Source organism: Chenopodium album, chromosome 10 (genome assembly GCF_948465745.1).
Source record: "Chenopodium album chromosome 10, dcCheAlbu1.1, whole genome shotgun sequence".
NCBI classification, from domain to species: domain Eukaryota; kingdom Viridiplantae; phylum Streptophyta; class Magnoliopsida; order Caryophyllales; family Amaranthaceae; genus Chenopodium; species Chenopodium album.
Window position 1 is genome coordinate 6,731,834 of NC_137843.1, and position 130,080 is coordinate 6,861,913.

The following is a 130,080-nucleotide window of genomic DNA, read 5'->3' on the forward strand; positions in this document are numbered from 1 at the left end:
TAAAACATTGAAGATAACTCGTACCTTCAAGATCACAAAGTTGAAAGAACTGTCACCATTAAACCAACACAAGGCCAGTAGATTGAAAGAAGACAATAATTGTAAAACTGCAACAAACAATATTTTGACCTTCTAATATATACTTCATATATATGTTCCCGTAAATCGAATCGTATAGGTTACCCACTTTCCATAATACTAGAAAAGTGGGTAACAATATTATGGAAAGTGGTGACAAACAATATATGACCGTAAAAGAAAAGTGGAGCAAGTAATAAATTACTGCGAAATTAGAGAGGAAATAGACTAGCTTGTATTGTTTTATTATTATTCATCAATAGGTTGAGTGTTTATACAAAATCTAAGCTCATAAGATAGGAAACAATAAACCCTAAAGATATATTCTCAAAATAATAGTATAACATTAATATCTAAATATATTATTCTCTTAATGATATCTACAGAAAATATATCACACATATATTTTCTGATATCCCATATCTCTAACAATTACTGAGGAAGTACCTATTTTGCAAGGACCTTCTAAGAAAGACATCATGGGGAAGGTTATGCAAGGGGCCTAGGGATCTAGTCAAAGAAGCAGATGTGGTGACCAGACAAGCTATGTTTCATCTAACAAATTCCAGTTTAAATCTTTGGAACTTGCCATCTATTTTGGACACATGAGTAATTATTCTACCTGTTGTGTCGGGTTCTGAGCTCTGTAATAGGAGTAACTTTTCTTTTCGCAACAAACTTACTAACTCTACTAATAATTAACAATATAGGATGGGCGCTATGTCACAACTTTTGGAGCCATCTTAGATACGGTGGTTATCATGTATTTGGGCTACGGCTGTGTGACTATGTTGTTACTTTGTTAACTTTAATCTAATCTAGTTCCTAGTTCTACCAAAAAAGGAAAAAAAGAAAATTGACACAGTTTATGTTTAGGAAATACCAATATCTCGATAGAAAAGGCCAATACGCCAGGTCACAGAAATTTTTAAATGGAAGTGCCCGTCCTATCACATAGATTAAGTTTAGCTCATTTCAAAAAAAGACCAAGCATATATTCAGTGATTAAACTAGCTTGTTGTGCTCAAAGACGTCAACTTCAATCTCAATCATCATCCCAAGTTTCCAAAGTTCTATCTCAGGCAGTTCATTATTCCATTGTGCTATCGTTTTCGTTCTTGTGGTTAACTTTGATTTGTTTCCAAAAAAACTAAGCATGTTCGATATACGATCTCTCTTTCTTGTCTTCTCATGGCTTTGGTTGAGTTTTGCTATGATTACATTTGCCGCCACCCCTATTGCGAAATCCGGTTGCCCAACTAAATGCGGAAACTTAACATTCAATACCCATTTGGATTTGGGCTAGACGGAGCATGTTCCCTTAGTAGCATGTATATTATAAATTGTAGCACCTACTTTGACCCTCCGAAATCCTTCTTGGGTACGTCTAACGTCGAGGTCTTGGATTTTTTCGATAATGGGCAGATGCGAATTCGAAACTATATGTCAACTAGATGCTACAAAGGAGGGGAGATAGATAATTCCACCAGACCCTTGAGTTTAGCATACATAAATCTTGGCAATTTACCACTCGTGTTTTCTGACATAGCGAACAAGTTCATCGTGATAGGTTGCGATGACTACGTTTTGATTGAAGGCACCTTCACCTTGAGTCGTTCGTCGATCCCCTTTTCAACTGGGTGTATGGCTGTGTGTGCTAGGCCAGACCAAGTGATTAATGGATCGTGTACCGGGATTGGTTGCTGCCAAACATCCATTCCGAAGGGGTTGAATTTTTTTGAAACATCAGTAAGAAGCTTCGACAATCACACAAATGTGTCCTACTTCAATCCTTGTGGTCACGCTTTCCTGGCGGAGCAGGATAAGTTCACCTTTAATCTAGCAAATCTTTCCGATCCTATGTTCATAAGCAGGATGAAGGATGAAATCCTGGTCATGCTCGATTGGTTTGTTGGAGTTAATCAGACCTGTAGTCAAGCCAAGGGGGATCCGGCTACATATGCTTGCCAACAAAATAGCAATTGCACCGACACTGGTAACGAATTAGGATATCGTTGTAGCTGTCTTTCTGGTTATCAGGGTAATCCTTACCTTAGCCCTGGTTGTACAGGTCAGTCTTTTATGCAATAGCTGTACGCCCTTCGTGTTTTTTTTTTTTTTTTTTTTTTTTTTTAAGTACATCATTTTCTTTTGTGGCCCGTTTTTTTAGTGCCTCAATTGTTAGCATCTTTTATTATTTTATTTATTAGCGGAGTAAGAGAATATCAGAACAGTAATGGATGTATGATTGATTGTCCATTATGATTTTCGTCCTAAATTTATTTTAGCAGATATTGATGAGTGCACGGGCCCAACCAATCCTTGCTCTCAAATCTGCTCTAATACCCTTGGCGGTTACAAATGCTCTTGTCTGAAAGGACACAAGGGTAATGGTCTTAAGAATGACACTGGTTGTACACTCGATCATTCACAATTCGTTACAAAGTTCAGTTTAGGTAATTTTTAAAGTTATACTATTAGTGCTTCAGAGTATTAAGATAACTGCCTTAATTTTAGTCATAAATACTATTGTCATTTCTGCCTAGTTTAGTTAGATGTAAAAAGTTTTCATAGAAAATGAATTTTCCATTATTTTCCTCATGTTTTACAACGGTCATTTGAAATATAACTACCATATAATTTTAATAATAAATAATATGATCGGTTCATTTTTTATTTGCATTATAATATATATGGACACAATTAGTTTTCTAATATCTACAATGCAAATACTTCCTCCGTTTTTTTATTGCGTCATAAGGATTTTTACACTATTCACTTAATCTTCTTTGACCATCTTTTGTGATTTATCCATTAGGAAAAACATAGTCATGTATGATCTAGTTAGATTCGTCTCGAAATTTACTTTTTAAATATCAATTTTTTTTTATAATTTTTACAAAAGTATAATTAAAGATATTAATAGCCAAAGTAATGGATTGGCAAGCGTAAAACCCCTTATGGTGCAATAAAAAAAGAACGGAGGAAGTATAATTTTTTAAAATTTTAATCCAACATAGAATAAATATTTTTCGAGAAATTATAAATAAAAATTTCATAAATGAAATTAATTTGATATAAAAAAAAGGAATTGTTGATAGCACTATTTTATATAACAAATAAAGTAATATAATTTATTATTTTGAGAAAAATATGTCTATTATGAACTTCATAATCATTTAAATATTATGGTAGTCTTATTTCAAACGACTAATATAAAATTTTCATTTCCCTCATTTTCCTTTGTTTGGTTTATGAAAGTGTGGAAAATAGGAAAGGCATGTAAAACTATAAATTTAGGAGAGAAACTTGGTTAATTGAATTATACATAGACAACTTATGCATTGAAGTCAAGACTAAAATTAAAAATTATTAATAACAGATGACATCACATAATTGGAGGGAAGATTTTTTATGTGAGATTGACACGTAGGATAGCTTTGAGGGTTGATGATGTCAGCAATGTTTTGTTTTAGTATTAGTAAATAGATTAGGAATTTAACAAAAGTTTTGTTGAAATTGCTTTGGCAGGTATGAGCTTTGGAGTCATACTCTTTCTAATATTAGTGGGTTGGATCTATTTTAGCACCAGAAGAAAGAAGCTTATTGTAGACACCCATTTGTGTCTCCCCAAAACCAAACCCAGTGATGAATACCTTTTGCGTCGAATGATAATCGTATAAAGTGAAAGTGTGAAAGGTCAGGTGTTGCGGTTAGTTTTTATTAAAAATTCTTTCTTTCTGTTTTCAAAAAACAACTCTATTTTATGAAAATAGCCAATCCAGTTTAGTTTGGTCCACGACAAGGGTCCAATAATAGTGTAGTTGGATGGGGCTTGCAAAAAGCTTTCCAACGATATATTATAAGTCCAATTCCGATGAATAATGAGGAAGTTATGGCCAAAATACTAAACTGGGCCCGGTTGATCTTTACATGCGGCCAAATGATCTAGGGGAGGGCCCAATGTTAATTATTATTCCTAAAGTATTAAAATTAATTATAGTCTTCTAGAATTCTCTAGAAGGTTCTCTTAAGTCCTAATAGAATTAGAATTAACAATTATATTTTGATAAGTTTTACTTGGAATAAAATATTATTTTATGAAAAATACGATTTCAGTTTTCATACGGACTTTACAAGTCAATTTTGATTGATAAGTGGACTCCATGTTTGAAAGCGCGTAGGAATCTAGGCTGTCGCCAAACGACATGCCTGTCGTTACGCGACAAGCCTTGTCGCCACGAGACAGAGCTTGTCGCCAAGCGACAAGTTGGTTTTGCGGCGACAGCGTTAAGTTTTATTCCTTATCAAATTCTACCTATTTCCGGACTGTTTTCTTATAAATAGGGTCCTGAACCTCCGTTTTTATGGAATCTACAATCTACGATCTACAATCAACAATCAATCTATTCTCTAAATTCTCTCTAAGCTCTCATCTCTCTAGCTTTTCACAAACACAATTCCGCATACACAAGATCTAGAAACACCTAACCAAGTTCGAAGTTGCCTTCGCCCTAGACGTGAAAGGTTTATACTTTTCTGAGGGTTTGGTCCCAAATCCAGTCTAAACTTTTTAATCTTTATTTAATTTAATTCTTTGATTTTATACTTTTCCTTGAAGTTTACTAACGGGTGTATGATAACTTGTTATTTGGTACGATTTTAGGGTACTTTTGAACCTTGTTTTCGTGATTATTCGACATCAAAGTTCATTATTTATCCTATTTTTATACAAATTTTGTACCATCCATGCTTCATGGGTTGTTTGTGTTTTTGATGTAATGTAGCTATTTTTAGCACCATATATGGATGTGATCAATCATGAGTGAACAAGGAGAAGGGCAAGCTTGGTTGATAGAGCAATGGAGGAAGAAGGATGAGTGCCTTAAAGAGAAATGGAAAGCTTTGAAGGATTGTTTGCACAAGGGTCAACTTCAACTGACTCTAACTTTTGTTCTACTTAACATTTTGAAGTGATTCAAATTGGAGAATAAAGTTCATCTCGAGAGCTTTCCAACGACTGGTCACATGCCTTATTCCGATGAGTAACGAAGAAGTTATGACCTTCCGAAAATAAGCTGTTTCGCCAGAAAAGGGCTGCACGTCCGTGCCAATAAGTGGCACGTCCGTGCAGGTCCCTGCACGTCCGTGCCAAATGAAGCACGTCCGTGCAAGGTCAGGCAGTAGCTACTGCTCGTATTTTAACAGGTCTGCACGTCCGTGCAACCTTTGGCACGTCCGTGCCGACCTGTAGACGGGTCGTTTTTCTCGTTTTCTCCGTCCTTTCTATTTGGGGTAATATAAATACCTTCTTAGCTCCGATTGTAAAAGGGGGAGCTTCTTAGTGTAATTTTAGCTTAGGTTAGGGTTTTTAGAGAGAGAAACTCTCATTTTCTAGAGAGAGAAAGTGGGAAAAACTTGTTGAAAGCTTGGAATATGAAGAATTGAAGGAAGGAGACTTGAAGATTTGATTATTTCTTGCAATATCAATGAGAATTTCTTACTCTCTCTCTTATTTTATTGCTTTAATTACTTATTTTTGCATATTTTCTAGTTTAATTACTTGTTTATGTTAATTTAGTGTTTGATTTCATGCTCTTAGTTGTTAATTCCTTAGCTTTTGCAATTTATAATGTTTTGTGAGTAGTTTATTTACTTGGGATGGTTGAAACCATTGATGAATTCACAAATACTTGTATGCATGTGTTGATTTAGCTAATGAGGGATGTTAATTAGTTGAGCTTAAGTGGTTTCATTGTTAGTTCTTGTAAGTGGCCATTGCTAGAACTATTTATCTAAGCTTTCTCAACGAAGGATCGAGAGATGAACTTGAGTTAGCTCCATTATGCTTAATTAACTTGAAATGCCATGAGAATAGGAATTTCCAGTCAAGGGAATGTTTATGTCATCGTGATTATGCTTTAACACTTGCTTTATGCTTTGTAACCACGAGAGTAGGTTGTATTCATGATTCAAGTAATCCCTCTAGCTTGAGAGAGTAGTTGGGTGCCTTAGATGACTTCCCCTAATTTATTCCCAATTGCTATGTTTTGTATGTTAAATTGTAGTTTGTGAATGACTTAATTGGTGGATACCTTCCCAAGATCCTTTTTATATTATTGTTTGTAGTTTTTTTCTTTATAACTCAAAACCCAAAAAGACTTGTCTTAGCTTATCACAAATCAATATTTGTTAGTGCTCCCCTTAGTCCTTGTGGGATCGACCCTTACTTGCCCTTTCTACCCATTAGAGAGACCAAGTTAGGTTTTTATCTTTGGTAGGCTCGACGACGGCCTATCAAAATTTTGGCGCCGTTGCCGGGGACTTCGGTTGACATTGGTTAAATATTGATTAGATGAGTCTAGGTCTTTGTACATATTTTTTTTTTCTTTATTTCTTCTGTTTTTATTATTTTTTTTTAATTTTATTTTGGGGTTTCTTCCATTGAAATAAATGGCAATTTTTTCCCTTCCCCAATATGATAATGAAACATTTTGGAGATATTTCCATAGGGTTAATGATTATATTGGTTATAACTATGGTCATAGACTTTTAAAGGTGGATATTTGTGAAGTAATTTTTGAAGGTTTAAATGATGAAATGCGAGTTGTTGTTGAATCCATGTCCGAAGGTCAATATATGTCTAATACCATTAATGAGAATTGGAGTATGTTTGTGTGGCTAGCTAAAGATACATATGATTGGGAGATGGCTAATTACGAGACATACGATAATTTTAATGATGCAATTTCATTTGAAGAATGTGGTGATAATGTTTTGGATTCTAATGTTTCGAGTTTTGGTGATGCAAATTGTCAAAATTCTCCAAATTTTTTCTTGGATTCCAATTTTATGTCATATACTCCTTATGATGTGGCTAATGTGCATAATGTTGACACCTCTTCCCAATGTGATTTTCGAAATTTCTCCCATCCTCAAGAACCCAAGTCTTCTTTAGAGCTTGCTCTAGAACGTTTTGTGGAGGGTTGTGAAGAGTATAGGAAAAAAATGGACATAAACAACACTTGTACATCCATGAATCATCATAGTGAAACTTCTAGGGTTCAAATGAATGAAAATGAAAATTTTGAGAAGCCTCTTCTTGAAAAACCATTGCTTGATGACCCTATTTTTCCAAATATCATTAATTTGCATAATGAGCTTAATGTACCATTAATTATGAATGATGACAAAGTTGATGATTGTTTGTTGAATTCCACTAATGATATAGGCCTACTAAAGTCCCAATGTAATGTTGATGGTATTCTTCAATTTGATTATATTGATGAATTTTCAAGAGTTGTTGAGGATAACTATCAATTTGGAAAGAGTAGCCTAGATATTCATGATGAATTTTGGGAAAGTAAGCATAAAAGGAATGAATTTGAGGAAAATCCCTCTTTTCAGGACCATAGAGTTGAGAGTGAGGTAATTGTTGAGTCTTTACCAATTGAACATTCTTTTTTTGAGCCTCATGTCCCTTTCTCAAAAACTCTTGATATTATTGTCTCATTTCCAAACCTTTGCCCCCCTTCTCTTCCCAAGTTCACTTCACATGAGCCTCTTTGTACTTCATTCTATGATTTGCATGACCATTTTCCAACCAATGATACTCAATTTGGTGAATTTGATGTAAATATAGTTTTTGATTTACCAAATGAATCTCCAATGTGTTTTGTTGATAGTTATACTTTTATTTTTCCTTCTTTTCAATCTAGGACCTTTTTTAGATCTTTTCATTTTTATTTTAGGAAGCTTTGTAAATTAATGTATATTCTTTTCTTCTTCTTATTAAATTTTCTTCTTATTTTTATGGTTTTAATTTATGAAATGTGCTCAAGTGCATATGATAAGCTCCTTAGGAGTTTGTCAAATTACTTACTAGCTAAGGTCTAGCCAAAGACCGAAAAGAAAGGCAAATTTTCTTCCCTTTTTTTTTATTTGTTTATTTTTGAATAATGATGTGCATGAATTTTAATTGTATGATGATTTGAACTAACGAGCTTTATGAAACGATTCTCAATTAGGTACTCTCTATGATCTCTCCACTCCAAATTACATCTTATAATCTCAAATTCACAAGAATTTTGGAGTTTTAATTTTGCTACATTGGAAGACACATCTTACTCTACCAAATTTTGAAGATTTTATGAAGAATTTTGCGTCAAATTGAGTAATATCTCTTCCTCTATTCATCTCTTCTCAAGCTATTGATTTTATAATTATTTTTGCCATTCATTGGTTGCTTGTTTAAGAGTTTGGCTTGGGGCTAGATTTTATTGTATGTTGTGGTTTTTCGTTGTAGTTATGGATGTTGGACTAGATGTACTTGTTGAGATTGATTGTGTTCCTTCCCTCCCTCTCTCTTGATTATCTCTTCTAAGCATTGGGGACAACGCTTCGTCTAAGCTTGGGGGGGTACCTTCACGCTTTCATGAAGGGGGGTTGATTGTTAGTTTGATGCTTGAATTTGTTCATAGTTGTACATTTGGATATTCATGCTTTTTCTTCTTTTCTTTATCATAACTTCAAAAAACAAAAAAAAACACAAAAAAAAAAAAGCCCAAGGATGAGACTCAAATGATGATGCTTATATGTTTTGCTTGCTCGACTCTTGAGTGATGAGTACTAGTTCTTTAGATGGGTGTATGCTAGAGTTGGGGTCATTTAGAAGCTTATTAATCTTGATTGCATTAGTGTATATGGAATGAAAGCCAAAGAATGCTCAATTGCACGTCTAGCATAGGATATTGTCAAATTTGCCCAAAGTAGGATATGTTTGAATCGAATTGCGGTCCCTTGTGCCCTTGATGTGCCTCCTCTCCTCCCCAAAATGAAACTCTATTAGGGAATTGGTTCTACTTGTATCATGTGTAATAAGTGGCATAATAAGCCACATGTTTTGAATAAAGAAAGAGCCGCTCACAGTTAAAAGAGGCGAGGGCAATGAATGTTGAAAAAAAAGAACAAAAAAAAAAAAGAGAAACCAAAAGAAAAATTATATAGAAAAAGAAAGGGAGATAAAAAAAAACTCCTCCAAAATTCTCAAAATTTTCACTTTTTCTATTCTAGAGGTCAACTTGTGGATGCCTCCCACACATTATCTATTTTGATGTTTATTGTGTAATTCCCGAGTTAGAGTGTAGTTAAAGGGGCTTGGGTGTGCATTTTGGGAGGGGGACTTGCATTTTGAGATTTTATAACCGAAAGAGGGCTTGTTGCAACTTTGGAATATCTAGATGTGCTCTAATGAACTAGTAAAAGGTATAAAGAAGTATCCTAGTGCAACCTTGCTTAGTTTTCCTCTTTACCCCCAACTCATGTGTACATTTGTATGATTGGTAATTCTTGAGAGTTGCTCACTTGTCTTGCTTGTGTCTCATATCCCGATGAGTTGACTTGGGTGAAAAAAAAAAAAAAAAAAAATTGAAATTGTATGCATGATTTTTGATGATGTGTTGTAGTTTGTGTGAGTTGTGGGTTAAGCTCAATGGAAACCCTCACGAGATAAAAACTCGTCCTCTTAGGCGACTTAGGGGTTTAAATTGCTTTTCACTTGTGCTAAAAGTGTTTGTGGTTGTTACCATGCGGATTTGTGTTTTTGTGTTTCCTCTTTATTACCTCTCCTTGGTTTGATCATTAGCAAGTTATCTTCCTTCTTGATTTGACATGTTTGTTTTGCTCGAGGACTAGCAAAAGCTTAGCTTGGGGGGATTTGATAACTTGTTATTTGGTACGATTTTAGGGTACTTTTGAACCTTGTTTTCGTGATTATTCGACATCAAAGTTCATTATTTATCCTATTTTTATACAAATTTTGTACCATCCATGCTTCATGGGTTGTTTGTGTTTTTGATGTAATGTAGCTATTTTTAGCACCATATATGGATGTGATCAATCATGAGTGAACAAGGAGAAGGGCAAGCTTGGTTGATAGAGCAATGGAGGAAGAAGGATGAGTGCCTTAAAGAGAAATGGAAAGCTTTGAAGGATTGTTTGCACAAGGGTCAACTTCAACTGACTCTAACTTTTGTTCTACTTAACATTTTGAAGTGATTCAAATTGGAGAATAAAGTTCATCTCGAGAGCTTTCCAACGACTGGTCACATGCCTTATTCCGATGAGTAACGAAGAAGTTATGACCTTCCGAAAATAAGCTGTTTCGCCAGAAAAGGGCTGCACGTCCGTGCCAATAAGTGGCACGTCCGTGCAGGTCCCTGCACGTCCGTGCCAAATGAAGCACGTCCGTGCAAGGTCAGGCAGTAGCTACTGCTCGTATTTTAACAGGTCTGCACGTCCGTGCAACCTTTGGCACGTCCGTGCCGACCTGTAGACGGGTCGTTTTTCTCGTTTTCTCCGTCCTTTCTATTTGGGGTAATATAAATACCTTCTTAGCTCCGATTGTAAAAGGGGGAGCTTCTTAGTGTAATTTTAGCTTAGGTTAGGGTTTTTAGAGAGAGAAACTCTCATTTTCTAGAGAGAGAAAGTGGGAAAAACTTGTTGAAAGCTTGGAATATGAAGAATTGAAGGAAGGAGACTTGAAGATTTGATTATTTCTTGCAATATCAATGAGAATTTCTTACTCTCTCTCTTATTTTATTGCTTTAATTACTTATTTTTGCATATTTTCTAGTTTAATTACTTGTTTATGTTAATTTAGTGTTTGATTTCATGCTCTTAGTTGTTAATTCCTTAGCTTTTGCAATTTATAATGTTTTGTGAGTAGTTTATTTACTTGGGATGGTTGAAACCATTGATGAATTCACAAATACTTGTATGCATGTGTTGATTTAGCTAATGAGGGATGTTAATTAGTTGAGCTTAAGTGGTTTCATTGTTAGTTCTTGTAAGTGGCCATTGCTAGAACTATTTATCTAAGCTTTCTCAACGAAGGATCGAGAGATGAACTTGAGTTAGCTCCATTATGCTTAATTAACTTGAAATGCCATGAGAATAGGAATTTCCAGTCAAGGGAATGTTTATGTCATCGTGATTATGCTTTAACACTTGCTTTATGCTTTGTAACCACGAGAGTAGGTTGTATTCATGATTCAAGTAATCCCTCTAGCTTGAGAGAGTAGTTGGGTGCCTTAGATGACTTCCCCTAATTTATTCCCAATTGCTATGTTTTGTATGTTAAATTGTAGTTTGTGAATGACTTAATTGGTGGATACCTTCCCAAGATCCTTTTTATATTATTGTTTGTAGTTTTTTTCTTTATAACTCAAAACCCAAAAAGACTTGTCTTAGCTTATCACAAATCAATATTTGTTAGTGCTCCCCTTAGTCCTTGTGGGATCGACCCTTACTTGCCCTTTCTACCCATTAGAGAGACCAAGTTAGGTTTTTATCTTTGGTAGGCTCGACGACGGCCTATCAGTGTATTTTGTTATTAGAAAGAGGTACGAGGCATCAAAGTATGTAATCTTATTGCTCTATTCTTGTAGAAAGCATGTTTAAATTTGTTTAATTCCTAGTATCATGTTAGGATGTTTCTATTGCTTTCTAGTATCATGATTAGGGTTCCTCTTACTCTTTTCTAATATCATGTTAGGGCCAAATCTTTGATCTTTAATGCTTAGTGACATGCTAGGATTTGTTATTAATCTTATTAGTATCATGCGTAGGATCTTGCTATTATATTTAAGCTTTATTATTAACATGATTATAACTGTTATGATTATTATGATAATTATTATGTTGCTTGATGTTATATATTATTTTTATTGCTTGATCACGCCTTTTATGCATGTTTAAAGGGAATTTGTATTTAAAGTCACGCTTAATAAGATAATTAATAATCTTGTTTAGGGTTAATATGATTTTAATTCAAGTGATCGCCAATAATAGATTTGCTTGTGCATTAAATTCAACCAACATAGATAAACAGGTTTAGGGTTAACCTAATGATTGCATGTTAGTCAGAAAGCGCACATGAATACGAGTAGAATAAAGTAGAGGCCTATTTTATAGGGCGAGTTCTTTTTTTTGTAGATTGGATTCGTACCCTCATCCCTGAACCCTATTTGGTTCAAGACCTTTTGGAGTTGACGATCTCATGGATCGTTAAGGGGTGTAACCTTGACCCTGTGAACGGTTTACAAGTTCCTAAAACTTGTTGGCGACTCTTTTGCTCTAGCTTCCTTCCCTTTGGATGCCACCATGAGTGTATGATCACAGTGGGGCTCAAGTGTAAGATGTTTGAAATATTCCCTACAGTTTTTGGCGACTCCACTGGGGAGGATTTCTATTTGAATTCCTAAAATTTATTTTGGCAATGATTTAGAATGAGCGGATGAGACTCGAAAAGTTCTAAGTATTTCATGTGTGTAATTTTGATTAGCATTATTGTCATATGCATAAAAAAGGTCCTCATTGGATAGACCATCCGAAATGAGTCAAAAACATAGGATTTTTACACGTAGGAAACTTGAGAAATATCTTTCACAACTAGAATTGAAATAATACTGCGAAATCTGGAAAATTCTAAGAACGTAGATACCTGCTGAAGCATGTAGGAACTAGCGTCTAGAAAACAGGGCTTGTCGCCTGTAAAGTGCTTCTGTCGCCTGGCGACTGTTCTGTCGCTTGGCGACAGAGGTACTTTTGCGGTGACAGTCCCTGTAGTCTGGCGCCAAGTTCTTCCAATATCGAGCCAGAACTCTGCCTTCTTGTTTTGACCATTTCTAGCACTGTTGGCTCGATTCTACTTCCTGATTGAGTTTTTCTCTCTTTTCTGAAACCCATATGTGTTCTACATATGGACATAACCCTCTAGGGGTTCACGCTCCATCTACCCAAACGAACGCTCCTGGCAACGACGGGTACATCCGAGTTTGTGAATCCACCAAACCATGGAAGCAAGTTTTTAACTTGCGGGGTCCCATCCATACGCGCCAACCTTTCCAAAGTTAAGCTTCCACGCGGTGCATCCGGACTCATAACCATGGACCCTCTTTGACTAACCCATATCCTTGAACTTTAGAGAACTAGAGCCATGGTTAGGTTGCAAACTCATTGCATCATATTGTGACTATTTGAACTATTTGTGCATTCTTTGCTTGTGCATACCCTATATGTGCTAACCGTTTGTTTGACTTGTGTTTAAGTCTAAATAAACTAATTAATGACTAAAAAGGACTTTGTCTAACTAATTAATTAATTAATTTGACTAATTAAATACTAACAAAGTAATCAATGTGACTTAGTACGACTGTAGGCATGTCCCCTTAGAGTAAACTTACTGGAAACAATCCCAGATTAATGTTCCAGCAATGGCGCAGAAGTTTGGGCTGTGGCGCCGCAGTTTACTGTTTGTCGCCTGGCGACAAATTTGTCGTTTGGCGACAAGCTTCAAACTGTGGCGACAGTTCTGTTGTTCCGGCGACAGTCTAGATTCTTACTCGAGTCATCACGACGAATTAAACAGTCTGCTACTCAGTTTGACCAATTTGTTAATGGCTTTAGCCATATTTAAGTCCTTAATTGAGTCTAGGCACTTAGTCCCATGGTCATACACAAGGGTCAAAGCATGTCACTTGCACTCACTTATAAAGCACACACTTAACATGTATGTCACACCTTGACCATGTCTAGAGAATCTTGAATGCGTGTTTTCCGTCATTTTTTTAGGGGGGTAAGTCTGATATTAATCCTCCAATTAAACCACTTGTTTGAACCCATTCCCAAAAATATGCACCCTATTTTTGCTTTTTTGCTTTTAAACCATAAAATCAAAGTCAACTTGAGTCAAGTCATTAAAACAAATATGGTTTAATCTACAGCGCGTGGTCAAGAAAGAAAGGGCGTTTAATCAAGGACAACACTTTCGTTCAAGTCTCACTTTTTGATAAGCCAATCGGTCGAAAAAGGAAAGCTAAGAGGATAATGGCAAGTCAGGAAGAAGTCAACGAACTCAAGGGACAAGTGGCTAACATGGCTGAAATGTTGAAGAATCTGACTCTTCAAATCAATGACCCTGTGAGACAACAGCAAATGGAGCTCATCTAGGAAAGTTTGAGCAGATTATCCAATGACTATAGATTCCAGGGCATTAGCTCACAAGGGGTCTTGGTGGACAAGGATCTTCTTCCGCATAAGTTCAATGCCAACGACATCCCAAAATTCAAGGCAATGGATAACCCTTATTTTCATTTAAGAGCCTTTGAAACTGTAATGAATATTAAGGGAATAGATAACAAAGCTTTTCATTCTGTGTTTTCTCTATCTTTAGAAACTGTTTGTCAGCAATGGTACTTTTCTCTTGATAAAGAGAAAACCTCTACTTGGGATGCTATTGTAAACGCTTTCATTGATAGATATAAATGTAATATTCAAGTCGAAACCGATTATAGACAACTTGAGATGCTAAGACAAAAAGAGAATGAAGGCTTTACTTCTTTCTTTAATAAGTTTAGGGAAACTTCCGCTAAGATGATTGAGGTGCCCTCCGAAAAAGAATCTGTGAGGATGTTTATCAAGAACCTCCAAGAGAAGTATTCAAAACATTTAAAGTATCAACATAATTTGAATACTTTCAAGGCCGTCTATGATATCGGTATTGAAATCGAAGATGACCTCGCAAAGCAAAAAGCTACTAACAATAGTAACCACAGTGGCTGGAAAGGAAAGAAGAACGACAATCCTTCTTCTGGAAACGCCCACTCTAGTAACAATGTTAGCACCTTTGACAATAACGGTGTCTTAGCTATGGATACACTACACCAAAAACTAGATTAGAGATCGCAAAATATAGAACGGTTAACTTAGATATGCGATCTCTAGAATTATATAGAACGCCTATCTTAATTAACCGTTCTATTTGATTTATTTTATTTATTTTATTAAATTGTGATTTTATTACATAGAACGCATTTCTTACTTAACCGTTCTATTTGATATTTCCAAATTTTACACTTACAACATAGATCGCTCCTCTTAGTTAACCGTTCTATATGTTCAACATTATTTTTTAAAAAATAAAAATAACAATAAAAATCTAACATACTAAGAGGCCCAAAATTCTAAGTTTCTAACCCTAACTCCTCTTTCCTCTTAAGAATTAAGATAGCCGTCATTCTCAACTAGTCAAATAACTTCCCCTCTTCATTTCCTCATCCTCTCACGCATTTCTTCCCTCCTTTGAAACCCTTAGTCCTTTCTCTTCTACCATCATCCCTCAAAGTCCGATGCTAAAAATTCCGGCTGACGCCCGATTAACCCCTTCTCCGTTGTCTTCTTCCTATATTTACAACTATCCTATTCGTCACATCACTTTGTTTTCCAACCCCAACTCCGATGCAATACGGTGCACGAAAGCTCGAACCATTAAAATCTTGGTTTTTCTCTGTTTATGGTCGCAAGTTGTTGCGGGTTGATTGGGGTTTTGCGTTATCAAGGTAGGTGGTGGCTGATATTGAATTGATTGGTGGGTCGGGTAAGGTGGTGGCTGACATTAAATTGGTAGGTGGGTCGTGTAAGGTTTTACATTATCAAGTGCATTTTAGTTCTTAATTATTGATTTTAGATCTATAACTTTTATCAATTGATTTTTATGTTGTGATTTGGATTATAATTTCTGATTTTTCATCTTTGATTTGTGGGTGTTTGGTGCGGCTAGTTCAGATTTGTGGGTGTTTGGTGCGGCTAGTTCAGGACGTTGCGGTGGTCGACTTTGGTGGAGACGCTGCAATGGTCGAGGCGCTGCTAGTTCAGGTTGTTGAAGCTCCGCTGCGGTTGAATTGTATTATTAAGGTGGAGGTGGTTCGAATTTCATGGGCAATTCAAGTTGCATTTGTGAAGTTGTTAGCAGTGTAGCACATTGATAATTATTAAGTTAGGGTATAGAATTGTATCAAATGTACTTGAGATGTAATTATTTGAATATAAAAAATACTCCGTAATAAAGGTTCTTTTTAATTTGAAATTTGACTTTTTACAATTTCAATTCTATTTGATTTGATTTATTAATTGATGGTGTTGATTAGGATATATGCAACCTCTGTGATGCAAAATAAATATATTTTTTTTGAAAAAAAAAGACAAAGAGAACGGTTATCTTAGCTAATCGTTCTCTTTTATTCATTTTATATAAACATATAAAATAGGAAAGAGAACGGTTATCTTTTGGATGTAGAACGCCTCTTGTACCCGTTCTCTTTTCCCTTGCATATAGAACGCCTCTTGCACCCGTTCTGTAAACTTTACACATCGCTTAGCAGAAGAACGCCTCTGAGGCGTTCTATAAGGCCTATTATAACAGTTCTCTAAGGCCTTTTTTGTAGTAGTGATAATCAAGGATATAAAAAGAAACCCAGGAGTGAGTTCACACCCATTGGAATGACCTACTATGATGCTTTCGATCGTCTCTACGATCGAGGAGTAATCAAACCCATTGGCCCTACCGAGGATCCAACGCCAGAAAAGCGATCTTCAAGATAGGATCCCAATTCCTATTGCAAGTACCATTAAGGAAATGATCATACCACCGATGAATGCTACAGGTTTCAAAATCTCATTCAAGATCTCATAGAAGCAAACAAGATCCCATTGCCTCTAGCTAGCGAGAAGATTGGGTGATGTTGAAACAAACGACAAAAGACAAAAGGCCAATGTCAACGACAAGATTTCATGACCTCTTTTTCTATTTCTTTTTCATTTTTTCCTTTCCCCAATAAGTCTAGCATAGGCACCTTTCTTAGATTTATTTTGTAGGTTTTTTTTCTTTTTCCCTATAATAAAATAAGCATTTATTTTCTTGCATATGATCATTTCATTACATCGCATTTAAAAAATAAAAAAAATAAAAAAAAAATAAAAAAAAATCCATGTCAAACTAAGCACAAGATATACCAATGATTTGAGACACCCCTTGTAGCCACATCATATCACCTTTCACCCTTCAAATATGCAATCCTTTTTTGATAAACCACTTTGAGCCTCGTCTAACGATAGACCTTTTATTTTTCAACCCATATCTACCTAACCTTGGGATGGGATGGTGTACAACTTATGAAATTTTCAATTTCATAAAAAGCTTGAGTGACTTCAAAAGATTAAAATAGCAAAATAGAAAAAATAAAAGTGTACAAAAGGGCAAGTGTTCCAATGTCTTTGACATGAACATGTCTTTGATATGAACACGTCTCAGATTGTGTTTTTTATCGAGTGCTCGGTACCGTGCCTGAGAAACATGAATGTCAAGTGAGTGATAGACCGCATGATCGGGATTGCCCACACTTATAAAAATAAAAAAAATGCAAAAGCAAAAAAAAAAGAGAAAAAAGAGTTAAAACACTCAAGCATAAAAAAAACAAAGATTCAAAAGCAAGGTTGCACACCTTGGGGGCTTACCTAGGGTCTTGAGCCTTTATCCCTTTCTTCTTTAACCTTTAGCCTAACCACGTTACAACCCTCAAAAGACCTCTTTGAGGAATACACATACTTGTGCGAGATTCGGCTAGAGCTAAGTTTGGCCTGATTCCTAACGGATACGTAGGCAGCCTCACATTGGGGTGCGGCCGTATTAAAAATGCATTCACATTTACGTTCATAATTGATTATATCTAGGAATTTCCAATGCTCATCCTTTTCCACTTAGAGCTGGACTTGGGGGCTTGATCCCTACATTATTAGCCTACCCAGCCTAAGAGTCACCATCATTTGACTCTTTTCAATATATTTTTCTACACACTTAGCCCTTGCGGCCTAACTTTAGTGTCACTTTCACACACTACACAGATACATGACCAAATAGTCTTTCCCCTAGGAATCATTTGTCATGAAATCTTAATATAACGTTGGAGCATACTTTGTCATAACAAAATCACTCATCACTCATCATTGCATCACAAAGTATGAAGTATTTAGCCTCCGCGCCTAAGTTACCTAAATACTTTCATTATCGAGTCAACCAGGATAGTCTAAGATGTTACAATCCTTGTATTGTGAGAGACAACGTTAACGGAATAAGCTCATTCAACATGCACCTTTAAAAACTTCCTTCTTTCTTTTTTCGCGTCTTTCTTTTTCGGGAGAAAGTCGGTACCCTCCACAAAAATGACGGAAATTTTTGTTTTTTTTTGCATTTTCGAGTCGCACGATCACATTACAATGCACACACGGTCATGTACACATTGAGTCATGTCGTGTTATATCATCGAGTTAAGTCTACGCACACGAGTCGATTTGAGTACATCAAGTTACACGTCGAGTCAAGCAACACTAAGTCTTAAGTCAACCCTAATTACATGAGCAAAGTCCTATAGTCAAAAATATAAATGCAGGTACATTTCAATGAGCAAGAACATTCTCGGATTTTTTCGAAAAACCGCGAATGAAAACCTGACTCCAGCGTCAGACGACAAAGCTGTCGCCTGGCGACAGAAGAAAAGCGTGGCGCCAGAGTCTTCCAGCAGGCGCCAGTGCGGCGACGCAATGCATGACCCCATATTGGATTACGCGGACCTCATACAGCAATTTCGGGTTCCTTGGTACGCCAGTTAGCCCATATAAGCAAATTGACATGATTAGTAGTCAGCTCGATTACAATCGCAGTAAGTGATTGACTTGACGACGATCGTCTCACTTAGCTTAAGCGCCTAAGCATTGGCTCATTATAAGCACCAAGGCATCGGTTCAAAAGCAAGCACTTAAACGACAATTTTTCCAAGATTGGATTGTCATCCCCAATTGACAATATTTCCAAAAGTGGATTGTCGCACATTCTTCTTAAACGACAATTTTTCCAAGATTGGATTGTCATCTCTGGCAAGTTTTCCGAGATTGGATTGTCATACACATAGTTCCCTATGGCAAAATTTCCCAAAGGATTGTCGTAGGTCTCTATTCATCGTAAATTTCGACAAAGGTTCCTTAACGTGGATTGTCATTCATTTCAGTAAGTGGCAAATTTTCCCGAAGTGGATTGTCGGTCGACTCTTTTTCGCAAATGTTCTAAGATGCGGATTGTCAATTGTGGCAATATTTTCCCAAAAGGATTGTCGCATAATATTGGCAAATTTCCAAGGTGGATTTCTTTCAAGAGTTATACTCCAAGACGTGGATTGTCGATTGTAGCAAGGTTCTTATGACAGATTGTTACGAGGCATTGGCAACTTTTCCCAAAATTGGATTTTGGAAAATTTTCCGAGATACGGATTGTCGCTTCATCGTAGCAACATTTCCAAGGATGGATTGTTACGTGGCATTAACAACTTTCTCTAAATCGGATTGTCATACATCATACAAGAGTCGTGTTGACAACAGTTCTTGAAGAAAAGAGGATTGTCATCACCCAAAGCATCAACATCAAAATTCAAGCAGCATTAAGGATCGACAGGCGTTGATCTTCGATAATTTTCTTCGGAGTATTGTCACGACAACTGAAGGTGATTTCAAGCGGAGTTATCTTCGATCGTGTTCCCTAAGATGTGGAAAATGGTCACAAAGCGGAAGAGGATCGTTTTCAAGCGAAGCAATCTTCGATAGTGTTCCCTAGCTTGCGGAAGATTATCACGGCGGAAATTGGAGGCATTTACAAGCGTAGCAGTCTTCATGCGGGATGGCGTTCTCTAGCTTGTGGAAGGTCGTAAAAAAAAATGCAACAAACCAGTTACCTTCAAAGACGTGTGCTCGATGGTGCAAGATACGCGTTTCTTAACTCTTTTATCTGTTTTAACTAACGCTAGTTTGCAGGTATCGGCGTTACAAGAATGATTTAGGATCGCAGAATGTTCTGAATCTTCTCCGTCCCTATCGCTACTTTGACTTTCATTTTCAAAACTTGAGTTTCTCCAAACTCAGTCAAAGTGGGGGCTTCTGTAGACACCCAAATGTATCTCCCCAAAACCAAACCCAGTGATTATTACCTTTCATGTCGAATGATAATCGAATAAGGTGAAAGTGTGAAAGGTCAGGTGTTGCGGTTAGTTTTAAAAATTCTTTCTTTCTGTTTTCGAAAACTCTATTTTATGAAAACAGCCAATCCAGTTTAGTTTGGTCCACGACAAGGGTCCAGTAATAGTGTAGTTGGATGGGGTTTGGAAAGATCTTTCTAACGATATATTATAAGCCCAATTCCGATGAATAATGAGGAAGTTATGGCCAAAATACTAAACTGGGCCCGGTTTGATCTTTACATGCGGCCCAATGATTTAGGGGAGGGCCCAATGTTAATTATTATTCCTAAGGTTATTAGAATTAATGATAGTCTTCTAGAATTCTCTAGGAGGTTCTTTTAAGTCATAATAGAATTAGAATTAATAATTATATTTTGATAAGTTTTACTTGGAATAAAATATTATTTTATGAAAAATACGATTTCAGTTCTCATACGGACTTTACGAGACAATTTTAATTGATAAGTGGACTCCGTGTTTGAAAGCGCGTAGGAATCCAGGCTGTCGCCACGCGACAAGCCTTGTCGCTACGCGACAGAGCTTGTCGCCAAGCGACAAGGTCGATTTTGCGGCGACAGCGTGGAGTTTTATTCCTTATCAAATTCTACCTATTTTCGGACTATTTTCTTATAAATAGGGTCCTGAACCTCCGTGTTTAATCATCAACATTCATCAATTCTCATCATCAATCATTAATCATCTACAATCATCAATTCCTTCTCTCTTTCTCTAGCTTTTCACAAACACAATTCCGCACACACGAGATCTAGAAACACCTAGCCAAGTTCGAAGTTGCCTTCGTCCTAGACATGAAAGGTTATAATTTCTGAGGGTTTGGTCCCAAATCTCTCTTTCAATTATTTAATTTAATTGTTTGTTTTATACTTTTCCTTGAAGTTACTAACGTGTGTATTTTGTTATTAGAAAGAGATATGAGGCATCAAAGTATGTAGTCTTATTGCTCTATTCTTGTAGAAAGCATGTTTGTTATTTATTAATTCCTAGCATCATGTTAAGATTGTTATTATTGCTTTCTAGTATCATGTTAGGATGCTTTCCTTAGTATGATATTTAGGGTGATTTGCTTATATCAATTATGATTTCTAGGATGCTTCCTATTATCTTTCCTAATATCATGTTAGGGCTAAAGCTTTGATCTTTAATGCTTAGTGACATGCTAGGGTTTGTTATTAATCTTGTTAGTATCATGCCTAGGATCTTGCTATTAATATTATGCTTTAACATGATTATTATTGTTATAATTATTGTCTTTATAATTATGATGATTGTTATTATGTTGCTTGATGCTTATTTATTGTTATTGCTTGATCACGCCTTTTATGCATGTTTAAAGGGAATTGGTACTTGTAATCACGCTTAATAAGATAATTAATAATCTTGTTTAGGGTTAATATGATTATAATTCAAGTGATCGCCAATAATAGTTTTGCTTGTGCATTAAATTCAACCAACACAGATAAACAGGTTTAGGGTTAACCTAATGATTGCATGTTAGTCAGAAAGCGCACATGAATACGAGTAGAATAAAGTAGAGGCCTATTTTATAGGGCGAGTTCTTTCTTTTGTAGATTGGATTCGTACCCTCATCCCCGAACCCTATTTGGTTCAAGACCTTTTGGAGTTGACGATCTCATGGATCGTTAAGGGGTGTAACCTTGACCCTGTGAACGGTTTATAAGTTCCTAAAACTTGTTGGCGACTCTTTTTCTCTAGCTTCCTTCCCTTTGGATGCCACCATGCTTAAGTGTATGATCACAGTGGGGCTCAAGTGTAAGATGCTTGAAATATTCCCTAAAAATACCCTCTTACTTTAAATGGACAGTTCATAAGAGAGGGAGAAGATTATCCATGTTACGAATTTCCAGAACCCTTTGTTGTAAACGGCATAAGACAACCTGGGTTCGAAATATTTCTGGATTGTTGCTTTCTAGATGAGATCCCAACTCCTATCCATAAAGAAAAAGCACCCTCATGCTTTGACTTTAATGTCATGGGACTTCTCTTTGGGCGAGAAAAGAATGAGCCAAGATATATAGAGGATAACTCCTCACTCATTCAAATAGTCCTACAAAACGAGAACTTTGATCCTTCCAAGCTCATCACTCCAGCAGAGGATTTATTGCGAGGATGGCGCAAGACAGTGAAGGTGACTACTGCAAGCGGAGAGAAGATCTTAATAACTACAGGACAAGGGCCAATGTTCGAAGAATCGTCTGAGTCAGAGTCTTCCCCTATCGAGTCCTCTAAGTCTCTAGTTGTAGAACCTCCCTCTAGTTCTTCTATTTCAGCATCTACTCCTAGGATAGTTAGCAATCAAGTCCCAACGGACATTTCTTTATTTGATGTAATGATTTCTGAGTTTAATAATATGTCTTCTTCCCCTTATTCCTCGTGTTTTTCTTTAACTCAAGATGACGAGTATTTCTTAACTAACGATGAAAATGACAAAGAAATTATTAAAGCAATAGAAACACTTGAAAATAAGACACCAATAATTGAAGACACTGAAACGGTTGATATCTCAAAAGATCCAACCATTAAAAGAGAAGTTAAAATCGGACTCACGCTAAACAAAGATGAAAGAACCAATTTAATTAATCTACTTAAAGAATTCATCGATGTATTCGCCTGGTCATATGAAGATATGCCAGGCATTAATAGAGAAATAGCTCAGCACACTATACCACTAATCCCAGGAATGAAACCTGTAAAACAAAAGTTGCGTCGAATGAAACCCGACGTAGCTCTTAAATAAAAGAAGAAGTAAAAAAACAAATAATTGCAGGTTTTATCAGGGTATCCAAATACCCCGAATGGGTTGCAAATGTAGTCCCGGTTCCAAAAAAGGATGGTAGGGTTCGAATGTGTGTCGACTATCGAGATCTAAATAAGGAAAGTCCAAAGGACGACTTCCCTTTACCACACATCGATATTTTGGTAGATAATACAGCAAATCACACACTTCTCTCATTTATGGATGGATACGCAAGGTACAACCAGATTCTCATGGCCGAAGAAGACATGGAGAAAACAACATTCATAACACCTTGGGGTACTTACTGTTACACGGTAATGCCATTCGGGTTGAAAAACGCGGGTGCCACTTACCAACGAGCAGCAACTGCCCTACTCCATGACATGATGCACAAAGAAGTCAAAGTATATGTAGACAACATGATTGTGAAATCTAAAGACCGTCTAGGACATCAAGTGGCCTTAAGAAAATTCTTCGAGAGGCTAAGAAAATACAACATGAGGTTGAATCCATTTAAGTGTGCTTTTGGAGTAACCTCAGGCAAACTCTTGGGATATGTCATAAGCTCTAGAGGAATAGAGATAGACCCAACCAAGATCAAAGCAATCATGTCAATGCCACCGCCCAAAACCGAGAAGCAAATTCGAGGATTTATTGGCCGGTTGCAATATATAAGTAGGTTCATATCTAAGCTAACAACAATATGTAAACCGATATTCAAGAAGCTTAAGAAAAACGTGCCAATAATATGGGACGACGAGTGTCAAAAAGCCTTTGAGAAGATCAAAGCCTATCTTGCCAATCCTCCCGTATTAGCCCCAGCGCTTCCAGGAATCCCTCTAAGGTTGTACTTAACAGTCACCAAAGAAACAATGGGAGCTATGCTCGCACAAGAGGTAGAAGGAAAAGAAAACGCCATCTACGACCTGAACAAAAAGATGCTCGAATATGAAGCACGCTATACACCGCTTGAGAAATTGTGCCTCACATTGGTGTGGGCCACAACCAAGTTAAGACACTACATGCTTGTTCACACAGTCTTTGTAGTGTCACGAATGGATCCTCTCAAGTACTTATTCAAGAAATCCACGCTTAACAGACGCATCTCAAGGTGGATAGTCAACCTAGCCCAGTTTGATGTAAGATTCATGCCTCAAAAGGCTATTAAAGGATCTGTAGTCTCGGACTTCTTAGCGGACTTTCCAATAGAAGAATCGACACCAATACACGACAATGAATTTCCAGATGAAGACTTGATGGTCACGGAAGATGATACTTGGACTTTATACTTTGATGGAGCCTCGAACCAAAAGGGATGTGGCGTAGGAGTCCTATTAGTATCACCTAAAGAGGAGCATGTTCCAATTTCAATAAAGTTAGATTTCAATGTTACCAACAACGCTGCAGAATATGAAGCATGCGTGGTAGGCCTCGAAACAGCTTTAGTATTGGGTGTAAAGAAACTTCGAATATTCGGAGATTCTTCCTTGATCATCAACCAAATCTCCAAAAGATGGAAAGTAAGAAGCGAAAGCTTAGCCCCTTGCCAAACCTATCTAGAAACTCTCACCGATCAACTAGAAAAGGTAAAATACACATATCTACCTAGAGAAGAAAACCAATTTGCCGATGCCTTGGCAAGACTAGCCTCAATGGTTAGGATTCCTAAGGAAATTGAGCAAATGCCTCTAACTATAGAGAAAATACACAAACCAGCATACATTCAAGCTATAGAGGATGATGAAACAATCTAAGAAGAAGAAGAAGAAGAAGAAGAAGAAGAAGAAGAAGAAGAAGAAGAAGAAGAAGAACCATGGTATACTGATATACTCAATTATGTCACCAAAGGAGAATACCCTCCTCATGCTGACAAAAGAGCAAAACGAGCTTTCAGACTTTTGGCTTCCGAATACGTACTCATAAATGATGAGTTACACAAAAGGGTACCTAAAGGTCGAGCCCTATTATGTGTAGGCAAGAAGGACGCTCAAAGAACTATGAGAATAGTCCACGAAGGAGTATGTGGAACGCATGTTAATGGCAAAATGCTACTCCAAAAGATAATGCGAGAAGGATATTATCGGACTACCATGAATAGGGATTGTCATCAATATGTAAAAAGATGCCCTAAGTGCCAAATTTATGCAAATTTGCAACATATTCCTCCATCTCTTCTCTACACCTACACCTCACCATAGCCATTCTCAACATGGGGAATCGATATAATCGGAAAAATCACACCTCCTAGAACAGGAGGTCACAAGTACATCTTGGTAGCAATCGATTACTTCACAAAGTGGGTTGAAGCACAATCATATGCTAAACTCACTGCAAAACATGTAGCACTCTTTATCAAAAGGAACATAATTTGTCGATACGGAGTCCCACATGAGATGATAAGTGACAATGGAACTCACTTTTAAGCCGAATGTGAAGAATTGTTACAAAAGTATGGTATTCAACATCACCATTCTTCCCCTTATAGACTTGAAGCAAATGGAGCAGTTGAGGCAGCTAATAAAAATTTAAAGACTATCATCGAGAAAACGACATAAAATTACAAGGATTGGCCTGACAAACTCCATTTTGCACTTTGGGGTCATCGCACGTCAATTCGAACGTCAACAAGAAACACGCCATTCGCCCTAGTCTATGGAATGGATGTCGTACACCCTGTAGAACTATAAAAACCTTCTCTACGCATTGCGTTAGAAAGTAAACTCGATAAAGTTGAATGGACTAGAGCACGGTATGAAGAGTTAATTCTACTTGACGAAAAACGACTAGAAGCTCTACATCATACCCAATGCTACCAAACTCGTATGGCTAGACACTTTAATAAGAAGGTCAAGACAAGAAACATCAAGGTTGGAGACTTGGTACTAAAAGCACTGAGGAAAAATGTTTTGGTTCCAAGAGGCAAATTCAGGTCCAATTGGTCCGGACCATACATTGTCAAAACAATCTTGTTATGAGGTGCAGCTCAATTAATTGACATGGACGGCAATGAATTCTCAAACATGACCAATCTTGACCAACCTAAAAAGTACTACCCATAATTACTTGAGTAGGACACTCAAGAGAGCTACGTTTGGCCTGATTCCTTAAGAAAGGATACGTAGGCAACCCTTTAAAGGGTGCGGCCACTTTAATTATTAAGAATTTCGCGTCCCAGCATCGAAAAAAGCATAAACTTAAAAAAAAAAAAGTAAATCTGTCGCAAAAAAAAAAGAGACCTTGTCGCCAAACGACAAGTGTGTCGCCAGGCGACAAGTGGAAAAGTCTGGCGACAGACTCGTGAGCAGCGCCAATAATCTGCGGACATCTGGACAACTTTGGTGCATTATGGAAATTTTTTCGACTTCCGTACTTGAAGAAATTTTTTCGAAAAAAAATATTTTAAGTTGTTTTCATTTCTTTAAATAATCAAATGTAAAGTTAATTTAATTAAAAAGCTCAAATTGCATTAATAAATAAAGAATTACATTATTGATGGAATTTAAATAAAGCTTAAAAAATTAAAATTAACTTAAACAAAAAAAACTTAAATTGTCTAATAAATTGAAGGAAAAGCAATGCTCTAATCTTTCTTTTCTTTCTTAATCCTTTTCCAATTCTTGTCAGAATCTTCCTCTTCATCCATCACTTTTGCTAAGAGACATCCATTTGAGGATCTACATTCGATTTTAGTATGGATAGTCTCTCCCTCAGCTAAAACTCCGTGCTTTTTCTCTACCCAAACCTTCTTTTCTGTAGAGTTCACCTTTCTTTTCCCTTTGTCTTTATTAGTACTCTTCTTCTTAGGCATCACAAGAGTCTTAAACTCAACTCTTTCACCTAGGCGTTCCCTAGCAGGAATTTTCTTGTCACCAAGGCGAGTCTTCACGTTGGTCTTCTCTACTTTGGTTTGGTCCTTTTGAGATCTACCAATCAACCATTGCTTCACATCATTAGACAAAGAACGTGGAACCTTTCGAGTAATCACTTCCCATAAAGGCCTAGCACACCAATACTTGTCAAATCTTTCAACTTCTTGTGAAACGGGGAATTCATAAGGGCGACGAAGATCTCCCGTAGGAATGGTTTGCGCAATCCCATATTGCCTCTTTACTCTACAAGGATAATAAAAAGTCAATTTTGACAAACTAGGAAGACGGCAAAAGGGTTGGGTATTACAACCAATCATCTTTTCAAGCTTCCACCAGGGAACGACCCATTTAATGGGGAAGTCACAACAGGCAAAAACTTTGCCCCACTCACGGTGACCCATCTTCACGGAGAAACGTTTCTTTCGCCGAACAAAGCAATTGGGGGTATATTTGTCAATATTATCAGGAGGACTAATTAATTCTAGTTTCTCCATGAGCCACATCTGTAACTATCAATGCACATAATTAGTATTTCTATACAAAAATATGTTTTTAATTTCTGTAATTAAGAATATTATTTTTCTACCTGTAATAAAATTGGAGAGCCTCGAAGAGGTGCTTCTGGATTCTTTTTCAATTCATCAAGACTAAGCATAGTCTCTCCATCGATTAATGGCATTGGATTTCTCCCAGATTCAATTTGTTCTAGCACAGATATTATAATTGCTTGACAATCATTATTTTTACCCCTAGTAAGAAGATATTGGCTAAGCATGCAAAAGAGGAAAGCTCTTCTCCTATAAACATGAAAAGACTCAGAGCATGGTCTATCAAAATAAAAACGTGCAAATTCTTTTAAATCAACATTATAACCATGCACTATGTTTTTTAGATCTTTACCCCTAAGGTCAAGGAAACGCTCATAATCTTTGTAATAATACTCACTCACCCTAAGCATTACGGCAAGATTTAATGAAGGAAAGCCTAGAATGGCACCAAACTCTTCCGGTAAAGGGCAAATTTCATCATAGCCTAATCTAAAGCAATGAGTATTAGGATCCCAATATTCTAAGGCGGTATGAATAAAGTCTATATCAAGATCTACCCCCTTTATGCCATAAATACCCCCCATATGGAAAAAGTCAAGTTCTTTTCTCTCCTTAGCAGTTAAAGAACGACACCACTCACGAGTGAAATCACAAAAGCTCTTCTTAATTAAAGCCATGATTAATTTTTTGAATCCAATTAATTGTTAATCTGTTCGAATTATACAGAAATCGTCATATTTGGGGGCTATTTATAAACAATTTTTTGGCAGATTTCGAATTCTGAAAGGATTTTGAAAAAATAAGTCTGTCGCCAAACGACAAGTTTGTCGCGTGGCGAAAACGTCTGTTGCGTGGCGACAAAGGAAACGCGTGGCAACAAGGCGTCTAAGCCAGCGACAATTACGCGTTATTCAAACCGCGTTTTTCTGACTTCGATTCGACTTTGATTTTGCACATTACACCCCGTTATTCAATACCCCTATATACAAATCCAATCCATATTTCTTTTTTCTTTTGATTAAATTGAGCTTAGGCTTATTTTTAGTCGAAATCATTTTATTTTTCATTTTTTTTCTTTTGGGGGAGAAAGTCGGATACCCTCCAATGATAATAAAAATGACGGAAATTTTTGCGCAAAAATTAAGTCACAATTTTTTTTTCTTTTTGCACACTCACATGCACAAAAATGAAAAATAAAATGCAAAGATAAAACAGGCTTAATATAAAAAGTTTGTATATACAATATGTCTAATATGTGAGTCATATCATACAACGGACAAAGTCCTATGAAGTCAAATAAATAAATAAGCACGGGTACAAACTATGGTGCCGGAGGCCGTAGATGATGAGGTACGCCCATCATATCAAAGAACGCTGTAGTCCGGGGTGTATGCCCCTCACCATCTCCTAACCCGCCAGTCGGCGGAAACCTCAGCTCAGGGCCAGTCCACCCAGGCTCACCCCGATAATCAATCGACAACGGCTGAGGCTGCAAGGGCTGCTGCGACGACGAGCCAACCTCGTACATCCCACCACCTATCGAAGGAGCCGATGTCACGCCTCCTTGGCCCATCGGCCCAGCACAGACATCCTTAGGCGAAGAAACTGAGTCCTCGGTTGGAGCAGCCTCAGACCGTCCACCTCGGCCGCCAGCAGAAGTGCGGCGACGCCTTGAGCCAGATCTAGCCGGCTCTCTCCTAGCCTCGGGTCTCGACCGAGTGCGGGGTGAAGGAATAGGCTGTCCCTGCAAAGGTAAATCAAGTCAGATACCAAGTAAAGAATATAATAAAAGGTGACACAAAAGAAAGACAAGAGAGATACCTCCTCAACGTCGTTCCCCCGACAGGTAGCTCGGTTCCGTAACGTCACGAGCTGGCTGCGAAAAGCGTCTATACACCTCACCATAGCTGTCACCACCTCGCGAGAAAACTGTCAAAGGAATAAAGTCAGTAATAATACAGAACAAATACAAAAGCAAGAAAATAGATAAGCTCACCCGAGTCTGATGACGAGGAATGGAGCGCTCCACAAAACGTTGATCCTCGGGGGCTGGAGGAATCATCTCCTCAATCGGTCCGAACATACCCTGGTAACGGATAGACATCCTCGGAGGGACGAACTCCCTAGGCCTAGCCTGATAAAATAAAATTCAAATGATTAGAATTCACTTGGGGGGCTACCTAATGAAAAATAAAAAGTAAAGCATATCGCTGCCTCCTCAGACAAAACAGGGGCCGGCGCTAGCAAAGGCAGCAAGTCATCCTCGTAACTCTGCCCCAAATGGACATGAGACCGCAAGGGAGTGCCAGAAGATGACCGACTCGCGGAGTCATGCATCAACGCCTCATGAAACATATGTCGAGGCAGGCGAGTGGGGACGACGAAAACATCCGAGGAGTGCTGAATAGCTACTCTCTGAAAATAACATACTGTAGCGTCATACGTCCGCTGAAAATAACGACGCTCGGTAGTATACCGCGCGGCCGGCGTAGGTATAGCCAAATCAGCCCATGGTCGGTATACCACGCCAGACTCCTACAAAACAGCTATGTAAGATAAATGCCTTCAAAAGAGTAATATCAAAAAAACAGGTGTTCACGAGAATCTACCGAAAGGATCAGATCTCGAATACGTGCAGTCTCGACCTGGCCGGTGCGACCTCCCCAACTGGTGCCAACGGGGAGCTCGCGAGGTGAAGGTCTCACCAGCGCAAGCAAGGGGAAGTACTCGTAGAACCAAATCTACATAGATAAGAGAAAGTCAGCAAATGCTTGCACAAGTCTAGGGCTAATTTCAAAAGGATATAAATATACTTCTACGACCCTCCAGAAACTGGAAAGTGCGATCTCTCTAGACAAGGCCCTGTGACGGCAGGAACGTCGCAGGCCCAGAAGAAAGTCAGCATAAGCCAAGCTGGCCCAGTCATACGTCCCGACCAGGTGAAGGTCGCGAACAGCTCTCAGGTAGTAGAGGAGCACTCGACTGCCCTTGTTAGGAGAAAAGGTCCGTGACAGCAAAATAATAACAAAGATGCGCACCCGCTGCTCGTGAGTGGTCGCATCATCCTCAAAAGCCGCTACTAAGGTGGAACGGCGGATGCACCGGGAACTAAGCTGTCCCGGCTGAGCCTCATCACGGGCCCGAATAGCAATCGGACCCAATAACTCCAAAACCATCGGTGAGTAGACAGTAATATCATCGTCAAATGGTAGTGGAGAAGAACGAAACTCCAAACCCGTGTTGAGACTGAAGTCGGCAGGAGTGACCGTCATCTCACCCTAGGGAAAGTGAAAGGTGTTGGTGGTGTCCCAAAAGAACTCCACCAAAGCTCGAACGACGAGGTTACCCCCATCATAGGAGTACATGGCCTGAGTAGCCCGGAAGAGGGGAGTCAACCCACAAGATTCCCAGAGCTGTTGCAGCGCCTCGTCTCTGCTGAAGTACGCGTTGTATAGCATACCGATGACGTTGTTGCCAGAACCATGACTGCGAGTCCTCTCGCTAATGAGCCCGCGTCACATCCACTCAGAAATATGGTGCTCAGGAAAAAAGAAAAGAGTGTGCTCATCCCACTCTGGGAGAGGTCCAAGTCTAGTAGAGGGGTCCTCACCCTCGCCGATAGACTCATCCTCCAGGCGTGTGTCCCTCGACTGAGAACCAGAGCCGCGTTGCCTAACCATGCTATATTAAGCAAATAATAAATATTAAGGTTCTATAGTATCTAAGGTTCGCCTAGCCGCATGATACTATGTTCGCAAAAAATATAGAGTACGTAGTACTAAAATAGAGCACAAATTCAATTTAAGCATAATTAGCATTTTCAAGCAACCAAACAATTTCTTGCAATACTATGACAAATATTGTGACAAATTGTACAAGAAGAACTAGTAAAAACACAAAGAACGGATCACATTGTTCTTCACGACCTCAAGAGGTCCAACAATGGTGAATCGCTCATTTCTTCACCAAATTGAGTAAAAAAAGTCTCAAAACACTCCCAAGGCAATGTATAAGAATAATCAAGCAAGTTCAAGGCATAAAATTCAACAAACGAAGCAAACTAAGCAAGAACATGTTCAAATTTTCGGAAAAGTCGCGAACAAAGAATGCATAATTCAGCAAAAATTGAGTTGAGTTTGAGTAAAACTTACATAGATCGGGAAAATAGATGAAATAAGCTTTGGTTTGCAACAAGTTTGAGCGTATTCGGTTGAGAATTGAGCGAGAACGAGAAGGTTGAAGTTTCGAGTAAATGTGAAAAAAACAGAACAACAGCAGCGGAAAATGAAGAAGAAAGGGAGGGTATTTAAAAAAACCCGACCCTGTCGCCAAACGACAAGCAGAAATAGCGGCGACAAGCTGTTCCGGCTAGCGCCGGAGCGGCGATAGAGCACAAGGCTCCATAATATGGTTATGTGAACCTCGTGCAACGGTTTGGGTTCCTTGGTACGCCAGTGAGCCCCTCTAAGCAACTTGACATAATTTAATGATCGGCTCGATTACGATTAAATCAAGTGATCGACCTGGTAAAAAGATCGTCTCACTTCGCTTATAGCGCCTGAACATTGGCTTATTACAAAGGCACCGACGTAATGGTTCATAAACAGCAAAAGCACCGACGTAATGGTTCACAAGCAGAAAAAGCGCCGACGTACTGGCATAGCAGAAGCAAGTTCAAGCGAACTTTAAAAGATCGACAAGCGTTGGTCTTCGATAATTTTCTTCGGAATATTATCACGACAACTGAAGGTGATTTCAAGCGGAAATATCTTCGATTGTGTTCCCTAAGATGTGGAAGATGGTCACAAAGCGGAAGAGGATCGTTTCAAGCGAAGCAATCTTCGATAGTATTCCCTGGCTTGTGGAAGATTATCACAACGGAAATTGGAGGCAGTTACAAGCGTAGCAGTCTTCAGGCGGGATGGCGTTCTCTAGCTTGTGGAAGGTCGTCAAAAAAAATGCAACAAATCGGTTACCTTCAGAGACGTGTGCTCGACGATGCAAGATACGCGTTTCTTAACTCTTTTATCTGTTTTAACTAACGCTAGTTTGCAGGTATCGGCGTTACAAGAATGATTTGGGATCGCAGAACGTTCCGAATCATTCTCCGTCCCTATCGATACTTTGACTTGTGTTTTCAGTCCTAATAGAATTAGAATTAATAATTATATTTTGACAAGTTTTACTTGGAATAAAATATTATTTTATGAAAAATACGATTTCAGTTTTCATACGGACTTTACAAGTCAATTTTGATTGATAAGTGGACTCCGTGTTTGAAAGCGTGAAGGAATCTAGGCTATCGCCAAACGACAGGCCTGTCGCTACGCGACAAGCCTTATCGCCACGCGACAGAGCTTGTCGCCAAGCGACAAGTTGGTTTTGCGGCGACAGTGTGAAGTTTTATTCCTTATCAAATTCTACCTATTTCCGGACTGTTTTCTTATAAATAGGGTCCTGAACCTCCGTTTTTATGAATCTACAATCTACGATCTACAATCAACAATCAATCTATTCTCTAAATTATCTCTAAGCTCTCATCACTCTAGCTTTTCACAAACACAATTCCGCATACACAAGATCTAGAAACACCTAACCAAGTTCGAAGTTGCCTTCGCCCTAGACGTGAAAGGTTTATACTTTTCTGAGGGTTTGGTCCCAAATCCAGTCTAAAATTATTAATCTTTATTTAATTTAATTCTTTGATTTTATACTTTTCCTTGAAGTTTACTAACGCGTGTATTTTGTTATTAGAAAGAGGTACGAGGCATCAAAGTATGTAATCTTATTGCTCTATTCTTGTAGAAAGCATGTTTAAATTTGTTTAATTCCTAGTATCATGTTAGGATGTTTCTGTTGCTTTCTAGTATCATGATTAGGGTGCCTTTTACTCTTTTCTAATATCATGTTAGTATCATGTTAGAGCCAAAGCTTTGATCTTTAATGCTTAGTGACATGCTAGGATTTGTTATTAATCTTGTTAGTATCATGCCTAGGATCTTGCTATTATATTTAAGCTTTATTATTAACATGATTATAATTGTTATGATTATTATGATAATTATTATGTTGCTTGATGTTATATATTATTGTTATTGCTTGATCACGCCTTTTATGCATGTTTAAAGGGAATTTGTACTTGAAGTCACGCTTAACAAGATAATTAATAATCTTGTTTAGGGTTAATATGATTTTTAATTCAAGTGATCGTCAATAATAGATTTGCTTGTGCATTAAATTCAACCAACATAGATAAACAAGTTTAGGGTTAATCTATTGATTGCATGTTAGTCAGAAAGCGCACATGAATACGAGTAGAATAAAGTAGAGGCCTATTTTATAGGGCGAGTTCTTTCTTTTGTAGATTGGCTTCGTACCCTCATCCCCGAACTCTATTTGGTTCAAGACCTTTTGGAGTTGACGATCTCATGGATCGTTAAGGGGTGTAACCTTCACCCTGTGAACGGTTTACAAGTTCCTAAAAGTTGTTGGCGACTCTTTTGCTATCTTTTCTTTCCCTTTGGACGCCACCATACTTAAGTGTATGATCACAGTGGGGTTCAAGCTTGGGGTTAATGCTTGATATATTCCCTACACTTATGCAATTGAGAGAGAATTTCTTTGAGCAAAATGGAGGACTATTAATGAAACAACTACTTTCTCAAAATGGAGGAACTATGGAGTCGTCCAAAATATTTTCTGTAGACGAATTAGAAGTTGTAACAAATAATTATAGTGAAGATCGTATTTTAGGTAAAGGTGGTTATGATACAGTATATAAGGGAATTTTAAGGGATGGATGTGAAATTGCAATTAAAAAATCTAAAGTTGCAGATGAGTCCCAAGTTGAGTTGTTTATCAATGAAGTAGTCATCCTTACATAAATCAACCATCGAAATGTGGTGAAACTCTTAGGATGTTGTCTTGAGACTGAGGTACCTTTGCTCGTGTATGAATTCATCTCGAATGGTACTCTCTTTGAACATATCCATAAGAGTAAGGGTATCACATCTTGGCTTACTTGGGCAAATTGTATTAGACTTGCTGCAGAGGCTGCTGATGCGCTTGCATATCTTCATTCAGCGGCTTCAATACCAATATTTCATAGAGATGTTAAATCCACCAACATACTAGTAGACGAAAGTTATACGGCAAAAATAGCTGATTTTGGTGCCTCAAGGTTAATACCAATTGATTAAAGTCAGGTGACAACATTAGTTCAAGGGACACTGGGATATCTGGATCCAGAGTACTTCCATACAAGTCAATTAACAGAGAAAAGTGATATTTATAGCTTCGGTGTTGTTCTTGCCGAGCTCTTGACCAAAGAGAAACCTCTTTCCTTCGAAAGGAAACAAGAAGAAAGAAATTTGGCTACATACTTTTTCCTATCATTAAAGGAAGATCGTTTAATGGAAATCCTTGATCCTCAGTTGGTGAGGGAAGCTAGTGAAGTGCAGCTAGTTACATTGGCAAAATTTGTTAAGAAATGCCTAAATATACAGAGTGAAGATAGACCTACCATGAAAGAAGTGGCTCTTGAACTAGAGGGATTAAAAAAGCAGAACAGGCATCCTTGGGCCGAGCAAAACTACGAGGAGACAACCGGCTTAACTGGCCAACATGATCTTTACCCTGAGCCTTCAAATGGTTATAGTGGTAATCTAAGTATTTGAAGGTTTTCTGGACAGCATTCAATGGATACTAATATGATTACTGATTTGAACCACCCTCGTTAATGGTTAAATCATGCAGAAATTCTCCTTCGATCTTGAAGAAAAAAGTTTGAATTTGTAGACTGTTAAGTTATTCCATGTAAACCATAGAAATATTTAATCTTTGAAATGTTCTTTGCTATGTGACCATTCCATGTGTGGATCAAGTCATTTAGTCCCTCATGTATCCGAATTTTAAACAAATCTGGTTCCGATCTGTTAAGATATATATGTATATATTGATATAGTCAAAGTATATAATTAGTATCCATGTTTATAGCCTAGAATAGGGGATTTGATATCTCTTGTAATTTGTATATAATGCTATTGAATCAATGAGAATAGCTACGGAAAATATTTCCTTCATGGTATCAGTTAGCCTAGGGTTTTCTTCCGCTGTACCCTAGTATTCCGCCCGCACTCTTCTTCTTCTTCCTTCTCTTCTTCCCTTCCCTTTCTTCTCTCTGTGTTGAACAATAATGTCGGACTCCAAGTTGCATCTGGCAATGACTGTTTCGAACATCAAGAGTAGTATTCCCATGACTCTTGAGATGGAAAATGCTCAATACTCCACGTAGGCGGAGCTATTCAAGGTTCATGCTCATTCTCATAAGGTCCTTAAACATATTATCCCCCCCAAGAAGAAGGTCGCCGCACCATCTACCGACGAGGAGAAGGAGCTCTGGTTGACGTTAGATGCGGTTGTCCTAGGGTGGATTTATTCCACCATCTCTCATGACCTTTTGAACACTATAATTAAACCTAACTCAATGGAAATGGAGGCTTAGAATAGGTTACGCGACATATTCCAGGACAATCAAAATTCCTGTGCCGTTTCGCTTGAACATGAGTTCTCAAACACAAAAATGGAGGACTTTCCCAATGCCTCGGCTTATTGTCAGCGGCTCAAAAGCCTCTCCGATTAGCTGAAAATTGTGGGGGCACCAGTAGATAATAACCGTCTTGTCCTTCAATTAGGGGCCGGTCTTACACAAGCCTACAATGGTGTTGCGACTTTAATCCGGCAGAGCACACCTTTACCTCAATTTTACCAAGCCCAATCAATGCTTACATTGGAGGAGGCGGGTTTGGCAAAGAAGGCAGCCACAACATCTGCTATGGTGGCCAGTACGCGAGTATCGGATGGTGGGTATGATAATTCCGGAGTTCGTGGCAAATCCAAAAATCAGAACAAAAAGGGTGGCAAAAAGCAAGGTTCTGGCGGTGGTCAGGCAGGTCGCAGAGGTCAGACCTCTGGTGGTGGTCAACTAGGGCGTGGTGGTTCCGGTCAACAGCAGCCGCAACAGCAGGGCTGGCCTGCTTCTGCTCCATGGCAGCAGGGGTATCCCTCTCCTTGGGGTTGGTTTCCACAGTGGGTAGCCCCCCTTGTCCATACCCAACTCAAGGGTGAGCTCGTCCTCCCCAAGGCCCAAAACAGCAGCCCGAACTTCTTGGTCCGCGTCCACAGCACGCATATGCAGCTTCTCAATAGTCCTATGCTCCAACGGAAATTGAATCGGATATGCACACAATGTCTTTGCAACAACCTGATCCTTCGTGGTACTTGGACACCGGTGCTACTTCTCATATGACATCCTCCCAAGGTAATCTCTCGTTTTATTTTAATTTAAGCAATCATCATAATGGTATTGTTGTAGGAAATGGTCATACTATTCCAATTCTTGGTTATGGTGATACTACCTTACCTTCCCCTAACCCTCCTCTGTCCCTTTCTAGAGTCTTACATGCCTCAAAACTCATTAAGAACTTGATATCTGTTAGAAAGTTCACCACTGATAACTGTGTGTCTGTTGAGTTTGACCCTTATGGTTTTTCTGTGAAGGATTATCGGACGGGGATGCCAATAATGAGATGTGATAACCAAGGAGATCTTTACGTTACCCACTCACTACCACAATCTCACATTCTTCTCCATCAACCTTTACAGCTTTAGTATCGTCTTTTTGGCATGATCGATTGGGACATCCGGATTCTTTTATTTTAAAGACTCTTTGTAGTAATAAAAGCATTGAATGTAATCAAACTACTAGTTCTAGTATTTGTCATTCGTGTGTACTCGGAAAACACATTAAGTTGCCTTTTGTTTCATCTCTTTCTACTACTTCTATGTCATTTGATATTATTCATAGTGATCTATGGTCGTCTCCGGTTTTGAGTTCTTCGGGTCATAGTTATTATATGCTTGTGTTGGATTATTATTCTAAATTTTTGTGGACTTTTCCTTTGGCCAAAAAGTCGGATGTTTTTTATAAAATCTCAAATTTTCAAGCATTTATTCGTACCCAATTTGAACGACCTATAAAAAATATAATTTTCAATGTGATAATTAGGGATGGCAATCTGATCAGGTCGGGTCGGGTTCGTGTTCGGGTCAGCTGATTTCGGGTCAGCTACCCCCTGACCTGAACCTGATCCGTTTAACAATTCGGGTTGAAAACCTCAACCTGAACCTGAATATTTCAGGTTCGGGTCAACCTGAAAATGACCTTATTTGACCTGAATTTTTGTTTGGGTTTAAAGAAGGTTATTTCAACCTGAGATTAACCTGAAAATAACCTGAAACTGACCTGAAACTGACCTAAATAAATGAACATCCAAAAATTTCAAAGTTTCAAACCACCTAAAATTTTCAAACAAACAAGAGCAAAGGTTCAAACATCAAGTACTTCAAACCTAACAATAGTCCAAAATAAAACAACATAGTCCAAGTATGGTACCTAATTATCAATTACAAACCAAGAGTACTAACAAATTACAAAGTTACAAACGAAACAAGTTCAAATATTTAAGTTCTCAAATAACATTAGAGGAAGCAATAGGGCTGTCAAGTTTTTCAAAGTCGGGTGATGTATTTGGCATATCATTCTTGTTCACCTCGAGCTTCATAATTGATCCACAAAGCATTTCCAATTGAGGATCTATAGAGTCTACAAAACACACAAAAAAACACAAGTTACCATTAATAATACATAACATAATACATAAAATCAGATTAAATTATATACAACATCATTTACTACCTTCCCCAAAGACCCAATCCCTCAAGCAAATGATAGCCTCCACTGTTTCTGGCTTCAATGAACTTCTATAACAATCAAGTACCCGACTTCCGGTACTAAAAGCTGATTCGGAAGCCGCAGTTGATACGGGGACAACAAGAACATCCTTAGCCATTTGAGCTAAAACAGGGTAACGAACCGAACAAGTTCTCCAACAGGCCAAAATATCAATGTTGCTAGATCGAGGTATAAGTGGCTCCTCATAATACATATCCATCTCTAATTTCATAGCCACACTTGATTGCTCAACAGAAAAATCATCAAAATCCTATAAAAAAAATCAGATTACAAACATCAGATTATAAAAATCTAATTATAATCTGATTTATATGAATCAGATTATAATCAGATTATATAAATCAGATTACAATCAGATTATATAAATCAGATTATAATCAGATTATACTTATCAGATTATATAAATCAGATTATAATCAGATTATACTTATCAGATTATAATCAGATTATATAAATCAGATTATAATCAGATTATATAAATCAGATTATAATCAGATAATATAAATCACATTATAATCAGATTATATAAATCAGCCACACTATGAAAATCAAATTATATATGAAAATCAAATCATATATAAAAATCAGATTATAACTAAAAAAAACTCAGAATATTAATCACATAATACACAAGTCAGATTATAATAAAATCAGATTATAGATAATAATCTCAGGATATACAAATCAGATTATAAGAAATTCAGAATATATCATCTCAGATTTCATAATACACCAAAACAGATAATGGAACAAGTGTTTACCTTCATAAAATCATCACAAGGTTCCTTCACAACCTAAGAATCAGTAGGTTTGAGATTAGCATTGCTTGATGAAGAATGAGATGCAGCATAAAAATTGTACAATTCCCTTATAGAATCGCTAACTTTAGAGAACTCAAGCTCATATTCAACACCGTCCCCATAGATCATCTTGTAACCCCATTTGACACATTGAATCTTACATCGTGGATCCAACACCACATCAACAGCCATAAATGTACTGAAATCAGCCCAATACTTTCCAAATTTTTCAAGCATCTTGTTAGCCATTTTTTGCATAAAAAGATCTGAACTTCTCTTTTCATCTTTTAACAACAATCTAACCTTCAAGACATTAGAAAAGTAAAGATTGGAAGTAGGATATTTGGTTCCCAAAAAAGCTAATGTCACATCATAAAAAACTTTCAAAAACTTGCATATTTTCTCTACTCTACCCCATTCTTCTGTGGAAGGACAATGGACATAGTTGGCATCAACTTTTTGAAAGTGAATTAAGGCTTTTTTGAAATACAAAGCACTATCAAGCATCATGTAAGTGGAGTTCCATCTAGTGGGAACATCTTGTTGTAAAAATCGAGTTGATTGAAGTTCAACATGTGCTACACAACTTAAGAATCTTTGTTTTCTAGCTTGAGAACTCTTACAATATTTAACACTCTCTCTAATCTTACACACAGCCCCATCAATCTCTTTTAAACCATCTTGAACAACTAGATTAAGAATGTGAGCACAACACTTTACATGAAAAAATTCCCCACCACAAATCAAGTCAAGTCCCCCTTAACATTTGAAGAAGCATTATCTAATGTAATTGAAAAAATGTTTTTTTGAATACCCCATTCCTTTAACAACCCATACACATGATCACATAAATGAATACCGGTATGAGGAGGAGCAATGTAAGAGAAGTTCAGAATCTTTTTTTGCAAACACCAATACTTATCAACATAATGAGCTGTTAATGAAATGTATCCATCAGTGGTTAAGGAAGTCCAGCAATAGGAAGTCAATGCAATTCTACCAGAAGAAGAGGCCAACACATTTTTCAATTGTTCTTTTTCTTTTTTATGCATCTTAAGCACATCAGATTTAATGGTGTTTCTTGTGACAGCTTTGAAATCAGGATGAAGATAAGTAAATAATCTCCTAACACCCTTATACTCCACAAATTGAAATGGCAAATCATGCTCAACAATAGCAAGACACAATAGTTCAAGAAAATAATTAGCATCAAATTCAGGCATTCTATTTCCTAAACTAGAAGATGTTTTCTCTAAAATCATTTGACGAACATCCCTAAATGTCCTCTGTTTACAGTTTTTAAGATGACGATGAAGATTTACTGTTCCATTCTTACTATCACCATTAAAGCATACACCACACTTTTTACATTTGCAAATCAAATTACCATTTTCATCAGGCTCTTCCAAAAACTCAAAATGCACCCAAACATCAGAAGAAAGGCGACGTTGGCGTTTCTTACCTGTAAGAAGCACACGAGGTTTTTTAGGGGAAGCTTTGTGGCTTCTTCTCTTTCCCTTATCATCCATTGTTGAATCAATTTCTTCCTCCTCTCCGGAAGAAAGTTCTTGAATATTGTTGGACATAATTACTTCCTGCCAAATTACATAAACTAGAATTACTTCCTTTATCATACAAAAAATCGGATACTTGTAAATAAACAAAAAAATCAATTCGTATAATCCATAACAAAATCAATAAATCAATTCGTATAATTAGTATAATCCATAAATAAATTCGTATAATTACATAAAATCAATAACTAGCATGAAAATAACAAAATCAATTCGTATAATCCATAAATCAATTCGTATAATTACATAAACTAGCATAAATTCGCATAAATCAATTCGTATAATTACAAAAACTAGCATTAAATCACATAAATCCATAAATCACTTCGTATAATTACATAAACCAGCATAAATTTGCATAAATCACTTCGTATAATTACATAAACTAGCATAAATTCACATAAATCCATAAACCAATTCGTATAAATACATAAACCAGCATAAATTGGCATAAACCCATAAATCAATTCGTATATACTTGTACAATAACAAAATCAATTCGTATAAACTTATAAATTAAGAATAATAAGCTTGAAAAATACCGTATGAGAGTGAGAAGATAGCAAATGTAGTCGAATTCAACAATTGTGAAGACTTGAAGAACTCTGATTCAACAGTGGTGAAGTGATTTTAGGGTTTTTTAGGAGAGAGAAAATTAAAGAGAGAGAAGTGGGTAAAACGGCTGAAAGAAAATGAGGGTAGAAAAAGAGAATTTAGGGTTTTCATTTTATATATGGAAGCCTCTTAGGAATTTGGGCTGGGCTAATTTAGACTTTTATAGCTTTTTACAATTTTTTTTTTTTTTTACTTAAAATAGTTCGGGTTATCAGGTCGGGTTCGGGTTGACCCGACCTGATTTTGACCTGAAATTTATTTCGGGTTAAGTGGGTCGTTTTCGGGTTGAGATTTTCAACCTTAACATAACCCATTTAATTTCGGGTTCGGGTTCGTGTCAACCCATTTAAGTTTTCGGGTCAAAAATCCCAACCCTAACCCGCTTTTTTCGGGTCGGGTTCGGGTCGGGTTTTTGGGTCGAGTCGGTTTTTGCCAGCCCTAGTGATAATGGGAGAGAGTATGATAATGGACCATTTTGGGCGTTATATGAGTCTAATGGGATGTCCTTCTGTCTTTCGTGTCCACATACATCCTCATAAAATGGCAAGGCCGAGAGGAAAATTAGATCATTGAACAATATAATTCGCACTCTTCTTGCTCATGCATCTTTACCTCCCACTTTTTGGCATCATGCATTACAAATGGCCACTTATCTCCATAATATTCTTCCGAGTAAATTGCTTGAGTATAAGTCTCCTCTCCAAGTTCTTTACCAAAAGGAACCATCTTACTCTTACTTACGTGTCTTTGGTTGCTTATGTTACCCCTTAACCCCGTACACTACTATTAACAAGCTCCAACCTCGATCTACACCATGTGTATTTTTGGGTTTTCCGCCAAATCATAGGGGTTACAAGTGTTATGATTTATCCTCCAGTAAAATCATAATAAGTAGACATGTTATGTTTGATGAAAATGTTTTCCCTTTTGCCGAGTTACATACTCCCACTTCCCATTCTTATGACTTCTTGGATGAGGGTCTTAGTTCCTATGTCATTCACCATATGACTTCTTCTGGGCAGTCCAATTCGAACACACAGCTGGCCCAACAGCATGTTCAGCCCACTTCCCCTTCTTCCCCATACTGAACTGGGCCGCACTCCCTTTCTTCACCAGGCAGCCCAATTCCGCCACCTACATCTCCTTCTCCTACACAAACCCCAAGCCCCGACTCCTCTGGTGGGCTGAATAGGACTCAAATGGATCGTGGGCCTGTGCAACCAGCCACGGCCCATTCGGACCTACCCAACTAGAGGGCCCTAGTGCACCCTCTAACCCATCTATTCCTCCCCCAAAGCCTACTCCTTTGCCCACTATGTCACTCGTAGCAGACTTGGTATAGTGAAACCAAATCTGAAATATCAAACTTTCAGTGTCATGGCTCCTTCGGTTACGAAATCTCCTATCCCTCATAACCCCGTTTCTGCTCTTAGTGACCTGAATTGGAAAATGGCTACGGATGATGAATATAATGCTCTTATTAAAAATAAGACGTGGGAGTTGGTGCCCCGTCCGCCTGATGTTAATGTTATTCGTTCTATGTGGATTTTTACTCATAAGGTGAAATCTAACGGTGCTTTTGAGAGGCATAAAGCCCGTCTTGTAGGTGATGGAAAAACACAACAGGTTGGCATTGATTGTGAGGAGACTTTTAGTCCGGTGGTGAAGCTGGCTACTATTCGTACTGTTCTTAGCCTTGCTTTGTCCAAATCTTGGTCGATACATCAACTTGATGTTAAGAACGCTTTTCTACATGGTGAGCTTAAGGAGACTGTATATATGCATCAACCCCTTGGGTATCGTGATAAAACTCACCCTGATTATGTGTGTTTATTGCGGAAATCTTTATATGGTCTCAAACAAGCACCCCGAGCATGGTACAAGAGGTTTGCTGTTTATGTTTCTTCTATTGGTTTCACTAATAGCAAGAGTGACAACTCTCTACTTATTTATCGTGTGGGGTCAAATGTGGCTTATCTCTTTTTATATGTTGATGACATTATTCTTACTGCTTCTGCGGTGTTCTATTATGTCTCTTCTTGGCTCGGAATTTTCTATGAAGGACTTAGGTCCTCTTAATTATTTTCTTGGCATAGCTGTGACAAGGCATAAGGGTGGATTATTTTTGTCACAACGTAAGTATGCGGAGGAGATTATTGACAGGGCTAGGATGAGCTCGTGCAAGCCGTCAGCAACCCCAGTTGAGGCTGCACCAAAGGTTGGTTCTACGGGCTCCCCTTGTGCAGACCCGACTTTGTACCGTAGCCTTGCTGGCGCATTGCAATACCTCACTTTCACGAGGCTAGATATCTCATATGCGGTCCAACAGGTATGCTTACACATGCATGATCCGAAAGACATTCATATGGCTGCACTTAAGCGTGTAATTCGGTATGTTCAGGGCACTCTTGAGCATGGGTTGCACCTTTATCCTTCATCTATTTCTTTACTCATCTCATACACAGATACTGATGAATCAAATATAGTCATAGCAAATTCATCATTATACACAGTATTGATATAGTCAAAGTATATAATTAGTTTCCATGTTTATAGCCTAGAATAGGGGATTTGATATCTCTTATAATTTGTATATAATGCTATTGAATCAATGAGAATAGCTACGGAAAATATTTCCTTCACTATCAGATTTACGTCAAACATTATACTTATTACTTTGAAAAGAGCTTTGTTCTTCAAAGCACAACGAGTCAACGATTATCATGTCACAAGTCACATGATGCGGATAGAATTTGTGCTACTAGTAATGGGATAGCATGTTGTTTGGCCTAGACGGAGCACATACTCCGTATACATATGTTCCCTGTCAGTCCAACGACATGATGAATTGCAACACTTCTTCTAAATTCCCATAAGCGTTCATAAACAACCATCTATGAGGGGAGGACATACCTTATTCGTAGCATAGAAACTCTATGTACCGCATGAAAACTGAAAAGTCGAATTGGACAAAAAGAAATGGAGTTGAATAAGTTTTAAAACCCACGTTGAAGATTGTGGAAAGTCGAATAGGGCAAAAAATAGGAGTAGAGAGAGTAACAAGCATCAGGCACATGTGTCACATTGTACTGTCCGATGGAAAAACTTATTCATAAATTATATTATGTTTTATTTACCCCCTTCATTTCACTAAAATTGTCTCATATATACCAATATGATAAATATCCTATCAAGTTTGCCCCGATAAATGATATATTATCCCCCTTAATAGCTCACGTACAGCCATAAAAACAATAATTTTTTTTTTAAAAAAAATGACTTACATATATACATTAATTTCTAATAAAAATACTTGCAAAAACAAATTTAATGGATACGGAGCAATCTTATGGGTAGGACCAAAAAAATGATGTATACGAATGGAGTATTTGTTTTCTTCTGAACAAAATAAGATAACTCATACATCAAAAGGCAAGGAAAAGGTAGTAATTGCAATACAAAAAACGAAGGTCAATGTTTGTTGTGTTGGAAGTTAGAATGAGCCAAAGTCAACAGTTGCAGGGACATCACATTCTCTTCCAAAACAAAAGTGGAAAACGTCGCCCCCAAATTCCCTTCAAAACACACACAAACATCATAAATTATTTCCTCAATAGGTACTAATTTAATGGGTAAACAGCTGATGATCACGTCAAATACAGAAAAAACAGCAAGTTGCTTGATAATGAGTGGACAAAACGAATGTTGGACTATTGTGCAACCAAGTCCGGCCTTAATGTCAAGCTTAATTAGGCCACTTATATACTTCATCTACTAGTTGATTCAATAATCTCCATTATCCCAACTTGCTTCCCGTTGAAAAATCATTAGGTGATTATTATTAATAAGTACTTATAGGGTCCATAACTTTTGGTTGAATTTCGCCAAAGTCTTAGATAGCTAAAGCTAAAAATGATGGAAGGTGTCCGACCTTTATTTCCCTTCTCTTTCTTCATAAGGCTATGGTATACATTTTTTGCCATGCTTTTTGTCACTAGCTTTGCCAGCATTCCCATTGCCAAACCCGGGTGCCCAACTAGGTGCGGAAAGGTAACTATTCCGTACCCATTTGGCATCGACTCAGAGAAAGGATGTTCCCTTAGTACGCCCTACAACGTATTTTGCAACACTTCCTCTGACCCCCCAAAACCATTCTTGTTTAGCAATGATAGTAGTCCGAATTACATTGAGATCATTGACATATCCCATTCGGGCCAGATGCGAATTAGGAATATGTTGACCACGAAATGCTACCAACAAGGGCAGGAAGTAGGATCCACAATGCCAAAACTAGAACCGGAAGTAATATATCTCAACACTTTACCACTTGTGTTGTCGGATACTGCAAACAAGTTTATTGCAATTGGTTGTAATGATGATATGGCAATGATGATGTCAGGTAGTACACTAATTGACCCGGCCGTTATTGGCTGTGTAGCTACGTGTACTACCACGGAGGCTGATATGCTTAAGCAGAATGATACGTTGTGTTTGGGGATAGGTTGCTGCCAAACTGCGATCCCAACAAACAAAGGATTGAAATACATGGCGATGATGATAGGGCCTGATTTCACTGGATACACAGACAATAATAATATGTCCTATTGTAGCGCTGCGTTCTTGGCGGAAGTAAACAAATTCACCTTCAATGTGGCTGACCTTTTTGGTAACAACGCAGAGTTCATTAAAGGAATAACTGACAATGTTCCGGTGGTGCTGGATTGGTATGTTGGTGTTAATGAGACGTGCCAACAAGCTCAGCGGAATACGTCCGGCTATGCTTGCAAGGAGAATACCAAGTGCATCGACGTTGGTGGCGGCGCTGAAACCGGGTACCGTTGCAACTGTCAGCCTGGTTACGAGGGTAACCCTTATCTCAGTCCTGGATGCACTTTAGGTCAGTCTTCCCACATATATTTTTTTATTACTAAACTGCTAAAGGTCTAAATTAAACAATCAAATCGAAATCGCTCAGTTTAATTTTCAATGATAGTAATCATCAATATTTCTCCAAGTTAAGGATTTGTTTACTCCGTCTTTCTTAGCTCTCTTATTGTTTATTAACTTAGCATCTATAATATTTAACGAATTTGTTTCGAATTATATCATATGATTTGCCAAAAATTATCAGCAAAACTTATTGTATTTAATTTAATAAAAACAATTTTGTTGAAATATTATTGTGTACGAAATTGTAAGAAGAAATAAAAATACAATATAATTAAGTCGAAATAACAGAGTTTTTCTTCATGTGAAATTTATATATGTGTAACAAGATTTTACAAATATATAGTTAAAGAAATGAACATACATTTGGGGCCATCAGGCATTGACAATATAATTTCTTTTATTACTTTGGGATCCAAAATGAATATACAATTAAAAATTGTGAACCTTATAGATAGATATATGTTCACAATTTGTATACTACGTTTCATTTAAAACAAAATTGTGATCTTGGGTGCAAAGACATAACAAATACTTCGTATATGTTCATAATACTAACTTTGTTTACCAAAATACCCTTTAAATCCTCACTGACTATTATAAGAAGATCATCTCTCATATTACTGACTTTTAGTTATTTATTTCCTTCTGGCAGACATTAATGAGTGTGAGGGTCCAAGCAAACCTTGTACTCATTTTTGTGAGAACACCATTGGCAACTACAGATGCTCTTGTCCTAAAGGATACAGTGGAAATGGGCGGAAGGATGGTGGCACCCCTTGTTTTAAGACTAAATCAAAATTTTCGAAGCTCGGTTTAGGTAATTCCTTTATTACGGATCGGAGTATATAAGAACTCTCTAGTGCACGCATCCTGGTGCACAGATCGTGCATTACTCTTATTATTTCTAAGTTTATGATGCAATTCACGTGTTACGAGTTAAAACCCAACAATTTGAAGCTCAGCTTGAGAGCTCATGAAAGACACAAGTAGGCTCATAATTAGTTTTGTTACTTTTTATTTTAAATATTATAACATCTAGGTTACACGTGTAAATTAAGAGAAAATTAAGTATTTAAGAGCATATTTGAGAAGCTAGCTACCAATTGGTTGTTGGTGTAGTGGTGATTGGGATTACACTTGGTAGGGAGGACCGTGTTCGATCCCCACAATAACAATTGAGAGGGGAATGAAACCTAATCACTCAGAACTGATCCTCAAATCCGGATTAGCTCAAAGGGTGAATCGAGTGAAGCAATAAAAATTAAAAAAATAAATAAATAAATAAAAAATTTGAGAAGCTAACTTTATATAAAAAAAAAAACAGGTTAAAAACAGTTTGCTGTTGCATAGACTTAGTTTTAATTTTAAAATCAAAATAAGTTTTTGGTAGTTTAAATTTGATATTTTGACTTCAAAATTCTCGTGACTCGGCTTGAGTTTGGAAGAAGCTACAAAAGTATAGCATATAGATTATTATATCCTTATTCATCGATTGAACAATATATATTTTAGTTTATGATCGATGATAGCTAACAAGATTATACCAAAAATTGCTTGTGCAGGAATAGGCCTTGGACTCGGGTCGTTATTGGTTTTAACGTTTTGTTTCATAAATTTAATTGCCAAAAAAAGAAAACTCATGAAAAAAAGGGAGAAATTCTTTGAGCAGAATGGAGGAGTATTGTTGAGCCAACAACTTCGTCCAAATGGAGGAACTATGGATTCATCGAAAATATTTTCTATTGAAGAACTACAACAAGCAACGAATAATTATCATGAAGACCGTATTTTAGGTAAAGGTGGTTATGGTACAGTCTACAAGGGAATCCTTAAGGACGGTCGTGAAGTTGCAATAAAGAAATCTCGAGTGACTGATCGAACACAAGTTGAGCAATTCATAAACGAAGTTGTTATTCTAACTCAAATCAACCATCGAAATGTGGTTAAACTCTTAGGATGTTGTCTTGAAACCGAGGTTCCATTGCTCGTGTATGAATTTATCTCGAATGGTACTCTCTTTGAACATATCCATAGAAATGAGGGTGTCACGTCTTGGCTTACTTGGGCTAATTGCATTAAGCTTGCTGCGGAGGCTGCTGATGCACTTGCATATCTTCATTCAGCGGCTTCAATACCAATCATTCATCGAGATGTTAAATCCAGCAATATCTTATTGGACGAAAGTTACAATGCTAAGATATCTGATTTTGGGGCTTCAAGGTTGGTTCCAATAGATCAAACTCAGGTGACAACATTAGTTCAAGGGACGTTAGGGTATTTAGATCCGGAGTACTTCCAAACAAGTCAACTGACCGAGAAAAGTGATGTTTATAGTTTCGGAGTTCTACTTGCTGAACTCTTAACAAGAGAAAAGCCTCTTTCCATAGAAAGAAAAATGGAAGAGAGAAACTTGGCTATATATTTTATCTTGTCAGTTAAAGAAGGTCGATTGATGGAAATCCTTGATCCTCAGTTGATTAGGGAAGCTAACAAACAGCAACTAGTTACAATGGCGAATCTAGCTATGAAATGTCTTTACGTCGTAGGGGAAGATAGGCCAACTATGAAGGAAGTGGCCCTTGAGCTCGAAGGGTTAAGGAGTCAAAATAGGCATCCTTGGGCCAATCAGAACCATCAGGATGAGACAAGCAATTTAACAAACCAAAATGATCTTTATCCGATGCCCTCGAATGCTAATTATAATGGTAATCCAAGCACTGGAGAACTCACGACTGGACAGTACACAATGCAAATCGATATGATTAACGAAATGAACCACCCTCGCTAAGGCTTGAGTCATGCATGATTAAGGAATATACGAAGAAAAGCCATCATAATCCGGATATATATAGTTAGATGTTTTGGGTTGCTTTATGTTGTTTCCTTTAAATTGTTAAGTCTTTTGATTTGTTCCTTCTGCTAAGTAAAAATTTGATTGCTCCAAATACATTATACAACCTCATGAACTGTACAAAGACAAGTGCTCAAACTTTACATGATTGTTAGTCCATTATTTTGAACACTAATACACATAATTATTATACATTAATAAAAATATCATCGATATATGTTAAACTATAAAAGCTCATTTTACTTATTTTCTCTAAATAAACCCCTTTGTATATTTTAGGATTGCTATATATGTACAATTTTTTATTTTTGAGATACCTTTTAAAAATTAAGAAACTAGTTTAAGACACCCATACCATGCACGGTAAGTCTAAAAACAATAGCTAGCTTATTAATTTTACATATATATAACAAACAAAATTTGATAAATGTACATATCAAAAATAAAATATAAAATATAAATTTGAGAGATAATCTAATTTAAGAAATAACACAACATTTAATACACAATATTCATTAGAGAATAGATTAAAATATAAATAAAAACAACTTTTTTTTGAAGAAAAAATGGTAACTAGAAGAGGTTTTTTCATAATTACATTTTTTTACAGAGTATCTACATATTATTAAAAAAAAGTTCTATATTTAAAAAGACTTGAAAAATAGTTTTACTTGAATATTTATCTCACAAATTGGTGTACAAAATCAGTCATGTACTTCATTCATCAGCTTTTGTTTTTTTTTTTTTTAATTGAGGTTTCTCTCTATTACTCATTTTCAAAATAAAAAGTACATTATCCATTGTCAAGAAGATGAGTAATGGCTTAGCTTTCATTGATTCTACATTCCAATATTCGTAATACAAGACCTAGGAAGATCAATAGGTCACCAGCTAGGCAACTACCAAAAATAAATAACCATAAGGAAAAATTGTCCGGAATAATCCCACCTTTGAGCCGTCCGCTAAAAATAATCCCACCTTAGCGTTATTTTTAAATAATCCTACCTTTAACCCCTGATCGTTTTTAATGGTGGATTATTTGAAGAAAACTAGCATAAAAGGTGGGATTATTCAAAAGGAAATTTTGACGATTACCACCTACTATTCTTTCCATTTTAGCAATTATCACCTGCTATTATTTTATTTGAAAATTATCACCTACTCTTTTATAAAACATTAAAAATTCCTACCTAATTGCCTCCCAACTACCTTATAATGTCATGTGGGCCCCACTTTTTACCTTCCCACTTCTTTTCCCTCCCTTTTCTCATTTCTCACTCGATTTTCATCTCCTTTGACTCATTTTTTCGCTCAATTTATTTTTTCGCTCAAAAACCTAACCACCTAGTTGGGCCCCAATTTATTTTTTTGCTCAAAAAATGAGTCAGGGGAGATGAAAATTGAGTGAGAAATGAGAAAAAGGGAGGGAAAAGAAGAGGGAAGGTAAAAAATGGGGCCCACATGACGTCATAAAGTAGTTGGGAGGCAACTAGGTGGGAATTTTTGATGTTTTATGAAAGAGTAGGTGATAAATTTCAAAAAAAAAATAATAGCAGGTGGTAATTGCTAAAATGGAAAGAATAGTAGGTGGTAATTGTCAAAATTTCCTATTTAAAAATAACTCAAAGGTGGGATTATTTTTCGCGGACGACCCAAAAGTCGGATTATTCCCGGCAATTTTTCCTAACCATAATTGATACAAGATAATATTTCCTATAATTATATATCCTAGATATATCTCATTATCCATGATTAAATTGGTAATAACATACTTCATTTTTAATTTCCACACGGTAGACAGGGGCAAAGGCAAATATGGGAACGAACTGAGTAGGTCGAGACTTGACTTATTTATATATCACAAAGTATTAGATGCGGCTTGCCGTACCCAATGTTTGCCACACCCAATGTTTCGTCAGTCGAGACTCAAGAAGGTATCAGATCATCGACATCTTCTTGTGATGAAAAACAAGTTTCATTCCACCCGATGACAAGTTGTTGGTGGTTACGGCGAAGGAGAGGAGCGAGGTCATCTATGACAAAAGAGAAAGAAAGTTTAACTGTTTGAGATTCTCGAATTTTTCGAAAAATGCCTAAAAAATCGAATTGGGGTATTGTTATGTGATGTATAATTGTTGAAATTGATTGTGTCATATGATTATACATTTAATTGTGAGAATTTTGATAACATATGCTGTATTTTGGTTGAGAAATGAGCAAGTTATGTTATACCATCCAGCCATTGTTATACATATTATACATGACCTTTAGTACGTACGAGCACTTCAATGGAGGTTCCACCATTGTTATACATATTATCAAACAAGTTATACATATCCTCTTTTAGCTAGATGATATCCTCTATTGGCTATATGACATCCTTTATTGGCTATATGATATCCTCTATTGGCTATATCATCCAACCATGATATCATAAAGCTAATAGAGGATATCATCCAGCTAGTAGAAATATGATCTAGCCAATAAAGGATATTATCCAGCCAATAGAGGATATCATCCAGCCAGTAGATAGAAATATAATCCAGCCAATAAAGAATATCATCTAGTCAATAAAGGATATTATCCAGTCAATAGAGGATATCATCTATCTAGTAGAAATATCATCCAGCCAATAAAAGATATCATCCAGTTAGTAGAGGATATCATCCCGCCAATAGAGGATATCATCCCGCCAATTGAGGATATCAAAAATCCGCAGTCCGTACTGACACAATATCTTCTCTATATATATTTAGGTGGGAAAACTAATTCCATTTAACTTTTGTAAAGCTAACGTCATATATCTCTTAGAAACTTCAACAATAAATACTATTCTAGCTATTAGATTTAAATTGAATAAAAGAAAAGTAATAAAAAAATATCTCAAAGAAACTTCAACAATAAATACTATTCTGTAATAAGTTGAATAAAAGAAAAGTAGTTAAAAAAAAAAAAGTGATGCAAGGTAAGAAAGCAAAAATAAAATAAATGCATATGCAAGAGATTAGAATCAAACCCATGACTAGTGTAAATAAGTAGTCAATTCACATCCATGTACTCTCTATTATTATATACTCGTAAGAAATAAAAACTAACATGTGATTTGTGCTTCTTATAAACAAATCAACAAATTGAATACAAAATAACCGGAGAAAATTCCTTCAAATTGGGATGTTCTATGGAATTCATTCTTAAAATGTATAATTCACTATATTTAATTTTCATTGGTTGATTTTTTTTTTAATTTTTTTTAGTTGGTTTAACTTACTATTAAAAATGATTTTATTAACTAAAATATATTTTTTTGGAAATTAATTATAAATTTTTATTTTTCGAAATTTCAAAAAATCAATATCTGAAAAATGAATTTTTTTTAAAAAAATAATTTTATTTTATTTTATTTTATTTTTATTTTTATTTTTATCTTTTTTTATCATATTCATATGTGGTTGGCCACACTGTGTGACCAGTGTTATTTGGTCATGGGTTAATCGGTCAAGAATTATTCGATCAGTTAGAGGTTACTCAGTTAATTAGAGGCTGCTCAGTCAGTTAGGAGTTACTTAGTTAGTCGAGGGTTACTCGCTCAAGGATTATCTGATTAATGTTTTGGGATATGTCGATGTGTTACACGGTGTAGAAAATTAAGTCAAGTAACAAAAAATTAAATCAATAATTGACCTATGAAATTATTTATATATTTTTTTTGAATAGCAAAAATATTTCATTAATTAAAAGTCATACGACATCTACAATAGAGATTCGACGTTAACAAATACATAAGATATTGAATCAAATAGAATTTTCCTTCATAAAAACTACGATCGTCGAGTAGATCTTGCACTGCGGAGCATCTCCCTCTTATATCGCTGAAAATTACAGCCTTGTTGGAGAGACAATCTAACGATCCTTTGTAGCCGTGAGGATGTTTTCCTTCTGATTCATCTGTCCGTATTCGAAAACTTGATAACTTTTTCACGAACGAAATAATTTCACGACAATCCATTAGATCTGCTACCATGGAACCAAACCTAAGAAATTTCTCCCTCGAAAAGAGGAGATAAACCTTGTCTTTCGAAGGAGGTCGAAAAACCCTTGTCTTTCGAAGGAGATCGGAAACCCTTTCTTTCGAGGGAGAAAAGTTCCTCCCAAAAGGAGGAAGCATTATTATAAACCTAAAAAAAAACAATAAAGAAACAAGGATATATTGGGGCTTTCCACCGATTAAAATCGATGAAAGCCCCTTCAAAATTCACTAATGGAGACTAGGGTTTTGGAGAGAGAAAGGAGGAGAGAGAGAGGAGAGAGTTATCAATTACCAAAATTATTATGAAATTATTTATATAGTGACTAGGTAGTCATTTTTAAGATGACTAGTGTAGAGTTTGCATTCATATGGTTATTAATCGTAGAAAATTAAACACGTACAAGACCTTCTTGTGTAGCATGCTCCAAAAACATGGTCCTCGTTGCTAGGTTTACTCGTCAATAATCTCAATTATTCCATCCTAGCTTGTCTGTACGTGCTTGGTCATTAGTTGCTTCCGTTGAAAAATCATTTAGTGATTATTAATAACTATTTATAGGGTCCATAAGATATCTAAAGCTAAGCTAACAATGATGGAAGTTGTCCGACCTTTATCTCCCTTCTTAAGGCTATGGTTTACTTTTTTTGCCATGCTTTTTGTCACTAGTTTTGCCACCACCATTCCCATAGCCAAACCCGCGTGCCCAACTAAGTGCGGAAAGGTAACTATTCCGTACCCATTTGGCATCGACCCAGAGAAAAATTGTTCCCTTAGTACGCCCTACAACGTACATTGTGACACCTCCACCGATCCCCCAAAACCGTACTTGCTTGACGGTAATAATACTCGCCTGGAGATCACAGACATATCCCAAACCGGGCAGATGCGAATCAGGAATAAATTGGCCAAACAATGCTACCAACCACAGCAGGTAATAGAAGAATCAGTAATGAATAACGGAGGACAATTTATAAATCTAACGAGCTTACCGCTAGTGGTATCGGATACTACAAACAGGTTCATCGGTGTTGGTTGTAAGTACTTGGTTATGATGATTGCAGGAACACAAACACAGGGCCTACTTAGTGGCTGTACAGCAATGTGTGATACTTCGGAGATTATGCTTAAGCAAAATGATACGGGGTGTTTGGGTAATAACGGCTGCTGCCAATCTGCTATGCCAAACAAAGGGTTGAAACAACTTTTGATAATAGGTGTTGGAAACACCACCAATTATAATGATTCTTATTGTGGCGCTGCTTTCATAGCAGAGGTAAACAAATACACCTTTAACTTGGCTGACCTTTTTGGTAGTAACGCAGCGTTTAGAAATAGAATAATGGAGAATGTTCCGATGGTGCTGGATTGGTATGTTGGTGTTAATGAAACGTGCCAACAAGCTCAGCAGAATACATCCAGGTCCGGTTATACTTGCAAGGAGAAGACCTACTGCACCGATGTTGATGGTGGCGATGAATCCGGGTACATTTGCAGCTGTCTGCCTGGTTACCACGGTAACCCCTATCTCAGTCCTGGATGCACAGGTCAGTCTTCCTACATATATTCTTCATTACTAAAATGCTAAAGTTGTAAATTAAACAATCAAATCCAAATCGCTCAGTTTAACTAGTTTAATTTTCAATGATTGTAATCATCAATTTTTCTCCAAGTCAAAGAATTGATTACTCCGTCTTTCCTATGTCCTCTTATTATTGTTTTTGAACTTAGCCTCTATTATATTTAATGAATTTGTTTTGCCTTAATATTAATTATATGACTTGTAAAAACACTTATTCAGGGTTACTCGGTCGGTGATGTTTATTCTCGACAGAAAACTTACTTTCACATAGAAAACACACTAACCAATTGACTAACCCCTAAACAAATAAAGAACCCCTGAATAAGTAACCCCGGCCACACGGTGTGGCTAACCACACAGAAAAAACACCTTTAACTCTGCGCCTTTTTGGTGTGGCCAGCCACACTGTGCAGCAAGTTGACACACACCAAAACACCGATTGGATAGCCCCTGACCAACCGAGTAATCTCGACCATACACAATCCCTGACCAATCGGAAAAGTCCTGACCGGGTAACCCCGACTTGCCAACCACACCGTGTAGCCAGCCACATATGAAAATTTGTGTTATATATAGTTAAGGAAAAGAACTTACAATTTGGGGTCATCAGGGATTAACTACATAATTTCTTTTATTACTTTGGGGTCCAAATTAAAATGAATATACAATTCAAAATCACGAACATAATAGCTATATGTTCATAATTTGTACACTATGTATATTTGTTCATTTAAAACAACATTATATTGTGATCTTGGGTGCAAGACATGCATAAGTATGTAGTACATAACAGATATATGTTCATAATACTACTTAGTTTGTTTTAGCAAAATATATACCCTTTTATTTCTCAAACTATTGTTAGATCATTGTATTACTGACTTTATTAGTCATTTTTTCCCTCTGACAGATATTAATGAGTGTGAGGGTCCAAGCAAACCTTGTACTCATTTTTGTGAGAACACCATTGGCAATTACACATGCTCTTGTCCTAAAGGATACAGTGGAAATGGGCGGAAGGATGGTGGCACCACTTGTTTTAAGAGTACATCAAATATTACATCAAAGCTCGGTTTAGGTAATTCCTTTATTATATTTGTTTTTTGAAACATATTTATTATATAAAAACTCTCTTATTATTCTAAGTCTTTGAAGCAATTCACGTGTGACGAGTTAAAACCCAACAATTTAAAGCTCAGCTTGAGAAAATCATGAAAGACATGAATAGGCTCATAATTAGTTTTGTAACCTTTTTATTCTATATATTTTAACATCTAGCTTACGTAAATAAAGAGCAAATTATTCAACATTAGTGAGAAGGTACTATTTTTTTTTTTTTTTTGGACATTTTGTGAAAAACTAGCTTATACAAGTCAATTTTTGTAAAAAACTATCTTATAAAAAAAATTTGTAAGAAACTACCTTCTAAACAATAAATGTTGTAAACACTATCTTATAAAACAATTAATTTTGTAAAAAGCTACCTTTTGCCGAATTATTGCATTGAGTAAGAGACGTATAATGACCCATTTTCAATGTTTTTTTCTCCTTTTTTCCACCTGATTTCTCCATAACCCCCTCATAACCCCTAATTTCCTTTCTCTTTCATTGTTAAATTAAGCACATGGTAGCAAATTACAATATTTAGTTTTTATAAGGTAGTTTCTTACAACAACTTTTTTGTAAGGTAGTTTTTCACAAAATTTGATGTATATAAGGTAGTTTTTCACAAAAAGTCCTTTTTCTAAAAAAAATAAAAAAGTAAAAAGAAGAGTTGGGCTCGGGTCATGGTCACCCATCTTGTTGGACTGTACGCACACTCTACTCCACATTAGTATGATACTAGACTAGTGCCCGTGCGATGCACGGTAATAATAATTTTTTTCATATAATTAATTTGTGATATAATATAAAAATGAGACAACCCATGTGAAATAAACAAATGCAATGCATATAAGAAAGATGAAATAATAAGGCAAAAATTATTAAAACTACAATAGAAAAAAAAATCATTATTGATTATTTGTGTTGAAAATATTTTTAAATTGTATACATTATATTACCTCTGATTTTTTTAGTTGCAACTTTGGGATATTGTTTGAGAGATATAAAATATTTCAAAGTTACAACTAAAAAAATCGGAGGTATATAATGGTAATTTAAGTGTTAATATTGTATTTTTGACTTCGTTATTGTATACTCTCCACCATATTTCAACCTTCAAAATTATAGCTTATTCTCCATTAATTAAAAGGTCTCAAAATCTTGTGTAACTATTTTAAGTAATTAGATCACGAAATAAAAAGGAATATAATTATTATAAAGATAATATATAAAATTAGTAATAATTATAAAATACAAATATTCCAAAAATAAAAGATTTTTGCTAAAAAGGGGAGGGGGAGTTTTGGAGGAAAAAAACAGCACCAGGAAGTGACACGTGTCATTCCTGGTGTCTGTTTTAGTGTTATGTTATTGATTGTCCGCTTTGGTACTAAACCTGCACGAATTTGTTTTTACGCTCTTTCCAAAAAAAATCCTCATACTTTATGAAGTGTGCACTCACTTATAAGGAGCTTTTCACCTTTTTACTTCTTCTATGAGTGAAATAAGTATAGTGTGCAATGGTGCACCCGGAAAGAACATTAGGCATATTTAAAAGAACATGGGCGAAAAAAAGAACATGCTAGTGTTTGAAAAAGAACATATCTATATTTGACAAAAGAACATGTTTGTATTTGACAAAAAATATGGCATTACAAAGAATATAAAGTCTTTATAAAAAGAACATGATAATACATTTAAGAACATGTTATTTTCATAGTTACTCACGTGGTTGAATGTGTTTGAAAAAGAACCCTATGTATGACAAGAGAATATGTTTGGGTTTGACAAATATAGAGGTTATCATTGGGTGGGTCAAGCCAGGATTGGGCTGGGCCAGGCCAAACCGGGCCAAGTTTCGGGGTGGAATTTTTGTGCCTAAACCTGCCCAAAATGGTTAGGCCTTGCTGGCTTTTTGGGCCGGGTAAAAAAAAAACAATTAAAAATGCATTCCCAAAAAAAAAAAAAATCGAATTTCGAGGCGAAAAATTCTGCCCAAAATCGGGCCACATCAGGCCAGGCTAACTTTGATCATCTCTACACAAAGAACATAAAGTCTTTATAAAAAGAATATGATAATACATTAAAGAGCATGTTCTTTTTCATAATTACTTAGGTAGTTAGGTGGTTGAATTTAACATTTTTATTTATTTACATACATTAAAGAACTTATTGTATAATGTAAAGAACATAATAATTCAAATTCAAAGAACATAATAATCAAACTCAAAGAACGTATTATGCTCATGTTCTTTATAAATGTTTATAATGTTCTTTTTTCACCCATGTTCTTTAAAATATTCCTTATATTCTTTTCGGGTATACCATGTGCATGGTGCACGCGGGTGCACCATGCGCACAGTAGTGGGACTTGGATGAACAACCCCAACAAACAGTTTTCTGCTACATAGAATAAGTTCTAATTTCATAATCAAAATTAGTTTTATAATAGTTTAAATTGATATTTTGACTTCAAGTTTATATTCTTATATCCTTATTAATTGATTGAAAAATATACTTAGTATATTTTACTCTATGATCGATGATTGATAGCTAACAAGATTATTATACCAAAAATTGTTTGTGCAGGACTAGGCCTTGGACTCGGGCCGTTGTTGGTTTTATTGTTTTGTTTCATAAATTTAATCGCCAAAAAAAGAAAACTCATGAAAAAAAGGGAGAAATTCTTTGAACAGAATGGAGGAGTATTGTTGAGCCAACAACTTCGTCCAAATGGAGGAACTATGGATTCATCGAAAATATTTTCTATTGAAGAACTACAACAAGCAACGAATAATTATCACGAAGATCGTATTTTAGGTAAAGGTGGTTATGGTACAGTATACAAAGGAATTCTTAAGGACGGTCGTGAAGTTGCAATAAAGAAATCTCGAGTGACTGATCGAACGCAAGTTGAGCAATTCATAAACGAAGTTGTTATTCTAACTCAAATCAACCATCGAAATGTGGTTAAACTCTTAGGATGTTGTCTTGAAACCGAGGTTCCTTTGCTCGTGTATGAATATGTCTCGAATGGTACTCTCTTTGAACATATCCATAGAAATAAGGGTCTCACGTCTTGGCTAACTTGGGCTAATTGCGTTAAGCTTGCTGCGGAGGCTGCTGATGCACTTTCATATCTTCATTCAGCGGCTTCAATACCAATTATTCACCGAGATGTTAAATCCAGCAACATTTTATTAGACGAAAGTTACACTGCTAAGATATCTGATTTTGGTGCTTCAAGGTTGATTCCAATTGATCAAACTCAGGTGACAACATTAGTTCAAGGGACGTTAGGATATTTGGATCCGGAGTACTTTCAAACAAGTCAACTGACCGAGAAAAGTGATGTTTATAGTTTCGGAGTTCTACTTGTTGAACTCCTAACAAGAGAAAAGCCTCTTTCCTTAAAAAGGAAAATGGAAGACAGAAACTTGGCTATATATTTTATCTTGTCATTTAAAGAAGGTCGGTTGATGGAAATCCTTGATCCTCAGTTGGTTAGGGAAGCTAACGAAGAGCAACTAGTTGCAATGGCGAATCTTGCTATGCAATGTCTTTACGTTGTAGGTGACGATAGGCCAACCATGAAGGAAGTGGCCCTTGAGCTTCAGGGCATGAGGAATCAAAATAGGCATCCTTGGGCCGATCAGAGCCATCAAGATGAAACAAGCAATTTAACAAACCAAAATGATCTTTACCCGATGCCCTCAAATGCTAATTATAATGGCAATCCAAGCACTGGAGAATTCATGTCTGGACAATACACAATGCAAATCGATTTGATTAACGAAATGAACCACCCTCGCTAATGCCTGAGTCATGCATGATTAATGAATTTAGAAGGCAAAAGCCATCATAATCCGGATATATATGTATAGATGTTTTGGTTGTTGTATGTTGTTTCCTATAAATTGTTCATCTTTAGATTTGTAATTTTTTTCTTATGGTAAGTAAAAATTTATATTACTCCAAATACATTATACAACCTCATGAAGTGTACAAAGACAAGACCTCAATTTTACGCGATTGCTAATCCATTAATTTAACCACTTCAACGCAAGATTTTACATTTGTAAAAATATCAATACATGTTAATACTATAAAATTATATATTTTTTAGACACCTTTTAAAAAAGAAATGCTTATGGAGATAGGTGCTCATAAGGAAAGCAACTCTTCCTTATTCTTTTCATTTGTGATTTAGGCTGAGATCCTAACATCATGCTCTATTAGCTCAACCCACCTTGAGCCAATTTCTTAATAGGCTATTGTATGTAAGGCTATCAATTCAACTTATTTCGTATGTAAGGCTATCAATTCAACTTATTTCGTTGTATCTTAGACATTAAATGAAAGCCAACGAGCACATTTCATTAATGAAGTGGTTATCATGTCTCAAATAATTCATAGGAATATAGTCAGGTTACTAGGATGTTGTTTGAAATTAGAAGTCCCATTACTGGTTTATGAGTTTGTCCAAAATAAAACACTTTTCAATCATCTACATCATCTAAATGAAGAGTTTCCAATCACATGGAGAATGCGCCTGCAAATTGCTGCTGATTTAGCTGGAGCACTTGCTTATCTACATTCCTTTTCTTATGTTCCTATACTACATAGGGATATCAAATCTTCCAACATTCTCTTGGATGATAAGTAGGGCAAAGCTATCGGATTTTGGGTTATCAAAAAGTGTGGCTAACGATCAAACCCATGTAACAACTCGTGTTATGGGGATCCTGAATATTTCCAAACTAACCACTATACTGACAAGATAGAGTGACGTTTATAGTTTTGGTGTGGTCCTTGTTGAACTTTTAACCGGACAAAAGGCAATACGTGCTATATGTGAACAAGATAGAAGTTTGGTGTCATGGTTTCTTTCTAGTATGGAAAACTCTCAATTCCTTGACATTGTGGACCCTCAATTTTTAAAGGAGAGTTCAAAGGAAGAGATTTACACTAATGATGATCTTACAACACTATGCTTGAATCCGAAAGGTACAAGAAGACCCACTATGAAAATAGCTCAACTAGTACTAGAGACAAAAGAGTCGCCCCAAACCGATGAAGTAGAAACCAGCTCACAATTCGAGCAATAAGTGTTAGCTGCTGGAACAACTAACAGTTCATACCATGAAAATTTTGCAACTTCCTCCACATCTAGTATGGATACACGTTGTTGTTGTCAATCAGCTGAACTGTCTTTATTATTTAATCCGAGATGATGTAGATATCTTCAGTAGTTTGGTTAGTACATAAAGTTGGGGTATATGTCTCCTATAATTACCAATTTGCCATTACTAGTGTTGAATTCTAACCCATTAGATCTTGCTCCTTTAATGACCCAGATTTGTTCTTACATATAAAATGTTCTCACATAAGGGATGTGATCTCATATGATCCCATTTCTATAATACTCCGTACTTGAGTTAAGTCCAACCAAGCAATGATTTGGACTGTTTATAATTATTTGGTATACATACTACAACTTCATACATCGGCCTCTTTGTGTATATTTCACAACTCACAATAAACCCAAAGGTCTTGCCTGGGTTGGGTGGAATAAGGTGGAAAGATTACTGATTTAGATGCCAGGATTGGCCTGGGGTATATATTTTTTCTTTTGTTAAGTAAAATTTTGTATTACTCCAAATACATTATACAACCTCAAGAAGTGTAAAAATTAAAGACAAGTCCTCAAATTTTACACAATTGCTAATCCAACAATAATTTGACCGCAAATGCGCATAATTATACATTTTTAAATAAATTAATACATGATTTACTGTAAATGTTCACATTACGTATTTTCTCTAAATAAGTCCTCAATTTTGTCCACTTTGGGTTTAACCTAGCTACGTACATGCACACTTTATTATTTATTTATTTATTTATTATTTTTTGAGACATACACTGATGCACCTTTTAAAAATAAATGCTAATGGAGATAGGTGGTTGCTTATAAGAAATGCAAATTTTCCTTATTCTTTTCACGTATGACTTAGACTGAGACCCTAACATAATACTCCATTAGCTCATCAATCCACCTTGAGCTGCAATTTCCTAACATGCTATGAGGCTGTTGTAAAGTTATATTCTGTTTAACTTATTCAAGTTGATATCTACTTATTATTTTATAAATAATTAGATTAGATCAGATATTGTCTTTTTTGTTTAATTTGTATTTATGGTAATAATCAGAGCAATCCAAATTTTGAATAGTGCATACTATGAATGGATTAAGGAGGTGTGATTTTATTAAAGTGCTATATATGAATCTAAAGATATCTTATTGATAAATCTTTTTTTTTTTTTTTTTTAAACAGATTATTGTACAAAATAAAATCATGTACTTCATCCATCAGCCTTTTTATTTTTTATTTATTTTTTAATTTTATTATTGAGCGGTTCATTTGATGTTTCTCTCTTTCACATTACCCATGGTAACAACAGGAGAAGTATTTTATATCACACGGTAGACAATTCACATGCATGTACTCTCTATTAAAGTAAGTAACAAAAAAAAAAAAAAAAGCAACGTGTGGTTTGTGCTCCTTATGAACAAATCAACGAAGTACAAGATGAAGCGGGGAAGATTCCTTCAAATTGTTATAATTCGTAGAAAATCAAACACAAGGCCATCGTCTCGTGTAGAATGCTCCAAAGACCATGTCCAAGTCGTTGCTTGGTTGACTCAAGTCAAGTCTCTATTATTGCATTTCGGCTTCTTTATCTTTTGTCATTAGTTGCTTGGTTTACAAATATAACTAGAACTTCATACATTATCATACCTCTTTGTGTATGTTTCACAACTCACATTTCTCATCATAAACCATAAATCAATACCCTAAAGATAAAAATGTTTGAGTTTAGAACCTTATTATGTTTCCTCTTCTCACTGCTTTGGTTGAGTTTTACTCTTTTTACTTCCACCGCCTTTTCCACCACCCCCATTGGCAAACCCGGTTGCGAAACTAGCTGCGGGAATCTAACGGTTCATTACCCGTTTGGCATCGGCCTAGATGGGGCATGTTCCCTTAGTGCATTTTACGCCATAAATTGCCATCGTACTTCCTATGACCCTCCAAAGGCCTTCTTGAGCAGCGGTAACCTTGAGGTCGTGGACATATCCATTACCGGCCAAATACGTGTTAAGAGCGATGTGGCACGTATCAAGATGGAAAAGTAGTAGAATCAAAATCTGTGTATACATCACAGACAAACCTCTACAAATTTCCACTTGTGTTTAACGACACGGAAAACAAAGTCGTCGTTATTGGTTGTGATGATTATGGTTTGATTAACGGCACCCTGGGACGTAACTTCTCAAGTGGGTGCATTGTGGGGTGTTCCAAGCCAGTAGATGTGATAAATGGGTCGTGTTCAGGAATAGGTTGCTGCCAAACATCCATCCCAAAGGGGTTGAAAGGTTTAAGCCTAGAACTATATAGTTTAAAGAATCGTGAACGTGTGTCCCACTTTAATCCATATGGATTTGCTTTTTTAGGGAATCCAAAGAATTTTAGCTTCAGTGTGTCCGACCTTAATGACCCTAACTTCGTGAACAGAACACGAGACATTGTTCCGGTCGTACTTGATTGGTTTATTGGGGTAAATCAGACCTGTGAGGTAGCTAAGAAAAACTCGTCCGCCTTTGCTTGCCAGAAGAATAGCAAATGCACCAACTTTGACGGTGACGAAGGAGGATACAGATGCAATTGTCTTCCTGGTTATGAGGGTATCCTTACCTTAGCCCCGGGTGTACAGGTTAGTCACTACTTACTTTTTCTTTTTTTTGAAAGAAGGTTAGTTATTACTTACTAAAATCAATACAATAACTTTTGGAACGGCCAACAAAGGAAAATGGGGGGTAATCTTTAAGGTTAATGGAGTATCTTTCAATTGTTTTGCTAGTTAAATTTATGGTAATGCCATGTGTAGTACTCCGTATATCAATGATTGAGATATCATATTATCATGCAGGCTAAATCATATCAACCATTCACTTTTATCCATTCATTTATTTGATTCTTAAAAAACATGGAAAAAAAAAAAAAAAAAAAAAAAAACTTCATATAAATCATTAGAAAAATTTATCAGAAACAACCTTTTAAAGTGTCTTTTTTATTTAAAACAACCTTTTAAAATATTTTTTGCAACTTCAGACCACATTAAAAAAAAATTTTACAAAAGACAACCCAATGTAAGTTTCCAGCGTTGACTAAATCTTTTCCGATGTTGACTACGCATGTGCAAGACACGTGCCTCATATATTACTTCATACACCCAATTTTCCTCCAATTAACTCCAATAAAAACCCCTGCTTCTCTCTCCTTCAATTTTGGAGACAAAACATCACTAATACTCTCTGCAATTCTTCTCAACTTCCATTAATTAAGAGGTTCCAAGTAGAGTAAGCATTCATTTTTTGTTTAAAGTTTTAAACTTTCTCAATTATCGCTTATCCTCTTTTTTTTTTTTTTATTGCCATTTGCTGCCATGGTCAGATATAAAGGGAAGAAGAAAGCTCTGTCATCTTCTAGCAAATTGAGGGTCAATTATCAAGTTATGTAAAATCCCAGGTAACTTGCTTTACACCCAATTATCTTGCTTGAGGGGGACCAATTTTCAATTTGTAGGGTTTAGTTCGATTATTTAATCAAGCTTTGACATTTAAAAATTAGGATAAATTCATGTTGATTATTTAAATAAATGTACCCAATAATGCTTAATTGTGCCTTGAAGTATGGTTTTGGTGATTGTTTACTGTAATCGAACAAAATGTGAATGTCAGTTCAATTTTTTTTCATTTTTTTTTATTTTGCGATTTTTTGGGGAATGCTGAACCTTAATTTATTTTGTTGCATGCATGTGTTGTTTGTATCAGGTTTAATGGTAGAATAAGCATATTTTATCCTTAGTATAAACTTATGGAACCCATCAATATAAGGTTGTATTATGGTGGTCACTTTGAGACAAACCCCAAAAAGAGAGAAACTACTTATGAGAAAGGGGACAATAATTACTATGGGGTGGCATTACATCCTAATGTTGAAGAGGTTTGCTATTTTGAATTTGTTGATTGGATTAAAAGGGAATTGGGATATAGTGAGGTGGGTTAAATTTGGTTTAGGAAAGAAGGATGCTCTTTGTTCACTGGTAGGAAAGAGATAAAGAGTGATGTTGAGATACCTGAGTTTTTGGAAGCACCTGAGAGGGATGGTTGGTACAAATTGTATGTAGTACATGAGGAGAGTGAGAGTCAAAGGGAGAGTGAGAGTCAAAAAGGAAGGAGTGACATGTCTTCATGTGGGGTTGGTGAGTCATTTATTAAATTGGGGGGTCCACTTTCCAACCCTAGATCTAAAACCTTATCTCTTTGTCATTGCAACCAGATTCAAATCTCACAGTAGCTCCCAAAAAAAACATCCTTCCCACACCCTTTAGGCATAAATTGCCTATAATCTCATCAAGTAAGAAAACATGTGTAACTGTGTCAGAAAATTCATTATTTAGAGAGGGTCTGGAAAATAGAGAGGGTTTGGAAGATACACATGAAGGTGATGATTTCAATGAGGGTGATGATCAGAATGTTGATTTGAGTGAGGCTGATTTGAGTGATGCTGATTTTGATGATAGGGGTGATGATGATCTGTTCCAAGAGTATGTTGATGGAGATATAAATGAGAGGGTAACTAGAAGTTTGGGAGGGATTCATAACAACTCACAGTTGGTGCATGATGAAGAGGATGAACAAGAAGATGAGCAGGAAGATGAACAAGAAGAAGAGCTTGACTATACTATACCTGATGATGTGGTCTTGAATGACAGTGATGATGATATTGATAGTGGCATAGGGTCAGATGATGAGGGGCTCGAATATCCTGTTTTTAATCCAGAAGTAGACTTCAAAGGTAAGGTCATCTTGAGTAAAGGTTTGAAATTCCCTTCTAACACTATATTCAGGAAGGCACTCAGATACCATGCAATAGAAAATGGCTACAATTATTACTATTTGCATAATAACAACACTAGGGTGACTGTCTATTGTGCTAAGAGGTGTGGTTGTCCCTGGAAAAAAGCTAGGATTTTGGAGTGTAAATGCAATCAAAAGAAAAAGTGTAGGTTTAAGGTGTATTGTAGAAAGCTGAAGCAGGAAAGTACTTGGCAAATTAAAAGGTTCAGACCAGGCCATTGCATATTTGTGGTCATCAACATGTGAATAACAAGGTTAATTCTCAATACCTAGCTGAGAGATACTTAGAAGATTGGAGGGATGATCCTACAATGAAATTGAGTGCATTTATAAAGAGAGCAAGAAGAGAAGTGAAAGTTGAAATTGGATACCATAAAGCATGGCATGCAAAATCTAAGGCTTTGAAAATGATTTTTGGTGATGCTAGCCTAGAGTACAAAAGGGTTTGGGATCATGCAGCAGCTATTAGGCAGTTTATACCTGGTAGTACAGCCGTGGTGAAAGTTGAAGGCATACAGAAACCTCCTCCTCTATTTCAGAGGATGTACATTTGCTTACAACCATGCAAACAAGGGTTCTTAGCAGGGTGTAGGCCTATTATAGGGGTGGACGGGGCTCATTTGAGAGGTGCATACCCTGGTATTCTGTTAACTGCTGTGGGAAAGGATGGGAACCAGAACATCTTCCCCGTGGCTTGGGCAGTAGTTGAAACATAAAACACTGAAACTTGGACATGGTTCCTAGAGTTGTTAAGAAATGATATTGCTTCCGTGGCGGAGTCTGTCACTTGGGTTCATGAGAAGGAAGATCTGACTTACATGTCAGATAGACAAAAGGTAGCCTATGTTGTGAATCTAATTTTTTTTTTTTTTTTTGTGTGTGTAAAAATGGTACAAGCCTAACTTAATGGTTTCTACAGGGATTGTTGGAGGCCTTTGCTGTTGTAATGCCCCAAGCAGAGACTAGATACTGTTGCAGACATATATGGACAAATTTTAAGAACAAATTTCCTGGTGTGGTGTACAAGCAACACTTTTGGAGGGCTGCAAGATCTTCAACCCTGGTATAATATGCTTTTAATATCATTTCCCTAATTTGTACAGTTAATTGATGTGCACTTAGGCTTTGTTCTGTATTGCAGCATCATTTTAAAGTTGAAATGGAGGAAATCAAGAAATTAAATGAAGATGCCTATCATTACTTACAAAGCATTCCACCTTGTCATTGGTCCCGACATGCTTTTAGCTCAAGCTCAAAATCTGGTATGCTTCTCAATAATTGTTATGAGAGTTTCAATAATGTACTTAGAGAAGCTAGGACTAAACCTATCCTCCAGTTAATGGAGTGGATAAGGAGATATGTCATGCAAAGGTCTTGTGCAAAGAGGGAAGGGTTAAAAAATTTTGAGGGTGTAATAATGCCATCTGTAATCAAAATGATCCATAGAGGTTTTGAGGAAACTAGTAGCATGAGAATAACACAAGCTGACTTACACGAATTTGAGGTTGACCGTGAAGGAGATACTTTTGTAGTTAACTTAGAAACAAGAGTATGTGGTTGTTACAGATGGAGTTTAATGGGCATACCTTGTTGGCATGCTCTGACATGCATACAGTTAAGGAGATTGAACTATGAAGATTTTATTCACACTGCATATCATGTTGAAACTTATGCAAAAGCTTATGCACTTGCATTTAAAGCAATGCTGGGGCAAAATCAGTGGCCTGTGACAACATACCCACACCCCTTGCCTCCACCTCATAGAATCCTCCCAGGTAGACCCAGCAAAAAGAAAAGAAAAAAGGAGGTTGGTGAGGATAATGAGAAAAAGAATGTAGAGAGAGCAAAGAAGCAAAATAAATGTAGTAGGTGTGGTGGACTAGGTCATTACAAAACAAAATGTTCCAGACCCTTTCAAATTATTCCTGAGAAATCAAAAGGGGGAAGGCCTAGGTCTGATGGATCAATGGGTGTTGCCCATGTTGAGTCAAATGCTAATGCTGCTGGTGGATCATATCCTTCTCGTTCTGGTGGTGCTACAACAACAAGTGCTGGAGCAAGTGGATCAGTGAATAAGAAGAAAGGGGTGGCAACAAAAAAAAGGGAAATCCAAAGCCACTTCAGTTACTACTACAGTTAATGGGGGTGCAGCTGCTGCTACAACAAATGATGCTGGTGGTAGTGGATCAGGCAAGAATAAGAATAGGGTGGCTACTACACAAGGAAAATCCAAGACCACCTCTGCTAAGAAGGGGGGTGTGCAGTTGTCCCAACATGTCCAAGCATCACAATTTTCTACATCAACTTCTGCCCCACAACCTCAATCTCAGCCTGAACATGCTGATTGATGGTGTTTTTCAGTATTTTGTATCTCTTTCTTTTGTTAAAACTATGGATCAATATCATCATTGATTGGTTGTAATGTGATATTAAAACTTGTTATGTGTTAGTTAATACTTTGTCAAAACTTTATGTTTGTGGTTTTAATGATCAATGCTCCTTTGTTTGATATGATCAAAACTTGTTATTATGCCGAGATTGGTAGCAATAATGCCGGAAATACAGCTCATTGTATGATCAAAATGGTAGCAATGCCGATAAAACATGGTAAAACATCCATTAATTAGTGCAACTGGTTCATATTACAAACTGGTAACAGCAAACATAGTACACTACCATTCTTTCCAGCCATACCTACATACACACTAATCTAACCACAGAGTTTCACTACAAGGAAACTACAGCAACACACACAACAACACAAATAAAAAGTAATTTGTCACTTTGAATTCCAACATTAGTTTGTTCTAGATTTTCATTTTTCTTCAGCATTTTCTTCTTTACTTTGTCCAATTCTTCATACAACCTTAGCTTCTCATGCTCTGTTAGTGATAAGTTTGGCCTTCAAAATGCTTAAATCAGTGGCTAACTTGCTCCTTTCTGCAATCAAGACATTAGTGACATCCCTTTGCTAGTCAAGAATGTCTTCATCAACCCACTCAAACGTGTTGCATCCCCTTTGACCGGTTTACAAGTGTAGAATTTCCGTCCTGGGTTTGGGGAAAAAACCCTAATTTTTCGCAACACCAATTTACAGAAAAAAAAGTAAAATAAAAAACAAAAACCACGATACCTGGTTTGAAATTGACGAAATGCTTGGTTGACACCTTGAAATCCCATATTCAAACAGCTTTAGAGGAATTTGTTCTGCAATTTTTTTTCCAATTGAACAACAAAGAGGAAGGAGAGAGAAGCAGGGGTTTTTATTATAGTTAATTGGAGGAAAATTGGGTGTATTAAGTAATATATGAGGCACATGCCTTGCACATGCGTAGTCAACATCGGAAAAGATTTAGTCAACGCCGGAAACTTGCATTGGGTTGTCTTTTGTAAAAAAAAAATTTAATGTGGTCTGAAGTTGCAAAAAATATTTTAAAAGGTTGTTTTAAATAAAGTAGACATTTTAAAAGGTTGTTTCTGACAAAATTTCCAAATCATTATGTTACATATGAAGTGTAAAGTAATAAAACAGTAAAATACTAAAACGTAAATTCTTATTGTTTCCTTATTCTCAAGATCATAACTTATGCCTTCAATGGAAAATCAACGAAAACTTGCTAAACATTTAATTCTTATAGGTAGTTCTTGATTTATTTAAATTTTATCAGTTTTTCTAACGTGTGTCCATGGTCCTAATTTACCTACAAAATATTAAGCGTGTAAATTATGTTTTTATATATTAACTACATACATTTTATGATTTTAATCAATACATAAGGTGTTATGCTGGCAAACGTGTCCAGCCACTCTATGTCATGTGTCGGATCGGCTTCAACAATAATACCCACACGTTTAAAAAAAAAAAAAATGTAAGAAACTCTCACTTGTAACTAGAGGTGATCATGGGATAGACCGGGACGAAGGTCAAAAAACAGTCGGGCCAGGTTTAGCCAAAAATGCTTGTCCAAACCCATTAATTTTAAGTAAGCCTAACGAGCTTTTCAGACTGGGTTAAAAAAACAATTAAAATCGTAATTAAAAAAAAAATGCTTGTACATGGACAGTCCAAAAAAATTCGGTCCCATCCAACTTCAAGCCGAATTTTAATGTCCAAGCCTGCCCAAAATAATCCCATGGGTTGGGCAGGGCCCATCTTGTTAACCTTTTCTTGTAACTTAAAGGATTGATCACAACCACATTACAATATAATCCATTAGTCCCTCCTTTGTGTAAATTTGTCCTTTTGATTAATTTGTATAACACTGGTTCTTTACACCTATAAAAGTAAAATTCTTGGCGTAAATTCCTCTATTCCGCTACTGCAGATATTGATGAGTGTGTAGGTCCAAAGAACCTTTGCTCTCATTTATGTACAAACACTGCGGGCAGCTACATATGCTCTTGTCCTAAAGGATACCATGGAAAAACCGTGAAGAAAGAAAACGATCATTGTATTAAAGATTCTTCACTAAATGTAGCTGTAGTTCTGATTGCAACCATGGGTTCGATACTTTTGCCTCTGATTGGATGGTGGTTATATGTGGTGATCATAAAAAGAAAGGCTATCAAGCAAAAAGCTAAAAATTTTCAGAAAAATGGTGGGTTGTTGCTGCAACATCGTATGTCGAATGATTAACATATTGTAGAGAGAATAAAGATCTTCACCATTGACGAGTTGGAGAAAGCTACGGACCACTTTAATGAGAGCAGAATAATCGGACAAGGAGGCCAAGGTACGGTTTATAAAGGTATGCTAGGTGAAGGGAGACTTGTTGCCGTAAAAAAATCTACGACAATAAGTGAAAGCCAACTAGGAGATTTCATCAACGAAGTGGTTGTCATGTCTCAAATAATTCATAGGAGTATAGTCAAGTTATTAGGATGTTGTTTGGAATCGGAAGTCCCATTACTAGTATATGAGTTCATCCCAAACGGAACTCTTTTTAATCATCTTCATCATCTAAATGAAGAGTTTCCAATCACATGGAGAATGCGCCTACGCATTGCTTCTGATTCTGCTGGAGCACTTGTTTATTTGCATACATCTTCTTCTATTCCTATCTTTCATAGGGACGTCAAATCTTCCAACATTCTTTTGGACGATAAGTATAGGGCAAAGTTATCAGATTTTGGGACATCAAGACATGTGGCTCCAGATCAAACTCATGTAACCACTCGTGTTATGGGAACATTTGGCTACTTGGATCCTGAATATCTTCAATCTAACCACTATACTGAGAAGAGTGATGTTTACAGTTTTGGTGTAGTCCTTGTTGAACTTTTAACGGGGCAAAAGGCAATACGTGCTATATGTGAGCAGGATAGAAGCTTGGTGTCGTGGTTTCTTTCTCATATGGAAAACTCTCATTTCCTTGACATTGTTGACCCTCAAGTCCTAAATGAGGGTTCAAAGGAAGAGGTTATAACTATAGCCGATCTTGCAAAGCGGTGCCTGAATTTGGATAGCAAGAGAAGACCGGCTATGAAAGAAGTTCTACTAGTACTAGAGACGATAGAGTCGAGTCATGTCAAATTGCCCCAAACCGATGAAGTACAAACCACCCAAAGTTTTAAGCAAGTGTTGGATGCTGGAGTAACCAACAGTTTCTATTATGACAACGCTGCAACTTCTACAACATTTGATACGGAAACTAGTTATCCTCGCTCAGCTGAAGTATCTCTACTATTCAACCCCAGATGATTCAAATATTTTCAGAAGTTTGGTGACTTTGGTCATACAACCATGACCATAGCTGATCAAGATCGGCTCTATCTAATTTAATATTTCCGTACCTTTTTACTGAGATAAACTTTGTTGAGTTGTTATGTTCAAGCCTTCAAGGCATGTTTCTGCAATGCAACTAGTTAATTAGTACAAGACTTTATGTTTAGCTCATCAGTTCAGGTATCTCTATAATATGGGGCGGGCCTAAAAATACAAATACAAATAACTATATCATTGACATGATTCATATGAACTTGTGCAATATTTTAAAATTGGCCCCTTAATTTATTGTTTAAAAGATAACATGCTTGATTATATTAATAACAAACTTTACTAAATCCATTGAAAATTACATTACATAACCCAACGATTTATTTAACAATTAATCATTTCAGGAGCCATGTGCGGTCAATTGCCTTTATCACGAGTAAAAAGTAGGCAACGTTAACGCCAAATTAAATATTAAAAAAGATGTGACCAATACAATATTCACATTGTAGTGAATTAGTGATGAACTATGCGTTGGATAAATAAGATATAAAATTGAAAAGTGAAAGATTCATCCATATGGACACTATCTCCTCTGCAAATTGTTCACATTATCGCTCCATTGACTCAAGTCAATTGCTTATTAACATATCATAAACCACAAATTAAAACCCAAAAGATAAAATTATAACAATGTTTGAGGTACGAGGCTTGTGTCTCCTCTTATCACTGGTATGGTTGAGTTTAGCTAGTGTTACTAACACCACTTTCGCCACCAAAATCGCCAAGCCCGGTTGCCAACCTAGCTGTGGCAACGTAACGATTTACTATCCGTTTGGTATCGGCCGTCCATGTTCTCTTAGGGAGTCTTTCATGATCGATTGCAATAGTAGTTTCAGCAATAATGAACCTCCAAAACCCTTCTTGGCTGGCAGTAAAATAGAGGTCCTGAACATTAGCATTACCGGCCAAATGCTTGTTAAGAGCTTTGTGACAAGTACAACATACCGAGATGGAGTTGCGGTAAAATCAACTCCTGTGTATGTAGAGGAGAGAGATCTCACCATGTATCCACTTGTATATTCCGACACCGAAAACAAGCTTATCATCATTAGTTGTGATGATTTTGGTTTTCTTGTTACAGATAGTCCCTACAGAGGGGCGTCTACTCTAGGAACGGGGTGCAGTGTAGGGTGTAGCAATTTATCAGAAGTGAAAAACGGGTCGTGTTCAGGGATTGGTTGCTGCGAAATGTTGATCCCAAAGAGGTTGTATAACTTCACCTTACATTTACAGAGTTCAGACAATCACAGTGATGTGTCTCACATAAATCCATATGGTTATGCTTTCATAGGAAACCCGAGTAAATTCAAGTTTAGTGTCGCAGACCTTGGTGACCCTAACTTCGTCAATAGAATAAGAGACAGTGTTCCGGTCGTGCTTGAATGGTTTGTTTGGGATTATAATGATTATTCTCATGACATTAGTTGTGAGATAGCTCAGAGAAACTTGACCGTCTATGCTTGCCACCATCAAAGCCGCTGCTACGACGTTGATAGTGGCTCCGGGGGGTACAGATGCAGTTGTCTACCAGGTTACAAGGGTAATGCTTATCTTAGCCCCGGATGTATAGGTCAGTTACTACTTACTACTTCCTCTGTCTTTTTTTTTCCTAAATTGTTTCTTAATGATTTTGGGCACTAATCATATCATTTTTTTAACTACTTGTACTGTATTTGGATTTAATTTGCACATTTGTCGAGGCACAATTTTAACCATCAATATCTTTAATTAGAAATTAGTGAACTAAAATTAAATGGAAAAAAAATTATAAAAGTAAATATTTTGATGAATCCAACAACATATTATTTTATCATATTTATATATCATATATTAATTAAAAATTAAATAACATATAAATAGTGAAAAATTTCAAGTGTAACATTTAATAATAAATAATAATAAATTAATTAATTAAAAAAAAAAAACCCCTGAGGGAGTACACTATATAACATAGCCAATGGAACAGGTTATATTCATTTAATTACAAAGTATATGTTGAATCATGTGCAATTTTTCCATTTTTTTTTTCTTTTTTGTTTTTTTGGTAGTCCACGCGGTTCACCCTTTGGGCTTATTCGAATTTGGGAATCAGTTTCTGAAGTGATTAGGTTTCAATCCCCTCCCAATTGTTATTGCGGGGAATCGAACACGGGTTCTCCGTACCAAGTGTAGTCCTAATCACCATTACAATAACAGCCAATTGGTTGCAATTTTTCCATTAAATAAGGCAATATTGTCAATAAGTGCGTGCCACCATCTCGCAACTTGCATCTCATCTTTTTTTACTTTATTATCTTCTTTACTATCATCGTCTTATTATATTATTTATCCTATAATTAATGGAAAGGTTTAATTTCAATTTTTAACCAATAATAATTGACTGCAAAAGTAAAATGAATGGATTCTCAACTATATATGAGTATAATTAATTTCTACGCTCTTCTATGTTTTAATAAAATGAAGAGGATATCATTTTACTTGGACACTTTTTTTTTTATACTGTAATTAATAAGAAGAGTATTCTAATATGTAATTGAACTTTATCTTTTCTTAAATCTGCAACTTTATAATATAGTCAAGTCTAGATTTCTAGAAGAAAATACATGAACATCTGTACTGTACACATTATTATTTCTTGTTTTGTTAGTAAAATTCACAAAGTATGCAGTTTCCTAAAAGTAATTCTCTTTTTCCATCTTAGCTAATTGTATAAATATCTAAAAAGAGTATATGCACATTATTAAAATAAAATTGATATGAGTATTATGAAAACTTTATAGTATTACCTACTGTATTTAACAATGTCAACATTTTAACGATAATATTTATTTTTATATATATGCTACTGTAGTAAGAAAAAAAGTGGAAATATGTCAATAATTATAGAACGAAGGGAGAATTAAAGGTATTTGTACAAATCCATCTATGCAGATATTAATGAGTGTGCAAAATTTTCAAGCTCCCCTTGCTCTGATATTTGTATAAACACTCCGGGTAGCTACTATTGTACTTGTCCTAAAGGATATCATGGAAATGGTCGGAAGAACGGAACCGGTTGTGTCAGAAATTCAAATTCTAAAAAGAATATAGTTATAGGTCTTGCTACTACTTTGGGATCTCTACTATTGCCTCCTGTTGGATGGTGGTTATACATAGTGATTAAAAAAAATGAGGCTATAAAGCAAAAGGCTAGAAACTTTAAGAAAAATGGAGGTTTGTTGTTGCAAAATCGTATGTCATCTGATGAACGCATTGTAGAGAGAACATATTTCTTCACCATTGATGAGTTAGAGAAAGCCACAGACTACTTTAATGAGAGCAGGATACTTGGACGAGGAGGCCAAGGTACTGTTTATAAGGGAATGCTTGGTGAAGGGAGACTTGTTGCCGTAAAAAGATCTAATAAGACATTGAATGAAAGCCAACGAGCACATTTCATTAATGAAGTGGTTATAATTCATAGGAATATTGTCAGGTTACTAGGATGTTGTTTGGAATCAGAAGTCCCATTACTGGTTCATGAGTTTGTCCCAAATGGAACACTTTTCAATCATCTACATCATCTCAATGAAGAGTTTCCAATTACATGGAGAATGCGCTTGCAAATTGCTTCCGATTTAGCAGGAGCACTTGCTTATCTGCATTCTTTTTCTTATGTTCCTATATTGCATAGGGACATCAAATCTTCCAACATTCTATTGGATGATAAGTATAGGGCAAAGCTATCGGATTTTGGGTTATCAAAAAGTGTGGCTTCCGATCAAACCCATGTAACAACTCGTGTTATGGGAACATTTGGTTATTTGGATCCAGAATATTCCCATACTTGCCAATATACCATGAAGAGTGATGTTTACAGTTTTGGTGTGGTCCTTGTTGAACTTATAACTGGACAAAAGGCAATACGTGCTATATGTGATCAAGATAGAAGTTTGGTGTCATGGTTTCTTTCTCATATGGAAAACTCTCAATTCCTTGACATTGTGGACCCTCAATTGGTAAAGGAGAGTTCAAAGGAAGAGATTTACACTATTGCTGATCTTGCAACACGATGCTTGAATTCGAAAGGTAATAGAAGACCCACTATGAAAGAAGTTCTACTAGTACTAGAGACAGAAGAGTCACCCCAAACCAATGAATTAGAAACCAGCTCACCATTGGAGCAAGTGTTAGATGCTGGAACAACTAACAGCTCATACCATGAAAATGTTGCAACTTCCTCCACATCTAGTATGGACACACGTTATTATCAATCATCTGAATTGTCTTTATTATTCAATCCTAGATGATGTAGATATCTTCAGTAATTTGGTTATATGCCCTTGCTATTAGTTGATCAAGGATTGACTTTACATAACTTTATGTATCAAGTATGGTACCTTTTTTTTTTCACATATCAAATACTTTGAGATTTTATGCTCAGGTCTTGTACTTTTTTTCTTAAGAAAGATTAGTGCTATGTTAATTTAAAGTTACAAAGTATCTAAGAGTACATAAGGGAAAATCTCACACGAAACGTGATTCACCCAAACTTGCTCTACACTAAAAGGCACTACTGTAGCTAAGTGATGGGCTACAAAATTCCCTTCTCTTCTAACATGAGACCAGCAAGAGATAAACTCAAAGTGAGAAATTGATGCTAAAATGTTATCTAGGTCCGTTAAAAACGTTGATGCTTTGTCAAGACGGTCGATCACCACTTTGGAGTCCGATTCAATCACCACCTCCTTGAGCCCAAATCGTTTCCCAAGCTTAATCCCAAACTGAATAGCCATGCATTCAGCAGTTGCAGGTGTCAATATGTTAAGAACTAATTTTGAATGCTGCTAATCATGTTAAGAACTGAAAATAGGATAGTACACATGTAACTTGATTGAATGACTACCTTCTTTTCTCTTAATATCTTTACACTTTTTTTCAATTTTTCCTACACATGTAACTTGACTGAATGACTGTCAATATGTTTGATGGTGTATGATTTAAAATAACGAAACATTGATGCGATGAAAATGCACATCTTGATAAATCTAAAAGGAACGCACATAATAAAGTTTAGATATATGATATCAACACATGTATCTCTAACATACTCTCTTTAATTTGAACGTATCCATAGAAATAATATGTCGAACTCAAGTTGAAGTCCATTGCAATACGGAGTGTTGGAGTCAATAGCAAAGTTTAGTCGAGTGTATGAGAGTTTGAATCAAGGGGGAATGTTGGATTGATTCAAAGTAGTTGCCATAATTTTGGATAGGAACATGTTTTGTTAGTTGTTAAGTAGTTTGCTGAATATATGGAGTTAAGTGGAGTTAGTGGGTTAATTAGCTGTGATTTATTAAAGTTAGACGTGGTAATATGGGTCATACTATTCCTTAATTTGTTATGCCTATATAAGGGCTTTTTATTGTACTTAGTTTTAATTGAATTGTTGAATACAAGTTAGTTTTGTAGTTCTTTCCCTTCTCCCTTTATAGTTTCTACAGTTCCCTATCATTTGGAGAATGCGCATGCAAATTGCTTCTGACGTAGCTGGAGCACTTGTTTATTTGCATTCCTTTTCTAATGTTCCAATCCTTCATAGGGACATCAAATCTTCAAACATTCTTTTGGATGATAAGTACAGGGCAAAGTTATCGGATTTTGGGCTATCAAAAAATGTAGCTCCCGATCAAACCCATGTAACCACTCATGTTATGGGAACATTTGGTTATTTGGATCCTGAATATTCCCATACTTGCCAATATACCGTGAAGAGTGATGTTTACAGTTTTGGTGTGGTCCTTGTTGAACTTTTAACAGGACAAAAAGCAATACGTGCTGTTTATGAACAAGATAGAAGTTTGGTGTCGTGGTTTCTTTCTCATGTAAAAAACTCTCAAGTCCTTGACATTATGGATCCTCAAGTGCTTAAAGAGGGTTTGGAGGAAGAACTTTGCGCTATCGCTAATCTTGCAACACAATGCCTGGATCCAAAAGGTAACAGAAGACCCACTATGAAAGAAGTTCTTATAGTACTAGAGACAGAAGAGTCGCATCATATACAATTGCCCCAAACGGAAGAAGCACAAATGAGCCCAAAATTTGAGCAAGTAGTGTTGGCTGCTGAATCAGCAAACATTTCATTCCATGACAATATTGCAACTTCCTCCGCATCTAGCATGTAAACCCGTTAATCTCGTTCAGCTGATTTGTGTTTGTAATATCTTTAGTGGTTGGTCATATACCGACCTTTATTTGCATAGATCGACTATTTAACTCTATGTGTAGTTTTTTTTAAAATGATTTTATCAAGTAGATCACATCAGTTAGTGTTTGGTATTTCTTTCTACTTTGAAGAAGAGCCTAGTTTATTTAGAAGGCTATGTTCAATCTAGTTGTTTGTTCCATGGTGCAGTGGGTTTAAATCTTGCTTTTATAATTAATATTATTAAAGCTTAGGCGGTCTCTAAACATGTTGTTAGTAAGATTCATTCAAATATAATGTTAATAATTTTTACTTATCATATAACTAAAGGAAAGCTTTTGTATAATTTCCTCTATGCAGATATTGATGACTTATGAGTAGAGGTGTCAAATCGGGTATTCAAGTCGGGTTCAGGTCGGGTCATGTCAGGTTTCAGGTCAAGTTCAAGTCGGATCACGTTGGTTTTTTCTGACTTACAAGTCGGGTTTGGATCGGGTTGGGTCAAGTTCAGTTCGAGTTATAACAGGCTTTATATCTTTTCAGTTACAGTTCGGGTTCGATTCGAGTCAATTTTGGGTCGGGTAATGTGTTGGGTTCGATTAGTGTCAAGTCGGGTTACTAACAAGTTTGAAGCAGGTTAATGGTCGGATGAACTTCAGGTCGGGTCATTCTTGGACTTGGGTCAAACTTTATTCATGTTGGGTGAAGTCCAGTTTTGATAAATTAAATCACAAACAAGTCAGGTCATTCTTAGGCTCGGCTTATAAAGGTGAGGTCAAATCAGGTCGGGTCGGGTTAGGCCGGGTCTAATTTCAAACTTGAGTCATGTAAAATTGTTAGGTCCAAACGAGTCAAAATCTGAAAATGATAGTTTTCGGGTAGGTTTCAGATCGAGTTGGTCGGGTTTGGTTTTAATACCTCTAGGTTCGTGTCAAATATGAGTCAGATTAAGTCGAAGTTTGGTTGGGTGGAACACATTAACAAAATGAGAACACCTTGAGCTGGATTGGGTCAAATCGAATTTTGATAGACTAAATCACAAATATGTTACTTTTGGATAGACTAAACCACAATTATGTCTTACTAAGTTATTCTTTTCCAATTTAGGATGAAAATGATTTCGAAACGATTAAGTTTGAATCGAATCATATTATAATTCAATTGATTTAATGTTCGATTCAAACAATTCTTATTATGAGAAAACAACATATTGTAATGTTTGCTATTCATTTTAATTTTAAGTACAAAATTTATATGTAAATTGACTATTTCATGTTAATTTATTACATCATTTTGACTAAACATTGTATTTGTATACAATTTAGCAAATGCAATAATGTCTTCAATTTAGTATTTGTATAAGTCATAAAATATTGATGTTTGATATTATGAAAATATACATTGTAACTAATTCAATAACATAATGCATGACAAAATTTGGTTGTTACTTACTCCCTCCGTGTTTTCTTAAGTGACACACTTTCCATTTTCGGCCGTATTTTTTAAGTGACACACTTTTTTTATTTAGAAATTCCTTACATTTTAATAATATATCACCCCATTATCTCTTACCTTATCATTTCTCACTCCTTTCATGGTCATCACTTCCTCTCACATTCATTTACTTTATCATTTCTCATTCCTCTAACCTACCCCACTAACATCTTATTTTATTAAAGTCAATAAAATCTCCTAAAATTCTATGTTGGTCAAACTGTGTCACGTAAAAAAACACGAAGGGAGTAATATAAGTCAAAGTCTATTGTTAATATATGTCAAAAATTGTAACTAATTTTCTCTTTAAAAAAATTGAAAATGTATGTTTTACATTTATAATTACATATTTTTATGTGTAATAATATTTAAGCTTTATAAAGAGAGAATAGTGTAATAAATTAAGCATCAAATAATTTAGTCTAGCCCTTAATTATTTGGTGAGACTTGAGGAAAATGGGCTTGGCGCTAGGATTACTCCTAAAACACTAAAAGCACCGCCAAAAAGTAATTCTCCAATTCTCAAGTAAAACCTAAAACTTCTCTTCTAAAAAAAAGTAAAACCTAAAACTAATTTCTCAATTTTCCTTAAATTACGCCCCTTATCTCCATTATCCAGCAGCTCCAAGCCTCCAACTCGTGGTTCCTCCGACTTTTGGTAAGGGTTTCATTGTTTCTTCTCTAAATTCTATACTGGTACTTGTTTTTTATAAAAAAAAATTCTCAAATGTGAATTTGGGTTTGTATTTTGATGAATTGTCACTTTAATTCATTAGTATTTCCCTTATTCCTATAAACATGTCATAAATCCAATTGTCCATATGAATTTTGCATTCATCAGATTTGGGTGTATTGAATCATCAGCTTAGGTATTTATTTTTATTTACTTATATTTTGAAATCTAATTTTATTTCCCCTTCCCATTCATTTCTCAATTTAATTATCTGATTTTTCCTTAAACATGCATATAAAAGTGGACAATTATCTATAATCTCTGTAATTTGTGTTCATTTATATTCGTGGAATCATGATATTCATGAATTGCCAAAGAATATCTTATACTTGTATGTAGATCAACTTGGGTAATATCTTATTCATGAGCAGCGTCACTCTAGTGAGTCTAGTGACTCTAGTCTAAAAATCATAGCCTAGAATAATATGATTGGTAGTCTTTGTGATGATGCAATTAATTATGCAAAGCATTTTGTCTCTTTTGCTTATTACAAAGTATCTTCATGAAAGATATAGACTAAAATGATTTTGGCTCTAAGCAACAGTACTATCACATGTGGGTAACCTTACTGGAGCTTGGAGGATGATAATACATTATACATCTAATATTTGATCTTAGTGAAACTACATTAGGCTCACTATTTTTTGGTATGCAATGTGGGAAATCGTCTAATAGTTAGTATTCTAATATTGTTTGCAGGTTGGACTTTCTTTTATTTCTTTCTAATTTTTTTTTTACTATAATGGACTATGAAGAGCACATTTTGGATAATGCATATGACAGAGGTAATGAAATGGTGATTAATTGTATTTCAAATCATATAGTAACTATTTTGTTTCTTATTAATGTGAATATATGTTTTTGCAGCCCTTGATGATGAAGATGAAACATCTCATATTAATAATCATGTAGAAGATTCCCAACCTTCTCTGAAAAGAAAGAAAGCAACCTCGAATAAAGAGGGCAAACGTACTTCACCAGTTTGGAATCATTACGACTTCATTGACACGTCTCAAGGTTTGTTCGTTCAATGTAAGTATTGCAAAATACAAAAATATAAGTATGTCAGTCGTGCGGGTACCTCTAATGCTAAAAGGCACTACCAAGGATGTGATGCTTATAAAAAGTACTTGGAAGAAAATAGTAATGGTGTTCCCGCCAAACGAGTTTATGATCATAAAATCTTTTGCAAATTATTTGCTGAAGCTATACTAGGTCATGGATATGCATTGAGTATGGTTGAGCATGAAAGACATAGAAAATTGCTTTCTTATCTAAACCCTGATGTGAGGAAAATTTGCAGAAATACCATGACCAAAATTTGCGTGTCAGAGTATGGTAGCTTAAAGAAACAATTAACTGACATATTAGGAGCATTGACCTCTAGAGTTTGCTTGACTTGTGATTTGTGGCAAGCATGTACTATAAATGCATATTTTACTCTTACTGCCCATTTCGTGGATAATACTTGGAAATTGCAATCAAAAGTTCTAAATTTTCGCCATTTTCCTCCACCTCACAATGGCTATGACATTTATGAGCTTGTGCAATCGTTGCTTAGAGAATGGGGTATTGACAAGAATATTTTTACAATCACAGTTGATAATGCCAGTAGTATGATAGTTATGGTTGATAAGCTTCGGAATGATTTAGGTGCTCTTTCTGCTTTGCCAATGGATGGTAAGTACTTTCATATTAGATGTTCGGCACACATTTTGAATTTAATTATGAAAGAAGGTTTGAGTGTTATTGATAAATCTGTTATCAAACTTCGTGAGCTTGTGAAGTATATTTCATACTCTGAGGGAAGGAAAATTAAATTTCAACAATGTGTTACAGCATCTAATTCTTTTTTTAAGTCGAAGTTAAGAACGGATACGCCTACCAGATGGAATTCTACCTATTTAATGCTTCAAAGAGCATTGGCAGCTAAAACCCCTTTGAGCTTGTTTGCTACCAGAGAGCATAATTCTGAGTTTGATCTTTCAACAAGTGATTGGCAGTCCATACAATCTGTATGCGACTTTCTTGAGCCGTTTTTTGAGATTACTTAACTCTTTTCTGGTTCAGATTACCCTACTGCTAACCATTATTTTGCCAATATTGTTAGTATTGAGAAGCTTTTAACTGATGCACATATTCATGCCAATCTTAAGATAAGGGAAATGGCAATGAAGATGCACAAGAAATTTGAAAAGTATTGGTTGGATTATTCCATGATTTTGTCTTTTGCTGTAATGTTGGACCCTCGTCACAAGTTTGATTTTGTGAAGACCTTGTATGGTATATTATATGTTGACGATGGTATTGATGGGTCTGGAAGTAAGGCACAAGCAGTTTATTTGGAATTTGTTGCATTGTATAATTGCTATGCTAAATTTGCTACACCATGTTCGTCATCGTCATCATCCTTAAAAAGTACATCAACATCCCTTTTGCCTCTTGCATTTCGTGCACCATTTAAGATCAGCAACATTTATGAGGTATTTTTTTTTCGTTATTTAATATCAATTTACGTTACTACATTCCTTTAAAAATTAATTTTAATCTTCAAGTTTTACAGCATTTTGATGAAAATGTTGCTAAGCATAGAATCGGCGGTAAAGCATCTGAAATTGATTCATACATGAATTTGCCGCTAAGGCCTCGAGTTCCAAATGAGAATTTTGATATACTCAATTATTGGAAAGAACAATCAGTTTCCTTTCCGATCCTCGCCCGAATGGCAAGAGATATTTTAGCCATTCCCATAACTTCAGTTGCTTCCGAATCATCTTTTAGTATGGGTGGTCGAATCTTGAATAAGTGGAGAAATTGTCTTTCAGTACCACATGTTGAGGTTTTGATTACTTCTAAAAATTGGTTAGATGGTTATGATGGTGAAGAAGAGACTGAAGGTAATGAAGTTAGTGTCGAAACTTGATTTTCTTCCTAATTATGGTAAGTACAAATTTTTATTTATTTTGACTAATTTTTTTTAATAATTTTTTTTCTACACCTTATTATTCTTTTTATTTTTTCATAAATAGGATTCGATGGAGTAGTGATGGCTGGTTGAAGATGTTGTGCTTAACATTTGACGTTATTTGGATTGCTATGTTTTGATTGCTGTTGTACCTCTAAGGCTCTGATTAGAGGTTGTCTTTTGGGTTATTATTCCATATTTTGTCACCACTGTTGGGTTGATATCCATATAGACATCTTAATACTTCTTCTCCATTTCTTTTTTATTTATTATATTTATTGTTATGACTTCCATCATAAACAAACAAAATAAATGAATGTCCATTGACCTATAATAATATTTTTACTTTGAGCATTGTGCAAAATTTATTTAACCATACATGTATAACTTTTATCTTATTAAGACCTATGATACTATAACTATTGCATGTATTTGTTAAATTACGAATAACTTTTGAGAAATGGTGTATATCAGTGAGAAATCATTAAACCACCTTGGTGTGTTACAACTTACAAGTTTAATTCTATATTAGATTTTCGGCCCTTTGTTTATATTTACTTTGGATCCACCGTGTGTTAATGCCTATTATAGTTTTTCCAAAAAAAAAAAAACACAAAGAAAGTACTTGTTTGAAAATTTTTAACATATGTTATTATGTTGTATAGATATTTATCAACCATAAGTCCACGCTTCGTAGCAAAGACATGTAATATTAGGCTACTAGCTAGTGTAATTATTGTATGTAAACATAATTATATTTTTAGTACTAGTACAAGTACAATTTCATTTTCAAAAGTATTATACGAAATAGAAGCAAGTAGCTTAAAATAAAAGTGTAAAATTCCGCTATTTCTATTTATGATAAATTTAATAACATGTTCAAATTAACTTTTAATCAAAATTTAAATCTATGTCAGTTTTGAATCAAAATAATATCAATATGCGGGTCAATATAAGTTAGTTAACGACCTGGATAAAATCTGATCACAGGTCACTAAACAGATTACTATAATTCAGGTAAGTAGTAAGCTATGTTAGGTGTTTACTATTAAAAACTTAATTAAGTTGAGTTTTATTTCGGGTTCAGATCATTAACAAGTCGGGTCAAATCGGTTGTCGGTCAATATCCATCCAGGTCGATAACAAGTTATGACAGGTTATAATCAATTTCAGGTTCTAAACAAGTCGGATACTAATCGGGTTCGGATCATAATCAAGTCGAGTCAAATCGGTTTTCGGTTATAATCAAGTTGATTACAGGTTCGGGTTCAGGTCATAAAGTGTCAGGTCTACTCAGTTATCAGTTAATGCCAGGTTTGTTCGGTTCAGGTTCTATGTCACAGTTTTCACCTATTCTTCGGGTACGGATCGGATACAGATCATTGCCGGTTCAGGTCGGTTTTTCGGGTCGGGTCAGATTTTGACAGCTCTACTTATGAGTGTGCAGATCTGTCTAGCTCCCCTTGCTCTAATAGTTGTATAAACACTCAGGGTAGCTACTATTGTACTTGTCCTAATAGATATCATGGAGATGGTAAGAAGAATGGAACCCACATCATGTTAGAAATTTTGTTCCACATGTAGCTGTAGATCTAAGTGCAACTTTGGGATTGCTACTTTTGCCTCCAGTCGGGTGGTGGTTATATGTGGTGATAAAAAGAAGAAAGGTTATCAAGCAATAAGCTAATTAATAACTTTCGAAAAAATGGTGGTTTGTTATTGCAATATCGTATGTCATTTGATGAACACAAAGTAGAAAGAACAAATAAATTTCTTCACCATTGACGAATTGAACTATTGGAGAAAACCACATACCACTTTAATGAGAGCAGGATACATGGACGAGGAGGCCAAGGTACTGTTTATAAAAGAATGCTCGGTGAAGGGAGACTTATTGCCGTAAAAAAGTCTAAGATATTAAATGAAAGCCAACAAGAAGATTTCATAAATGAAGTGGTTATTATGTCTCAAATAATTCATAGGAGATAGTAAAGTTACTAGGATGTTGTTTGGAATCAGAAGTCCCATTACTAGTTTAAGAGTTTATCCCCAACGGAACTCTTTTAAATCATCTCCATCATCTAAATGAAGAGTTTCCTATCACTTGGAGAATGGTGCGCTTGCAAGTTGCATCCAATTTAGCAAGAGAACTTGCTTATTTGCATTCCTTTACTAATGTTCCTATCCTTCATAGGGACGTCAAATCTTCAAACGTTCTTTTGGATGACAAGTATAGGGCAAAGTTATCAGATTTTGGGCTATCTAAAAATATAACTCCCGATCAAACCCATGTAACCACTCGTGTTATGGGAACATTTGGTTATTTGGATCCTGAATATTTCCAGACTCATCAATATACCAGGAAGAGTGATGTTTACAGTTTTGGTGTGGTCCTTGTTGAACTTTTAACAGGGTAACAAGCAATATGTGCTGTATGTGAACAAGATAGAAGTTTGGCGTCATGGTTTCTTTCTCATATGGAAAACTCTCAATTCCTTGACATTGTGGACCCTCAACTGGTAAAGGAGAGTTCGAAGGAAGAGATTTACACTATTGCTGATCTTGGAACACGATGCCTGGATTAGAAAGGTAAGAGAAGACCCGCTATGAAAGAAGTTCTTGTAGTACTAGAGACAGAAGAGTCGGCCCAAATTGATGAAGTAGAAAGAAGCTCACAATTCTATCAAGTGTTAGCAAGTGTTAGATGCTGGAACAACTAACAGTTCATACGTTGAAAATGTTAGTTGCACAATGTATGGATACACGATATTGTCAATCAGCTGAACTGTCTTTATTATTCAATCCCAGATGATGTAGGTATCTTCCGTAGTTAATACTCCGTATATACCCTGGCTATCGATCAGGGATTGACTCTACATAACGTTATGTATTAAATGTAGTACCTAATTTTTTCAAATATTAAATACTTGAGATTTTATGCTCAGGTCTTGTACTATTTTTTAATGCAGCTAATTTTGTTTAGAACCACTTTCTTTCTCTTATATCGTGTCACTTATTTGTTTTCAAGGTTTCCAACGCATGTATATTGACTGTCCCAATATGTTTGATATTGTATGGTTTAGAATAATAAAACGTTGATGGGATGAATATGCACATTTTGATAAGTTTAAAAGGAACACATTTAAATATTATAATAGTAAAAATTTACCATCACATCAACCTAATAAAGGACGAAACCTAAAGAAATAAAAGTAGTATTATAATGCTAGCGCTAATCCTTAAGTTAAACAATCACTTAAGGAGTAGTTAAGGGCTTAAGGAGTAGTTAAGGGCTTAAGGCAGGCAACATACACTATCACACTAGCCAATTATGTTCTTTACTTTTTCATTTGAGTTTTTGTTACTATAAAATTAAAGTAAAGTAAGAAAATACAATGATTTATTTAGTGACTCATACATTTTCAACCTAGTTCACTATCCATGGAACCCCCGGCCTTCTAAGTTCTAACAACAATTAAAACATCATTGTGGATGCCTCCTTCAATTCAGCCAAAGCATCCTGTCACCTACCAGAGCGAACGTGGGAAGCAGCTCGATCTTGTATTATCAAATCATGTATTGAAGAAAAGTTATGATTCACTTCTGTGTAATCATGATCTTTTATTTGCTACGACTTCTAGTTCAAGTATTACTATCTTGAACCCAGGCCATTTGTTACTCTTAACACCATTATATATGTTGAAGAACTAATCAATCTATGCCTGTTAACCCAAAAATAATTCATTACAGCCTCCATAACAATAAATTTAAGTACATGGCCAAATACCTTATGTTTAGCTCATCATTTCAACGTATCTCTATATCGGGGTGTGCCTAAAAAATCAAATAATAATGTCATTTATTATTCCCGTTTCATATTATTTGCAACGACTAGACATTTTCTACATACTTATACAACTTTATGTCAAATCGTAATCGTTGCAAATAACATGAAACGAATGTAGTATATAATTCATATGAACTTGTGCAATATTTTAAAATTGACCCCTCAATTAGCCAGGTAAGATTAAAATTACATCACATAACCCAACAATTTATTTAACTATTAATCCACAAATTTTAGGCCCCTTATTTCAGTAGCCATGTGCGGTGAATTGCCTTTATCACGAGAAAAAAAGTAGGCAACGTTAACGCCAAATTAAAAAATATGTGACCAATACAATATTCACATTGTAGTGATTTAGTGATGAGCTATGAGTTGGATAAGAAAAAAAAATATCGAAAAGTGAGAGATTCATCAATATGAACACTATCTCCTCTCCAAAATGTCCACATTATCCCTTAATTGACTAAAGTCATTCTCAATTATTATAGCATCTTGATTAAAAAATGAGTATTAACTTCATGCTTCTAGGTATATTTCACAATCAACCTTATTAACATTTCATAAACCACAAATTAAACCCCAAAAAATAAAATAATAAAAATGGTTGAGGTACGAGGCTTGTATCTCCTCCTACCACTGGTATGGTTGAGTTTAGCTAGTCTTACTAACACCATTTTCGCCACCAAAATCGCCAAGCCCGGTTGCCAACCTAGCTGTGGCAACGTAACGATTTACTATCCGTTTGGTATCGGCCGCGCTTGTTCTCTTAGGGAGTCTTTCATAATAGATTGCAATACTAGTTCCGGCAATGGTCCACCAAAACCCTTCTTGGGTCGGCAGTAATATTGAGGTCCTGAACATAAGCATAACCGGCCAAATGCTTGTGAAGAGCTTTGTGACAAGTAAATTATACCGAGATGGAGTAGCAGTAGAATCAACTCCTCCGTATGTAGAGCAGACAGATCTCACCATGTATCCACTTGTATATTCCGACACTGAAAACAAGCTCATCGTCGTTGGTTGTGATGATTATGGTTTTCTTGTTTCCGAAAGTACCTATAGAGGGTCGTCTCCTCTCGGAATGGGATGTAGTGTAGGGTGTAGCAATTTATCAGTGGTGACAAACGGGTCGTGTTCAGGGTTTGGTTGCTGCCAAACAACCATCCCACAGAAGCTGTATAACTTCACCTTAGTATTAGAGAGTTATGAGAATCACAGTAAAGTGTCTCACGTAAATCCATCTGGTTATGCTTTCATAGGAAGTCCGAGTAAATTCAACTTTAGTGCCGCTGACCTTGGTGATCCTAACTTTATCAATAGAACCAGAGACAGTGTTCCGGTCGTGCTCGAATGGTTTGTTTGGGATTATTATGATTATTCTCATGATATTAGTTGTGAGACAGCAAAGAAAGACTTGTCCTACTATGCTTGCCACCATCAAAGCCGCTGCTACGACGTTGATAGTGGCTCCGGGGGGTACAGATGCAGTTGTCTACCAGGTTACAAGGGTAATCCTTATCTTAGCCCCGGATGTATAGGTCAGTTACTACTTACTACTTCCTCCATATTTCTTTTTTTCAATTGTTTCTTATTGATTCTGGGCACTATTCACATCATTCATTCTAACATTTGAATTTTTAATAATTTATTATACTCTCTTCATTTTTTTAAGTGCTATATTTGAATTTAATTTGCACATTTGTCAAAGCACAACTTTAACCATCAATACGATTAATTAGAAATTAGTGAATTAAAATTATATAAAAAAATATTTTATAAAATTAGATATTTTGGTGAATCCAACAACATATTATTTATCATATTTATATATCATATATGAGTTAAAATATTAAAAATTGCAAGATTTGCTTGATGATCGTAGTTTTTATGAAGGAAATTTGTATTTGATTCAAATTATATATTTATTAAATTCAATTATCGTTGTAGATATCGTATGACTTTATATTAATGAATTGATTTTACTATAAAAAAAATTAAATCAAAAATAACATATAAATAGTGAAAAATCTGAAGTGTAACATTTAACACTGAGGGAATACTACTATAATACAACATAGCCAAATGGAACAGGTTAGATTCATTTAATTATTACAAAGTATATCTATTGAATCATGCGTACTTTTTCCATTAAATAAGTCATCAATATTGTCAATAAGTGCGCGCCACCATCCTGCACCTTGCATCTCATCTTTTTTTTTACTTTATTATCTTCTTTATCATTATCGTCTTATTATACTCCGTATTAGTTATCCTATTATTAATTGATCAAAAATAAATAAAAAGTTATCCTATTATTAATGAAAAGGCTTAATTTCAAATTTTAATCAATAATAATTGACTTAAAAGTAGTATAAATGAAAAGTAAAATGAAAGGATCGCAATTACGAGTATTATGGAAATCTATGTTCTACTTTTACTTCCTTCGTTACGCATTATGTGCAACAAATAGGTTGGCACAGACTCCAAGACAAAAGATATTAAGGCTTGATTAATTAGTAAGATTGAAGAGTAAGTGATTATATGAAGGAAAAAGAGTGGTTGACTAATAATCTACCACATCACCACTGACAGGGTAAAGTCGTATCCCCTAATTAAAAATATTACCTAAATCCTCTAACAAAAGTAGATAGGGAAGAAGGGTCGAACCACAGGAAAACAAGTCAATTTATTCCTAATTAATTAAAAGTAATTTAAATTATTAAGTAATAATTTGTTGTTATTAAAGATCTATACTACGAAGAATATGAGCAGGGAGAATAAAATAGGAGAAATCAAATATTAAAAGACCTAGGGCACAGGTTCACTAATAAACAACATTCCAGGGTAAAACATAATAATCAACCATTAACGCATCAATCAATCAGATCATAAAGGGCCTTCGCTACGTATTACAATCACAGAGTTAATTTACCGGTATTAAATCTCATCTCTCGAATCTCAACTTAACCATTTATAAATTAGTCTGCCTATTGAAACTAAGCCTAACATTAATTCTCATCTCGAATCAATATTGCCAAACTCATACAATTAAATCAGGCCTAATCTAATTGCATAGCATTAAATCAATCAATAGGAAATTAATTAAGCATTAACAATCAGCAATCAAAATTTACCCCTTCATATTATTTATTAGATCCCCATAAACCCTAGAAAGTAAACTACTCAGACATGATTAGAAATAAACTAAACAAAGCAATTAAACAAGTCATAAGGAATTGAAGGAATAAAAATACTGAAATTATTAAAATAGAAATCGTACCCAATCGACGGAATTACAAACGGAGTTTAAGAACAAGAGAAAGAGTAAAGGTTTAGAGAGAGAAAATCTAAGTAGAGAGAGAAAAGTAGTAAGAGTGTGTAAAAAAAAAAGTCCTAAACTTACCTAAATAAATTACATCAAAATACTAAGCAAGGAAATTCTACGCTAAACGAAACTAATCGGAGCCTAAACAAACCCCCTAAAACTCGCGCCCGGTCGGGCGCCGTACCGCCCGGCCGGGCCCGCCTTTTTGTTGCTAAAATCACCTCTCGCGCCCGGTCGGGCGCGTGCTCCGGGCACGATGTTCTTCTCTTCTTTGCTCGCCCCGCCCGGCCGGGCGCGCCTTCGGGCGAGGCCTTATGGCCCCGGGCGGAGCTCTTGGGCACCAATAATGGACTTTGATTGGGCCTTTACTCCTAAGCCCAATCGGATTTCCTCCTTGGGTCTTTGAACTCGGTCCAAACGCCTCGGGATTTCCAATACCGAGCCCTTAATCACCGATTTGCTTCTTCTAACTGGCCTTGGGCTTCAATCAGTGGCCGTGCACCTCCAATGCTCGTAGTCGCTACTCGAAAATCCGGGAAAATGCTCCAAAAGTGCAATTTCCTACAAAACTCAACCAAAACTACGAAAAAACTAGAAAACACCAATTAGTAATAAAAGTGGCTCGAAAGAGCCAAAAACACTACTAATTATGACCAAGGGACGGGGGTAAATCACTATATAAAATGGACATATCAAACTCCCCCAAGCCAAACCTTTGCTTGTCCCTAAGCAAAGAGCTCATCAATGAACATATAAAACATGTCTCACCCCAATAATCAAAACAAGCACAAACGATTCAAGGCAAATCTAATGAACATGCTTCAACATTAATCAATCTCATTCATCCAATCACCCTTCCTCCCCAACAATTGTCAAATAGAGCAAACCACAAGCGCATATAGAATTCAAGACTAGTGCTCACACACTCAACTCTCATTTATGTGGCGAGTAAAAGATGTACTCGATCGCTCTCCATCCCAACCCCTTTATGTGAACAATGCCCTCCCAAACTCACAACACTCGTGTGTTTAAAAAAACATACACTCAACCTAATAGTCGACTCGGAATATGCCAAGTCATAACTTGCATTGATAAGCAACACTTTCACATTTACAGAACTCTATGCACAAGGTCGGAAGGTCTTTAAAGCTTATAATGTAAGGCTAGGGTAAAAGGTATGAAATATTTGGGAATATGTGAGAGAAAAGCTATGCATCAAGGGAGCCAATTCCTAATAAACCCATGATCAGAATAAATAATGATCATACATCTCTAACATACTCAATTCCAACAAAAATCCACCAAATACAACTCCAAACAAATCAAACAATCCCAACACTTACAAAATTCACTCATAAAAATATAATAATGTAGAACTTGAGTGAAAAACAAACTCCAACTACTAAACATGAATTTTCTCATCGAAACTCAACCCTTTTTTTTTCTTTCTTTCTTTTGATCAACCTTCACTTAGATCATTTGAACATATGACAATTTTTATCTTTTTGCTCTTTTTTTTTCTTTCTTTTGAAGTTCACTTTTTTTTCATTTTTTTTTTATCACACTTTTGTTTTTCCAAGGATATTCAACTTTTAAACTCATCAAAACAAAAATATGTTCAAGAACAAATTACTTCTCAAAACCCACCTAAATTGCGCAAATAATGTGCACACTACAAACTCTCTCACCTCACTCACTAATAGCTTCCCCAAGCCAAGCTTGGGACTACTAACCAATGGGGCAAATATGGCTTGTAATATGGCTAATAAACAATAAAAGGGCACAAGCAACAACATGGGTAGCAAGAAGGGAACAAACGTATCTAAATTCTCTGAAGGCTACCTAAAATAATGAACGCCTTCGTCCTCCTCATGTGCATAATAATGAGTCATGAAACACTACTCATAGTTGCAAACCAATACTCAAATTCATTGACATACCAGGAACTAAACACATATTCCTAACCAAATCAACTAGTCAAGCACTATATTCACAGGTAGTTGGACAAAATTGACGCAAGTTTAGGCATCCTAGCAATCAAACTTCAAATCATGATCAACTAATCCACAATATTCATCATCAAAAACCAAGAATCAAAACAGATTTTCTCAAGTATGGGGCACAGGGAAGCATGATTTACAATTCATTGGAACGTATTTTTTTGATTTTTCAATTTTTTAATTTTTTTTTTCATATAAGAAAGCAATAAATCTAAACTAAGAAAACACACCAAAAATAAATAAATAAAAGAAAAAAAGGGAAGAAGAAATATATACCAAATCCAAAAATCTCCCCCAAGCCAGAATCAGACAATGTCCTCATTGGCCCGAGAGCTAGCCCAGCATGGCTAATCCTCCTCGTCCTGATCCATCCGTGTGGACCCCCCTCCCCCACTACTACCTGCACCACCTGCACCAAAAAAGCTACCACCAAAATAGTTAGCGTGATAACTCCCCCCCCCCCTCGCCGGTCCCCCAAAAGGTATGTCCTGGCCGTACCCATGGAAAGAGGAATAGTGAGTGTAAATACCATGGGCAGTGGAATCCCTATCGTATCCCTAGGGTGGAGGCTGGAACCAGTCTGGGTAAATAGCATCGTCAGGAATGTTGCCCCGACGAGCATAGTCATCATAAATGGGGTAAAGCCCTCTACCCTGGTTCCTCTTTAGGTAACCCAATCTATGGTCAATGGACCCTATCATCCTCCTCATGTCAATATGGGAGTGCTCTATACGTCCTAGGGCCTGACCTATACTCTGAAGGTCCAAAACTAGGTTAGAGTCGGCCTGGGGAACTGAGTGAGACTGGCGGGGTGGTGATGGTGAAATCTGTAAAGGCTCAGTCACAGGTGGAGGCTGTGGTGGTGGAACTGGAGGTGCCTCCCCTCGGGCATGGGCAACTAAAAGGGCGTAGGTGTAAGAATCCTGCCCGGGGGGAAATGCGGTCAAGTCTGGGTTAGGTAGGGGAAAGATGGGCAATGGATGCTCGTTCCCTACCTTGATACACCAATGGGTGACCTGGTGACCATCTACCCTCAACCACCCCAACTCCTCAAGGTACCTAGCGGTCATGTAGGTGTCAGGTCCACAGTTAGTCATACGGTGGGGTCTGTTCTCTACAAAGCCCGCTTTCTTGATGGCTATCCTGGTGATAAGGCCACCAAGACGGATGGGGGTAGTGACGGTGTTGCTAGCGGTGGCATGTTTACCTAGGTGGTGAATGATATACCTAGCTATGTTCAGCTTCCCGAACCCAAACACATAATGTCCAATCACAGCAAGTTCATTGGTCTGACAGTTATGGGGTTCGTATCTACCTAGGAAACACACACCGACAAATCTTTGCCACATTTTAGGGACGGGGTGGTGGATCGGTTTGGCACTAGCATGTTGTGCATTTACATTAGGCATTCCTGTTAAAGCAAAGTACACATTTTCCATTTTAAATTCAGCATGCCATTGTCGATCCAATTCATGATCCAATTCAAAAAATTTACAAAATTCCACAAAGGAAAAAGTAATATTTCTATTATTTAGCCTAAAAATCAATTTTGGTCGACTTTTATGATTTTGAACAATTAAAGACGACAAAAATTCACAATTTAATTCACGATATGTGGCATAATGCATTTCAACAAATTTACGCATACCAATATCATTCATAAAACGTCTAACAAAATCATAAATTCCTAGAGCTTCTAAAGTAGGGCGGTGTAGCCACCGTGAAGGAATTACCTCTCGCCCGTAAAGCACCTCTAGCTTCTCCTTTTGCTCCGGGGTCGCAATATTTATTGTCGGCCACTGAGAAAATTGTAGAGATGGGTCGTATTGCTGAGACGAGCTTGAGCTACCCCCGAGTAGAGTCCTTGCCCTCTTTGCCGCCATTTTAGGAAGTGGGTCAAAATTTGATTTTTGTGAAACTTGAAAATTTTTGTATAAGAATGTAGAGGATGAAAAGAGGAGAAATAATATGTAAAAAATTTTGAATTTGAGTAAGAGATGGAGGAGATATCTTAGAGAGAAGTTAGAGGAAATTTGAATTTTAGAGAAATAATGGAGGAAAAGAATGGAAGAAGAAAGAAGGAGAAAGAAAGGAGGAAGAAAGAAAAAAAGAAGATGGGCAGAAAAGCTGAGATGGGATCGCGCCCGTTCGGGCGGCCCGTCGCTCGGTCGGGCGACCTGATGTGTCGATTCTTGCCTCTTCTCGCGCCCGATCGGGCGCCACAACGCCCGGTCGGGCGATGTTTCTTTAAAAATTTCCTCACTCTCGCGCCCGGTCGGGCGCCTCTTCGCCCGGTCGGGCAAAAATAAACTCCGTACACGTCAAGTTTCGCGCCCGATCGGGCGCTCCTCCGCCCGGCCCGGCGAATTTTGCTAATTTTAAACCCTTGCTCTCGCGCCCGGTCGAGCCCGAGAGCTAGTTGGACGTTTCTTTTTCTTCAAATTTTGGCTAACTCTTTTCCTCAATCTGTACCAAAAACTCATAACACTCATTAAATTCCCTCCTCTCTCCTCTCATAAGAAAAAGTAAACAATAAAAACTAAAAAGCAAGAAAAATACGGGTTGCCTCCCCCAAAGCGCTGGTTTATCTAGGTCCCGCACGACCTTCTTGCCATAATGCGTTTCAAGGCGAACTGGAACTAATTAGGTGTAGTAATTCAACTGCACCAATCGTGGCCCCCTCATGGTATAGCTTGAGTCTTTGACCATTAACCTTAAACTCACTACCATGCTCATCAAGCAACTCTAGAGAACCGAACTTGTTAGCCCTTTTAACAGTGAAAGGACCCGACCACCTTGACTTTAGCTTTCCTGGGAAAAGTTTAAGTCTAGAGTTGAACAACAACACCTTGTCACCCTCTTTGAATTCTCTCGGAAGGATTATCTTATCGTGTCATCTCTTAGTCTTCTCCTTGTAGACACGCGCACTATCATAGGCCATCAACCTAAACTCATCAAGTTGGTTAAGTTGTAATAGCCTCTTTTCTCCCGCTAGCTTAGCATCCAAATTGAGCTCCTTAATAGCCCAATATGCCTTGTACTCTAATTCCACCGGAAGATGACATGCTTTACCGTACACAAGTCTATATGGGGTAGTGCCTATTGGGGTTTTAAATGCGGTTCTATATGCCCAAAGGGTGTCATCTAACTTATCACTCCAATCTTTCCTCGATTTTGCTACCACCTTCTCTAGGATAGCCTTGATCTCACGATTAGAAACTTCAACTTGGCCACTAGTTTGGGGATGATAGGCTAAACCTGTCCTATGGTAGACACCATACTTTTTGAGAAGGGTATCTAACTTCCGCTCATGAAAGTGGGTTCCTCCATCACTAATTATGGCTCTAGGTACTCCAAATCTCGGAAAAATGGTCTTCTTGAAAAGCCTATGGACCACCTTGGCATCATTGGTAGGAGTGGCAATGGCCTCAACCCATTTGGATACATAGTCAATGGCGACAAGTATATAACGATTCCCCCTTGAAGAAAGGAAAGGTCCCATGTAATCAACACCCCAAACGTCAAAAATTTCAACTTCCAAAATCCCAGTTTGAGGCATCTCATGCCGCCGCGAGATGTTGTCAGTCCTCTGGCAAGAGTCACAAGCCTGCACAAAAATGTTAGCATCCTTAAACATGGTGGGCCAGTAAAATCCTGACTCATTTATCTTGGCCACCGTTTTGGATGGACCATGATGTCCTCCATAGGGTGAAGTGTGACAGCTAGTAAGTACACCATGAATCTCCCATTCGGGAACACACCTACGATATAATCCATCTGCACACTCACGAAACAAAAAAGGATCATCCCAAAAATAATGTTTAACATTAGAAAGAAATTTCTTTTTTTGTTGGTAGGACAAGTCAGGAGGTAGAGTACCACCCACTAAATAATTAGCAAAGTCAGCATACCAGGGGTGTTGCTCTACAACTGCATACAGGTTGTCATCGGGGAATGAATCATCTATAGGAAGAGAATCCTTACCCTCATCATACCTGATTCGTGACAAGTGATCTGCCACTACGTTCTCTGCACCCTTGTTGTCCCTTATTTCAATGTTGATATCCTGGAGCAAGAGAACCCATCGGAGTAGCCTAGGCTTTGATTCCGCCTTGGCTATTAAGTAATTCAAAGCTGCATGGTCAGTAAAAACAATAACTTTAGAACCAACTAGATATGATCTAAATTTTTCTAATGCATAAATAACAGCAAGAAACTCCTTCTCCGTGGTGGCATAATTAACTTGAGCCTCATCCAAAGTTTTACTCGCATAGTAAATAGCATGTAAAACTTTGTTCTTCCTTTGTCCAAGCACGGCTCCTAAAGCAAATTCACTTGCATCACACATGATTTCGAAAGGAAGATTCCAATCGGGTGCACATATGATGGGTGCCGATATCAAAACCTGCTTAATCCTGTTGAAAGCCTCAAGACACTCGTTAGTAAAAACAAAAGGGGCATCCTTGAGCAAAAGTTGAGTTAGTGGTTTTTTAGCAATTTTAGAAAAGTCTTTGGTAAAACGGCGATAAAACCCCGCATGACCCACGAAACTCCTAACTCCCTTAACATTAACTGGGGGAGGTAGTTGCTCAATCACGGAAATCTTAGCCTTATCTACCTGTATACCCTTATCAAATACAATGTGGCTAAGAACTACTCCCTCTGTCACCATAAAGTGACATTTCTCCCAATTTAAAACCAAATTGCAGTCTTCACATCTTTTCAAAATTTTAGCGAGATTAACTAAACATGCATCAAATGAAGAACCATACACGCTAAAATCATCCATAAAAACTTCCATAATAGATTCTATGTAATCAGAAAAGATACTCATCATGCAACGTTGAAAAGTAGCAGGTGCATTACATAAACCAAAAGGCATTCTACGATATGCAAAAGTACCATAGGGACATGTAAATGTAGTCTTTTCCTGATCTTCAGGGTGGATCAGAATTTGAAAAAATCCCGAATACCCATCCAGACAGCAAAAGAACTTATGATTAGCGAACCTCTCAAGCATTTGATCAATAAAGGGGAGAGGGAAATGGTCCTTTTTAGTGGCGATATTTAATCTACGATAATCAATGCACATACGCCACCCTGTAACAGTTCTAGTGGGAATCAATTCATTTTTATCATTTTTTATAACAGTCATCCCACCCTTCTTAGGAACCACCTGTACAGGACTTATCCATTTAGAGTCAGAAATAGGATATATAATACCTGCATCAAGTAATTTCATAACCTCTTTCTTGACTACTTCTTGCATATTTGGATTCAACCTCCTCTGGGGTTGAATACATGGCTTGTAATTGTCCTCTAAGTGTATCCTGTGCATACAAAAATCAGGGCTTATACCCTTGAGATCATCAATACTGTACCCTATTGCCCTTTTGTGGGTTCTAAAAACCTCTAGAAGTTGGAAAGTTTGTGGGTCATCAAGTGCAGTACTAATGATCACAGGGTACATTTCCTGCTCATCAAGAAAAATATATTTTAAGTGAGAAGGGAGAGGTTTTAATTCAGGTTTCTTCACCTCTGCAGGTTTTGATTCCTGAACCAATTTTACTACCTTCTTATTCTCGTTAGGATCAAGTTCCTCTATGGTAAGAGCTTTTTCAATGACATCCACCTCTTTACTCCAGATACTCGCATCACCTGCAGACAAATCTCCACAAAGTATTTCTTCCAAGGTATCCCTTGCAAGAACCTGTGTTAAGCTATCTTCACAAATATCATCCATTATATCAATGACATCAATTAGACAACAATTTTCCTCTAGCATAGGACCTTTTAAAACTTTCCCTAAATTGAATGTAATATTATCATCACCAACAGATAAGGTTAGTTTACCATTTTTAACATCTATAATGGCTCCTGCAGTATGGAGAAAAGGTCTACCTAATATAATGGGGATTTGTGTATCCTCAACCATGTCTAAAACAACAAAATCTACAGGGATGAAAAATTTACCAACTCTAACAGGGACGTCCTCTAAAATACCTAGGGGATATTTAACAGAACGATCTGCCATTTGCAAAGTAATATTAGTAATTTTTAAATCACCCATATTTAATTTAGAACAGATAGACGATGGCATAACGCTAACAGAAGCACCCAAATCACACAATGCTTTATCTATGAAGACATTACCAATATGACAAGGGATAGAAAAACTACCGGGATCCTTTAATTTAGGAGGAGATTTATTCTGGTATAGTGCACTACATTCCTCTGTAAAAGCTACAGTTTCTACTTCATTAAAGGCCCTTTTCCTAGTCAAAATATCTTTCATAAATTTAGCATATGCAGGAACCTGTGTAATAAGTTCTGTGAAAGAAACCGTTACCTGCAAATTTTTCACCACCTCCAAAAACTTACCAAACTGCTTATCCAACTTAGTCTTCAATTGGCGATTTGGGAATGGTAGTTTGATTATAGGTTGTTGTGCTTCCCTACTCTTCTCCTGGGGTGCATCCTTCCCTGAGGTTGTACCCTGCAATGAATTATCAGAAATGTTAGTATTACCCTGGAGCCCTGCAGGAACATTAGGTGTAACGGAATCAGGATTAGCAATATTAATTAAATCAGGTTCATCCTCCTTGGGCATAGGAGGCCCATCGTAGTGTGAACCACTCCTTAGGGTGATTGCATTTGCATGATCCGTTGGTTGAATTCCCTGCGATGGTAGAGCTCCCTGCTAGCGAGCTTGTAGGGTAGAGGACAATTGGGCAATTTGTGTGTCCATGAATTTATTATTGGCTATAATTGAGTCAATCTGTTGGTCTCTACTCTCCATATGCTTTTGCATACTAGTTAGCATCGCTCTAATTTTTGACAAGGCAGGGTCAGAAGATGTAGTAGGGGTTTGTGCTGGGGTTTTCTGGTTAGAGTGAGGGTGGTAATATTTCTGCTGTGGAGGGGGTGCTTGTTGTGGTTGTTGTGGAGGTGGAGGATTTTGAACATTGGTGCTCCGATATGATAAGTATGGATGATTTCGGTAGCCAGGATTTTAGGTGTTGGAGTATGGGTTATTCTGCTTATAGGTTTGAAAAGCATTAACTTGCTCCATCGAGCTCCTGCAATCTTGCTCATAATGTCCTACACTTCCACAATTTTCACAAAAAGCATCATTAGAGTTATTAGCAACAGCAGAAACATTAGCAACAGAGTTAGAGATATTAGTACTAAGGTTATCTAATTTCTGGCAAATAGAAGGAGCCTGCAAAAGGGATACTGAATCAACGTGGTGTTTGCCCTTATTTGCATAGCCTCTAGAATTCCCATATTGGGAATTATGTATCGCCATATCTTCAATAACCTGACCTGCATCATCAACATTAAGATTCATAAATCTACCACTAGCTGCGGAGTCTAGAATTGTTCTAGATGCATTCCCTAATCCGTTGTAAAAAGCTTGAATTAACTGCCACTTTGCCAAGTTATGGTGGGGACACTCCCTCTGCAAATCCTTGAACCTCTCCCAAGCCTCATATAATGCTTCATCTGGCTCCTGGGCAAAGTTCTGAATAGCACTTCTTAGTAAAGTTGTTTTCTCTACAGGGTAATATTTGTTATAAAAATTTAAAGCAAGAATCTCCTAGTTAGTAATACCAAGTGCAGTTCTATTCAAACCATTAAACCACAATTTAGCTTTTCCACATCAAGAAAAGAGAAAGAGAATCTCCCTGATCTGGTCCTGCGTTACTCCATTCTGCCGAATAGTATTGCAGTATTGACAGAAATCTGCAATGTGAAGATTAGGATCTTCACCCTTAGCTCCACTGAATTGCTTTCTTTCTATCATCGTTATGAACTGGGGCTTGATTTCGAACTGGACTCCCGCGATATCTGGTCTGGGGGAAAGGTGTGGAAAATCCGTCAGGGACGGTTGCGAATAATTGTTGAGCTTCTTAGGTGCAGTCATCTCTGATTCTGAATCTGGAGGAATTTCCGAATCAAATCAGGTGGCAAATCTCTAGGAATGTCGTTACTCCCAGAACCCGCCAGGATTTGTCTATAAAGATTCTTCTGTCTATGGAAAGAGTGCTCGATCTCAGGATCGAATGGAATGTAACCTGATCTGGAAATTAGAAATAAAAATAAAACCGTCTCCCCAGCAACGGCGCCAAATTTTGACAGGGTAAAGTCGTATCCCCTAATCAAAAATATTACCTAAATCCTCTAACAAAAGTAGATAGGGAAGAAGGGTCGAACAACAGGAAAACAAGTCAATTTATTCCTAATTAATTAAAAGTAATCTAAATTATTAAGTAATAATTTGTTGTTATTAAAGATCTATACTACGAAGAATATGAGCAGGGAGAATAAAATAGGAGAAATCAAATATTAAAATACCTAGGGCACAGGTTCACTAATAAACAACATTCCAGGGTAAAACATAATAATCAACCATTAACGCATCAATCAATCAGATCATAAAGGGCCTTCGCTACGTATTACAATCACAGAGTTAATTTACCGGTATTAAATCTCATCTCTCGAATCTCAACTTAACCATTTATAAATTAGTCTGCCTATTGAAACTAAGCCTAACATTAATTCTCATCTCGAATCAATATTGCCAAACTCATACAATTAAATCAGGCCTAATCTAATTGCATAGCATTAAATCAATCAATAGGAAATTAATTAAGCATTAACAATCAGCAATCAAAATTTACCCCTTCATATTATTTATTAGATCCCCATAAACCCTAGAAAGTAAACTACTCAGACATGATTAGAAATAAACTAAACAAAGCAATTAAACAAGTCATAAGGAATTGAAGGAATAAAAATACTGAAATTATTAAAATAGAAATCGTACCCAATCGACGGAATTACAAACGGAGTTTAAGAACAAGAGAAAGAGTAAAGGTTTAGAGAGAGAAAATCTAAGTAGAGAGAGAAAAGTAGTAAGAGTGTGTAAAAAAAAAAGTCCTAAACTTACCTAAATAAATTACATCAAAATACTAAGCAAGGAAATTCTACGCTAAACGAAACTAATCGGAGCCTAAACAAACCCCCTAAAACTCGCGCCCGGTCGGGCGCCGTACCGCCCGGCCGGGCCCGCCTTTTTGTTGCTAAAATCACCTCTCGCGCCCGGTCGGGCGCGTGCTCCGGGCACGATGTTCTTCTCTTCTTTGCTCGCCCCGCCCGGCCGGGCGCGCCTTCGGGCGAGGCCTTATGGCCCCGGGCGGAGCTCTTGGGCACCAATAATGGACTTTGATTGGGCCTTTACTCCTAAGCCCAATCGGATTTCCTCTTTGGGTCTTTGAACTCGGTCCAAACGCCTCGGGATTTCCAATACCGAGCCCTTAATCACCGATTTGCTTCTTCTAACCGGCCTTGGGCTTCAATCAGTGGCCGTGCACCTCTAATGCTCGTAGTCGCTACTCGAAAATCCGGGAAAATGCTCCAAAAGTGCAATTTCCTACAAAACTCAACCAAAACTACGAAAACACCAATTAGTAATAAAAGTGGTTCGAAAGAGCCAAAAACACTACTAATTATGACCAAGGGACGGGGGTAAATCACTATATAAAATGGACATATCAACCACCAACTAACACCCCTCCACCACCACTATTATATTCGTACACCACCTGAAACCCCACCACCTGCACCACAACCAGAAACTCCACCACGACCACCACCACAAACTCCACCAGCGAAATCCCAAAACCCAGGCCACCACCAAAAACTCCGCAAATCCACCACCATCAGAAACGACCACCACCAGCGAAACTCTGAAACCCCGACGACCAGAAACGACCACCACCACCAGAAACTTTGAATTCCACCGGTGAAATCTCGAAACCCCAACCACCAGCACCACAACGCAATACCACCAGCAAAATCCCAAAACCCCCACCACCTGTGAAACCCACCACGAAAACGCAAAACCGTACCAGCAGAATCCACAGCACCACAACGCGAAATGGTACCAGTGAAATCCACCATCGAAATCCCTAGATCTAAAATCCACCAGCGAAATTGCACACCCAATTCTCTTTCTCTTTTGTTTCGAATTTCGATCTAAGATCCTTAGTGATGGTGGCGGTGGCGATAAAGAACGAAGATGAACCCTAAATGAGGATAAAGAAGATGATGTTGGTGGTTGTCTACGTAATGGTCCGGTGTCGGAGGTGTTTATGGTGGCCTTGGTGTCGGTGGTCTGGTGTCGAAGGTGTTCATGGTGTTGGTGGTTTGGTATGGTGATTCTCATGGGTGGTCGGTGATGATGGTGGTGGTTGGTGATGATGGTGGCAGGGGAGAGATTTAACTATTTATGTTAAGTAATCTAATTAATTTAAATTAGTAACTAAAATAGTGCTATTAGTTCTTAAACATGGGTATTATAGTAATTTCATTTAAAAAAAAGTTATCAAAAAAGGAAAGAAAAAGTTTGTTGCAAATAATGTGGAGTTTCCCTTTTTGACAAATTTTGCACATAATGCATAACGGAGGAAGTATGTTTTTTAATAAAATGATCGAAGAGGATATCATTTTATCTTGGACACCTTTTTATATTAACTAGTTTTGTGCCCGTGCGATGCCCGGGTTGTTTATTGAATTTTAAGATATATTTTTAATCTATATGTCAAATTTTAAAACATATCATTGATACAAAATTAGTTAGGAATTGATGTGTTTTTGTGACGTTTTAAACTTGTAGATATGTAATGACTAATAATAATAATATTGGTGAAAAATATTTCTTGACCCGTAACCTGAAATAATGACCCTGCCTGAAATGACTGGTGACCCGACCTGATTTACAGGTCTACACACAGTAATAAAATTATATTAGATTGTAAAGTATATTATTTTAATTGATTAGGATATATTATAAACAATGGATATGGTACATTTTAAAATAATTCCTTTGCTCTAGAAAAATATTATGATACAAAAAATAAATTTTTATGATAATTTATGAGAGTTATAATCTAATTATTTTTTGAATAAAATTATAATTCAATTTGTACATATGAAATATTGGTACTTTATCAAAAATAAAACTCTAAATTAACAATTTTATTCTAAAATTCTATCCAAATTTGATTGAAAATAAAATTCTAAACTAACTTTTTTATCCTACAAATTGAATTCTATATAACGATATCCTACGTGGCACAACACTTGGCAAAAAGTTGGAACGTTAAGTGTCGCTGCCTCATTGCCTAGCTAAAAGTTTAGCTTTATATATTAGTTATATGATAAGAAGAGTATTCTATTATAATTGAACTTTATCTTTTCTTAAATATGCAACTTCATGATATAGACAACTAGGTTAGAACCCGTGCGATGCACGGTTTATATAAAGCCTATTTTTAATTTGTAGATTTAAAAAATAAATCGCTATTATACATTAATATAAATAAGAAATACGTATATTTTGTAATTTTAAAATTTTTTATTTTAATCAAAATTATGATATAGTATTTGTTCAACGTTGTCTAATTCATAGTTTAATATAGGTCATTTTCCAATATTTAAATTTCAAAAATGTTAAATATGATAGCTTTCCAAAAAAAAAAAAAAAAAAAAAAAAAAAAAAAAAAAAAGATGACATCATCATTGCATTTAGGCGGAAATTTTTTTATTGAGAAAACGACACGTGGGCAATGGTGATGTCAGCAATTTCTGTTTTAGTAATAGTTAATAGATTCTAGATTTCTAGACGAATTTACATGAAATTCGATCTGTACACATTTTTTCTTGTTTTGGTAGTAAAATTCACAAAGTATGCAGTTTCCTAAAAGTAATTCTCTATTTCCATATTAGCTAATTGAGTAAAAATCTAAATAGAGTATATGCACATTATAAAAATATTGATATTATGAAAACTTTATAGTATTACCTACTGTATTTAACAATGTCAACACTTCAACAATAATATTTATTTTTATATTTTACTGTAGTAAAAAAAAGAAAAGAAAAGAAAAACAAGGCAAAATATATCAATTAAAACGAAGGGAAAAATGAACTAAAGGTATTTGTATAAATCCATCTATGCAGATATTAATGAGTGTGCAAATCTGTCAAGCTCCCCTTGCTCTGATATTTGTATAAACACTCCGGGTAGCTACTATTGTACTTGTCCTAAAGGATATCATGGAAATGGTCGGAAGAACGGAACCGGTTGTGTCAGAAATTCAAATTCTAAAAAGAATATAGTTATAGGTCTTGCTACTACTTTGGGATCTCTACTATTGCCTCCTGTTGGATGGTGGTTATACATAGTGATTAAAAAAAATGAGGCTATAAAGCAAAAGGCTAGAAACTTTAAGAAAAATGGAGGTTTGTTGTTGCAAAATCGTATGTCATCTGATGAACGCATTGTAGAGAGAACATATTTCTTCACCATTGATGAGTTAGAGAAAGCCACAGACTACTTTAATGAGAGCAGGATACTTGGACGAGGAGGCCAAGGTACTGTTTATAAGGGAATGCTTGGTGAAGGGAGACTTGTTGCCGTAAAAAGATCTAATAAGACATTGAATGAAAGCCAACGAGCACATTTCATCAATGAAGTGGTTATCATGTCTCAAATAATTCATAGGAATATTGTCAGGTTACTAGGATGTTGTTTGGAATCGGAAGTCCCATTACTTGTTTATGAGTTTGTCCCAAACGGAACACTTTTCAATCATCTACATCATCTAAATGAAGAGTTTCTAATCACATGGAGGATGCGCTTGCAAATTGCTTCTGATTTAGCTAGAGCACTTGCCTATCTACATTCCTTTTCTTTTGTTCCTATACTGCATAGGGACATCAAATCTTCCAACATTCTTTTGGATGATAAGTATAGGGCAAAACTATCGGATTTTGGGTTATCAAAAGGGGTGGCTCCTGATCAAACCCATGTAACAACTCGTGTTATGGGAACATTTGGTTATTTGGATCCTGAATATTTCCAAACTAACCACTATACTGAGAAGAGTGATGTTTACAGTTTTGGTGTGGTCCTTGTTGAACTTATAACTGGACAAAAGGCAATACGTGCTATAAGTGATCAAGATAGAAGTTTGGTGTCATGGTTTCTTTTGCATATGGAAAACTCTCAAGTCCTTGACATTATGGACCCTGAATTGGTAAAGGAGAGTTCGAAGGAAGAGATTTACACTATTATTGATCTTGCAACACGATGCTTGAATCCAAAAGGTAATAGAAGACCCACTATGAAAGAAGTTGTACTAGTACTAGAGACAGAAGAGTCACCCCAAACTGATGAAATAGAAAACAGCTCACAATTCGAGCAAGTGTTAGCTGCTGGAACAACTAACAGTTCATCATACCATGAAAATGTTGCAACCTCTTCCACATCTAATATGGATACACGTTATTGTCAATCAGCTGAACTGTCTTTATTATTCGATCCCAGATGACATAGATATCTTCGTAGTTTAGTTTGGTTATATAACCTTAGCTTGGTATAAGTTGATCAGGGGTTGACTCTATCTACATAACTTTATGTACAGTATCATTTACAGTACCTTATTTTTTCACATATATGCTCAGTTCTTGTACTGTTTTTTTTTTTTTTTTTTAATGCAACTAATGATGTTAAGAATTACCTTCTTTTCTCTTATATCTTACACTTTTTATTCAGGTTTCCAACCATGTATTTGACAGTCAATATGTTTGATTATTGTATGATTTAAAATAATAAAACGTTAATGTGATGAAAATGCACATCTTCAATTCATAAGTCTACTAAAAGGATCGGAACACACACGATAAAGTTTAGATAGATATTTATAATAATAGTGAAATTTACCATCACATCAAAATAATAAAGTGCAATGAACTTAAAGAAACAAAGGTAATATTATATAAACTTGTTTGATGAAGAGACAAAGGTAGTATTTGAACTGGCTATGGTTAAGTAGGGAAGCTAACAAAGTGCAACTAATTACAATGGTGAATCTAGCTATGAAATGTATTTAGGTCGTAGGTGAAGATAGACCAACTGTTAAATTATGACTCGAAATCTAGTAGGGTTTAACTTTGAACGCATATATCTCTCAAACTACAAGCGATTTTGAGGTGATTCAAGTTGGCTAAAAAAGTGATAAGTTACAACAAAATTTATAAAATTGAAATTTTTTTACAACATTTTTTAAAAAGGTGGTTATATGCAAAATTCAAAAATTAAAAAGGTGATTATATACAAAATTTCCTTAAATTATATATTTATATAATTCAAAAATCATTATACAACCTCATCAAGAGTAAATTAAAGAGACAAGTCCTCTGTTCCACCCAAACTAATAGTCCGGCCCCAAAAAACTTTATATCACAATAATCGATCTTTTTAAACACTCTTTTTACAAATTAAATTATACATTTTACTTTTAGCTTTATACTGCTGTTTTTTTTTAGCTTTATACTGTTGTTTTTAATCATCTTTACAGGGGTATTATAGTAATCTTGTAAATTAAAAGACTAAATTCAAACAATATATGAATAAAAATCAACAACCATAATGATTAAACAAACGTTAAGAAAAATATACATGTCTAATATTCATGCACAAAAAATGTGGTGTTATTAAAAAGAATGTAAAGAACATATATCTCAAGTTTGAAGATTATATACTTCGTAATCCAAAACTAAAATAATGTAAGTTTTTTATTTTTAAATTAAAAGAATATGGCATGAGTTATAAATCTTATAATTAACTTGAAAAAGATTATAATCAAAAGAAAATAATCTTTAACCTACTGTAATAAAAACGGACAAAATCGTACTATTTCTATTTTGCAATCATTCAAGTACTTGCATGGCCCAAAACTTTATTTTGAGCTCGTCTAGCTCATTTCACACTACATATAACTTTATTACTTCCATTCAAGTATCTCAATTATTGCATCCTGTACTGTAAGGATTGTTGGTTGGTTTACAAATACTAGTTTCACGCGCTCTTTGTGTATGGTTTCTCATTGTGAATAAAACCATAAATCAAAACACATTATATTCTCATAAGCCAAAAAAATTCTAAAAAAAAAAAAACAATGTTTGCGGTACGAGGCTTGTGTCTCCTCATCCCGCTGGTATGGTTGAGTTTAGCTAGTCTTACTTTGGCCACCAATAATATTTCCAAGCCCGGTTGCCAACGCAGGTGCGGAAACGTAACTATTCCCTACCCGTTTGGTATCGACTACGGCAGAGATGGGGCATGTTCCTTGAATGAAATCTACAACGTAATTTGCAACAATACTTTTAATCCTCCAAAACCCTTTCTGAATCACAGTAGTAACTATATTGAGGTCCTTGAGATATCCATTGAGGGGCAACACATGCTTGCTAAGAGCGCTGTGGCAGCTAACCACTACAAAAATGGACAAGTTGTATCCTCAACTCGAGTCCATTTTAGAGAGACAGGTCCACTGTCTATATCCGACAGCAAAAACAAGCTCTTCACCATTGGTTGTGATGATTTTGTCGTACTTGGCGTCGTCTTCGCCTCTAGAGGATCTTCTTTCAGAAGTGGGTGCATTGCAGGGTGTAGCAATGTATCAGCAATTACAAACGGGTCGTGTTCAGGTGTCGGTTGTTGTCAAACAACAATCCCACGTGGCCTGTATTACTTCACCTTGCATTTAGGTAGTTTTGAGAATCACACACAAGTGGGCGCAGATAATCCATATGGTTATGCCTTCATAGGGGATCCGAGTAAATTCAAGTTCAATGTCGCTGACCTTAGTGACCCTCATTTCGTGACTAAAACTATAGACAGCGTTCCGGTCGTGCTTGAATGGTATATTTGGGATGCAAAAAATTGTGAGATTGCTAAGAGAAACAAGTCTACCTATGCTTGCCAGGATAACAGCCACTGCAACGATTATGTTCTTTTCAGTGGGGGATACACATGCAGTTGTCTTCCAGGTTATCAGGGTAATCCTTATCTTCCCCCCGGATGTACAGGTCAGTTTTTTTTTTTTTTTTTTTTTTTTTTGACGGAAAAGTTTGTAAAAATTGGAACAATTTCCCAATATGGTGTTGAAAAATAAAGAAATTACTAGAATAGTGTTCACCTAAAAATATTTCTCAATTTAGTGTCCATGTAGATTCGGAAATTACGAACCTAATTTTTTTTAATAAAATCCTAATAAATATGTATACCATCAAATTATTATTATTATTTTTTTTTTTTAATTTTTTTTACACAAAGAGGGTTTTTTTCTATTACTTACTCAAATCTTAATCAAAGAAAACATCAGAGCTAGATTACAGTATGTAGGATTTCTTCAAGCCAAACTTTCAATTATGCATATAAGATATATCTTTATCAAGTCAAACATCAAATTTTTTATCTTAAATAATGCTTACAATATCTTAATTATAATTAGCATTGAGCCTCATCATTAATGCTTTTGTATTTTATTAATAGTAAAAATGGATATATACACTATGGTGTATGAATATGATGTAGTAATATAAATGTTTAAAAATTTTCTAGCATCTGCTGACTTGTGAGTAATCAATAAAGAAGCATAACTACACAAAGCAACTAGTTTAAGGATGTCTCTAGCAATGATATGACCAAAGCTAGACATTTCATGTTTCCCCTGCTTCAAATAAGTGAATTGATTACTGCAATCCGTTTGTAGCATATTTGTTATGGATATAAATTGTCAAAAAAATATGTAACATGAAACATCAATGTTTGGAACAATGGTTAATTAAAACCCTTAGAGAATAGTATTGAGACTCCGATGATTTTTTTTATTTAGACTTTAAATATGAAGCGATAAAAATTAGGTTTAGAGTTTTCTAATCCTAAGTGAACACTACTTTGAGAAATATTTTAAAGTGAACACTATTTTAGTAATTTCTTTATTTTTTAGCACCAATTTAGCAAATCGTTCTAAAAATGATCACAAATAAAAGTGAAAATGTAATGACTAAAAATTAAAGGAATTGGTGGAGTAATATACTAGTAATATAAATTAGTAAATGATAGGTTCAAATCCTATTAATTAAAGCTATTACTATAAATTCCTTGCAGAAATTGATGAGTGTGCATCAGATATAATCCTTTGCTCTCATAAGTGTAGAAACACTTTGCCGGGTCGCTACGAATGCTACTGTCCAAATGCATATTATGGAGATGGTTGGAAGAATGGAACTTCTTGTGTTAATTCTTTACTAAGAGTAGCTGAATATACGTTTGCAGTCTTGGGATCGCTATTTTTGCCTCCAATTGGGTGGTGGTTATATCTTGTAAAGGAATGTTAGGTGAAGGGAGACTTTACCCAAAAACAAAAATGAGAGGGGTATTTTGGGAAAGTGAAATTTATAACCCAAAACTCCCTTTCACTTTATATATAGGATTATAGTATAGGGCAAAGCTATCGGATTTTGGGTTATCAAAAAGTGTGGCTTCCGATCAAACCCATGTAACAACTCGTGTTATGGGAACATTTGGTTATTTGGATCCAGAATATTCCCATACTTGCCAATATACCGTGAAGAGTGATGTTTACAGTTTTGGTGTGGTCCTTGTTGAACTTATAACTGGACAAAAGGCAATACGTGCTATATGTGATCAAGATAGAAGTTTGGTGTCATGGTTTCTTTTGCATATGGAAAACTCTCAATTCCTTGACATTGTGGACCCTGAATTGGTAAAGGAGAGTTCGAAGGAAGAGATTTACACTGTTTGGGTCCAATTTAGTCCAATTGGGCCTAGTCATTAAATGATCCAATTACAAGCCCAAGGTCAAGGTTCAACTCTCCAATTATGCTAAAGTCAAGATCAGTCCACAAGGCAAGTCAATTGGGCCAAGGCCCACTTCTCCCCTATATGCCAAGGTATAAAAACCATCAATATTACATTTGTATACAACACACAAAGCCTCAAGCATTTAATTCTCTTGCATAGCTTTCTCTCTACACACTGTACTGACTTTAGCATCGGAGGGGTCTTCCTCGGCAACACCCCCGAGGCTAGTTTACGTGTGTTTGCTGTGCAGGAAATCCTCGGTCCACCATCACTTGGACCGAGCCCAGTCTTCACCACTTCATTGGACCTTCGGCAAGGTCCCATTGTTTTCACCCGAAACATACACTATTGCAGATCTTGCAACACGATGCTTGAATCCGAAAGGTACGAGAAGACCCACTATGAAAGAAGTTCTACTAGAACTAGAGACAGAAGAGTCGCCCCAAATTGATGTTGTAGAAAACAACTCACAATTCGAGCAAGTGTTAGATGCTGGAATAACTAACAGTTCATACCAAGAAAATGTTGCAACTTCCTCCACATCTAGTATGGATACACGTTATTGTCAATCAGCTGAAATGTCTTTATTATTCAATCCCAGATGACGTAGATATCTTTAGTAGTTTAGTTTGGTTACATACCCTTGCTATAAGTTGATCAGGGATTGACTCTGCATAACTTTATGTATCATTAGTTTATGGTACCTTATTTGTCACATATCAAATATGTTGAGATGTTATGCTCAGGTCTTGTATTGTTTTCTAATGCAACTAACTATGTTAAGAACCATCTTCTTTTCCCAATATCTTACTTTACACCCTTTTTTTTTTTTTAAGGTTTCCAACGCATGTATTGACTGTCAATATGTTTGATATTGTATGATTTAAAAATAATACGTCATATAACATTAGTTGATGTGATGAAAATGCACAGGTTGATAATTCTAAAAGGATCGGAACACACATGATAAAGTTTAGATAGATATTTATAATAATAGTGAATCTTTACCATCACACACTACTTGAGTGCAAAGAACTTAAAAAACAAAGGTAGTATTTGAACTGATTATATATGGTTAGAGAAGCTAACGAAGAGCAACTAATTACAATGGTGAATCTAGCTATGAAATGTATTTACGTCATAGCTGAAGATAGACCAACCATGAAGGAAGTGGCCCTTGAGTTCGTAGGATTAAGGAATCAAAATAGGCATCCTTGGGCCGATCAGAACGATCAAAATGATGTTTACCCGATTCCCACAAATGCAAATTATAACGCTACTAATCCAATTCCAAGCACGCGGCGGGAGACTTCACATCTGGACAATATACAACGCAAATAGATATGATTAACGAAATAAATCTCCCTTGTTAATGCTAAGATAAACCAAATAATCCTGAATCACCCTCGCATTTAGTTGTTTTTGTTGCTCTTTGTTGTTTCCTATGTATAAAATCATAAACTTTAAATACTCAAATTATATAATTGCAAAAAAACATTATACAACCTCATCAAGAGTAAAGAGACAAGTCCTTTGTTCCACCAAAATTAATAGTCCGGCCCCAATAAACTTTATATCACAATAATCAATCTATAAACATTCTTTTTACAAAGTATATATTTTGCTTTTAGCATTAAATTAGTTCTTTGCCCGAGCAACGCTTGGATATGCTCGAATATTTATAGGAAAAAAAATTAAACAATATTTATATATTATTATAAGTTTGTATTTGTTTATATATTATGTATATTTTTAATATTTTATTTATTTAAATTTGTTGTTATTGTTCTATTATTTAGGCTGTATATTTTTATTTTTTTTTGAAATAAGGCTATATATCCTTTTTTTTCCATCAATTATCTAGCTTTTTATTTGCTAAGAAAAATAAAAAAATAAAAAAATAAAAAAAAGTTTATGGCGTGAATTTTTTTAATGTAAACGTGACACGTGTAATTCTAGAATATTTCTGGTGATTACTTTAGTATATAGTATTGATTGTTGTTTTTAATCATCGTTACAGGGGTATTATAGTAACTTTGTAAAAGACTAAATTCAAACAATATATGAATGAAAATCAACAAACATAATGGATTAAACAAAAATAAAATAAAAAATTTAACATATTATGAGTCTATATAAGGTATTATGAGTCTTTAAGCCCCTAACTACTTTCATTTAACTATTTAATCAAGTACTAGTATACTACTTTGTTGATAGTGATTATTAATGAGTTCATACAATATACTAATTCAATACATGTCTTCATTTTTTTTCTCTTAATTAAGTGTGCTTAAATTAAATTCTATCTACTCCATTTCTCTGTTTATGTTTTTATTTAATTAATAGATTACCATTTATTAATTATGTGTGACTAAATTAAAATTTTATTTATATACACGGAGTACATTTATAACAATAAGACTGATTATAAAAAGTTGTGTTTATTTTTTCGAATGTAATCCAAATCCATTCATATTTATCATCAAATTGTTTAAAGACTAATTATTTAAATTTATGATAAGGTAATAGATTTTAATTTATCAATTATTGGATTACATAACTTGGAATTGGGGTTTACAAACAAACATTGTTGAATAATTTTCTTAATACATGATGAACATTTTTACTCCTCCTTTCTCATATAAGATTTGAAATAAATATTAAACAATTTCTATTTTTTTTTTTAAGATTTTTGTTGAAACATTGAACCTCTGAAATTTGTCCCCTAAATTAAAAATCTTAGCTATTCCATAGATGTCAAGTTCAAAGATTATGAACTTCGTAGTCCAAAACTAAAATAAAAAAATGTTCGTTTTCTATTTCTTCCAAATATCGTACTATTTTAATCATTCAAGTGCATGCATAGCCCAAAACTTTTAGTTTGAGCTCATGTAGCTCATTTCACACTACATGTAACTTTATTACTAAATAAAAGAAAAAGAAAAAAAGTAGATGGCCTACGTTACCACAAACAATAATGATATGACTATTGATTATAAATAAAGTACTCTGTCATATGTAATCAAATCATCCATGTGTTTTACCATTTACAAAATATATTTCTAATTTTTAATTGCTTATTAATAAAAATTTATAAAATAAATAATATGAAAATAATAGTACGAGTATTTTTTTTGCTTTTTACAAGATATAGTACGAGTATTTTATGTTACTCTTTTTGCTCCTATTTATTATAATATTTAGGGCTTGTTCACTTCGGCTTAATTTCAATTGAGCTCAGTTTAGTTCAGCTACAATCAGTTCGGTTCTATTTAATTCACTTCCTAATTTTCTTCTCTCATAAAATATTCATTTCATTTTAGTTCAGCTCCAATCAGTTCAGTTATTTTCATACGCGTAAAATTTATAAAAATTTGAGTTCAATAAAATTTACAATAAGATGAATCGAACAAGCTAGCTAGATCATATCCCACATAACTATACTATCTATTTTTACAAATACGGAGTATTGATTTATTGAATAACTAGTTTAAACCCCGTGTCATGCACGTTAATTTTTAATACTTAATACTTATCATTAGTTTAACACTATTATTAAATTATAAAAAATTATAACTAATTGCAAAATAGGATGAAAGTTCTTTAATTACAAAAAAAAAAATTTAAAAATTTATCACACTAAAGAAAATAGAGAGAATAATATATGCACGACTAATAAAAATAACTATGAATTTCATTACAAAGTTATAGATAGCGAACTATTATTGCATAATATTGTATAAAAAAAATAATATCTTTGTTTGAATGTGTACAAATGGAATATACTTATCAAATCGAAAATGTAATATTATTGTATTTTGTATTAAAAACTTCTCTAAGAAGCTTTGACCAAAAAAATAAAAATAAAAAAATAAAAACTTTTGGAGGAAAATTTTTAACCAAGAGATGACATGTGTCATTTCTGGTTTTGCCTTTAGTATAAAGTTATAGATAGATTGCACGGTAGGACTTCTTTTATACCATTGTGGATGCACTCTTATAGATTAATGAGAAATAATAGTTAAATTTATAAAATTCGACCCAAATACTGACAATGAGGCAAAAATAAAGAGACGAAAAAATATAAATTAACATTTTTAATATATATAAGTAAAAAGATAAGTCAAATATAATGTGTAAATAATGTAAAACGCCGATTGTATTTATGTCACATAAAAATATAAATGAATAGTGAGGAAATCATCCAAATCTCCTTTTCAAAAAGCTTGGCTGACTCATGTGTTTTTTTTTGGTGAAGGACTCAAGTGAACCTATCTCAATTATTGCATCCTGTATTGTAAGGTTTGTTGGTTGGTTTGCAAATACTAGTTTCATGCCTCTTTGTGTATGCCTTTTCAATTCACATTATTCTTAAAAAAAAAAATAAAAAAAAAAAAAAAAAAAAAAAAAACCATAAACAAAACATATTATCAGAAGCCATAAAATAAAACCAAAAGACTCAAAAAAAAAATGTAGGATGTGCGAGGCTTGGGTCTCCTCTTCCCACTGCTATTATTATTGATGTTATTTCAGATGGTATACTACAAGAGGGGGGTGAATTGTAGTAAGTTCCTAGTGCCTAATTTTCGCGGAATATAGAACAGTTAGGAACTTAAAGAGTGCAAAGCAGATTTTACGAGGAAACCTTCCAGGGCCTAACTGGAGGTAAAACCTCGACCCACCTAGGGATTTTCAACACAAACATTTCACTATCACTAGTACAAACAAGGTATATTGCGACGCCAAAAAAAGGGCTCCCGCGACGCTTAAAAGCGCTGCTATACCCTATACCGACGCTACAAAAAGTGCTGCTTAAGTGGATGCCGCAAGACCCAACAGCGACACAATTTACAAGTGTCTGTATAGTATTAAAAAAGCGCTGCAACATTGACGCGCTTTTTACCATCTTATAGAGGCACTTATTAGCGTCGTTTGCTAGCACCACGCACTACACATCACCTACCAAGGTACTTATAAGCGCCACCAAAATTAGCAAGTTGTGCTTTTCTATTATTTCAGCAACACTTTTTAACACCGTCATCATCATTGTGACGCACTTTTTAATAGCCTGTAAAGGCATTTTTAAGCACCGTCATCACCATTGTGATACACTTTTCTATAGCCTATTACGACAGTTTTAAGCGCTGTATTAGGTAAGCTATGCTCTAATATTAATTTTGTAAAGACACTTTTACGCAACAAGATGGAAGAAGATACATTTTGAATTAGTGTAAATTCTTATCAACCTGTATTTTTTCATAAAAAAAATCTGCAAATTCTATTAAAAATTAATAATATTCTCAAATGTAAATATTAAAATTTATTCAAGTACCTCATAAACATTCACACAAACAACCATCTAAAATCTTTCAACAACTAGTATGTATTTTATGCCTAAAACAAAATATGTGCATATAAGTTGAATAACAATTTTCATGCAAGATAATAAACGTGCTTCAAAATGGCCTTCTTGTTCCAACTTTCAAATTGTCATATCATAACCTAGCCCGCATTAGTTAAAACAAATAATCAACTTAAATTTTTTTTTTTTTTTTGAGAGAAAAAAAAAAAACCTTGTTAGACTTCAATTAAATTTAAGAAATTTGTTAAAATACAATAAAATCTAACCTTCAACTAAATATCTTACTAATGCAATAACTAATCATCATTGTTAGCCTTGGGAGAAGCTTCGACACCCTAGAAAAAGAAAAAACAAAAGAGAGTTACATCATATATATAATCTGTATTTAAAAAATAAAAGTTCAGTAGTGTCAATGTCAAAGTTGAACCAATTTCAGACGAGTAATTAAAAAAAATATATCACCAAATTAATACAACCCAAAAGGCTTCTGAATTATACAATCAGAATAAAACAAGAGATTCTAATTAATATTTCACCAAAATAGTAGGCATAATTTTTTGTTAAAATAATATTGACCGTCACTAAAATAGACATATGAAATGGGAGCTGTAAAATAGTTTTTTTTACCTGATTACCATCGTCATATTCTTCTTCGGATTCCGATAAATCAGATTCAGACGAACCAAGGTAATCAACATCAGTTTCTGATTCAGATTCAGAGATAGACATGTTATGATCTTGGAGCTTCCTTTTCACCTTTGTAATAGTATTTCCTTGTCTTTTGACACGATTTCTCAATCTTTGCACTTGCCCTTCAACTGACGAAAATAATACATAATTGCTGCTTCATTATCAGAGGACATTTAACCATTGAAAAATCGAGGGTATGAGGGATCACCCACATTCAACGGCTTAACACCTAATCCTAAACCACGGACACGCCCATATTGATCTTTTCCCAACACTTTTGAAACAGGATCGTCATCCATGCAAATCTTCTTGGTCCCCTTCCTCAGTTACAACCCTTTTAATTTGATTCTACAAAACACAAACAAATACATGATTAACTTTTGAAAAAATTATTCAACTAAATGATCTAGTGACTTGGAAGAAAAAATACACATCGTTATATCCGCTTCATTTTCATGTTGGTGACATTGTAAATAGACTTGAGTTCGTGTTGGGCTCTTGTTCAATTGTTTTTTCTAAGAGTTGCATCAAAGAGATGTTACAATAATCCAAAACTCAACAAAGAAAAGTGTGTAAAATAGTTATAAAAATATATATATATATATATATATATATATATATATATATATATATATATATATATATATATATATATATATATATATATATATATATATATATTTATAGTTTCGAGGTTTAAAAAGGATACCATCTCTTCACGAATACGCGCATGACTCTTAGTACCAGTAGTATGAATAGGCTTCACTTTAGCCTTTGCATGTAATTCTTTACTACACTTGCTTCTTTTCTGCCATAATGCAAAATACATGAAAAAAATTAGGATTTTTGGGAAAAAAATAATATATATATATATATATATATATATATATATATATATATATATATATATATATATATATATATATATATTAATTACCTTGATCTCTCTAAAATGTATACTCTTGATTTAATTTGATAACTAACTATATTTTTTCCCCTTTTCTATAATCTCATCAGTCTCATACTCTCATGTATGCTTAAATATATGAGACTATTTTCATTTATTTCCAACATAGCCTTATTTCATGAGTTTTAATGAAACGATGAGAGCATGCCAGGAGTATATATGTGCATGTGCACTACATAAATCAACATTTTGGGAACAATGCCATCTTTGGTGGGTGATTTTTCTGATTCTTGTCTATCATGATTTGTTAATCAAGTAGTTTAATTAGTACAAAGAAGCAATTCTCTGTTTCACTCTCTGCTAGTGCATTTTGATCATGACATCTTATTCAATTTATTGAATGATAAATAACTGTTCTACTTAGCTGTCAAAAGTTCATGCTGTATTCTTGGAATATATTTAAAAAAAAATAAAAAATCAACCTGGCTTTTCTTTAATCTTTGGAAAGCCTAATTTTAAACACAAGTGGCCTTTTAATACTTGATTACAAATCATTAAAATAGTAGTCCGTAACTAAGCTATGTCCTACATGAATGTCCTTTTACGGTTTCTTTAAGATTTCAATAATGAAATATGTTACTTTTTTGTGGCTCTATGGACTGTGTGATAATAATTTAAAAGTCCCTCCAGTTGCTTCTGGAAGTTCCTAAGTTATACTTTCAAAACCTTAGAGTGCCAGATTTATAAGTACATCTTTAATGATATACAGAGAAAAAGTTTCTTCTTGACAACATAGTAGCTAAGTATACTTTAAGGTATGTTAAAATAATACAGCAGAATGTCAAAGTGTCAAGTAAATTATTTCTTGGTTCAGCAACAAATATAACTAAACCAAAGGCAAAAAATTGAATTCTTAAAAAATGAGATTTGTACTGATTCAAATTATTTATCTTAGTTAAAAAGTACTAAGGATCCATAGAAATTTAGAAAAACACATGTCTTTTGCCTTAATATCACTACTCCATTAATCTGAACCTACATCCCCTTAGCTAGATATTCAAATTCTAGTGTTTATATAACCCTTGCTCATCAGGGTACCAGATTTAACATCTTTAAGTCCAAATGCTACATTTTATCCTGCATTCAACATAAAACTGGACTTGCACGTACATGTCCAGATTGCAAGATTATTATTATTACACCTAATATGAAAACTAAAGATAACAAGGAAAGATTTAAAATAGGCTCATTATAGAAAAAGCAGTTGATAATCAAATAGAGTGGAATGTAAACATAAGTTTGAATGCATGTACCAATTTTAACATAAACTACAAGTCATATATAAAACAAACCTGTCCTTCTGCCGACCTCCAGAAATTGACAAGACTAACCCATTGATCATAATCAACATTATCTTCAGGACAATTACCATAAAGAGTGTTAACATATGTATCATCATCATAGCCTTTTCCTTTTAAGTAGCATTTGTAATCTCTCCATTTATGCCCAATTGACCCCAATATCCATTTCTCCAGTTGATAAGTATATCTGTATATAAGTATCAAAACCGTCATTCAACAATTAATAATCTATGCCAATACACTCTAACAACTAAATGTTTATACAAGCCATTAAAAAAAATGCAGTTTCAGCATTAATATATACAAGCACAATAAACTAATCCAAATTGGTCATTCCATTAATTGTGGGTAACTACAGCCAAAGGTCAATCTTAACTACATCCATAAGAAAGTTGAAATCAACTACCAATAAGCAAAGAAACTAAGCAGTAAGCAAGAGTAGCTTTATGAAAATTCAACTCCAAAACTAAGTTAGCTAAGAGGATATATTAATGAATAAATTATATACATCGCAAGCCTTTAACTAAAAGATTCAAGAATGAATTATGAAACATGCAGTAAGTAGGGGTTATACTAATATAATGAATTAAACACTCAAAACACATAATAAACTCTAAAATTTAACCTTTAATTAAAAATTTTAAGATTAAGATGCAGTAAACATACCAAATTAAACCTCTTTTGCAATCTCTTTCTTTTTCACCGGAAGTTCTTCATTTTCTGCTTACAATAAGACAACAAACGATGAAATTATAGGTTAAACACAGCAAAACCCCCAAAAAAAAACATTTTGAAGTTTTTCAACTCTATAAAAACATGAAATTTAAGCCAAAAAAAAAAAAAAAAAAAAAAAAAAAAAACAAATCAGAGGTTGAAAAAATTCTAGAAAAACGTTCTAATTTATTCAATGAATATAGCGAAATTCAAGAGGTTGAAAAAATCGAATGACAATAATAATCGACTCAAGAGTTATTGGGAAAATTAAAAGGTTAAATTTAGCATAAATTATGTTAATAATGCGAAAATTACCTGATGAATTCCAGTAAATCGTATGAGTTGACAGGATTGATTGAAACTCACAAATTAAATTGAAGAATTAGGTAAATTGAGGACAAAATCCAGCGAAAAGGGCAACGATTTTAATGATTATGGTTCATTACGAAAAAAAGTTGAGATGGATTTTGGAAAGGTTAGGGATTTTAATCGAGCGCAAATCGGGAAAATTTGATATACTCATAAGCGAGAGGGTTAGGGATTTGAGACGACTCTAGTAGTGGGAAACTGGGAATAGTGGGAGTTTTGAAACAATTTACTTAACGAAAAATTTGAGTGGCGCCTTTTTTTTAGCTTCAGCAGCACAATTTGGCAGTGCTTTTTATTTTGTGCCCTAATTTAACACACAAAGTGCATATACCAGCACTATTTTCATGTTACGCGTCTATCTAAGCGCCTTAATAGACTGTTTTTGTAGTAGTGTATAATAAGCAACTCTTCTAGTACAACCTATTATTACAGACCTTTTTCACAAGTTCCACCACGGACACTTGCTACCTGATAGGAACCTATCCTACCGACCCAAGACATTTCTCAGGTTCCTTTCACTTGACCCAAGACACACTCAGGTTCCTTTCAATTGACCCAAGACACACTCAGGTTCCTTTCACTCACTGTGCACTCACAGCTACCACTTAAATTTTAGAGAATTCAAACTCATCACACCCCAATACCCAAAATACTCAAACCCGTTTTCCCATTACAAGATCTCATTGAATAACTCTAGATACATATATATGAATAAAGAGATAAAACTAATATGTTAGACACTCGAGATCTGTCTGGAACTCACTGAACGTACTGTAACCAAAACCTGATAGGAACTTTGACCTGGAGGACTGACTTAGCTTCGTGGTGAAGGATGAAACCATTAAGCACGACCACTACACTTCGTCAGCCTCAACCTTGAATGAATACATATGAGCATATTTATAGTACACTCGAATTATTCATTTCATCTTGAAAAAGATAGGTTTTATGAAAAGATAAGTTTAAAAGATATTTTCTAAAAATAAGTTTTTCGAAAATATATCTTTTTGCTAAGAATAAAATCGGTCAATAATAATAAGATATAATTAATATAAAATCAGATTCATTCAAAACTTATCTTTTTGTTTAAAAATACTTTTTAAACAAACTTATCTTTTTCCAAAAGGGATTTATTAGAAAATAAATATCTTTATTCAGTAAAACCAAATCCTTAAAAGATATGCACGTATTAGATAAATATATATCATTAAAACCGACTTTTAAAGACGTGCATACTTAAGTTCCTATTAGGTTCGGAACTCTGACAGTCCCTGAGTTCCTGACAAGTCAGTAACTCTAATTTCATTGACTGTCTGGAGTTCACCTTGGTTCCATATAAACTTGTTCCAGACCGACTTTTATGTCCAACATACTTACATAAATCCTAGAGCAATATACTTCTATTTCTCCATCTTCATGTTGCTTCTCTGAAACTCTTGTTCTGGAATCCTGTAGTCTTGATGTATTCTGGATCTCAGGTTTTTCCCCAGCATTACACCGGAACCAGGTCATTACAACCCGTTGATATGTTCCTGTCAGGAAACACCTTTGCCCCAGCATTACACCGGAACCAGGTCATTACAACCCGTTGATATGTTCCTGTCAGGGAACACCTTGAAGTTCCATTTCTGGAACTCTTCTTCTGCTTTACTTGTCATCCTTAGTCTTCTAAGGTTCCTCTGTTTTAGTCCTCACTTCAACTCCCAGAGTTTACTTATCCTGCAAACATCAAAACACTAAAAGACTCTTATTAGATAGAAGTTTGCTCAATCATTAACATCATCATCAAGACCCCTTTTTGATGATGACAAACTAAGCAAACTTCTGAGGATAACAGAATAAAACAGAAGGTTATTTTTATTTATAAAAACAATAAAGAAAACTAAAACAAAACCAAACTAAGCTAGAGCCAGCAAACTGGAAAACTAAACTAAATTAAAAGACTCCTACACGTACATGACCTATATATGCATAGAATACTTACCTCGTGAAGCTAACATATGTAAACACTTATTTACATAGTTACCTTCATGGTTCCTTCGCCATCATCATGTTCATCAACCATCACTCATCATTGCTCTCTTGTTCCCTCTATTGCTTATCATATATTGCTCAAGTTCCTTATATATATACCTGTCATTACTCAGGTTCCTTGTACCCTGTTCCAGCATAACTTGTTCTTTCTATGCACAACTAAACAAACATGTTAGATAGATAATCGTCATTAGTTTATAATCATCAAAACCTAATTACTCAACAGTTGAGTTTAGCTAGTGTTAATTACACCACTTTGGCCGCCACCAATATTATTTCCAAGCCCGGTTGCCCACGTAGCTACGGAAACATAATCATTCCCTACCGGTTTGGTATCGACCACGGCAAAGACGGGGCATGTTCCTTGAATGAATTCTACAACATAATTTGCGACAAGACTTTAAATCCTCCAAAATCCTTCTTGAATTACAGTAACAAAATAGAGGTCCTTGAGATATCCATTGATGAGGGCCACATTCTTGCAAAGAGTGTTATGGCAGCTACATTCTACAAACAACTGAAACAAGGAAATCTTGTAAAGTTAACTGCAGTGCATGCAGCAGAGACAAATCTAACCGAGTACCCACTCACTATATCCAACACCAAAAATAAGCTTTTCGCGATTGGTTGTGATGATTTTGTCGTACTTGACAACGTTAGGGCGTCTAAGGGATCTAGCTTCATAAGTGGGTGCATTGTAGGGTGTAACAATGTATCCGCAGTGATAAACGGGTCGTGTTCAGGAATCGGCTGCTGCCAAACATCCATTCCAAAGGGACTGTATAACTTCACCTTATGATTAGGTAGTTTTCAAAATCACACTAATGTGTCACGCGTAAATCCATATGGATACGCTTTCATAGGGAATCCCAGTAAATTCAACTTCAATGTCGCTGACCTTAGTGACCCTCATTTCATGAATAGAACTATAGACAGTGTTCCGGTCGTACTTGAATGGTTTGTTTGGGATGATAATTTTGCTGGTACCTGTGAGATTGCTAGGAAAAACTTGTCTACCTATGCTTGCCTCAATAAAAGCAACTGCCACGATTACGATGGTTCCGATTATGGATACACATGCAGTTTTCCTCCAAGTTATGGGGGTAATCCTTATCTTACCCCCGGATGTATAGGTCAGTTACTACTTACTGTAGAGTATGTATCTACTTCCTCTATTTATCTTAATTGTGTGCACTAAAAACTACTGTTGACTTACTTTTTTGACGGTTTAAACACCTCCAAAGCTACCACGGGGGTTGGTTTTCAAGGTGGTGAGGCTATTTTCAGGGTGATTGGGGGATAATTCGAGTTAGTGGGGGTAGTTTCGGGCTACTAGATAGTAAATTTTGGGTAAGAGGTGGCAATATTGGAGTTGGAGGGTGGTTTCGGCATGGCGAAGACAATTTCAAGGAAGTTGTGTGTTGATTTCGAGGATGAAAGTGGTGGTTTTAAGGTTGGCCAACGTCAGAAAATTAAGTCAATCGTGGAAAGTCGGTCAGAGATAGTATTTTAAAACATTTTACCATATACTGGGTTATTTCTTACAATATTTATTTATAGCGTAGTTTCTCACAAAATTTGGGTTTTATTAGGTAGTACTAACAAAAAATTTGCTGCCCTTTTTCTAATCTAATCTAAAATAAGTATAAATAAGGTGAACTAAACATAGCCTAAAGGGTTAAGAATAATTACTATGACACGAAAGTGGTATTTCCTCTGTTTATTATATTGGTCACAATTGTTTTGTACGGATTTCAATGCAAATCTGTTATATTCCCGTGTATGAGTAAACATACACTTTGAAAATACATTTCGAGTTGAATCTTAACAAAATCTCATATGATGTGGTTTGTATTATTACTTATAAATGTGAGTTTTTACAATCAAAGTTTGTAAATATTGATCATAAAAGTGAAAATGGAGTAACAAATAAAAATTAAAGGAATTGGTGGAGTACGATATACTAGTAAATGATTGGTTCATATCTTGCTATAAATTCCTCGCAGATATTAATGAGTCTGCATCAAGAATAACCCTGTGCTCTCATATGTGTTTAAACACTCCGGGTGGCTATGACTGCTATTGTCCAAATGGATATCATGGACATGGTTGGAAGAATGGAACTTCTTGAGTTAATTTTTTTCAAAGAGTAATTGAAAACTGTGCAATCTTGGGATCGCTATTTTTGCAATTAGGTGGTGGTTATTGTTGTAAAATATGTGTTTCAAAGGCTACGAATAATAGAATGAATAATGTAATAGTTTGATCAAAAGGAAGATGGTGTAGCGTGACTTCGTCACTGCCTTTGAAAACGAATTCCGGCGCAACTGGCCAGGTGCACATTGTATCGCCGGTACGTTTTCTAAGGTTACACACCACTCTCACTCAAAGGCACTTTTGGATGAGAGGTGGAGTCAATTAAAATTATGCCCAAAGAACAAATGTGTTTAGCTAGTTTTTTTGTGTATGATGTATGTCAACAATGAAGAATAACCAAGCTAATTTTATAGGCAAGGATGGAGCTTCAAGAGGATGAATCTAGACATCAAAGGGGTGATTGAATCATATAGAATTTAATTAAATCACCATAAACAACCACTTTAATGGGAGTTTACAAGAGAATCCAAGAGATGAAGGAAGAATGCCAAAAGATGAATGAATGTAGACATCAAAAAGTCCACTCCACAACCCACTTGTGGTCAATCGTTGTTGGCCACAACCTGCTTGTGGAGTAGGCTGATTTTCTTATAAAGAAGACATAAAAAGCCTACTCCACAACCCACTTGTGGGCAAACGTTGTAAGCCACAACCTCCTTTTGGAGTGAACTGATCAACAATCAAAAAGCATGGTTTTTCTCTCTTTAATCCAACAATCCCCTACTAAAGGGAGGAAAACAAAGCCAAAAGAATAAGAAGCAACATATGGACATAAGAGGAGATGTAGTACATAACACTTAGATATTACAAAAGTAATTTGAAATCTAGTGTTTAGTGGTATGAGGCAATGAACTACAAGTTTAAGGGTAGAAAAACCTTGAAACCCTTAAGACTCTTGATCATGGAGTGGACAAACCTTGAAACTCCAAGATTTAGTGCATGACCCCACAACACATACATCACTCCAAAAGTTATATGAAATCCGCGAAGAGATATGCTCTTTTATAGCCAAGCATATTCACCTTAGGTCTAGTGGAGGCTCTAGGAAATCCGCCCAAGTTTTCCATAGAAGATGGCTAGTCTTCACAACCACATAGGTGAATCACAAGCACTGCTCGATAATACTTAGTCAATGGGGTTAAGACCTATTCATAAGAACTAAACAAATGCTACATTATAGCTATTAACCCCCACAAGACCGTGGATTCATTAAGAACTTAACGCTTAACCTCACAATAATCATAAACAATGGTGATCCAAAGTGTTAGTGCGTCCACTCAAACAATTGGATTCATTAAGAGTCAAAGGACTCAACCTCAAACGGTGGATCAATCAAGTGCGTCTCAAATAGCACCAACCAAAAATGGTTTATTGATCCATTAAGAACTCAAAAGAGTCCAGCCTCAAACAAGCATTACAACGCATGTCATAGGGATAGGAAAGTAATGCTTTTCCACATGGTCTTAAGGCCTATCCCCCTCGGCATTTCCACAAAATATCAAGGATTGTTACATGTCCCAAATTTCCTTACCATAGTGCAAAATTATTTTGCTAGAATATTTTTTTTAATAAGGAAAACTAGCATGTTTTCAACATCAACTTAGTTTGCACAGATGGTTAGAAAAATATATCACTTAGTTTTCACCATTAGATGAATAAGTAATAAGACAACGAACCCAAGACTTGAAATTTCAAAACCTTAATCAAGTCCAATCCTTGAAAATAACATAGCCGCATTAGTTAACTTTCTTCATCAACCATCAATCACCAACACTTGCCTTCTAAAAGCTTTTTGAACAACTTTTCCCGAAGGCTAGTGTATTTCACGACCTTCGTACCTAAAAAGATACTTAGTAAAAGATGAAGTAAGTTTAAACAACAACGTTAGTCATTCACTATTAAATTTGTAAAATATTGCCCTTTAACTAATTCACAAATATATGCTATGTTAAAATAAATGCAATGCATATCACTATCACATTGCTAAATGTATGTATTAGCATACTCCACTCAAAACATACTTTAAGATCTCTTTAAAGTACACATAATAATTCATGCTAATACAAAACATATTCTACTCAAATGATGACATGAACAATAAATAACATATCATCGTAAAAACTTTCCAATCACGAAACATGTATGACACTTTGGAAAAACCAAAAACATAATAACTATTATTATTATTCTCAAAATAATAAAACACATGTCATATTCAAATTCGTGAAAAATTTCTCAACAAATTGGAAAGAGAAGAATTTCAAGAAAGCTATTTACTACAACTACGCATGTGATTCTCAACATCACCACATTACTCACATTGTAGAAATAGCACAAAAATATATATTACCTTGAAGCAAGTAGTGAGAAACAAACTTAATCACAAGTATTAGATGCTCACAAGGTACTAACCACACTCTTGTACCACTCCCTAGGTAATAATCTCAAGTCAACTCATACTTGAACTTATAACTCACACTTAAACTTCCAATTCACATTTCTTATCTTCAACATGGAACTCACCAACTAACCCACTTAAGTCATCACTTAGAAGGCTTAACAAACTTCAACCATTAGAGGGGAACTTATCATCAAAGACTAAAGATCCGAAATAATTAAGTCATTGAAGTAAGACCTACACCGTTCCATTAAGACAAGAAAGACAAAGTCACCTTTACTCACAAATTTAGCCTTGATCATTCCCAACAATACTTAGTGAATTGACATTGAAAAAACATTAGAAGAAATATTAGGAAACACACTCCATAAAAAGATAGGAGAACTTTAGGTAAGTTAATAGAAATTATCTAACTTATCCTCAATAGTTTATTCCAAGGTAAACAATCACTCATGTTATCAATTCATTAAGTTAAGGAAACACTCTTCACACATTACATAGAGAAACCAAATCAAGACAAATAAATAATAGTCTTTAGCATAACTAGTCACTTTCATGCTTTGCATCAAATAGAAGAGAAACTAAAAATGATGCCTCTTATTCCTCTTATGGTCAACTTGTTTACTCAATAAACAAAATAAATACATATATGGGAATATAGCAATCAAGAGACATGAGAATTTCATATGCATAGCCAATCACTCAAACATGACATAATGCATAAAATTGCTAAAAACAAATTATTAAAGTAAAGGAGATAATTCAATTGTGATGCGTGGAGATTGTCAAATATTGTGGTGTATGGAGATAAACCAACATTCACATACAAAGTTATGGAGCATCAAAAACAAGTTAAGATATTCCACAAACTAAGACTTTGAGTCCAACAATAATTCATCATATTACTCTTTCCCCCACATTGGACGACAAAGGTCTTTCACTAAGTATTGAAATTAGACATGAAAAACTCTACACATTTCATATGGGGCTCATAAGAACTAAATTCCTACAAGAAATTTCTATAACCTCGTAGAATCATAACCCCCACATGCCAAAGTTAAGTCTAAAATCAAAACATAATTGATAATGGAGAAAAGGAATATGTGAACATACCTCCATAGTGCCTCTAATAATTTACTTTAGCGATCAATGACGAACAATCCAATAATGACCACCACTTGTAGTGATTGTGCATCCACTAAGTATTTTGAGCTTCTTGAAACACATTTGAATTCATGTTCTTTACTTGAAACATATTGACCTTATGTGGAGATTTACTAGGCATAGCATCAAAATAAAATAAAATTCTTAAGAATCACATTCTACACATAAAGAGATCGATAATGATACTTTAACCAAATGCCAATAATAAACCAAATCGAACCAAGTAAGAACAAGAATGAACAAAACATGCAATAAGAATTAATAACTCTTGAAAACTCTCTCTTAAGGTGGATAAACAAAGAAGTAAAATAACCTAACCATTGAATTAAATAATAATTCAAACATTATCATACTTCCAAAAATTCATCACAAGGATAACACACTACAATATCAAAAATAGCCACCAAAAGAATTTCAAGAGTATTAAAAATTAATAAAAGTAGTCATGGCACAACTAAGAGTCACAAAAACAACAACCACTAAGAATATTCTCCATGGAGAAAAATACACACATGATTCTTCACAAGATAATCACATAATTCTCATTCAAAAACTTCTCATATTTAAAAATGGAAAATTTCACAAGAATAATCCAACCTTTCGCTGGTTCCCCCAAAATAATCCAACCTTTAGATTAACCTTGAATAATCCTAAGTTTGCCTATTATTCTCTCCTAACAAACCTATTTTACCTGCAACCGGCTGAATAAGTCAACATTAGTTTTTTTTTTTTTTTTTTTTTTATTTTTTTCCCTTTTTTTTCCTCCTTTTCTTTCCTCCTTCCTCCTTAGTTCCAAGACATCAATGGAGGATGGTTTGAGCCATCTTGAGAGCCTAACCCACCATCCTTTAAACACCACCACCACCCAACAACCTCCCCCCGGCCACTCCTTCACCTTCCTTGGTTTGTCGCCGCTGAACCACCAACCCTGTCCCACCCAAAACCCGAAACCCCAACCCAAAACCATTAAACCTTGTCCCACCCAAAACCCGAAACCCCAACCCAAAACCATTAAACCTTGTCCCACCCAAAACCCGAAACCCCAACCCCACCTACCCAGAAACCGAAACCCCAACCCACACCATTGGCCTCTCTTCTCTCTCTTTCTCAATTTAATTTGGGGCTGAATTGGGTTGTGGGTGGTCGTACATTGTTGATGTCATGGGTGGTCGATGATGTTGTGGGTGGCTTTATTTGCGGTTGAATTGTGGGTTGCGGTTGAATTGTGGGTTGGTACTTGGTGGTAGATAGATGTTGTGTTGAGTGGTGATGTTGGTGGTGTTGAGGTGGTTGTAGGTGGTGGTACAGTAGTCCATAGATGGTGGTGAGTGGTTAAGGTGGTGATAATGGAGGAAGGGAGAGGAGAGAGAAACGGGCAGGAAGAAGAAAGGAGAAAGATTTTTTTTTTATTTTCAATTTTTTTTTTTGTGTCAAAAAACAAAAAAAATTTTAAGTAAAAAAAAATGCCCAATTAAGATGTGCCACGTGGATGGTAACCGATTATAAAGGGTAAGGTGACCTGCTAGGGTTGCTGGGAGAGAATAATAGGTAAACTTAGGATTATTCAAGGTTAATCGAAAGGTTGGATTATTTTGGGAGAATGAGTGAAAGGTTGGATTATTGGTGTGAAATTTTCCATTTAAAAATTGATAGAATCAACCAAAGTTATTGAGAAGAATTATGCAAATAGAGCATTATTATGAGCATGAGCAAAGTCTTCACAAGCAAAACAAATATCTATATGTATATCAACACATATGTACCAAAAGTAATAAACTTTGACATTGCATCATACTCCACATCATACTCATTGTAATTAAAATCATGGTAAAACTTATAAAACCTACAATTTAACAAGTCTTAAATAACCATGAATAATCTATCAACATAAGCATGTAAATATTAGGAAATCAACAACACATTGCTAATAGAAATTAATCTAAAGCAATAACCCAAAATTTACTTTCTCAATGAATAAAAGAACACATATATGTTCAAAAATCAGCAAATTGGTAAATAAAACCAACTAACATATTTCTAAGTGCTAAGTTCAAACCACAAGTATAGAACAAAGACATAGAAATAATCATACCATGTAATATCACACATATAACATGGATTTTACTTTAGCCTATAAACTAATAATCATGTAACAAATACTACATTATGGACAAAAAAACATCCAACATTATAGTGCCAAAAATCACAACTCATATATATTTGTCAAGATGATTATTAGAATTAAAATCACATGCTAAGCATAATCAAAATTAGTTTAGAAAGGACCTCCCTTGAATTAATTCAAGTGTTGAAATGAGCATTCTCCGTAATACGCCCAAATATCCTCTCCAAAAAATGTAGCTCAACTTTTAAGCCATAACTCCCAAACTCAAGCAGATATCAACGATCACGTTGAAAATAAAGCCTTATATGTCCTGAACAAGCTCCCAAAATTTCAGCCAAAACCGACCACGAATGACCTTCGATCGGGGGTCATCTTCGGGACTGCTCCTAGAAAAACGTGAACACAAACTTTTCCCCAAAAATTATTTTCTTCACACCATACAATCTTTCAATCAACACCCATTGAGTAGCCATTGAAAATTGATAATTCGTTTTCAAAATTGTTGTAAAATATGTGTTTCAAAGGCTACGAATAATAGAATGAATAATGTAATAGTTTGATCAAAAGGAAGATGGTGTGGCATGACTTCGTCACTGCCTTTGAAAACGAATTCCGGCGCAACCGGGGTGCACATTGTATCGTCGGTACGTTCCCTAAGGTTACACACCACTCTCACTCAAAGGCACTTTTGGATGAGAGGTGGAGTTGATGCGTATTTTTATGGACTCTTCAAGAATTTTGGGGATATGAAGCTATTTAATCTAGCCAAGACTAAATAACAACTAAATTGGTGGCTTTCTCTGCTAAATATCATATGCAATTCTCTTGCTAAAATAATTCATACGAAATTGATCATAACTCAAAACTTCTCTCTAGAAAATCAAAATGTTACAACCTAAAACCCTTTATATAGGCAAATTAAAATAAACTCTAGAATATTCTAAAATCAAAAGATAAACTAATCTAATATCTAAACTAAAGCTAACAAAATAAAAGATAAATAACAACTAAACATTATTAAATTATCTATAATAACCACCCAAAAGATGAATATTATTGTCTATAATAACTACCCAAAAGATATAATTTGAATGGCTCTTCAATTTATCTTCCGGATATGCATCATACTCCCCCTCTTGAAAAAAACTTGTCCCAAGTTTTAGCAAATCATGGAACCAAGATATCATCCAAATCAATCGAATATGACCCAAAAAATTATGCCTAGCCCATCCAGTCACACCATGCATAGTACTCACAACAT

At 35.6% G+C, this 130,080-nt stretch overlaps 3 protein-coding genes, 1 non-coding gene and 7 pseudogenes across 4 annotated transcripts; all 11 read left to right on the plus strand.

Moving 5' to 3' along the window:
• The first annotated feature begins 1,234 nt into the window (after positions 1-1,234).
• On the plus strand, positions 1,235-34,845 carry LOC145564671 (wall-associated receptor kinase 5-like; annotated as a pseudogene).
• Positions 34,846-44,883: 10,038 nt separating this feature from the next.
• LOC145564672 (wall-associated receptor kinase 5 pseudogene) lies at positions 44,884-48,709 on the plus strand (annotated as a pseudogene).
• Positions 48,710-53,392: 4,683 nt separating this feature from the next.
• Positions 53,393-59,298, plus strand: LOC145564673 (wall-associated receptor kinase 2 pseudogene; annotated as a pseudogene).
• Positions 59,299-59,627: 329 nt separating this feature from the next.
• On the plus strand, positions 59,628-60,591 carry LOC145564674 (wall-associated receptor kinase-like 1 pseudogene; annotated as a pseudogene).
• Positions 60,592-62,324: 1,733 nt separating this feature from the next.
• On the plus strand, positions 62,325-71,169 carry LOC145562095 (putative wall-associated receptor kinase-like 16; annotated as a pseudogene).
• Positions 63,332-67,958, plus strand: LOC145562094 (uncharacterized). The gene is made up of 5 exons (XM_081622269.1): positions 63,332-63,905; positions 64,000-64,074; positions 64,380-66,304; positions 66,388-66,531; positions 66,610-67,958. The coding sequence occupies exons 3-5, from the start codon at positions 66,287-66,289 to the stop codon at positions 67,606-67,608; spliced, it is 1,161 nt and encodes a 386-aa protein (XP_081478395.1). The 5' UTR covers positions 63,332-63,905; positions 64,000-64,074; positions 64,380-66,286; the 3' UTR covers positions 67,609-67,958.
• Positions 71,170-71,874: 705 nt separating the features above from the next.
• LOC145564675 (wall-associated receptor kinase-like 6) lies at positions 71,875-75,533 on the plus strand. Its single transcript, XM_081624917.1, has 2 exons — positions 71,875-72,814; positions 74,176-75,533. The coding sequence occupies exons 1-2, from the start codon at positions 71,875-71,877 to the stop codon at positions 75,531-75,533; spliced, it is 2,298 nt and encodes a 765-aa protein (XP_081481043.1).
• A 1,007-nt stretch (positions 75,534-76,540) lies between these two features.
• On the plus strand, positions 76,541-77,411 carry LOC145564678 (wall-associated receptor kinase-like 1 pseudogene; annotated as a pseudogene).
• A 9,659-nt stretch (positions 77,412-87,070) lies between these two features.
• Positions 87,071-105,195, plus strand: LOC145564679 (wall-associated receptor kinase-like 6; annotated as a pseudogene).
• Positions 99,235-99,341, plus strand: LOC145565832 (small nucleolar RNA R71). The gene has a single exon (XR_014095202.1). It is a non-coding gene; the product is annotated as a small nucleolar RNA R71 (small nucleolar RNA).
• Positions 105,196-106,728: 1,533 nt separating the features above from the next.
• On the plus strand, positions 106,729-110,321 carry LOC145563327 (wall-associated receptor kinase 2-like). The gene is made up of 2 exons (XM_081623771.1): positions 106,729-107,737; positions 108,822-110,321. Exons 1-2 carry the CDS (start codon positions 106,825-106,827, stop codon positions 109,049-109,051), a joined length of 1,143 nt encoding a protein of 380 aa, XP_081479897.1. The 5' UTR covers positions 106,729-106,824; the 3' UTR covers positions 109,052-110,321.
• Positions 110,322-130,080: the final 19,759 nt, after the last annotated feature.

What these genes read in the sequence shown, in the direction of transcription:
- LOC145562094 (XM_081622269.1), top strand. An exon ending in CTGCAAGATCTTCAACCCTG is followed by an intron (nt 66,532 to 66,609) that starts GTATAATATGCT and finishes TCTGTATTGCAG; the next exon opens with CATCATTTTAAAGTTGAAAT.
- LOC145564675 (XM_081624917.1), top strand. Translation starts at nt 71,875, where the DNA reads ATGTTTGAGGTACGAGGCTTGTGTCTCCTCTTATCACTGGTATGGTTG. An exon ending in TCTTAGCCCCGGATGTATAG is followed by an intron (nt 72,815 to 74,175) that starts GTCAGTTACTAC and finishes CCATCTATGCAG; the next exon opens with ATATTAATGAGTGTGCAAAA.
- LOC145563327 (XM_081623771.1), top strand. Translation starts at nt 106,825, where the DNA reads ATGTTTGCGGTACGAGGCTTGTGTCTCCTCATCCCGCTGGTATGGTTG. An exon ending in TCTTCCCCCCGGATGTACAG is followed by an intron (nt 107,738 to 108,821) that starts GTCAGTTTTTTT and finishes AATTCCTTGCAG; the next exon opens with AAATTGATGAGTGTGCATCA.